The following is a 134,909-nucleotide window of genomic DNA, read 5'->3' as shown; positions in this document are numbered from 1 at the left end:
AGCCTCCCAAAGTGCTGGGATTACAGGCGTGAGCCACCGCGCCCGGCGCAATGTGACTTTTAAAAAGAGCTTGGGGCCTAATTAGTTAAAATCTTACATGTGTATTTTCAGCATGAGTGTCCTATTAGAAGCTAAAAACTGGTTACTCATTTATTTTTCAACCACCCTCATCATTTTAGTATCCCCTGATGGTGAGGAAATCCAACATTCTTTTTCTAGCAAGCTGTCTTACTGCTGCTTACTAACAGGTACTGGCAGAGCCTGTAATCTGCCTGCCCACAAAGGTTAGAAATGAATTTTGGCATTTTGGTGGAAACTCAATATTTACCCACTTGGAAGACAACAATAGTGCTCAAAACAATGAGATATATAAATTTCCTTGTTTGGTTTAACAGTGGTTGGAAGATAAGTCACTCAAGCAGTGCTGACGGGTATTTGTCTGAGATCTCTGTTCTCTCATCTGAGAAGAAAAAAACAAATTCCATGTCACCCTCTTCTTTTCTAGTGCAAATCTAAGATTGGAAGTTTTTTTGAACATATTATGCATCAGGGCTTGATCATTAACTGGAAACTACCTTCCGTCCTCTCTAGTTCATTGCCCCTCTTGGTTCCACCCTATTGATCTAGAAAAATCCCACCCTTGCTCCACACACAGAGCCAGGCAGACAGCCCAGTGACAGCCATCAAAGTGAGCAATTTAGGTTTTGTTCAGGTAGCACAAAATTCTATTTCCTCTGGTTATTTTTTTCTTGTATAGAAATAAAAATAAAATAAAAGTATGTTTTTCAAAATATTTGCCTGTGATTTACGTAAGTACCCATATGTTAAACCAAACTCTATTGCTGCCTTGCAATATTTTCCTGGATTGAACTAGCCAGTCTCCTTCAAGTCTTCTATGTAGGCCAATCACTATTAGAAATGAGTGGTCAGAATATATTTGTAATGTTTAATTTATTTCATCTGTAATGCTGCAGCCGGGGTATTTTATGGCATTACACTGGAAATGGCTTGACTCCTTGATATGGGGAGATAGATCTCAGGTCAAAACCCAAGGAATAATTATTTTCACAAGAAGAGGGTTGAAAAATAATATCCTCCCCTCCTACAGTCCTCAGAAAATATCAGCCAGCAGTGAGAATGCATCATCAGAGAATGCTGATGTAATAGGCAGACAGATCAGGGGGATGAAGTATCACACAGTCACCATCTCCATTAACTAAAGTAGGAGGAAGCATCAAAGTTGTCCACAAAAAATAATTGACAGGTCTTGGTGCCTAAAGACACAACTTTGGGCCATGAAATAAGCAAGCCCTAAGAATTTCCTTTCATTTAGTAATCAGAGCCCTCAACAAAGAAAGGAACCTCTTAGCTTGGGCAGCATTAAAACAAAACACTAAAGGAAGTACAGATGATTATCTTGAGATCTTAGAAGAAGAAACCAAACTAGACCCTAACAATATCGCTTGACCATGTTAACAAGGATTATAACCAATTCCTTGGTGAGGAAGATTAAAGTTTGATAATAGAATCTACGTTATATACATTGTATCTATACCTATTTGTCTATCATCACCTGCATATCATCTATCTATGAAATTAGAAAATAAATTGGGATAATTCTCACTATAATGTGTATGTCCAGTAAGTTTCATTATTGTTCTCAAGCTCATAGTGTCTCAAATCAAAGACTCTCTAGATACAGTCACGTACAGATATATAGTTGGGAGAAACCCACTTACTTCAGACAAAATTACGGTGTCAAGAAGAAGCATATTTAAGAAAACATTATCCCTTAAAAAGACTTTGTTTTCTGTCAGGGTGTGCTACATATTGACTTATTATTTCTCAGTGACAGGGGAAAAGGTATAATCTTGAAATATTTGAAAGTACTGGCTATCTTCACAGTTTTTTTCCAAGTTCAATGTATACAGGAAGTAAAAAATGTTTTGTGCCCAACCTAATATTACTCAGAAAAATTTTAATCTCAGACAGATTCAGTAAGTCACCAAATCTTCGAAGGAAAGTAGTACCTTTTACAAGCACAATGAGAATTTTTAACTGCTCTCAGACAAGTGGCTATAATTATTGGAGATTATCAGGTATAACTAAGACTCTAGGCTCACAGGAAAAACTGATGTCATTAATTATGAAGAATTTTATTTTTGAAAAATGTCATGTTTGCCTTAAATATTTAATATTTTCTCTTATCAAGATGGGTTACCTGGGAACTGAGGATCTAGCACCATCTGCAGGCAAAATAAGCTAATTTCATCTGGCAGTAGAAACAATTTTACAGAAGTTTAAAACAGGTTAAAATTCTTTCGACAATGATGTGTAAGTCTGTCCTTATGATAAAAAAATAAATTGGAATGCCATCTGCTTTGTCCTCCCTTTCTTTTATTTTCTCAAAGCATCTGCAGTGGCCGTTGATAAGAGTACTGGAGTCTCGGAACTAGTATGCTTAAGACTACAATACTCCTGCCAGGAAGGGCCCCATTTTGGTCAGCGAGGGAGGTACATCGGCTATGGCCCACAGTATTTTTAAAGGCCCACAGAAAGGTTTCATGTCTTTTAAAATCAGTATCAAAAAACTTTTAGGTCAAATAAGCTATTTTAATATATGATATTAACATATTCATCTTTATATCAACCCAGTTATAAAATATACTTTTTGATATTTTTAAATGGAGAGAGGGGTCTGTGAGGACAAAAGTGCCAAGGGCCCACTAAGGTCAAAAGGGTCTTTTCTGGAGGCTGATTGCTAGAGTCTAAAGAACTACACAGGTGAATACGGAGGGTAATCAACTTAACCCTGGTAAACTACTTAGAACACAGCTTGGCACGCATTCAGCTCTCAGTTTTAGTCATGGTATGCCAGCTGCCTTTAGCCTTCTTAGTCTGGTTCTCACTACTTGTATGCCAGAGTTTATTTAAAGTTTATGTTTGCTTACTTTGTTTTTAATCTCACATCTTAATTAGTGCTTTTTAAACAATGAACAAAATTACCAACATATAGTAATCACTGGAAAACTCTAAAATCCAAACAGAGGAGTCTTCCTGTCATTTCTTCAGCTGGTATGACTGATTCATCTTTAGCAACAACAAAAAATAATAAAATGCATGCGTTGGGGATTTAGATAACAACCATTGTGAAAAATTATTTACAATTGTATTAGTCCATTTTCACACCACTCTAAAGAACTACCTGAGACTGGCTAATTTATAAAGAAAGAGATTTAATTGACTCACAGTTCCATATGGCTGAGAGGACTCAGGAAACAAAATCATGACGAAAGGCGGAGGAGAAGCAGGCACGTTCTTCACAAGGCAGCACGAGAGGACGGGGGTAGGCGAAGTGCCACACTTTTAAACCATTAGATCTCGTGAGAACTCACTATCACGAGAACATCATGGGGAAACTACCTTCATGATCCAACCACCTTCTACCAAGTCCCTTCCTCGACACGTGGGGATTACAATTTGAGATGAAATTTGGGTAGGGACACACACAGAGCCACAGCATATCAATAATAATCTCATTTTAAATTTAAAATTACACAGTACTCTCATGATATAAATATTTTTCATCCCCATTTTACAAATGAGGGAATTCACGTATAGGAGGAGGTAAAGTTCTCTGTGCAAGTCCACACAACTGTGGTGAGTTAGAGCCAGGATTTGGGATTGAATTAAAATCCAGGTGCACCTGACTCTGAAGCCTCAGAGCAATGTGTCCTGCTGCTATCCTGCCTCCAGTTCTATTTCTACATGGTGCTCTTAGCAGACACCTCTCCACATACAAATGTATATCCACAGCTAGAACAAAACAAACTGGTAATTCTCAAATTCTTCTTGAAGTGTTTTTTTAAAAATATTTTTATCCAACAAATTAATAAATATCTCATTTTAACAGGCATATCTTTATCAACCCATAATGTGGATTGAAAAGCGGAAAGAAACATCTTTAATAAATTATCAAGTGATCTTGAGCCATTAAATGTTCTTGGCTTTTTCTAAAAATAGATGATAGCATGTAGTTAATAGGACTTGGTGTCAGATATGCATTCAAATACAATCACGGCAAAGTGTAAGCAGCAGGGTATTTAAGAAACAATTGGAGTTCTCTAGGTTTTGGTGTTGTCATCTGTAAAATGGAGAGAAATCTTTTCTCTCAAAAACTTGACTGTCTGAAAGATTAATATTAATTAAAATCCCTAGCATCATGCTCAATACATTTTGGTTTTCTTTCTTCTAATTATCCCCACTTAATTTATTTAATTGATAATCACATAATTGATCTACTTCCACTCAGGAGAGCACTTCTGATTTTTATGGTGTGCTATTGAATGGTTATGAAAATAAAGTGGATGCTGAGTGAAGAGGTTATCATACCTAGCAGTCTTTTGACAGAAATATTTGTCCATAGTAGTTTTAGTTTACCTGCCTTCAATAAATAAAGCAAAAATTGAAAATCTTTGACAACCAAGCTCTGAGAACTTTCTGAATTTAGAACTGTTGCCTTTCCAACTCAGAACGTGAATGATATGGTTTGGCTGTGTCCCTAGCCAAATCTCATCTTGAATTGTAGCTCCCATAATTCCTTTGTGTTGTGGGAGGGACCCAGCAGGAGATAATTGAATCATGGGGATGATTTCCCCCATACTGTTCTCGTGGTAGTGAATAAGTCTCAAGAGAGCTGGTAGTTTTATAAGGGGAAACCCCTTTCACTTGGGTCTCATTCTCTTGTCTCCCGCCATGTGAAACACCTTTGGTCATGATTGTGAGACCTCCTCAGCCACGTGGAACTGTCAGTCCATTAAACCTCTTTCTTTTGTAAATTGCCCAGTCCCAGGTATGTCTTTATCAGCAGTGTGAAAACGAACTAATATAATGAACTTCACCATAACTTAGCAAACAGCCAATTCCACCTGCCATGACTTTGCTGGCCCTGATCTGGGCTGATTGCCTAGGGATGGTCACTGGTTCACGCCCATCCGGTGCTACCAATTTCTCTGAGATTTTTCTCACTCAAGACTTTTGAACTAAATGACATGTTTTCTAGTCAATAGGTGGCAGTAATTAGAACAAAAAGATCATCACATTGATCTGCTGGCTACATTGAATCCTGAGGAAAATCAATAAAGAACAGCAATGGGCAAAGAGAATTAAAGATCTACAGAGAAGCCAAGAAGAGACAATCCATGCAGGTCCAGAAAGAGAAAAGAATGAGTCTCTTGATTGCTTCCTGGCTCCCATTAAACCCAGCCTCCCTTCTTGTCTTGAATACTGTATCTTTTTAATTAACCACCATGTTTATTGAGTTGAATCAAAGAAAAAAAAAAACCTTAACTCGATGGCTCCCACCTGGAAAAGGGGAGGCAGTTTCCATTAAAGTGGGACTGTTAGAAAAAAGATAGAAAATTAGGAAAACTGAGGGTAGTTTCCCACTCTTCATTGCCAGGGATAGGGAGCAATCCAACATATCTGTCTGCTGCCAACTTGTCCTGGCCATTACAAGCCATGACTGTTTAAAGGAAAGAGAGTGTCAAGGATGCTGCCCATAGTTTTCAACATCATCAAAGAGTTTAAGTGTTACATGATGAGGTCCTTGTGAGGCAAATTGAAAACTGGAGGAAATAAACTTGACAAGGATTGCCAACAGGTCAGTTTGTGCAGCCTGTTTTCTGAAATTAAGGGCTGAGTTCTGTGAAAAATAGAAGTCATCTGAGAATAAGTCTTATTTCTTATTCAACATTAAATATTAGTGATTTTAGCACACTTGCTTTACTGCTGTTTATAAATATCTCATCTTCTTCATCAGAGAAGGAAAATGTATTAAGACTTAAGCAATTTTTTTAAGAGATGGGGTCTATGTTGCCCAGGCTAGAATGCAGTAGCGATTCACAGTATTCACAGGTAGAATACTAACTCACTACAGACTTCAACTCCTGGGTTCAAGTGATCCTCTTGCCTCAGCCTCCCAAGTAGCTGAGATCACAGGTACAGAAAACTGCAACCACCTGACTTATGCAATCTTTAGGAATTTTGCCAGACTTTTTTTTCTACAAACAAGAATTGAGTTGATATTTTCAGTGTCTTTTGCAAATGGTGATTGAGGAAACATCAGTGGCAGTGCTGTCCAATATCTACTATATAAACATTGATTAACAAGCTCCACTTAGATTCCCTACTTTGCTTTCTGTGAACAAATAGCCATTCTTCTCTTTTTAAAAAAACAGAATCTTATAATGTTGTTTATTATTTATTTCTTATTTACAGTTAATAACATTTTAGATATGCAGTACAGTATATCTTCTTTTAGGATTTCTGTATTGTATTTCTCCCCCTATTTAACATATTGTTTAATATTTAGGCCACTGCAGCTCATTTTAGAAGTAACTGGCATGCATATTATAAGTCATAAACAAATTATTAAGTGGCATAAAGGCAAAATATTATATTAATTTGATAATATAAATATGCTTGGTTTAAACTCTAGCACATACGTCCATCAAAAATTACATAATTGTGATGGATTTTTATAAAATTGAAAAAATATATACAATATGTCTATATTGTCATTATGGGTTCCAAATATCCCCAAATAGTTTTAACCTGAAATTTTAAATTTTATCCTGTATTTCATTTCAATGTTAGCATGAATAAACACAAAACAGTCAAACATATTAACTAAGCAAAGTCTATAGTCTGAATTCTCTATAAGAATTCAGTGTGAATAGACACTACACTCTAGCAACATAGCAAGACCTTATTCCTAATAAATAAATAAAATTATAAGACATTGAAAGTTACATATTTTCAAGTACTTTTGCTTAATTTTTAAACACTCATTATTTTCAAAGTATTTTCCAAATAGACTGTGAATATGTTTAAATTAATTGATGTGAAATATCACCAAGACATAAGCCAAAAATTAAATATCTTGCCATAAATTTATCAAATTACTTGCTTTTCTAAACTCACATTATATTCTAAGCATTACTTTCATTTCCATGAGTCATTAGCTTTCATAAGGATGATTTTACATAAAATTTGTAAACCACAGCATTTCTTCATTATTAACATATACAGGTCCATTAAGTCTATTAGAAATGGATAGTGTATTGATTAATATTTTAATTTTATTGAGATTCTTGATGTAGATCTAAAAAATGTTTACGAAAAATTTAATGTACACTCATGCATCACTTAATGAAGGGTATATGTTCTGAGAAATGCATGATTAGGCAATTGTGTCTTTGTACTAACATCATAGAATGTACTTGCACAAACTTAGGTGGTATAGCCTACTACACCTACGCTGTATGGTATAGCCTACTGCTCCTAGGCTACAAATCTTTACAACATGTTACTGTATTTGAATACTGTAGGTAATTGTAGCACAATGGTAAGTATTTGTAGATGTAAACATAGAAAAGATACAGAAAAATATGGTAATATAGTCTCAGGGGACTACCATCATATATAGAGTCTGTGATTAGCTGAAACGTCATTCATTATGTGGTGCATGACTGCATTAGTTTAGGTATCTCAGAAAAAGTCTTTAAGCAATTATTACTTTTCAACCATAAAAAGTTTATATTGAAAGTCAATTTAATAAGACTATTGATGAAATTGCTATGTGGTTGTGATATTGTGAAATATATATTTGGTCTTCATCCCATTCCTGACATATACTCCTAAAATCCTTATAATGTCCAAAGTGATAAGTGTCTTTTTGTATGCTAATGAGCTGACCAATGGCTCAGGACTCCTGGACAGCCAGGTCATAGGAGGCCGGTCATAGGAAAGACCAAGACAGTTTTAGGCATTTCAGCCTAGCCCCTCCAACCTCCAGGGAGGGGGCAAGAGGCTGAAGGTTAAGTCAATCACCAATGGACAATGATTCAATCAATCACGCCTATCTAATGAAGTCACCATAAAAGCCCAGGGACAATGTTCAGATGAGCTTTCAGATAGCTGAATACACAGAGGTTCCTGGAGAGGGCATGGAACCTCTGCAGCCCTTCCCACATGCTTTGCCCTACACATCTCTTCACCTGTGTCCTTTGTAACATCCTTTATAATACAGCGGTAAATGTGTTTCACTGTGTTCTGTGAGCCATTCTAGCAAATTAATCAAGCCTGAGAGGAGGAGATTGTGGGAACTCTAATTTATAACTGGCCAGTCAGAAGCACAGGTAAAACAACCTCGGGCATGTGACTGGCATCTGAAGGCGTAAGTCTGAGGAATTGGGGGACAGTGCCCTCAACCTGTGGCATCTGATGCTACTACAGGTAGATAGTGTCAGAATTGCATTGAATTAAGAGGACATCCAGCTGGTGTTTGCTGCAGAATTGATTAGTTATTGGGGACAACTCCCCCACAAACTTCTTGGTGACCAGATATCACAGAAGCCTTCTGTGTTGATTGTTGTGAGAATATACCAGAAAGAAACTGAATTTGTTTTCTTCTCATACAATTGTATATTGAGCAAAATTGTCAAACTGATATAAAAATGTATCTATTTTCAAAGTATTTTAATTCTAATTACTAAGTTTAAAAAGTATTCATTTTTATCTACAATGCAATTTTCACAAAAGCTGAAGAATATTTGTACAATACTCTTCACAAAAGCTGAAGAATTTAAGTATACACTAAGCGTTAACATTTATTTTGCATTTATATTTCTGAATTTCTGGTAACATAAAACAGTGAAGCATGTTATTGTTAATGAAAGGAATCAAACTGTGTAAAATATTTGAAGATATTTATTCGGAGCAAAATATGAGTCATCTTGGCCTGTGACATGGCCCCAGGAGATGCTGAGAACATGTGCCCAAGGAGGTCGGGCTACAGCTGGGTTTTATATGTTTTAGGGAGACATAATAGGTGGATTCAAGAATTTTCTGATTGGCAATTTGTTGAAAGAGTTTATCTAAAGACCCAGAATCAACAGAAGGGAGTGTCTGGGTTAAAATAAGGGGTTGTGGAGACCAAGGGGTTCTTATTATGCAGATGAGGCTCACAGGTAGGAGGCTTCAGAGAGAAGAGATTGCAAGTGTTTCTTATCAAGCTTAAAAAGGTGCCAAACTCTTAGTTTATTCTCTCCTGGATCAGGAAAAAGACCTGGAAAGGGGTGGGATTCTCTACAGAATGTAGATTTTCCCCAAAAGAGACAGCTTTGCAGGGACATTTCAAAATATGTCAAAAAATCTATTTTAGGGTAAAATACTTTAATTTCTTTCAGCGCCTGTTATCTGTCATGTTGCCATCTTATTGCTACAAAAAGTCTGCTTTGTTATTCTTAAGGTCTCTGTTTTTATGTTAATGCTGGTGGGTTGTGCCTGAATTCCAAAGGGATGAGGGTATAATGAGGCGTGTCTGACCATCCATTCCCATGATGTCCTGAACCGATGTTTCAGGTTTACTTTGGAATTCAATTACTCGAGAAGAGTTCTTTCCATTGGTTGGGAGGCTTTGAATTTTATTTTTGGTTTATATTGTTCTCCTAAGTAATCTATTAAAACTACCTTTTAGTAAATATAAAATGATAAAAACTCTTTAATTCTGACATTGGATGTTAATACTTAAAGGGTCCTTAGCAAATGTAGCAATACTTTTGTTCTGATTGCATCTTACTTTATCTTACAGGTTTGATATGGCTTAGGAATGCTCAATCTTTCTACTTAAAAGAAAAAAAAGGGCCTTTGTAAATGTATGTGATTTAAGATGGTTGTGTTCAAATTAAAATAACATGTTTTCTGAAAGTCAAATGAAATCTCTGAGGTAAAATATGAGACAGCAGGAAAAAGGAAACTTTACAACCCCAGGTAACTTGCAATTATTTGGGTCTCTGAGGCAAATCTTTTAATTATATGTGTATTCCGTGTTGTTGTTACCCACTTCCCCAACTATTCATGTATTGTAATTTAACTTTGTTTTTATTAAGCATCCACATACACTTTTCTTGTGATATCTGTCGAAGGATTTGGTTTTGTGATCATCTCTCTCGATTCATATACCAAAATGGATCATGGTACAGAAAAAATGGAAAGATGAAAGAGCAATCAGATGCAGACCTTTTAGAATGTCTGGTGTTTGTTTTCTCATTTTTGGGCCCAGGACACCACTGCCACTTTTTTGTAAGGCTAGGAATTACATTTTTCAGAATCCACTTATCTGTGTGGTTCTGGGTCAGAGTTTGCCAATGAGAAAAATTTGCTGGAGAGTCAGAAGATGGAAATGAAGAGGAAGCCATCAGTCTTTTCAGAGGTGTTTGCTGCTTGATGCTTGGAAAGATGAAATTCACAGTGGCTTTCTAGCAAAATTTTGAGAATAATCCCCTTTGCCTGAGACAGTTGGTGGTAGTTTTTAAAGATTCTCAAGTATTATGGCAGCTCCAGGAAAGCCTCTGAAAAGAACTTGCTTGGAGCTTTGGGCTAACGTCTTCATTACTACCCACTCTGATCAGCAGTGGCTTTCCTAACCTCTAGCTCCGGACCCTCATTCCCCATTCTTCAAATAGTCCTGTGAGCCCCTCATTCTGCATTAAGCATCATCTATCAGGACGATATCAAGTGGCTTCCATTAGGCTGACTGACTTGTAATGATGCAGACATAGTCACAGTTAGGGCTGAGAAAATATTCAGTTTGTTAAATATTGTGAATGGATGGAATATCAGATACATCATCTCAATATGTAAATATCCTATCCCATCTCAACATCAAATTTAGATTACCTGGATTTCTTCTCTGCTTTTCTCTAATGATTACAACTGAGATCATTATGTACTTTATTAGTTTCTTCAGCCTTTAAGATATTTTTTGAATGATGTTCAAATAAACTTCAAGTTAATCCCAACTTTTTCTGAACAAAACATTTCCGTTCTTAAGATACAGGCTTGTAATTCATGTACTCGATGCTACTCAATGGCGTCTTATCTGTAGTAGGAAGAAGGAAATTGTGTTTCAATGACTAGTATAAAATCATTCAACCCTTGCTCATTATTTGTTGCCTCCTTCCCTCTGACATGATACGTAAAGCTCTTTTGGTTCTGTTTGCCAATAGGCTCAATACTGTTTTCATAAAAATTGAAATCAAATCAAGATCATATTTAAGGTCCAAGCAGTCATAACCAAATGGAGCTTGCATACTAGGTGATTCCATCGCGGCAAAATGTTACACTTTGGAAACATCCGTGCCCAGTAAAACTAATTAATGTTTTGGTATCCCTCAGGAAAAAACCACTGATACTCATAATGCATTGCAGTGTTTCTCTCAAGTGTCTTTCCCCATCCTTTTCTTTCTCCATCTCTTTCTATTCCTCTATTCGATGCAATTAGTTACAAACTCTTACATAGTGCTCGTTATGTCCCAGGCACCATTCTAGGTACTTCACATATATTAACATATTTAATCCTTACAATAAGCCTATGATTAGGTGCTACTATTAATGCCATATTGCGATGAGAAAACTGAGACTGAGAGAGTTAAACTTGCCTGAAATCACAGAGCAAATAAGTGGCAGGGTCAGAGTGAGTGCACTCGGCCACAAGCAGGAGGTTATGATGCTTCCCAAAGCCTTTTATCAACCCACCCTCTTTAGCACCTTTTTCTTCCTTTGCTTATTTTCCCTTTCTCTGTGTTTCTTGTCTGTAGCCAGTAATTCTTTTTCATTGGAATTCTAGCAATCCAATCAGTAAGCTCCATTTCTTTTTTTTACCCACTATCTCAGGTTGCTTGAGGAAGAGCCAGGAGGTAGTTAGCCAGCCTGAACCCTCCTTTGGGGAAGGTAGGGAAGATGGGAGGAAGGGATCGAGTTGGAAAAGGTTCTGTGGATACCCGTGGATGGTGGTTGCTTTTTTCCCCACTAAAGAGAAATTTATGTTTTAACCTATGTGTGGGAGCCAAAGAAATATTGAAAGCCACTAAAGAAAAAAAAAAATGACACCAGTGATCAACAGAATAAAGCCAGAATGAGATTGAAGTTAGAAGCTTTGGAAGGCAGGTTATAGTAGAACGGGATATATTGTCCTCATGCTTAGCCTCTTATCCCCTTTTCCTTCCCCATGGCCTTTTGGTATTTTTTCCCCTTAGTGTGATTTCAAATGCATTCTCAGAAGCAACATCAATGGGGATAAAGATGATTTGCTATTGATCATATGAGGAAGGATTCAGATGGCAAATAAATACATAAAATAGATACAGAGCAGCCACCTAGTTTAGTACTGTCAAAGTGGAGTTAAAAGGCTTTAGAGGTCATAGGGTTTTCTGTGCCACAAAAATCTCACATCAAATCAAATCAAATAATATATACTTAGGCTGCCTTCAAACCCAAGGAAGCTCAAGCTTTTATTTTTATTTTTTTCAAACAATATTTAATCAAATAAGTACTCAATAACTTTTGCTTTCCAGTTTTCAAGCCATATCCCTATTATGATCTGGTTATTTTCATAATGGGGGCCAATCCTACAGGAAGACACCAGTGCTCGGAGAAAACTCTACATATATCCATTTTGTCTCCAAGCCAGATTGATCCATATCAAGCTTCAAGAAGAAAATTTCTAATCGGTTGTCAAATTCTAGTACTCCAGCATACTTTTATATTCATGACCCTGGGGCATTTTGAAGTGCTAAATAGCATATAATGACTTTTTAAATTACAACTCCTACATATTAACTTTAAGACATTTTTGAGAGGTTTGCTGCATTTGCGTGTCTGTGTGTTTGTACGAGACAGAGAGAGATTATTAGAGCTACCCTTCTGTGTATGGGAATTAGGACTGAAATAATATCTCGGCTGTTGATATTTGGAAATTTAAGATTAGAGACCAAACACAATGCAGTTTAATCCTATATAAAGAAATAAGATCACAGAAACTTTTAAAATATATGTTTTATAGCACTGGCCCTACAAATAGGTGTCTTGAATCTATGTTGTGGAATATTTGCTGTCTCAACTATGGTGTCATAAAATACTGCATTACATGGACAGTTGTATCTATACATTGAAATTCCTTAAAAACACATCAAAATTTTATATAATAACTCCACCATAACACAAAAATGATACAATTTTTAATTTTAGAGGGAAATAAATTTTTTTTTATTTTGGAAATAAGAGAAAATAAAGCATTAATTAGTAATAATTACTAAGTAGAAGAGATATGCAAATGTCAATGTCTAATATTTATTTTCTCTTTAAACTTTGAAATATCTGTATTTTCTTCTCACATTTGACTCCAGAGTATTCAGTGCGGCAGGAACACACATTGGGAAATATGCATCTGCCTCCATAAAGACATTTTGGGTTGCAAATTGCTGCAATACACAAATTTTTACAGTGACCATCTTTTGACATGAAATGCTTGTGGCATATTCTATCCTAGTGGTCTGGGGCTATCTGGTGATTGGACACTAATGCAGTCATAAGAATCTATTAATGAACCATCAATGAATGGATCTAATCTATGTACTCTCATCTTTCAGAGCACATGCACACATCAAAAACAAAGCACCCAAAACTCAAACAACACTTTTGAAATTCTATAAAGAGATTATTAAAAGAAACAAAAATTTCATTGGCTACATTTTGAAGTATTTGAAGTATATCTTTTTTTTTTTTCTAGAGGAGCTCAAGTCATTAACAGAAGATAGCATCTATAATTTGCTTTTTAACATTAAGCAAAAATTTAAGGGACAACCCAGTACTGGCTAGTGTATGGAAAATTTGGCAATTTTTATACTATCATTGGAAATTTAATGTGAAATAACTCTACTGAAAATTTCTGAAAGATACTCATGCTGTCTGTGTCATACATTCCTTCCTTGAAATCTTTCCCAAGGCAATTAAAAATACCTACATCTATCTCAATATCTCAATCTATTTATCATCTACCTGTAGAAAGAAAATACTTATAATACTTAATTATAACTTGTAAATAACTAAAATGTTAAACATAAGAGGAGAGGCAAAGGGAATTTTTGTAGTATTTATATTATGGAACTTAATATACTGCTTTAAATTTTGTTTTTAAACGACATAAATTCTTTCAAATAATATTGAGTGAAAATGAGCATACCATAAAATTATATATAATAGTTATTTTTATAGGAGAAATACTGCTTCAATATCACATACTTGAAGCTTACACATTCAAGAATAATATGTCCTTTAAGATAAATGCAACATTAACAGAGTATGTTTTCATCAGGGCTGCTGTATACAGTTGGGCAGGTTGTATAATCCATGAGGGCTCCACAGCTAAGAAAGCAGCATTCACATGATAGATATCATAGATCTGAATTTTTATTACAACAATTTTCCAGCAGATGGTAGTAACATATTTTGTTTAAGAAATATCATTATGTTAAGACAGTTTCTCAATAGTTTGAAATAAAGAATTTGAAGTAGGACGACTTTTAAATTCACATAAAAATGCTGCAGGATGCAGAAACAGGGTGCACAGCTTCAGGCTGTGCTCAGACAACCTCAATCTGCAACCACTGAAGCATATTTACTCATTAATGTGCTTTTAACATCTTCTCATCCTTCTCTCTTACGGTCCACATAGAACTTACTCCAGAACAAGCACCCAAGTTGAGGTTGCTAACTCTTTTTTTCTAGCATTTTATCACATCTAAATTCCAATTGGAATTATCAATATTTGAGCATACATATCTTATGTAAATACCAGCATTTAATAGTACTTTGATATATTTTTCTAGGATAAGCAATGTATAAATTACAGTAGCAATTACTAATAAAATAGGGTCTAAGAGTCACAAAAATTACATGCAAAATTTCTCATGCATGGAAACAAGGGTGTGGTTCATAAGACATTGAAATGGAGGATACATTATTTCTAGCAAAAAGGCATGATCATAATAAAACTATAATTTCAGTTTACAATATACTTGGCCACCAATTTTTAAATTATATAATTATTAATCATTTGGAAATATTTTGAGGGATTTCCAGTTTTTCCCGTTAAGTTAATCATTATTAATATTTTAACATCTTATTTCAAGTTTCCACAAAAAATTTCAAAATTGCATAAAATTTGATCTTCCTCTACATCTTAAGATTTCATCTGTGTAGAAATTTATGACTAATACTGGATGAAAATATACTAAAACTCTAAAAAAGCAACCGAAATTAATTCTACATGGTGAAATTTAGAGTGATTAATTTTTTTGTTTTTTTTACTTTTTTTTGAGACAGAGTCTCGCTCTGTTGCCCAGGCTGGAGTGCAGTGGTGCAATCTCTGTTCACTGCAAGCTCCGCCTCCAGGGTTTACACCATTTTCCTGCCTCAGCCTCCCAAGTAGCTGGGACTACAGGTGCCTACCACCACACACGGCTAATTTTTTGTATTTTAGTAGAGACTGGGTTTCACCATGTTAGCCAGGATGGTCTTGATCTCCTGACTTGGTGATCAGCTGGCCTTGGCCTCCCAAAGTGCTGGGATTACAGGCGTGAGCCACTGCGCCTGGCCTAGAGTGATTAATTTTTAATACATTTCCGTATTTTCTAAGGTATCCATGATAAATATGTATTTATCTTATAATATGAAATAATACATAAACTTCTATATATCAACACCTTCTTTGGCCCACCTGGGGAAACTTTATTGGTAATCCACAGACCATAATTTGAAATTATCTCTTCACACGAACTATTAATATATTATACTACACTTTCTTCTTTTTAATGGATATAAAATTTAGGAAGTTTTTGTTTTATATCTAAAACCATTTTTTAAAAAGGATCAGCATGCTGGAGTTTTTTTCCCTCTATGGACTTGTCCTAAAGCTATACTTTAATTATTATAACAGATTCTAATTCAGAACATATAGTAGGAAAAACATCCTGTGGGCTTACGTATTTGACACTGCACTCCTTCCCAGGAGGAAGGACAATGGCATATGCTGGGCACAATGCATTCACCACCGTTTTTACATTTCTGCAAACAGATAGCTGCCAATTGAAATATAAACAAGTTAAAATTTTAAATTACTAGTCAAATCCTATCCATAACCCACAAAACTTTTCATTAGAGAGAAAAAAAGAAATAATTACAAGTAAGTGATTAAAGAAATTTTTTCCCTAATATTTTATCAAGAACATTTTTGAATGTCACTACATATTCTTGGAAAATGTGACCTTAACAGTTGCAAAATGTTCCATTGTTTGAATGCGTTGTGATTTAACTTTTCTCCAATTGTTGGACATCTGTGTGGCTTCTCAATTTTTCACTTTGATCAAAACACTCTAGTAGTGTCTAATTTAAAATAATTTATAGAAAGGAAAAAACTGAAACATTTGAATAAAGACAGCCACCCTCAGGAGCTAACCAGCCTGAGTGGCACTGTTACCTCCTCTTGCAAAGGTCAGAACTAGATGGTTTGAGGTGGAGCCAAGAAGTCAGTAATTTTTTAAAACCTTTCCCCAACCCCAACTTAAGGACTTAAGGACTTGCTATTTTTCCTGGCAAGTGCAGTAGAAAAACTGAAAAATACAAGATATCCTCTTCTGCTAACCTGAAAGAATGAGTTCAGATGAGTAAAAACTCTTTCTGTTTCAAAAAGGTATCTCCTAAAGCAAGAATAAATATGCAAAAATTTTAAAAAGACCAAGCAAACAAAAGTGAAAAAAATGCTCTCTGTTTTACATTCTGCCTTACATTCCCATGAAGGACGAAAGCTTCAGAGTTTTAAGAGTATTCCTCTTACGTGTGTTGCATCGTTTCCCACTCCAACCAGAAGGACAAGAGCAAGTGCTTGGTCCCACACATTTTCCTCCATTCATGCACATAGGATCACAGATGCCTTAAGGTAAAAGCATGAAAAGTCAGCCCTTAAATTTAACAGTTTTGTCTTTGCTTTACCTGTAGTTGACAAATACATTTAGTGATGTCTTACTTTTTTGGCATCTCCTACCAGTGTATCCTTCACGACAGACGCACACATTATTTCTCATGCAGTGGCCACCATTCTTACAGGGAGGGTGACAGAAAGCTAAAAGAACACATGGCAGCAATCTGTGAATATTACATATCCAATTATTACGTATGATGCATTGCATCATGTGCTTGTCATCAATAAGGACATAAGGCAGAGAAATGTGCTATTAAAATAAAAGATCACTCATTAAACCTGTCCTTTCTAAATCATGAAATGCAATGCTTATACCTATAAGCTGCTAGTGGGTTAGCACAATTTGAAATATATTGGTTAAGTGTTCATAACAAATTGAGTCTTTCATATTACAGTGAATATATTATAAACCTTAACTTATGTTTCACTATACAATAAAGCATGGAATGATCTAGACAAAACTCAGAAAATAAGTCAAAACCTAGCTCAAAATAAGAATGTGCCTGTTCTTGTGGAAATTAGACAAATCTCAACAATTTTCCACATACTTAGAAAGCACTTTTAAATTAGCTTTCGAGTACTTACTGAGGATATGAAGGCAGAGCTTTATATGTGACTTATTCCTGTGAATCCTTGGTAAAAATCTTTTTAACAATAAATCCTTGGCTTTGTTAAGAATATTTGTTAGATAATTTTGAATACATCTTACTGGTAGTTCCTATTTGTATAATTCTGTTTAATGAAATTCAGAGGTTAATATGTATTAATCTTATGAGATGGTTATGATTACTTCATGTTTCTTCCAGGTACGAAAATTAAATGAAGGCATTTCTTTTAAGTAATACACAGGCAAACCTGTCTAGAAAATTCAAAATTTAATTTCTTCCCAAATAATAATTAAATAAATGTTAGTTTGCATTTTAAAAATAAATCTCCAATTAACTGGTATTAATAAGACTAGTGTGGACTGACACCCTGTTTGAATAGCTGCTTCCTTTATTTCCAAACATTGTAAGAAAAATTTTACTGTTTTCAAATGGATTTTTAAATGGAAATAATATAGAACTTTATAGAAACAATATAACTGAAAGCTTTTAGCAAACAGATAGTTTCCAGTATTTTAGGCTGAACTTTTTTTTGGTTCATGCTTGAGTCTACTGTTATTTCTCTGACATTTTATTGATACTTTTTATTGGTAGAGAAATGTTCTTACATTTTCTGCTCCGTATCCTTCATACAATTTAAGATTATTATTATTTATTAGAAAATGTATATTCTTTCTACTACAAAAACTCCATAGGAAATGCCTGTGGTTAGGAATTTGAAACGTAAAAAAGCTCCACAAATTGTTTATGATGGGTAATCTTGCTATAATTAATTATCCACAAAAACTTGAAGTGTAGAAATAAATTATTTATACAAAAAAGCATACATACTTAAAATAATATATACAAAGGGCATACAATTTAAGGTTGGTCATGTCTACCCATAATCCCACATTAGGAAAAGGAGGTTTATAAAAAATCCACCCTCCACATATATTTATGAGATCTATAGGCCTCATTCTGTCACCAAATCCTGAAGTGGGCTAAGTAATTGGATTCACTCTCCATGTGAAATCCAAGAGGTGAAGCAAATTGAAAGGTGTATTTAAACATCTCTCCAGCCATACATCCTAAGCCTTGCTTACTAGTTTAGTAGTTTAACTTTTTTGTGATGTTTCTAGCTCAATTTCTATCTTCCTCTTTTAAAATTCTATAGTGCACATAGTATACATTTTTCATATGACTTTATATTCCACTAATTTTATTCAATCACTTTCAATGTGTGTGCCATCTTCCCTTCCCACCATTTAGGCTCACAAGAAGATGAGATCTAATAAGAATTACATGTCATAGCAACTGTCTAGATCATACCTGAAAGCCAGGAAGTCTGAGGCATGGAGCCTTTCAGTAAATACCAGCAAGAAAGTTGTGGAGGCAAGCTAATTGTAAAACCTACTCTCTTCCCACAATGATAATCTGTTCTCTGGCCCTTAAAGCATGGAATATGTTCAACAGATAATTTTTAATTCAGTTTAATAATTGAAATATTTCTTCCTTTATCCACTTATACAACTGGCATATACATTTTATTTGTTTTGTTTTGTTTTGTTTTTATACATTTTAGAGAACTTTTCTTACTTCATCTTACATCTACTTCAAGTAGCATGAAAGATACAAAGTTTTCATTTCCTTCCTTACATTCTCCATTCAAAACTACATATATAACTCTCTAGCATGGATTTAACCATAGTCTTCTAGTTTTCAAGATTTCCCTTAACTTAGTCTTTACTTCTTTCTGTTTCTCAAACTGCTTCTTCAAAGGAATATGAATTACAGGAACTCATTTGCTATGCCCGTGTATCCTGTGTTAGCATGATGACTTCTTTTCTGCTTTATTTCCTTCCTAAGAATCCTAGCCAACATCCAAAATAAAAGAAATAGAATTGCAAATCAAAGTGCATTGTGGCAAGGAAAACCTAAATTTTAGGAATTAAATTATGGAAATACTCTGACATGTTCTATAGTAAAAATCTACTCTATATTTTTAATAAACTCGAAAATATGAAGATGCAGAAAATACACATTACATATTATTGGTTGACATTAATTCATACCCTCAAGACATCCCCATTATTCTGAAAATAACCTGTAATATTAACTATATGAGGGAAAGTGTTAAAATAATAAGCCCATGAAAGAGAAAAACAATGCATTTTTAAGTCTCTGTATCTTCTTGCATAGTGCTGTGTGTAGGTGATTCTTCATAAATGTTTAATGAAACTAAGGTGAAAAGAGGTTATAGGATAATAGTGGACAGTAGATTGACCATAAATCAAACATTTTTGCTGTGTAGGCAACAAAAATGACACAATTTCATTATAATAGACTACAAGAGAACTTTGCTTACTTGTTTCACACCTTGGGCCTACAAAACTGCACAGAGAGGTGCCAAGGTATGAGCTTCAATATTTTGAGTAAATATAACCATTTTACATAATAACTTTGATATATTTTTGTAAGCTAGTAATTTGGTGGGCATACTTGAAACATCACAAGAATTCTGGGGAAAAGATCGCATCTTTCCCTTTGAAACTTGTCTCATGTTTACTCAGAGCTCTGTTGATATCTAACTTTCCATTTGCCCTTTTTACATACAAAGAAAGAATAATTACCATTCTGACACTGTTCCCCAAAGAATCCATCTGGACAGAGGCAAGTGTTTGGCTTGTTACACGAACCACCATTGAGGCAAACAGGGTCACACAAAGCTAATAAACAGCAGGAGGAAAAGAGACCATAAAAGTTTTATTAGTTAAAAAATGAAAGCTGCACAGAAGTACAAAATGGTGCATAATGAAATATTTTATTTTTACTGCAAGTAAAACCCGTAATGTATAATTAATTAGACTTTGCCAAACAGAAGAGGAATGAAATTACTGGATAATCGCTTTGAAAGTATGTTAAGTTTACAAATAACACTAAGCTTAGAAAAGCTAGAAAGGGAGCTGGAATTTAAAGTGTGGTGTTTGTCCAAGATGACAGTGCTCCTGCTCTATCAAGAATGTAGAGGCTATGATTACAATTCAGAATGCCCTCAGTAAGCTAGAAGAAATGATTGCAAGTTAAGAGAAGACAATTCAATTCAATAGTGTTAACAGGATGGTTTGTAATCTGCTCAAATACATGTAGCCATGCACACCTCTTTATCACCTTCCCAATTAAAATGAGAACAGTGCACTCAAGTCCTAACACACTGGAAAACATTCATTGTTTTTACTTCTTTATTTTTGTTTTGCTTTGAAAGACATCCCCAATTTTATTTTTCACCCTAGATCCTACCCATTCACCAACATCTACTACAAATACTATTTTCTTCCTCATTCCACTTGCCAAAATTAATTTCTTCCTTCTCTGCTTCTAAGGAACTGTGTTTCAATAACATGACTTATCATAACTCAACTTCTATCATAGTCTTTTTCATAATTGTATCCCATGTCTCTGTCACTAACAATATGCGACTTGAAATCAGGGCAAAAATCAAATGCAGCCTTGTTTCCATTTGCATCATGCTTCACAAATAATTGGCCAGCTATAAACATTGAATTACACTTTCATTGAGAAAAAGTCATTAGATTATAATGAATTAGATCAAACATAGATAATTGCAAACATTGCTGCCAAAGAAACAAGCTTACGCCAGGAGCAGTGGCTCACGCCTGTAATCCCAGCACTTTGGGAGGCTGAGGTGGGCGGATCACGAGGTCAGGAGTTCGAGACCTGTCTGACCAACATGGTGAAACCCCGTCTCTACTAAAAATACAAAAATTAGCTAGGCATGGTGGCATGCTCCTGTAATCCCAGCTCCTTGGGAGGCCGAGGCAGGAGAATCACTTGAACCTGGGAGGCGGAGGTTACAGTGAGCCAAGATCGCACCTCTGCACTCCAGCCTGGGCGACAGAGTGAGAATCTATCTAAAAGAAAAAAAACAAAAAAGCCTAATAGTATGATAAATAAATGGAATAACATGAAGGGTATCCAGTTAATTCAGAATTGCTTAGATGTTTAATGAAATAGGATGTTTCTATTGGATGAAAAACTTAAAAGAAACCTAGAAGGTTCAACACGCTTCTCTTCACCACAAGGTAGGTGAATGAGGGAAATATAAAAGCAAACAAAGTATTGGTTGGATAAGATAACAGTAAAGCTGTAAGACACCATATGGTTCAACACAAAAACAAAGAGAATGAGGATGAAAGAGTTTTAAAAATCTGTCTGAAATAACAACTTCATACCTGTCTTGTCAGGTCAGTTTTATGTTTCTTAGGTGCACATCTTCAGGATATTGGCATATTTTAACTTTTAATTGACATGTTCATTGAAAATATTTCCAATTTTACCTGTACTACAGGTGGGTCCATACCAGCCAGGTTTGCACTGGCAAATATCTGGTGTAAGACACTGGCCTCCATTTTCACAGTGCCTGTTACAAACCACTGAGGGGACAGAATAAAGAGAAAAGAAAGATTTGGCTTGGAGTAGTCATATTGTTGGTTATTATCTAGCTAGCTCATAACTGCCAATCACATCTGCTAATTAATAAGATTACCGAGAAAGATAAAATACAATTTATATTCGAGTTTAAAATGCTTTCTATTTCTCATATTCAGTTATTTTATTTTATTTTATTTTTGGTTAATAGAGAGGGAAAAAATAGAAAACCATTGAGCCAAGTGGTAAACAAGACTTGGCTATTTGGGAAAATTATTAGTTATTGATGAAAGCAATCATAGACATAAATTTAAAAAGAAATTTACATGCAATTTAACAAATTTGAATTCCTGTTTTCTCAAAGAAAGACCATGAATAGCATCATATCTTAGTACTGGCCACTGTGGTTGATACCAGTGCTATGCAAGATGGTAACCGTTGTCATCAATCATCAATGTGTGTTCTTTACGTAGAGTTTGGGTTCATTTCATGTAGCATTAAGGCCGTCAACTATTCAAAGAAGCAGTTTCATTATATCAGACAGCAGGAGACCTTTGCTTACTTGTTTCACACCTTGGTCCTACAAAACCATAAGGACAAGTGCAGAGATTCCCAGCCAAGCATGTGCCACCATGTTGACAACGTGGGTTACAATGTTCTACAGAAACAGATTATGTTATTAAGTCAGTTCTTAATTTTTAAAAAGTCAGTTTACATTTATAAAGCACCGTCACAATAAAATCTTGTTGTAAGAGCAATTTGTAATACATTAAGTTCTCTTTTACTACAAAATTTAGTTCTGTGGGACTGACTATATTAATTCACACTGGAAACACTTACAAATCAACAGCATGCTTTGATTAATAAAACTTTTTGTTAACTGGAAGGAAATATAGGACCTTGGCCTTCTTCTGAAAAGTGAGATTTGAACTTACATATTCCTGCCTTACAAATAGAGCTTTTCTATAGTTGCATAGTTATTTTCATATGCTATTTATATTGAATGTTTCTGTTAGTTCACCCTAAATTTACTTTAATTTGTTAATTTGTAGCTTGCCTTGCCATAAAAACATTTAACATGGCTCTCAGCTTATTCATAATTATATGCACCATCTACCAAACTATCTTTTCACATATTATTTTAAAATAAACAATTCATTTCTTTAAAGTATCACCACTTTAGGAATGCTATTTCATAAATTTTCTGCTTAAGATTTAAACCAAAGCAATGCAATTACATGGCTACAGATGTATTTTTAAAAATTCACTTTTTAGGTTTCTTCTTACTACTTTACATTTTCTAGTTATTTGGCATTTAACACTTTATTTGAACCATATTTGGTAGATCATTCAATAGCTGTCTTTGCTTGAAGCTATAGTTGTAGATATATAGTACCTTATAACTAAACCTCAAATCATTTCAGAGGATAATTTTACCAATAACAAATAAGCTATTGCTCCTTGAATCTCTGATTTCAGAAACTTAATTCTTCAGTATCTTTGAATAGATTGTATTTGATAAGTATTTTAAAATGTAGAGTCCTATACCAGCTTTGATAAGAATATTTTAGTATATACACAGTAAACTTGAATTGTCTTGTAAAATGATTTTTAAAGAAAATTATGCTATATTTTAGGCCTTATATTTGATTTTTAATTTGAATTATCACCTTCATCACAGGTTGCTCCACCATGTCCTGGAAGACATTGACAAATGTTAGGCTTAATACATTTTCCATGGTTTTTACAATCAGGGTCACAAACAGCTGTATAAAATAAAGCCCAAGTTTTAGACATAGCAATTACCAAATATAATTTATCATGCAAACTAATGAATGATGTTACCTACCAGTTTGGCAGTTAGAACCAATGTAACCAGGTTTACATTTGCAGATGTTTGGGGCAACACACTCCCTACTTTTCCCACATGGATATCTACAAATGGCTAAAAAAAAATCAAAGAGAAAAAGATTGATTGCTAAAACAGAACATACATATTGCCCACAGACTTAGTTATAATAGAAGCAAAAGTCTCTGAAATTTGAATAGTTAACTAATAGTCCCTCTAGATAATACTGAGAATATAAGAATACTCCAACAACTCTCTTGCTTAAGTTTAGTCACAAACAAGCCAAAACACAAACAAAGCAAAACAGTAACACAAGACAGCTTCTATGTTGTCAAAGCCAAAAAGTTGATTTTCATCAGAGAAAACAATGTTAATAATTGTGAGAAGATAGAAACAATGCCTTTAAAATTAAAGTGATATATAACTTGCTATAATCTCAAAAGAGTTGGAAAGATTATAGAGAAACCTAGTTCATGCAAATAAGCAAATATGCCAGAATTAGTATTTGAAGTGCTAAATGCCCACTGTGAGCTGAAAAGAATACAGACCACAATGTTAATCAGATCTATATTGACATCTTTTATCTGCTTAGCTGATTAATGCTGGGAAATTCAGTGGGCACTCCAAAGCTCTGTTTTCTCATCTGTATAATGGGAAAAATAATACCCAATTTATGGGGTCCATGTGGATTATATGACACAGTTGATACAAAATGTTTCCACAGACCCTGGAACACAGAAAGTACTCAAACATATTTGTAATATATATTATATAGTTGTAATACTCTATAATATTAACATGATTTTAATAAATAACTCAGAAAACCCACTTTTGTTCTTTCAAAATGTGATGAGAATACAGTATAAATGATCAATACATAAAATAAATGGAAATAAGTGAACTCAGCAGAATAAATAGAAATTAGTATATAGAAAAGCATATCTTTTTAATAACTTAAACTTGAATTAGATAATTTTCTTTGTATCTTCTGAAGAGTTTCATACTACCTCCGCAATTGATACCGTCTCCATAATACCCAAAAGGGCAGCATCCACATTTGAAGTGACCATCTGAGCTTGGCACACAGGAAACACCAAAAAAACAAGGAGAGCCAGCACAAGGTGATACTTTGGTTGACCCAAACTTTTCTGGCAAAATAGTGATTGCTTTTGTAATAGATGACACAAACTCATCTTCATACTGTGTGTAACCTTGGGAAGACCTGCTAATTTGAGAATTATACCCTCCCGTCTCTGTTTGGATGGTGTTCTGGATATCATCCTTTGATTTGCCATGGGTGCTGTTTGGGTTCATGCTTAAAGAGCTACTGTTCTTCATAGAAACTTCCAACTCACCCAGACTGAGATTTGTACTGAGGCTACGATCCACATGTTCAAAATCTGATATCTGATGGGAAATAGCTTTTATTGAGTTTCCCATTTGGGCTGTAATTAATTTCAGTGATGAGCGGGAGATGCTGTTAGTTGTGCTCAACAACTTTTTGATAGTAGTGGGAGTGGGAGTAAATCTTGTACCAATTAGTGAATATTCTGTTGATGGTGGCTGAAAATTTATACCTACACAACCAAAAAATAAAAAATGTTAGTCAATAGCATTTATAAATAGTCTTCTCTACCTGAAATATTTTACGTTAAGTAATTTATTCCCTCATTTAGTATCTACACATGTCTAACACTGTAGAAGGAGCTGTGTACTAATAAGAAATCATAACACTGTTTCTGCCTTCAAGGAGCTTATAGTCTTTTGGGGTACACAAGATAACCCAGAATATTAAATAGTATAAAAGTCAAATTACAATAATTCATTTTATTAAGATTTTGAAATGGCTAATAAACACCTGTTGATCACCTCATACACACGAGCCTCAAAACAAAGGAAAGCACAGTCCCTATCCCTGAGCAATTTAGAATATTGTCAAGGATAGAGACATGTGAGCCATTCACTATGAAACAATCATTGAGAACTACTACAAGGGTGACAAATATAAAATGAAACCTACAGAACCACAGAAGAGTAAGTAATTTTCCCTATAAAGAAGACAGGAACTAAATGTATAAGCAAAAATTGGGAAATTATATAAACGCTATTTTATACGAGAGGCAAAGAACCACAGCTCTAATAATTTTACCAATGTGATAAAATGAGATTTTATGTCCCCATCTTTCTTGATTGCTCAACTAGAAATTAAAACATTTTTACACATTTTTTGGGGGGGATCATTATGTATTTCACCTGCCAAAATACTTCATTTCCTTATTGCATATTTTTACTTCTTTGGTATGGAAACATCTAATGGGTTTTAGAGTATGAGCACATTTTAAGCAGTGATTAGGTATGTTTTTCTTGTTATGCTTTCTATTGCAAATTTAGGATTTGATTTTGCAGTGTCTTCATGCAAAGCTCTTCTCAAAGGTCTTAAAATACAAAAACATAGAAAACCAAGCCAAATCAAATCAAAACCAGAAAAAGATAGAAGAAAATGAACCAAAAACAATAAAAATAATCCTTAACATAGTTGGCAACAAGTGCAACGAAAGATTTTTGAAAAATGTGAGGACTCTGTGAAACATAAAAAGCATATGGGTTCAGACTAATAGAAACAAGAATGCACCAAATATAGCCCCAAACATAAATAAGGGCAGTGAGGTAAGCACAATTAAGTGTCAAAAAATATAGCAAAAGTGTCCTGGAGTAGCAATCCCCAGAAGAACTGCTTTAGATTATCTGGGCCAAGTCAGTGTCCCCTCCCCTGAGCCTCTGTACACAGAGGGGACTCCTTCCAGAACCAAATTGTTTTAAGTGAACCTTCTCCTTAAGAGAGTTTTTATTGTCAGAATTGGAGAAAGAAGCAGAGAAGAACTGAAACTCCAGACTGCAAAAATTACCATTGAAGAAAGTAAGAAAAGAGCATATGTTAGCAAATGGATGCTAGTAAAGTAAATTTTTTGTTTTGAAATGTAATGATTCAATGTTCCTATGAAGGTATATATCAGAGATATCATAAAAATTACAAAATACAAGAATCATGAGAAGATATAGGCCTTACAGATATTAAAATGTAGTATAAAGCCACACTAATCAAAACAATGTATTACTGGCATACAAAAGACTACTAGAAAATAATAACATAACAGAAAAATCAGAAATATATCTCAACATATAAGGGATTTTAAATAAAATATATGATATTTAAATTCAATGTGGCTTATTTTATAAATGATACTACATAATTGCTATTCATCTGGAAGAAAAAAGTATTGAACCTCTGCTTCATATAACAAAATAACAAATTGTAAATGAATTAAAAACTAAATGTAAAATATAAAATAATAAGTGTTCTAAAAGAGAATAGTTCATATTTATAACTTAAACTTTGAGAGATCCTTAAACAGAAGCTATAAATAAAAGATTTAAAAATATATTTATTTGATTACATGAAATCTTACTGCTTTCATATAAAAAGACAACACAGATAAAGGCAAACCACAGAGATAAACACAATAATCTCAAGTACCTATTATGTATAGGATCAGAATATATGAGGTGGCCGGAATATATAAAGTACTCCTACAAATCAATAAAAAAGGCAAGCAAAAGGATAGCAATTAGCACAAAAACAAATCTAAATGATTATTTGAAAAAAACCCAAATAAATAGATAACCTTTGGCAATTTCTATCTAGGAAAAATCAAAAACCATAACAGTGGAAAGATATAACTAAACAACTTTGGAGACGGGAAAAGTGAAATAGCTATGTATAAGAAGACAATTTTAAATTATACAAGAATACTACATGTAATTGTATACAAGAATTTGAAATCTAGATGTGACAAATGATTTTCTGGCAAAATAAAAATGATGAAATTGACTCAAGAGGAGGCAAAAACATTGATGGAAATAGAAAAACAATCTAAAATTACTCCCCAAAATAATGCTAGGACAGATAATCTAATGAAAAATTTTACCAAATAATTAAGGAAAGGGTATTTTCAAAACAGCTGCAATGCACAAAAAGAGATAAAAAGTGTTATAAACACCTTATTAAAGTGGCATAATCATATAGTCAATATATTTGTGACATATAAAAATTTAAATGAAATACTAGTAGATCAAAGGTAGTGCATTTATGGAAAAATATCAGGATTAGACTTGTACCTATTAATATAATTATATGATATAATTGCATAAAGACATAATATGGAAAATATAAAATGATGTTGAAATATAGTATGCATTAATTACTGATTTTAAATATTGTGAGAAAGTTAGTCTAAGGAAACTTTGTTAACTGCAATTATAGCAACTAATAAATGATGCTGAAAAAGCATTTGATAACATTTAAAACCCACTCCTGATTTAAAACTAGGAATTCTGAAAAAGCAACTAATGAAAGGAAAATTCATTAATTGGATAAAGGGTATCTAGCAGAAACTACAGGGATATCATAGTGAAACATGAGAAGAATTCCCATACCATTAACAAAGCTCTCCCTTCCCTACAGGCTTTGTACTAGAGGTACACTACACTACAATGACAGCATAAGTTTGAGACCCTGGTCTCTTCAGTTAGATTGCTCAGGCTCAACTCTCTCTCCTGTAATTTAAAACTCCATAATCTGAACACATTACTTAAGCCCTCTATGTTTCTGTTTAATCATCTGTAAAATAGAAGTAATAACAGTTACTGTAAATAGCTATTATGAGGATTGAATGAGGTAAGATACAAAAATGTCTGCCTAGTGCTGGCACATTATAAGTATAAATTAAATAAGTAAATAAGAATAGCAGACAAAACTCCTTATTTGCAAAAAACAACTATTGTCTGCCAATAAAATCAAGAAAGAGAATCCACTATAAATCATAGTGTACATCAGAATATTCAGTAAGGTGACAACACTGGAATAATATGAAAATCAAGACACATTTCATATGTTCCAGGAATCAAAAATATCTTGATGGATATCCCATTCACAATAACAGTTGATATTACAGAATGCAAAGGCATAAAGAAAGCCAATGTGAAATGTACAAGAACTTTATGAAGACAATCACAGAACGATTGAACCAAATGAGGGCTATTAAGAAAGCACTATGACACAGGAAAGGCCTTGTGAAATAGTGAACTTCTTATCACTTTTAGGGTTTGAGCAGATACTGGATGACCAATTTCCAGGGATTTATAAAATATAAGTTTGAAGTAGTCACTTCCAACCATAAGCTTCTCCGAAATCACTTTAAATGATGCTTTGTTCATTAGAGGACATAAATGCATTTTTTCTAAAATATAAGCCAGATGATTGAATAGATCAGCAAGAGAAAGGATAAATTTTAAATCACATTATATAACCTTTAGGTGATCTTTCTAAAAATAAAAATACCTGAGGAATAAATATGTTGGTCTTCTAGAAAACAAATAAGAGGAATTACTTGTCATTAGATTTTAACTATGACCATTACTTACTGAGGGCATTTCCGCTTGTTGGCTTAACATGCCTATTTCTCCCTTGGGCATTTTTATCATCCTCTTCCTTATTTACACTTTTATCAGATCTTGTGAGAACCACAGTTTGTGTAGTAAATTTATTTAAAAACTGTGTTTCAACTGTAAATGAGAACAAGGAAAACAGATTAGACTTAAACTATTAGACAACCAAACACCACAAATAAGAACATACAATACAAATGCCACTTGGATTAAACTCTGCAAATTAGACTGAATAACTCGCTTAAATGTCATCTCTTCTGCACACTTTTCTGGTATGGACTGAATTATGTCCCCCTAAAATTCATATGTTAAATCCCTACTCCTAAACATGAATGTGTTTGGAGACAGGGTCTTTAAGGGGGTAAATAAGATTAAATGAGATCATAAGAGTGGCACCCTAATCCAATAGGACTGGTGTCCTTACAAAATGAGGACGAGATACCACACATGCAGGAGAGACCTGGTGAGAACGTTGCCAGTCTGCAAACCAGAGATATCTCACCACAAATCAACTTACTCGCACCTTAATCTTGAACTTACAGCATTCAGAACTGCAAGAAAATAAATTTCTGTTGTTTAAGCCCCCCAATCTGTTATGGCAGCCCAAGCTAATGTACCTTCCTTCAGTTGCATTCACCCACCCAATCAATTTTGTCCATTTGGGTTCTCCCACAGAACTTTGCCCTTCATGCTATTGATTCTTATGTGCCCCACTAGTTAGCAATAACCTCAAGAATAACTGTGCTTTATTCATGTTGATATTCATTGACTCTGGTACCTATCATAAAACTAAGAAAATACCATCAACAACCAAAAATCCTTTTGTATTAATAAGCCCCTTCCTACAATACACAAATGACTCTGACAATGTTAAGAAACATATTTAGTCACTCATGTGTAAGGGGATTTGTTTCCACTTGTTTTTCTCTTAAATGCCACTGAATGAAGTTTTTATTGAAGAAACAGGCCTGTTTGGGAAAGAAAACTGCTAGATCACTTATTAGAATGGAAGATGTGAATATTAGGGATGGGATATCAGGAGTAAATGTGAGAAGCAGAAGTAGAGAATTCCCCTTACCATCCTATACTGTATTGCTCATATCTGTGGGCTAGGCAGGCTCAGCCCAATTTGAAGCACAAGATGATGCTGTTTCTTTAGTACATAATTGTCATCAAAGAGGGTCCCATTCACTTAATTAAACCCAAGGTATGGATCTTCGACACTGTCTGCTATAACTTAGTTTTTTCTTTTTTAATCTTTTAAAATGTTGATGCCCACCAATTTTTTTTATCCACTTTCCTCTAAATCTAAGGGTTTTCCCTGGACAATTCTATGACATAGCTGATGATTCTAAGAATTATATTTTCAACTTAATCCTCCTGTCTGAGTTCACATGGATATTCCATAGTAACCCTAGTTTCTGTGAATCTAGACTGAATTCATTATAATTCCCCTCCACAACAACCTGTTCTTCCATTACGTTGCTTGTATGTCTTAGTCAGCTTGAGCTGCCATAACAAAATACCACAGACTGGGAGGCCTAAACAACAGAAATTATCTTGCCATTCTGGAGGCTCAATGATCCAAGATCAAAGTGATCAAACTGGCTGATTGAGTTTTTGGTGAAGGCTCTCTTCCTGGCTTGAAGACGGCCACTTTCTTGATCTGTCCATACATCACAAGCTCTCTGGTGTCTCTTCATATAAGGATACCAATTCTATGGGATCAGGGCTCCATCCTTATAACCTCATTTAACCTTAATTACTTCCTTTCTCCAAATATAGCCACAATGGGAGTTAGGGCTTCAACATATACATTTTGGGGCGACGCAGTTCCATCCATAGCAATGCAAATGCAGATTCTACGCACCCATTCACTAAAATCAAACACTTAAAACTTAATGACTCTCTTTCTGTCATGCTAATCCCAATCACTGACCAAGTACAATCAACTTGCGTCTTTAGTATCCCTTTCATCATTACCTCATCTTAGGTTAGTATATCTTCATCTTTTTTCCTATATATTTGAAATATTTTCTTAATTCTTCTTCTCACCTTCAGATTTACATAGTTCCTTACCCACAAGTGGTCCATCCTACACACTACTCCTTAAACTATCTCACAGGTAAACTGTATCATGTTTCTCTCCCACTTCAAAACTTTAAGGGAGTCTCCATGGTTTTTACGTGGTCTTGCTAGTGCTTACCTCTCTAGCTCCAACTCTTGTAGCAGCTCCCCTTTCTTCCTATATTCCAGGCATGCTGAACTATTCACTGTGGCTGCCCAAGGAGTGCTGTGATGTTACCTGCTTCTGTCCCTTTGCTCCTGCTGTTGGTTTTGCCTGGAATGCCTTTCTCTCTCTTGATCTATCAGATTCAGTTCTCATGTGTATAGTATAGTCTAGTCACTTCCTTTTTTAAAAGTTTTTCATTATTTCTCCAGGTAGATAAGATTCCCTGTGTAGTATTCCTACTAGCCCTTTTGTGATTTCTATCAGAAGACACAGAACACTTTATTGTACTCTGTAACTACTAGTCATATTCCCTGCTGTTACACTCTACCTATTAAGTCAGAGAACACGTCTTATATATTTTTGCATCCTTTGTATCTAGTTCAATGCATGACACTTAATGCATTTACACTGAATAAATACATGAGTCAAAAACAGAAATTATGCTATTAAAAAATAATTAAATGCAGCATAAACAATCTCATAGCAGAAAATAGGAACTCTTACCATGGCATATTTTTCCATCCCCATAAAATCCTTTTGGACATGAACCACAATGATAGGAACCAAAGGTATTCAGGCATTCTACTCCCTCAAAGCAAGGCTTGGAGTCACACTCATCAACATCTTCCTGGCAATTTTTGCCTGTACAAAATATAGATCAAGAGCTCAAATTATTTAATTTGAAAAACATCGTATGTCCAATCAGCTTATTATATAACTCCTACTTTTTATGTCTGTCCTTCTAACCCCAAAAGAGCTGCTATGAACAATGAGGATAGAAGTATGCTGTTTTTAAAACTTACTGTATAATCAAATATAAAGTCACTAATTACATTCAATTTAATATTAAACCAGACCTTTCAAGTACATACGATTATATTGTAAATAAGTTAAGAATTCCATTAATATTTAAGGCAAAAAGTTTTATATTACAGCAGTAATTTGAACTTTGTTTAAAAAGTCAGTAATTTTTAAAAGTTATTTAGGATGGTTGTCTGTTTAGCTTAAGGACAAATTGTTTAGACTAGTTATGAAAATTCATGAAAATTGTTTGTGTTAGGAAAGTCAGTCTGTCTTTAACAAATGTTTTTGAGTTGATGTGGTGCTCTTTGAAATGCTTAACAACTCATCTAAATGAGTAAATTCAGTCATATGTGGATGGTAGCCCTTATTATACTAAAACATATGAGGCAATCAACATTTGAATTATTTCAAATATAGTCTACAGTGGAGTAGAAAAGAGATCTATATTCATAGTTCCAAATGATAAAATTTTTGTTTTAAAATGCTGAAGAGGTTGGGCACGGTGGTTCACACGTATAATCTCAGTACTTTGGGAGGCTGAGACGGGCGGATCATGAGGTCAGGAGATTGAGACCATCCTGGCCAACATGGTGAAACCCCATCTCTACTAAAAATACCAAAAAAATTAGCCGGGCGTGATGGCAGGCGCCTGTATGTAGTCCCAGCTACTCGGGAGGCTGAGGCAGGAGAATGGCGTGAACCCAGGAGGCGGAGCTTGCAGTGAGCTGAGATTGCGCCACTGCACTCCAGCCTGGGTGACAAAGCGAAACTCCATCTCAAAAAAAGAAAAAGTGCCAAAGAAAATTAGAAGACACATAAATACTCTGCTCAGTTCTATTGTATTGTTAAAATAGGTGTCTTCAAGAAAAATATCAACTTATTAACTATATATTTACTTATTTAATATTTACATTCATTAAACATAAATAAAATATTCATATGAGTTTTTAAAAAGCCGTGGGAAATTAAAGGTTGGCAGTCATATATTTATTTCTGTGATCACACATTTTAGGACAATTAATGAGTTAGTAAATATGCTAACATTTCATTTGATTTCAACTTTTTACCATGATATTTCTAAGTCAATGAATTATCAGTAAAACCTCTCTTAAGTGATAGCTTTTGTATTTTCTCTGGTATAATTGCTTTATTTTTCCATATTATATCTTAATAGTAATACATTTTAATACACTTCTCCCTACCAAATATAGGTAAGAATGTTTAGGGACCTGCAAAACAGGTTCCTATATTGCTATAACAGTTATAAAAATTATCAAAACTGTAATAGTGTATGGAACTTACAATTTACAAAAACAAGGGATATGGATAGTAATTATATTTGTAATAACTTTTATTAAAATTGTAAAGATGTGTACTAAAATCTTTATGACCACACATTTGCTTGAGTAATCTGTAGATGTGTTTTTCAAGGAGCTTTTCTTTCTAATTTGTTATGAGGAGCAAAATCTTACCTTTGAGCTCAGGTGGACAATCACAGGAATAACTGTGAAAACCACTAATACAGCTGCCAAGACCACAAGGGTTGGATTGGCACCCACTAATGTCCACTTCACAAAGGCTGCCATAGAAGCCAGGCAAGCAGACACACAGGTACACTCCACTCCCAGGAGAAAAGTTCCTATCAGACACACATGATCCACCATTCAAGCAATCACAAGACTTCACAGTCACCTACAAAAGAAAAAAAAGGAAATGTCTTACTTTTCAATAAAATTATCCTCAGTTTATGCCCCAGAAATCATGACAGGCCTGTGTGTTTATGTACAAGTATGACCAAATCACTTATATTTGATATATATACACACACACAAATGTAATATAAAATTGTATTAAAGATAGTTTAATAAGGCAATTATGCCCACTCCCAGGTGCATAACCACAGTATAATACTAAGGATAACTTTTCTAAAAAAAAAAAAAAAGTTACAAGATGATCAATTTCTGTCATGCAAGTAGAACAACTTAAAAAAAATCATTAAAGTGGAAAGCAGTTAATCACCTGGGTTATTCACAAATCTAGAGAGCAAATGATCTCCCGAGTTACTGGGTTAATATGGCGTAGAACGCAGCTGCTCTTCACAATATTACTTCAGTGTAAAAGTGTGTTCCAAGTTTCAAATGAACAAAGGACACATACAGGGTTTGTAAGTATTAAGTGCTCATGACTGACATAACCAAAAGTCAATAATGAAAGGAATTATAGTTGCCAATTATTTATCTCAAGTTGTATTTATAATCTTGATTTCTAGTTCAACATCTCAGGTCCTTTCACTTGATGGAAGAGGGTATAATTATCAATCTTAGATTAATCACACATCTTTCATGAAGGTGGAGCTGAAGGAGTTCTTTATTCTTGTCATAGTGAAGTGCCAAATAAAACAGTATAGAAATTATTAATTTAGATCTGTGCTTCTGGGCTTGAGACTCTCTCTAAAGTTTTAAATTCTTACAAAGGATAGTCAAAGTTTTGGCATTTTAATTTTCCATACAATGTTTAATAACTTTGTTGCTCTTTACAACTAGAATATGGCTTGTATTTTAAATTCAAATAAAGTTGTTAAAATTGCGAAAGAATCCAGTGACACTTATGTAATTATAAAGATTACCTCAATCGTGACTCTAGTTTCAGCATCGCAGTCATCATTAAGTCGTAGAGTAAATTGTTGGGGAGTTAGTAACTCTGTTTTCCACATAAAAAGCCCTGCAGAGGAAACACTTGCCCCTTCAGGACCAGAGTCCAGCGTAAAATGGATGTCAGAACCTTCTGGATCAAAGGCCATGAACTGATACTCAAAGTTTTCACCATAAAATGTCTGTAATTTGTCTTGCAATGCTTGAATCACTGGGGGCTGGTTGTCTGTGATAGAGAAAACACTTAACTTTATACCCGTGTAGAAAAAAGAATGAGGTGTACTTCTGAGAGCTCCCACAGAGATATGCATTTTGTTAAAGACTGAACTCTGCTAAAAGGTCTATTAGCTGCTTTCATTTTTTTTTCAACATTCTGAGTAAGTTCAATTCCATTCTTAGACATGTGAAAGTAACTGACAGGTGCAAGACCTCAGGCATTATTATAAAGTATGAAAGCACTTTGGATACAGCACAGAATATATAAATACACATGCACTGTCCACACTGGGTGCTGTGCCTCTTCTGTCTTACTTCTTGGTGTTGACTGCCTCACTACTCTCTCTCTCTCTGGCTGTGAATCCTTTGCACTCTGTTTAAGCCTCACTTTCTCCCTCTACTCCCTTTCTCTATTCCTCCCTCACTGCCCATGACTGCTCCGTTTCTTTGGCTCCTTTGAACGTTTCTCGCTGTACTTGCCTCCCCAGCTATAATACGTGGAAGCCATTAGCCATACTTATCTTCTGCTCCTCAGAGGTTCTTCCAGTGGCTGAGTGCACACACTAAAAAAGAGACTATTTCAGGATGGGCATGGTGGCTCACACCTGTAATCCCAGCACTTTGGAAGGCCAAGGTGGGCAGATCACTTGGGGTCAAGAGTCCCAGACCAGCCTGGCCAACACGGTGAAACCCTGTCTCTACTAAAAATACAAATTAGCAGGCATGGTGGTAGGTACCTGTAATCCCAGCTACTCGGGAGGCTGAAGCAGGAGAATTGCTTGAACCCAGGAGGTGGAGCTTGCAGTGAGCTGAGATCGCACCACTGAGCTCCAGCCTGGGAGACAGAGTGAGATTCTGTCTCAAAAAAAAAAAAAAAGTGGCTATTTTAGAGGACAGGCAGAGTTCCCTTTACACTCATGAAACAACTGAAAAATCTCTTTTTATATTGTCTTATATTAAAAAAAAAAGTCTACCTTTCCAGCCCACTGGCTTAATACTTGGAACAAATAGCTCCATTACATTGTACTGAGCACAAAAATTCTGCTTGCATCCACAAAGCACTAATGCCCCGAGATTGTAGCTCTGGTTCCTGTTCCGCCCCTGCATTTCCTTACACAAGCAGCCTAATTTATGGATCTTAATTTCCTCATCCTCAATATGAGAGATTTAAAAGACATGATATTTTTATGACCCTTTATGACTTTGAACACTATGAGACTACAACGAATCAATCAGTCAAACTATAGCCATTGAAAAAACAGAGGCACCAATTCAGAAGTTGTATTGTATTTTCATCTCTTGCACTGTAATTTTCCCTCAAATTTCCATTGTCTTCCCACAGCATTCCGTAAGTCTTAAACCTAAGCAGTGAATCATCTGGCAAATGTAATGAAACACAGTAATGAAATATGCACATACAATTATAATGATATTACAAAGCATTGTATAAATATAAAGTTGTATGACTTCCTTAAATAAAATTACATGGGGCCAGGGAATAATTGTGCCCTATTGTCTCTAATAATGTCTGATCTCCCCGTGAAGAAAGAGAACTTGGACACCTATATGGATGGAACCAACATAGCTCTATTTATGAAAGTGAGGAAGTTATATGGTACGTGACTATAATTTGGGGTATTGTTTGAAACAAAGTATCTCAAAATTATCTGTACCCAATATTATACTCATCACATCACACAACAGTAGTGCTGGAAGGCACTTTATAGATTACTAAGTCCAGATACCTTGTTTAACAGGTGCTGAATCCATGGCCTTTGAGCTTAAATGGTTAATAACTTCACAAAACTGAACACAGGTAAGGCTAAGCATGGGAAATTGTGTGTAACTGAGTTAATAATTGCCATTTCTTCCATTAATAAATCACATATGCTTTCCTAATCAAATATTAAAATAAATATCCTATACCCTCAAAGTACATTTTGCAGTTAGGAGAGATGATAAATTAAACACAAAGGTCATTCATCTTAAACACATTTATGTAACTTCTGGCTGAAAACCACTTTTAAAATGTCTTGTATAGGAAATATTTGGATTAATAAAGAATAACTTACTTTCTAAAAATGACCAAGTAAATCTTGAAATTTGGGGTCTACAGATCAAACAAGTGCTGGTTGGATTTTTGTCTCCTTCAACATAGCAGAGTCCCTCAATAATGCAAACATTTTCCTAATGGAAAATTTTTAAAAAAGAAAACATCAATAAAGTACAGCTATAGTTAGCATATAGAAAAAAAACTACATAGAAGGATGGCAGTATATGTACTGATGATTCCAAAGAAAGCACATACATCTATTTTGATACTTCATAATCATAAGTGCATATGAGAAAACAAATTACCTGAATATGTAAATGTCTATAAAACTGATTGATTTGGAGGTAATAAAAATACATATAAGTTTTATCTTTACGAAGTTATAGCTTATAATTTATAAATAACATGGGAGAAAATCTCTCTTTTGGTATTTTTCACTGCTCAACTCATCCTGGGAGTGCTTTATTCATAAAGTAATAAGACCAACTTCTTTTTTTTCCTCCACAATTTATAAAATCACATTGGGTTATAGTTATTTTCCATTTCCCTAGCAGCCCACTATGTTCTGTGAACACAGCCAACTAGACCAGATCCTTGGCATAATTATATATCCACACTTGATAATGGATATCATTACACCAAACATTTGAAAGAGATGCTGATAAGCACAGAAAGAACATTAAATGTAGCAAGTATTCTTGGGGAGAAGACTAAATTTTATTCAGGAGATATAAAGTTAGCTCATTTTACAAAATCTCCTTTAATATCACTTGGAAAATTGCATAAAAGTTAGAGCAAAATAGCTCCAGGAGGAGAAAAAAATCTTGAATAATAATATTTTTAAAGTACTTATGGATATATGGAAATGAAATATTTGGGAAAAATAAAAATCAATTTCTCAAAACCAGAGATTTGATCTGGTGACTAATCTCAAGAAAATAAATTTTAAACTTAGAAAAAATAATACTTTAAAATTTTCATGTACATAAATATTATTTGTATGCACCTCAGCTTTGAGGAGTCCAAGTGTCTGTTAAGTCAGCAGTTCACATGTGAGACAGCCCTTCTGATAAATACAGAAGGCTGGATATAGATTAAGAAGAAGTTGTGACTGCAACTCGGCTCAGGCTGCACTGCTGTTCTGTAATCCATCAAGTGGCAGGTATTTACATGCTCTAATAAACTTAGTTGCCAGGAAATATTCCCCATAAAAATACTAACTTTATACATTTTACAAATTTTAGCCAAATGTATGTCATTTGATGCAAAGAAGAGTAGGTAACATAAGATCTCTTATGGGAAAGTCATTATTACTACTGAAAAAACCATGTAGGTAGGAGTGAAGTAGTAAATAATTTAGTCTGGACTTCCTCTTACAATTTTTTGGAAGTAATCTGCCATTTCAAAATGTTAAAGGTAGGAACCTCTTCCTTGCAGGCAGAGTAACAATTTCAGTTACCTTATATAAACTTGAGGAAGGCTTTTCTCTATTAGTTTTTCTGGTATAAAAGTGAAAAAACTACAATTAATGTGCCAACAGCATAGGAAATGAAAATATCCATGATGTAAATGTGAAAACACATAAAAAAATGCATACCTTTATAGTACATGAGTCATTTTTATAGAGACCACAAACTTGGCAAGCACCATCATATATGACCATTATTTGGGGATTACTGAATTTATAACCATCATTAGATACCTGTAACATAATAGTTCTATAATGAGATGATTTGTTCTAAATGTTCTAAATTCATTATGAAATGTTATATATAAGTGTTTACTTTGTTTATAAATATGAAGATGTCTTTTTATTTTTTACCTTCAACTGCCACTTCCCAGTTAGTTTCCCACCCACCAGATCCATGGTGTCAAACTGCTGAACATCAGTGGGCAGCTGACAATCAACAGCTCTGCTATTTTGGAAAATAGTCTGTGTATAGATGGGTACTCCAGGCATCCATTCACTGCTATTATACTGAAGACACAGTGAGAAAGCAATTAACCTCTGTTAAATTATGCAAATATATTGTTAGTAAATTACATATAATCAAAACATAAATTTTAAAATATATGCCTAGTATAATGTAATATATAACAGGGAAACAAAAGTCACATTGGGAGTGAGTTTTATTCAGAATAATGAAAAACATATATATGTTAATATGATGCAAATTGCTCCCAATGAATCATGCATTTCTTGGCGGTTCAAATAGAAGAAGTTACCAATATTGGTCATATACAATGGATCACTATGTAATGACTTTTGTAGAAGAGGAAACACACTTGACTATATAGATGACACACAGTGGATTGATTTTCTGCCCAGAAATGCCTTCATTGCTCCTGCAAAAGCTTCCATCACCTCATCTACTTGAAACTGTCCTTTCTGCCCCCTACCCAGTTCCCACAGGGTCTCTCATATTCCTATATGACCAGTCTCCCTGACTATGCTTGACTGGTGCAGGGGCGGACTTAAGCTAGGTCAGTATTTCAATACTCATGATATTTTAACTTTGTACCAATGGAGATGTCATGTCAGTTGGCCTCTGATGGCTTGAGTTGCAAGACACAAAACTATGGAGTGGATGGTGGCCATTTTTTCACTATGGAGAGAAAGCCAATATATAGTGAAACAGGAAAATGAAGCCCACAAACAAAAGCCAAATTGAGACAAACATACACACACACACACACCCCATATAAAAATGCACACATACTGAGTCTTCATGGTGTTCAAGTCCCAAGTTCAAGATTTTTCTTGAGAATTCAGCTACTTCCTTGTTCTTGATTCTCTAAAAAATATACTATCGTCATAATAAATATTTTTGCTCAAGTTAGTTTATTAGTAATTTGAAACTAAATAAACTCTATCTAGTTCACCCTACTTAATAACTCAGTGACATATCATGCTTAAGCTACACTTTTAGTATATTTTTCAGTATTGAAAATGCATTGGTGTCAAAAGAGGAGAAGCCAGAATAATGTTTCAAGTATGGGTAACTACATAGGAAACCAAAAGCTATATTTTGCTGTCAAAATTTAGATTTAGATTTTTCTTTGAAACTTATTACTGTCAAATGTTTTCAACCACTCAGAATTTGTCATAGAGCATGCTGATGCTTCAACATTGTGGGTAAGCAGGAAAAGGAAAGGAAAACATGATCACTCTAATCTGTGGCTAATAGAAATTATGTTTTTGAAGATTTGATGATCGAAAGAGTGAGCTGCGAATCTCCATATTTAAGGGAGTGTGCAGTCTAGCCTAGCAGATCTACCAGTCGTTTCCCTCTTATACAGGAAGAATGACAATGATTTCTCAGAGTAGTCATGATACCTACACTTAGGTGAATGTAGGGTCTCGGTTTCTTGTGTGGAAAGAAGGCTCCAGCCAATGACTGGCAATATAGAGATTATTTCCAACTTTCTGTTTCAAGGGGCCTACCCAAAATGAGGAATATACAGTGTTCTATTTCCTTTTCATTCATCAATATTTTATGAGTGTATATTATGTGCTAAAAATATATCAGTGAAAAAAGATCACAAAGAAAATGACAGACAACATATAATTTTATTATTGCATTAAAAGAGACTCAAATAAGATATAATACAAAAGGAGTTATTAAGTCTAACTAACTAGTACAGTCAAAGAAGGCTTCAAAAAAGCAAATATTTCTCTTCCTGAAAATAAAAAAGGAGACTGCTATTTGGACACTGGCAGCAGAAGTGGAGAGAGTGCAATTCACATGAATGGAGGGAATAGTGTAGGAAAAAGACAGGGATGCATGGAATAGCATAAACAGGAAGTTCAAGCCTACAAATACAGCCATGAGCTAAATCATAATGTGCCATCCATTTCTTGGATAACATCTTGTATTTAATCCTATAAATCAGCTACTTTAAAATTGGATTTTGTAGAATCTTTACTGCTTTAGGGGAGGAAGTGAAAGAAATGCTTAAGTGGTTGAATCTCTAGCTAAAAACTTGCTTAAAACTACTAATACAAAAGTAGAAAAAAGCATGTAAAATATGTTACACTTTATATTAAAAAAAGAGTTTCTATCAATTTTTTGTACCAAAGAAATATAGTAAGGATTAACCAGAAAATGATGACAGTAGAAACATACTTTAATGAAAAGGAGTGATGGAAAGCAGATGACAGGGATGACAAGAAAGTAACAATTCTATGTGTATACCTTTGTATAGCTTCAACTCTTAGAACTATGATAATATTTCATATACCCTCCAAATGATTAAATAACCATAATCAACCAGAGTGTGGAAGAAACTCAAAATGGAAGACAAATATTTTTAAAACCTAATTGTATTATAAATAAAACAGATAACCACTCTAAACAGAGTGGAAAATATTTAATCTAACTCACTTTGGAAAGTTATCTGCCTTTATATTGTGACCTTGTTTCAGGAATTTGTTTTTCACAGAGGAAAGGGTTAGAATTTCTGAAACTGACTTACATATACACTTAGATTGAGAAACCAGATAAATATATTGTGGATGATGAGAGCCAGTTTTCACTTGTAAAGAAAAGAGTTACAAATGAGGAAAGGAGAAGGCTAGAATGAACCTTATGGCACTGCACTGAAATCAGGGGTTATCAGTATCAACTCACAGAGATGACAGATAAATAAACAGATAGGTAGTTACGTGTGTGTATAAGTGTACATACATAGATTTTCTAACTGTGTCCATTAAAAGGGCCAAGAAGCAGTAACTACCCTGTAACAAGAAGCACATCTTGCACCCAAGTCTTGGATTTTAAATGACCCTCTTTGATAAATGGAACTGCAGTCTTTAGAGAAACGGTTGATTCTAGAGTTGGACTAGGAAAAATATGAGTCTGGAATATCGTAAGATGCCAGAACATGATAAATTGTTCAAAAAATTATGGGAGCAAGTTAAAAGGATGTGAGAACCAATTTGTAATAGCTCCCAGTGGTCAAAGCTGGAATAATTTAAACAGCCAAATAAAGAATGATAGCATTGAGTTATAATTCATGAAATAAGTTTCCATTAGTCTATACTGGCATGAGTAAATAAATGAATAAATAAATTGGAAACAAAGAACAGCTCTTCCTTTCAGTAGAATTCCAAATAATATGTGTAGAAGAAATGATGGAAATAGAAAATCACCACTGGTAAATACCATAGTAATAATTGCTACAAGTAAAAATTATAGTTGGATGCTAAAATTAGGAAGAAAATGTTTGAAGAGCTACCACATATTTGCATAATCTGAAAGTGTCTCCCTACAACATATAGTTACAATGGGAAAAACAGGAAGCTTAAAGTGAAGACACGTGGCAAAAACCCCTTAAGTAAGTGATCAAAATTTACATTGCCCATGATTAGATACATTGCATCATGAAAGGAGGCACTAAGAATTGCACAACATGGCATGATCTCAATCTAACCATAAAAAAAGGAACATTCCGCAAAACAACTAGCCCGTGCTCTTCAAAAAAACCAAGTGTGCAAAAGATGAAGAAAGATGGAGCACGGTCACAATATTCAAAAGAGCTAAGTGTGCAAAAGATAAAGAAAGACGGAGCATTGTCACAATATGAAAGAGACTGAAGAAACATGACAAAATGCAATATAAAATCTTAGATTGGATCCTGAATCAGAAAAAGGACCATTATTAGTTGGACAACTGGCAGGATTTGAACAAGGTCTGTAAATTCGTTAATAGTATTGTATCGAGGTGAATTTTCTAGTTTAACAATTGTTTTATGGATATGGTTTATAAATAAGATATTAACTTTAGGAGAAACTGGGTGAACAATTATTGGAAACTCCATTATTTTTACAATTTTTCTGTAAGTCTCAAGTTATTCCAAAATAAAAGTTTTTAAAAATTACTTCATAAAATGGGAAGTCATTAAGGATTTTGCGTGACGTGATTTCCAAAATGCTAGATTTTAAAGAGGAACTCAATCTTCGCAGGGAACTGAAATTTGAACTAAAAAGGTGAGCAGGAATTGATTCATGTTGACTGAACATGTAACAGGGGAGCTAGGAGAAGACATTAGCTTAGTGGCAGGGCAAGCACATTCCATACAAAGTGAATGCAAGGCTTTGAGCAGGGCCCATGTTGGTAGGGTTGGGGATCCTAAAATAGTGGCACATTAAACGGGCTTGACTGGAGGTATGAATTAAAGGCTAGAAGATCCTTTAAAACCCAGCACTGGGCAAGACTGGGGCTAGGAGAGACAAACTTAACTTCAGCATAACGTAAAATAAAGACAGATATGCATTCTAATTTCAGTTTGGGCAAATGAACATCTTTCTTTTTATAGTACTTGATTTGGTTTGGCTCTGTGTCTCCACCCAAATCTCCTCTCAAATTGTAATCCCCAAGGATAGAGAGAGGGACATAGTGGGAGGTGACTGGATCATGAGGGCAGTTTCTCCCATGCTGCTCTCATGATAGTAAGGAAATTCTCATGAGATCCTGATGGTTTAAAAGTGGCAGCTTCCCTCTTAACTCCCTCTCACCTGCCGCCTTGTGAAGAAGGTGCCTCCCTCTGCCTTCTGCCATGATTTTATGTTTCCCGGGGTCTTCCCAGCCATGTGGAACTGTGAGCCAATTAAACCTGTTTTCTTTACAAATTACCTAGTCTCAGGTAGTATCTTTATAGCACTGTGAAAATGGACTAATACAGTTCTGTATAGTGTGTTAGAGGATTCCAGATTTTACTCTGTATTTATCAGAAGTTTGGAGGAAATGGGACGTAGTATGAGAGTAAATCATAACAGACAATGCATCTGAAGGTAAGTACAAGATGTGCTTTCTAAGAGAATATAAATCTACAAAATTCGCTCCTGGCAAATCACTTAATTTTCATGTGATGTCATATGATTTATTCTGCCAAGACTAATATAATGTCTATTCTCTTAAGTGATATTAAAATTACTTACATGTACCTTTCTATTTTGTCTTACTACTTCATTGGGATTAAAATATTTCATGGCTTATTTAGAAAGGCTCCACCCATAAAATCCTGAAGTTAGCATACTTGTGTTTAACTACTTGATAAAGACACATACAAACCTATTTCCTCCTGTAAATTCTCAATCTCAGAATCACATTTGGCTTCATCAATTTAGAGAAAAAGTAAGAAGAATGTTATAATGTGGTTTGCTGTCTTAAGTTTTCAGCTTACCCACATATACTTTTGAAATTCATACAGTTAACCTTAAAATAAAATTTCCATTTGAATAAAGACAAGGAAGACCATTTAAATAATCATCAAAAATAAGGTATAATTTGATATACTAATGTTCAAACTGATCATGTCTGTTTCTGGGCCTTCAGAAAGATAAATACTATTTTTTAGAGGTAGGTATTTTCTGTCTAAAATCCATAGTAAGGAAAATATAAAGAATAAATGCAATTAGTCCTCATTTTTTGATTTGTAAAAGGGAAACGTTCATATCCAGTTTATGCAAGATAAGTCTTGGCTAAAAACAATGTCTCTTCTTTATGTTTTTACATTTCAAGAAATACAGAGGCTTACATAAATCAAGCTTGATATTCTTTTAGCTTTTTCATATAAGTGAAAACAGTGAGCTGATACTTCAATAAAAAGTTTATATTTTAATAAAGTTAACAAAGAAGCATCAACATTATGTAACTTAATCATTTTCCTGTTCAGCTCTCTAGATATAATATCGTTTGGATTTATGTTGCTAACTGATAGACCAAATTAATCCAAGATAATATTAATCTGAGTATCTCATATACTCTATTGTTTCTCAACTCTATAATTAACATACCTGTAGCTTAGTAACTTCACATTTAATTGAAGGTAATTCTTTGAAGCCTCTGCCAAAAACTCTCACCATCATACAATTATATTTTTGAACATCACAGAATCCAGCATTCCCAAGCTCTGTAATTTCAGGAGCTTTGTCTTTGGAAAAAAAATATATAACAAATGCTACATATTTTATTTAATTTCAGGAAAAAAACTAATTATTTCCAAGCCCCAAATCAAAAGCATATGGAAAGTAATATTTTAAAGTATACCTAAAATGCTACTTACAACACTAATTAAGCCATTAAATGTTAAGAGTAATCTGGTATTAGAAGAGGTATCTACCATCAAACCAATAATAATATTACAGACACTACCAGTCCTAAAAACACAGGTTTCGCTAATGTTTAATAATATTTTATATCAATTAAGGACAAATATTAAGAAATTACCACTACAATAAAGTACATTTTGGTTTTGCCATTTTGGCTTGTGCCATATAGCTGGGTTATAGAAAAAAATACTTCTGTAATAAAATATAGTAGTTAGTAATGCAATGCATTAAAATTTCAAAATGTCATCTGTATCAGTAACATCTGGTTGTCAAAATGGACATATGCAGTGTGTAAAAGTTATTAAACCCTTTGCCTAAGTACTGGGAAAACCTAAGTGAACACAACTGTACTAGCAGTAGGGTAGAAAATCATGTGTATTCAGAACCTTAAAAATCTTGATGAAAATTTTTTTAAAGCCTAGGTTACTTCAGTCCATGCTTTCACAAATTCAACAAATGTTTATTAATTTTTATTTATCTATTGTTATTCTAGGTACTGGGGATGTAGTAATGAACAAAACAAAAGTTTCTGCCTTCATGTAATTTGCATTCTAGATCAGAGGATAAAAAAATAAACAAAAAGATAAATATAAATTATATTACACAATTGTTTTCAGGAATATGGAAAAAATTATATTAACTATATTAAGGGAGATTAAGACCATGGAATTGTGTAAGAAAAACAAGTCTATTTTGAATGACCACAGAGGATTTTCTGATAATATGACATTTGAACAGAGAAGTAAAGAAAATAAGTCATAAAGATCTGTGGTGGGAGAATCCTCCGGTGAGAGGGAGCAGTGAGTGCAAAGACCCTGAGGTGGGAGCAGGCCTGGCTCCTTTGAGGAATAGCAAAGCTGCCAGTGTGGCTGAAGAGCAGTGAGCTGGGGGAGGAATCCTAGATGAATTCAGTGAGCAAGGAACCTCAGACTACCTAGGGTCTTCTACGCCATGGTAGGGTTTGTGGACTTTACTCTGAAGGAGATGGAGAGCCGTTCGAGCTATATAAATGCAGGAGCAATATGATCTCACTTACACTTCAATGGGGTCACTTTAGTTGCTGCTGCACAGAAAATTAGTTTTGGGAGAATCTATGATAATCCGATGGGGAAATAATGGTGGCTTGGACTATGGTTGTAGCAGGGAGAGAAATGAAATGCTTTGAAGCTGGAGCTGGATTTGCTGCTAATGAATTAAACTTGAGGCATGAAGGAAAAGGACAGGCAAAAATGACTACAAGTTTTTAATGTGAGCAAATAGGAATGAACTTTGCATTTACTAAGAAGGAAAAGGCTGTAGGTGGAAAAGAGCAAGATGGTAATAATGGGAGGGAAATCAGTAGTTACTGGTTTACTTATTAAAGGAAACAAAACTTTTTACAGTTTCTTTGTCTAACATATTAAGACAAAATAGTTTGTACTGTATAGATAGATGCATTAGAGAAAAAGAGTTTTAAGCAAATTAGTATAATTAGCCAAACAATATAAACACAGTGCTTTAAAAATACTAAATTTGAGTTCTGGGAAAATAGTGATTCTCTATAGGTAGAGGGCCCATTTGTGTGTAAAGGCCCTGAGGTTAAATGATCTTGGCATTTTCGAGGGACAGCTTAGAGGGGCTGGAGTGGAACAACAGGGTGACAGTAGTAGGGAATGAGTTTAGAGAGACACTGAATGCCAGATCACACTGTGCCTTCTAGGCTGTTATAAGTTACTGTGGCTTTTACTCCAAATAAGATGAGATGCTGTTGGAAAATTAATAATGTATTAATTAATATCATTTGGAGGTTTTCTCTATAAAATCTGAATAAACACTGTTAGGATACTGAGGGTGAAATAAAGATCAAATACATTTTTATAATGAAATATCATATGCAATATCAAACTTTGAGGGTATTTACTTACCATAGGAATCACTGCAATCATAGGAACTAAAGCTTGGGGAACATGCACACCCCCATTCCATACACTGCCCATTGCCGCTGCATAAATTGGGGCATTTTAATACTAAGAGAATGTCTTCAATTGATGTGCCATACTCTTCTGTGTTATATTTCCCCTCCTCCACAATCCTCTTTTCACATTCATTTTCTAAAAGAGCCACACCTGCTTCTGCCCAGCTAAGATCATCTTTTAACAGAACATCCTTCACACACATATCTATAACACTGTCTACTCTCTTGCCAAGAAAAGCAAGACAGAGCCTTCCTATGCTGGAGTTGGCTAGAGTCTGCTGACAGAGGGTCAAGGTGTTATACTCAGTGATGCCAGAGGGTGTGGGCCAAGAGGGGAAAAACTCTTGCTGTACATCCTCAGCATGGTCCTCTGGGAAAAAATAAGTAAGTTCTTCCAGATCCGTTTGGCTGAGACTCGGGAAAGCAAACAAAGGAAGAAACTCATAAAAGTTTTGCCGTTTCCATCTGTTTTGTCGATTGTACCTCATTTCTTGGCTGTGGCTTCCCCGGCCTTGTGTATATTTCTTATTGTCCAAATATTTTAGTGCATCTTGTTTCTCATTTCCAGGATGTTTTTGTACATTTAAGCCTCGTTTAGTCAGGTTTATGTGTTTTTTTTCTTGTGGAAAGAAATTTAGATTATATTCTTCTGGAGATGTATGCTTGTTTATCTCTCTGACAAGAGTGTCTGAATTAATATATTCAGAGGTGACATCTAGTTCTGGTATCAAAGAAGATAAGCTGACATGACTGATGTCTTTGCAACCCAAGGCAATTTCTGATTGAGAAACACTGTCCAGATCATCGGAAGACGGATACACTGCAGTGTCCAATGAACAGCTACAATAGGATGGCTTTCCAGGTGACGTCATAGAAATTGGCAGTGTGTCAAACATGCTTTTTCCTGGTAAAATCCTTCCAGATGGAAAACAAGAAAGAACAGTAATTTGTACATAAACATTTTGTCCTAATATGTGTTGCAAAAAAGCAGGGTGTTGAGCCACCACCTGTTTTAAGTCTAATATTAATACAATCGCAAGTGGAAAAATAGTGTCTTACCTCCATTCATTAATAAAAGCAACATAATTGTTAAAATTTTGATCAATTTGGATCCCATTTTTGTCATGGAAATCATTTTCTGGATTTTCATCAAAGGTTCCACAAAGTCCCAGAGTGTTTCTGTAATCTACACTAGGGGCTCTGATCGTTAGACTCATGCCCCATTCACCAAGATCAGCACGGATGAATGCCCCAGAAGAAAACCAGATCTGAAAAACAAAAATAAACAATACAGAAATAAAAGATGTTGAAGCAATGTTCAATCTGGATTAAGAAAAATGTATTATTTAAAAAATAAGAAATAGTTATTCCCTCAATATAAAAAGAGAATAAAATACTGATTTTCTTGACTACAACTTTCCTCTTAACATTCTATATCAAAATATGGGTTTTTGCATTTTGCTGACCTGAAATTTGATGACCATACTGATCTTTTTATTGAAATATGTTGCTTGCAACTTCTTTCTTTAAATAATTTAAACTAAAATGATATAATTTATGCAATTAATACATTACAAATACTGAGGAGGATGTTTACCAAGTAATGTTTCTGATAATAATTATTTAATAGAGAATCAGATTGCCAAGTAATTAATTTACACAGATAAATATAATTTCAGAGGAGTACATGTTTCTACAGCTAATTAGCATTCTCTAGCTGCCAGTAGACAAACAGAATCAGAAGCTAAATTTTAACTAGAAGGTAGCTTGGGGAGTTGGTGATCTGAGCAAGGAGAGTTTGCTGAATGACCCTAGTAGCCTGTGCACTCTAACTGTGAACCACCTCTCCCATCACAGGAATATCACCTCTTCCAGACCGGCCACTTTGATGTACTGTATATGTGGAGAAGCTATCTCTTCTAAAAATCAGTGAAGATACACCACTCTTTGCTCTTCTGGTTGTTTTTCCCCTTTTAATTTTCTTAAAATTTAAAAATAACTCTTTTTTTCTCTTTTACAAAAATGGTCTGTGTTAGTTACATTAAATTATTTTAAAAACAAACAAATTTTACATTCCAAACCAACTTAAGGTAGCTAATATTAAGATCTTTGTGCAAATTCCTCAAAAGCCTCTTTTATATTTTGGGCATATCTTTGCCTGTCAATAAACACACACACCTACTCCAGCATTTTCATGACTACAAAGTGTTCTACCATATGACATCATTATATTTAGAGTTTTAGTTAAGCCTGTTTATTGATCACTACTTAACTATGACTTTTTCATCTTACAAGGAAAGATACAATAAACAATCACCGGGAGTATTCACATCCTTAACTGTTTTTTTACAATAAATTTCCAGAAGTAAAATTTCTTGGCAAAATAGCACACGTAGGTGCAGGTTATATATGATATTTATGTTCCCTGGAAAGACTGTTACTAAATGTACTATCCCTATGCTTCCTGATATTGTATGAAAGATGTTCAATCTTTATTTATTTATCTATTTGACTGGTAATGAGGTTAAAGTTTTCATATTTTTGTTGGTTTTCGTACTTTTGAACATATCAGTTTTATTTCTTTTGTGAAAAGGTTTTTTATATTATTTGCTCATTTTAATTGGAGTGCTGATTATACATTAGTGATGCAGGAATGTTTTCTATCTGACCTATGTTTTATACATAGCAAATATTTTCCTAATTTTTGATTTGCATTTTGGTTTTCAGTGATGGAATTCAAATATATAACTTATTTTCAGAAATGATTTTTCACTTCAGTAAATATTATACAAACAGAAACTTAAATTTTTAATACTTTTATTTAAATTTTAATTTGATTTACTTGGAATTACTTGTTTGAAAGATGAATGGAAGGTGGCTATGACCTGAAAATACAAATAGTTTACTCGCAGATATGAAGTATAATCTTTAAAAAAATATTAGCCTGCCAGGAGTAAAGGAAAAAGAATTAAAAATATTGGTGAATATATAATCTTAGGTTTGTTTCCTGACTTCATATTCTATTGCACTTATCTACCAGCCCATTCCTGAGGTAGTACCACACTGTATTCATTTCGAAAACTCGTTGATTATTCCTAAATATTCATTCTTAATTATGTCTGTCATCTCTGTCTAATATACTATTTATTACACATTGTCAAAAGAAATTTTAGTGACTAATCCACCAAGTTGTCATACTGAAATTTTAAATAAGGCAGTTTAAATTTTACATGGTTTTAATGATGTTGTGTCTATTTGTGTGTGGTAAGTGAAAAAAATGTATTCCCTCTAAGATAATGGTTAATATAAATGCTATTTTGTTAAACAAACTAATGTTGAAAAATGATAGCTCCTAATTTAATAGAGATGTTTATCTGAAAGGGGAAAAACAAAAAATACTTTTAATGTTAAAGAATCATACATACTGTGACTTTTCTTTCTAAGTAAGATTCACTTATCTTGATATTCCTGGTTACATCTTGGCTTTTTACAAATAAATATGGTTGTGATTCACGTAGCTGACCATTGCACATATCAAAAGTAACTATATCACCTCCTTCCTGGGCAACAAACCCACAGTTACATGACACTGGATACTGAAGGCTTCCGCAGTCCCACTGACGTACATGGACTTCAAAATCACGTGACATACTCTTATAAAGCACAAATGTTCCAGTCTTGAAATTATCATATACCCTATCATTAACAAAAGGCAATTGCATTAAAAAATCATGTAAAATATCACAAAAGTATGTTATTGATTTGCAACAGCTTTATGTATCACGATCATTTTCTTGTATGCACTGAAGGAAACAAAGTAGTCATAAACACCTCAATCTCTCCCACTACTCCTTTCTTCCCTTTCACCACTCCAGTCAAGCTGCTCTCCTTGAGCAGGGCAGGCTGGCTCGATGGTCTTCTCCCCATATGTGTACACACGTGACTATCTCCCTCATCTTTGAGTACTTGTTAAATGTCACCCGCACCAAATGGCTTTTTGTAACCACTCTATTTTAATATAAATTGCAACCCCTCTTTTCAGCCTTCCCTTTCCACCCAATTTAGTTTTCTTCACAGCAAGTATCTTCCTCAGATACCCTTTATATTTTACTTATTAAATGTGTTCATATCTCTCTTCCCCTTTGCAAAAGTCAGCTCCATGAGGGTAGAGAGTGTTTGTTTTGTTCACTGCCATACCCCCAGTACTTAGAACTTGGCTTTTCACCTAGTTGTTGCATAATTCATCTTGTTGAATTGTCAGATTAAATTCATCACTACTACGCTTTCTTGAGATTTTTCCACTAAAATGTCTAAGCGTTTAGTTATAACCATAAAGGATTCTTGCCTGTGAGATCAGTTCCTTCAGGTTCTTAACACCTGTTGACACCATTGGAGTATAACTTTCTTATAGAACAGTTTCTATATATTGAATAATTTTACTGACAATGATCATATTACAATTTTTTAAGCAAACCACAACCATCTTGCATCATGAAAAAAATGTTGATGCAACACTAAGACATTCTTATCATTTTCCTTACAGACATCTCAGAACCATGAATCTCCCAGAATGATATAACTGAGTTTAAATCTTTCTATGCAGATATTAATAACAAAATAGTTTAGATTACTTTTTGGTCTTTTGCCCATTTTACTTTAAATTCCAGAGGCAAATATCCAGGTATCCATAATAGTTACAATAGTTTTTTTCCTGAGTATTCTTGTCAAGACTTAGGAGTAATTAGTTCTAAAAATAATTCTAATATGTTTAATCATTTTGCCTAAACTTAAAGATTGTTTTATTATCATATGGAAATGTTCTAAACATCTTTAGAGTAAATAATTTAATCATTATTAAAAATTTAAAAAGAGTCTAGCAAAAAAGATTCTCTGCATTTGTAATAATATTTATTTTTACAAGTTCAGCCTTTTAAATAATCCATGTTTTTTACTAAGAATTAGATTTTAAGGCAAAAAATTCTACATAAACTAGTATCTTGAAACAAGCCAGTAATTCCTTTCTGTCTAATTTCAGTGACTAGGACTAAAAAATTATAAAACAATATGCTGTTTAAAATAAAACAACAAAATCAAAGCAAACAAAACTACTAAAAGAAGAAATTTTCAGGAAATTACCTGCCATCAAATGTAATTATATGTGGGTCAGTAAATGAATAGCAGTAAGCAGTTGGGACATCCTTTACTTTGATCTTAAAAGCAAAGATATTTTTGGTAAATATTACCATTAATTATATTTAGTGATATATAAAAAATTGCTTAGCAATCTCAAAAAATCTTCAATTAATTATTGTTTTTATCATAGTTATTGAAAATTGAATCATTTAAAAACTAATTTACCAAAATTTTTTTACATAAAAAGTTTATAAGACATAATGATAAAATACACATTTCTTCTTAAAGCTTCAATTGCAGTAATAGTTTTGTAATTTGTCAACCTGGATGCTGCCTGGAATGTAGTTGTTCCACAGGAAATCCTCATTAACTATTGGTTGCACTACAATGTTTGTAACTCTATCTCCATCTCGAGAAAAGTCTGTGACAGCAGTGTAGTACACAAAAGTGTGGCTACAGGTTCCATTAGCACAGGAAGATGTCTGGAGAAGGTCCACATGACAGGAAGACAGTGCCAAATTTAAGCCTAGGTGCTCTCTACCTATTTAATAAAAAAATAGGTTTAAAAATTTCCAAGAGAATATACTAACCAAAGCATGTAATAAATTAACATGAAACACTGAATTGTAAGATTATTCTCAAATTATTTTCTCTTTCTTAAAACATACGGTTGCAAATTTTGTCTAAATTAAGCCAAAGCTATTGAATCTACCTGATTTTTACAAAGAATTAATCAACTATAATATATATGTATGTACACATAAATACATATTATAATTTTCAATTAGGTTATAAAACTGTATGCAACTGAAGGAAATTCAAAAAGAATGATAAAATTTATTCTTTTACATATTACATATATTATAATTTTACATATTATACATACTAACATGATTTTTTCTGTCTAAGATTTGTACCTTGGGCCCAGATACTTTTGTAATATTTCTTAGCATATGTGTTCATATTCCATCCATTGTTGAATAGTAGCAATGGCTTTTAATTATTGATAAAGGGCTTATCATGTCGAAAAACAGAAAAATCAAAACAAATGAAGATGATCTCACAACAGTAACAAGCTATCTTCTTTCACCTCCCAAATGTCCCAATATATTCACAACCTTGAGATGCTCCCTCGCTTCGATAACAAAGAAAAAATAATTTGGAAAGGAAATGGTAACAAAAAAAGAGAAAAGAACTCCAGGAATTTGTATAACTAAACAAAAAGAACAGATTTGCCCCCAAAATTGGCCACAGAGGAAGTATGCTATCATATCCAATTAATGATTCCAAAGTCCTCCTAAGAATCAAAAAGGAAAAAAGTTGTTAAAAAATGTTCTATCTTCTTTTCTTCCATACAGATTTTTTAGGTATGAAATTATATTAATCAGATATAGGCACACTGAACTATTTTTTTAGAAATACATACTTTTCCCATGCACATAAAAAATAACAGAAACATTCAAACTCTTAACCAACTCTCTAAGGTGAATACAGAATATTTCTAGCTTAGAGCCCATAACATCAATTCCTCAAGCCAATATATGAGGGGTTGTTCTCTTTAAGCCTATGAATAGCAGCATAGTCTGTTTAGAAAAACACTCAGACACCAACTGGTTCCCTATGAAAGTAAAGATTTAATGCTATTGTACTTAAAGAGGACAAGATGAGGAGTATCCAGAATGAAATCCAGAATTTTTTCTTCAGAAAACAAAAGCCATTTTTAATTCTCAGAGAATAAGAACATTCATGCAAACTTCTAAAATGTAGAAATATATTTAGGCCATTATTATATTGTTTTAGCAATGCTTGCCTTGATGAAAGAATTGACAGCATGAAAATATTTTAAAGTATACCTGTAACTGAAGGAAATCTTTGACTAACATGATTTTGGAAAACATCAATAACATCATCCTCTTTCTGTTCTCTCCATAAACTATAGTAATATTTGCATAATATGCTTTTCAGAGCTAACTTGAAGTAGAATTGTGCCAAATAGTCCGAGAGAGGGTATAATTTAATATGTCTGGGCTGTAATTAAAAATATAATGTTGCTGGTGGTGCTCCTGAAATCTGAGTGAGTAGGTGGGTATTATCTGAGCCTGTTTACTGTTAACAATCCTAAGATGACCTCTCTTAATTCCTCTATCTCTTTAGCCATCTCTTTTCTTGAGTGCATCATTCCAAATGATTCTCTCTCTCTCTCTCTCTCCTGGCTTTTTTATCCTCTTATTTCTCTGATTTAATTATTTATAATATGGACATGAAGGTCTATAGATACCTTGTGTTTGGTATATTTAGTAAAGACAATGTAATATTCTATGGTGAAAATGTATGTGGTATGCTGATGAAATTGTAATCTCTCTTAAAGGTTATATTTTAATTTATGTATCTGTAACTTGCTTTGATCTCTACATCAGAGGCTCAGTGGGAAAAAGAACATAATCAAGCCAATCACTGCTATGCATGGTTTGTCCTCGCATATTCTATCTTATTATGTGGGAGGATTTCCTCACTCTATCCATCGACACATATGTGGCCATGTATCACAACATCCATATAATCAGTAATTGAAATGGAAGAATTTTAAGACACGAGATCCCAAACATAAACGTACGTTAGGGAGAGAAACTTGAAGGATGCATCATGAGATCTATATTTCATAAGCTTGAACTTTTAACGTAACTTATCAAATGTCTCTCATTGGGGATGATTTGAAAAATCTTAAAGAGCAGTTTTTCCCTCGATTTCTGTAAACTAAGCAAAGAGAGGAATAAACAGGAAATTGAGAAAAAATAGGAGAAAAGAAGAGGAGCGAGAGGAAAAAGATGATGATGAAAAGGAGATTATTCACTATTTTTTTTCTTTTTTTTTAAATGTATGCTTTCAGCCAAGAAGAAGAAATGTGAATTGCTTTGGCAATCATCAATTTGGCCCAGTATTAGTAATATGATTGGGCTAAAATTTGATGTCAACATGCAACATGATTTATTATATGAGTACACTCCAGTGACTTTTCCTACAGGAAAAAAAGCATTATTGTTTGCAATCTAATAATAAGATAAAATAAAGTTAGTATATTACCTCGATCAATAGTTTTCAGTTTTAATGAGATTTTGCATTCTTGACCAAGCTCACTAAATTCAGAACAAATAATAGGAACTGTACTTTCTATCTTCAGGTAGTATTCTTTCCCATCCTCTGATATAGTGCTCAATTCAGGCTGTAGCTGGTATGAGAAAATACGTAGAAAAATTATGTTAAAATATAATTTATTTCTAAGGCACAATTTTGAAAGGGCATTTTCTCAACAGCACATATTTTGCTAAATGAGCTGGTAATAACTTAAGCCCTAGAATGTTTTAACTAAGCAAGACCATTAAAATCAAACCTATAAAAATACAAGCAGCACACACAGGAGTACATGGAGCTACTGCACTGCTCTGAGTTTGACTCACTTTGGTTCCCCAACACATTTGACAAATCATATCCAAGCCTGCCTCAATGATGCTGGTTCTGTGGTGAGCACTGGAAAGTGAAGAAGAAAGAAACATTTCTATTTTCTTCCATTTTATTGCTAATGTTTACTGACACACCAACAGAAGACTCTCGTTTTTCTTAGGGATTAATACCACCATCTCAATTAGAAATTTAAGTACTTTTAATACATAAATCAAATTATTGTTGTCACCTGAAATATCTCCACACTTAGCTTATTTCTCAGCATCTGATTTCCAGAGTTGAACTTCCTGAGAACTGGTGCAACCCAGGACTGGCCCTATTCTCATTCACAGGCCAATCCTTTTTTGAGGCAGGAATGTTTTCATGCAGTCTCGAGTCTTGGCTAGCTCTCAAAACAGATGATTCTTAGTACTGAATATTCTCTCTGTTAGCCTAATCAGAAATGGTACAAGGGTGGGGGTGCTGACTATTGACCCCTGACACTGTCTGCTGAGTGCTAACCAATGTAAACCAAAATGTTCCTGTGTTCTCAAGGCTTGACCTCTGCTTCCCCTCACACTGTAGTTATGCAATTCTGACAATGTGGTCCACTCTTCTCACTTCTTTTCCTGGTTCCTACTGTGTGTACATGGACTTTATTCATAAACAGGATTTATCCTGGTCCTGAGTCCTATTCTCACAATCTTATCATTTATCTCCTCTTGTCCTTGAACTAGAAATGAATCCAGGTCCAACTCGAGTCCTGTGGGTGAGACCTTCCAGGTTCACCGTGCTTGCCTGCCTGGACCTTTTGATATTGCCCCCACTTCTTCCACTGCTTTTTAATTCCCTGTCACCTCTGCTCATCTGCTAGATATTAATTCCCTGTCACCTCTGCTCATCTGCTAGAATAGCTCTTCAGTTCTTGGATCCTGGTGCTACCAGCAACAACCAAATCTCCTTCTCTGTTTAGTTAGCTCAGTCTTTGCAGTCCATAAAACTCATAGCTCTGGGTCAATTCTACTCTAGTCAGAGACTCTACTACTTGGCCTGGTATCTGTCTTCCAAAATGCATGGTAACTAAATATTACTAGGCTAACTTTAGTTACACGATGGAATGAATTAGAGGAATAGACCTTTTGCTTTATTCTAATTTGAGCTATTTCTTTAAGAAATGAAGGTACATCTCAACTTTAGTTAACAGGACCCCTCAAACTTTGTTGTGCTTTAGAATTATTGGGGCTTTTCTTCAAATATAGGGACTCACGGGTCTTAACATTCCGATTTAGTCTGTGATGAGGTACAGAAACCAGCATGGACAGACCACAGTTTGGGAAACATAGTTCCAAAGGAATAATCTTTCTGATGCATCCCCACTGCTACGTACCTTAATGCCTGCAAAAAATTCTTGACTTTCGATGGCTACACTTTGTACATGAGGATTCTCCAAGAAAAAGACAGAAGCGCTGCAGAATATCTGTGGATATAATTAAAAAATAATCACTTAGCAATTCAATTTTGGAGAAAATGTGTAAATTATCATTTTTAAAATCCTAATTTTAATTCTTCATATAGTATATAAAGATAATAAAAGAATTAAATAATTTAAAAGCTTACTTGATATTTGAGAAAAATTCCATCATTATAAAATATTACGTATTCAAACCTCAACATAAAGTATAGTAGGCTTTGTATTTAGGATGTTTTAAAAAGTACTTAAGGCCGGGCGCGGTGGCTCACGCCTGTAATCCCAGCACTTTGGGAGGCCGAGGCAGGCGGATCAAGAGGTCAAGAGATCAAGACCATCTGGCCAACATGGTGAAACCCCGTCTCTACTGAAAATACAAAAATTAGCTGGGTGTGGGTGTGGTGGTGCAAGCCTGTAGTCCCAGCTACTCAGGAGGCTGAGGCAGGTGAATCGCTTGAACCTGGGAGGCAGAGGTTGCAGTGAGCCGAGATCATGCCACTGCACTCCAGCCTGGTGACAGAGTGAGACTCCGTCTCAAAAAAAAAAAAGAAAAATACTTAAAACGTGACATCATCATTTAAAAAATTAAAACATTTTTTCTAGAATAAACGTATATAATTTTAAAAGCTGAGAGGGACATATATGTGTAAGAACTTAAAGTATAATAAAAATATATATCTATATATAAAAGAATTAATCAATAATAATCAGCAAATTACTAAAATGATATATTCATGTATAGTCACGAAGATCACTGACTCATCCAGTTGTCAGTAGAATTAGCACAATTGCAAGGAAAAAAAAAACAAAAAGAAAAACATTAGGGCTTTATACTCTGGGGACAAAATCTATTTTTAGGATATGATGTTTAAAAATTGTGTTTGAAAATCAATACATTCATGAAAATAAAATCCAACTGTTTTTTAACATACCCTGTCTCCAAGTCTGAGATTTATGCCATCAAGTTCTAAAAGAGAGAATGCCTGAACTGTGGTCTCTTGTTTCAGCTCCTCTTTGACTTCTTGAGAAGAAAGCCTAGACCAAGCTATGTGAAATCCCACTGAGTTGTTTGTAGGGGGAACATCAAAAGAACACCTACAGAAAAGCCTGGACTCAATCAACTCCACCAGAACCTCTGGCCTTCCTGCAGGTGGAGGTGGCAATGAGGCAGCCAGCTGACCTGGGGAGAAAATGCATAATCTGTAACTGGGAATCTTAGACAATGGAGACTGGCTTATGGAAAAAGCACTCAAAGACTGTAACTCTGGGGTTTATCTTAAGAAAAAGCAAACTAAATTTAGAAAAATGATTATTTCTAGCAATCAACAAAGTAATACATTCATATTCTGGCCCATAGTCACACAAATATTGATAGCCAAGCAACCTATCAGCTCAAGCTTATATTAATGCAGGTTGAATATCTGCCTTTGAAAAGTCTAACTCTTGAAAAGAAATTTGCATTCTTTGAAGCAATTATCTTTTCTAAAAGATGGAACAAACAAAATTAAGGTTTAGCACCTTATAATTCCTTGTTATAATGAGAAATAGCCACAAGAATGTAAAATCAAATTACTTTCTCTTTTACTGTTATAGTTTTCTCTTGTAACTCAACTCATCATTACTCTGGGCTGAAAGAGTTATTCATTGCAGAGGTGATTATACTATCTTAGTGAAACATCTTATTCCTTCCATTTTTCTGAGGTTAAAGAAATTTGAAGTTTCCTCTAGGAACTCACAGGAAGATTTTATATAGTTTTGAACTCTGGGCATTTGCAAAATCAAATCTGGAGATCTGAAAGTTTTGTGGATAAGTTTTTTGTTTAGTTTTGTTCTGTTTTAGAAAGGAGAAAAATATCTGAGTGGTAAATTTTTAAAAGAAGATTTTAAAATGTTCTAAAAGGTGTAATTTTTCTATTTTATAAATATGCTAATTTTAGGACAATCACAAAATAATCTTTCAGCCTTGCCAAGTAGATTTTGGAAAATTCTGGAAAGACCTTGAAATCTTTTCTGTGGAGAAAATGTACTTTTAGATATTTTACAGTGTTATTTTGTTACAGTCCCAATGACAAATGAATTATTTTCAAATTTACCTAGTTAACAAATATTTTGCTAAACATTTTAAACATTAGACCAAATCAGTATATTCAAACTTGAAGGAAATAGTAAACTACTTTTGAATATATATTTCATTTTAAATATTATATGTCTGAGTAAAAATTTATCCTCAAATAAACTAGGAAAAGGACATTTATTTTAAAACAGGGAAAAGCTATCTATGGAAATGATTATTAAGAATAAGAGAAGACAAATAACTGAAAAAAATAATTCATGACGATTAAAATGTTTGAATCAATACTTCAAATAGAGAACTATCTGGGCAGATTGATCATTGCTTGCAACAGTAGAGATGAAAGAAAATTTGTTATATTTAAAGAAAAAGGTTTAGAAACAACAGATAAATTATTTCAACTTAGAAAATCAACATTAGTATTCCTTTGTCAATTCTAATATTAGTATGTATTAAATATATTAATACATTTTCCATTTTATCATGAAGCTTTATTGACTTTTGACTCAACACTTTCATTTAGTGTTACTTCCCCAAATTGTGTACAATTTGCATAGCAGAGTTTTTTTAATTAATTGCATAAATGTTCTAAACAGCATAAGTAGGTGAAACTTATTTATTCAAGAGGAAAAAGTGATTTTGCTACAATACATATACAGTACAGAGAATTTATATCTATTATGCAGAGTAGTCAAGTAATTACATTTTATGTTTACTGCTATTATGAATATTGTTTTATTACTTTATGAACTTAAATCACAGGGCTTAATTAAACTGACCTCCACATACAATAATAGCTTCTGTAAAATATACAAAAAAAAGGGCTAGAATAAAACCATTTGGAATAGGGCATGAAATAGAGGATGAAAAATCAATTCAGAGTGATGATTTTGAGGATTATTATAAAACTCTTTAAAAAATACCAAGCATAATAATTTCTAGGCCTGATATTTGAACATTATATGATCTATCCTGATTTATTTTATGTATTTGTGGCTTGTTCCACCATATAAAACACCTCTGTTAATTAAATTAATTATATGTCAACAGTCTCTCATGCATTTCGGATATCATATTTGGCCAACAAAATATGATAAGGCTAATAATCCCATAAGAGGCTAATAGTTCAATAAATAATTTCAATTTCTGCCCATCATGTAGGCAGATGACATACATTTTATCACTTAGATAATCTACTTAGAGTAATTTTTTTTTTTTTTTTTTTTTTTGAGACGGAGTCTTGCTCTGTCTCCTGCGCCCGGCCGAGTAATTTATTTTAAGGCATATTATAGTAGGAGGATTTAATATTTGAAAAAACTTTAAAACATTTAAAAAATAAAAAATAAAAAGTATACATTGAAAGGAAGAGAAAAATTTTAATAACTATCAACATCATTGATGTTTATCTTTCAAGATTTATTTGACACAAATACAATTGTTCCCTTAAAAAAAAAGTATTGTTGTATTGTATAATGTACTTCTATATTTTAATGGTGTTTGCAAAATATTTTGTCGTGTTTATGTATCAGAAATATTGAATCAATCAGCCAATCAGCAGTTACTGGATGTTTACAGGTTTCTTAAAACATTATTAGACAAATTCTGTTATAAATATTGTGCTCGCACACTTCCCTAAATAGTTCTCTAAGACATATTTTTGAAAGTAGAATTGTTAGGTACAAACACATATGGAGTTTTAAGAATGTTGATATGAACTGCCAAATTTTCTTATGAAAGATTCTACTAATAGACACACGTTTGCCTAACTCTCTGTACCTCTGTCAACTCGAGGACTATTTCTTAAAGGCACGATAAATTTATTTTTATTTTTGATAGCTACCAGACTTTGGTTATATCAAATATCAATATAATTCAACATCCAAAGCTGCAGAATATAATTATCTGTTGAAATAGTCTAGTTTATAAAAACATTATTAAAAAGCGAAATATGATACTTACGAACACAATCACCTCCTATTTCAGTTTCATCAGAACCACATGGGTGTAATTGTGCATCAGAAATAGCTGCCAAAAGTTAAAGTTTGTATAATTATTCAGTTGGGCATGAAGATATAAATCTACATATATCCAAGATGACAATTTATTGAGGGATGATTTAATACAGACTAAGACTTTCTTAATTCTTCTCTTATTTCATAACATTTTTTCCTTTTAAGGGTGAGATCAAATGGAAAGATAAGGCATCATATTTCAAAACAAAGCTTTAATATCTTATTTTCTAAGTACAAATCTGCGTTTTTAAATAATGAAACACTGACAATATCAAATGCAGGCAAGGATGTGGAGCAACACGTGCTGGTGAGAATTCAAAATGGTACAGCTTTTGGAGAACAGTTTACTGGTTTCTTACAAAACTAAACATATTCTTAGAATATGACATAGAAATCATGCTCCTCTATGTTTACCCAAAGGAGCTGAAAACTTATTTCCATACAAAAACCTGCACATGGAACTTTATAGCAACTTTATTCATAATTGCCCAAACTTGAAAGCAACCATGATGTTCTTCAGTAGGTAAATGGATATGCTGTTGTACATATAGACAGCATGGAATATTATTCAGCCTTAAAATGAATTGAGCTATCAAGCCACAAAAAGACGTGTAGGAAACTCAAATGAATATCAAGTGGAAGAAGCCAATCTGAAAAGGCTACCTACTGGGTGATTCCAACTATATGAAATCCAGGAGAAAACAACACTATGGAGACAGTAAAAAGAGCTGTGGTTTTCTGGGGCTGAGAGGAGGGAGGGGTGAACAGGCAGAGCATGGGGAATTTTTAGGGTAGTGAAACTAGTCTGTATGTTACTATAATAGTGAATACGTGTTATGAGAAATTTCTCCAAACCAATAGAATTTACAACACCTAGAGTGAACCCTAATGTAAACTATAGACCAGGTGATAATGGTATGTCAATGTAGGTCATCAGTTATAACAAATGTAGCACTCTGGTGGGGGACGTCGACAATGGGGTTGGGGGACTACGCATGTGGGAGATTTACAGGGTATATGTGAAATCTGTAATAATAGTGAAACACACTATAATCTCCAGAAATGTATGCAACAGTTGGTTTTATGCCAGTTTCTTGGTAATCGATTCCCCATACTCATTTACAGGATTACACCACCAATGAGCCAAAGACAGAGGTGGTAATACTTACAACCCAATGTTCTGAATACAGTTAACTGGCACAAGAGCAACTATCTAAACAAAGGTAGGCTCATCGGATTGCTTCTTGAAAGAATTTAGTATTTAAACTAAAAGACAAGAAGTTGGAAGCTGAGTCAAGTTAATGACAGAGCTCTATATGAATGTCTAGACTACTGTTGCCAATATCTGGAAGCTGATCTATTTCTCACACTTTCTGAGACTTTCCTATGTAACTCTTCTTCAGATCCAATGACATATCCTAAAACCCTTAGATGTGATTATCTTTTACATTATTTTCAGTTGTTTTTTGTTATGTGCAAGCCAAACAGACTTGAAATAACCTTAACCACTAGACATGTACATGTATATATAAAAGACTGCAGTATTCCTATAAAGCATGGGGCCAAAATACACAATCTTCTTGCCCAAGGACTCCCTAGAACTGTGCCCCATCTGTGCTTGGGGGGTTTTATCATCTTTTCTTCTTCTATTTGCTTTTCCCAGATTGCTTTCGTAGAATACAGCCAGCACCCTGGCTCAAATATTTAATATTAGGATTAGACAATTAAAAATCTCTAGAAACATTAGCAAGGAAAAAAAGAAACCATTCTGCTTAAAACCTTCTGTTTCTTCCTGATTCAACCATATGCCAATAATTAAACTATCATAAAGTAGTAGTTGTCAAGAAAGAAAGCAAATAAGTGGAAATCTAGTTTCAAAGCATGTAAGATGTGCAACATTTGAGGTCCTGTGCACAGTAGTGGAACATTGTTGGGTTGCACAACTAACTTGGGTTAGCAGAAGGAACACTGTAAAGAAAAGAAATGCTTGATCTGCATCATGAAGCAGTAAAAATTTGTAAGAGGTTCAAGCAGAGGGAGGAAGAAGTTTAAGGTATGGAGAAGAGCACAGAGCAGAAAACTGCAATTGGTGAGACATCAATAACAGGTTGTAGAATATCCTCGTTGAGCATGCAAGCTTCCTGAGATCAATCTAGCTTTACCAGTCACTACCTGTGATGTTGGGTAAGTGCCTATTTTCTCTGAGCGACTCTTTTTGTCCATAGAATAGGAATATTTATTGCATGCATCCTATTCCAACACAATGGCCTCATCTACGTCCTTCCAACATGCTAGCAAAACTCTTTCCTAGGGGTCTTTGCTCTTGCTCTACTCTGACATGATGGCTACGTGGCTTGCTTAGCTTTGGGACTTCCCTTCTCTCTTTTTTAATAGCTTTATTGAGGTATAATTGATTGAATGTATTTAAAGTGTAATTAATGACATGTTTTGACATATGAATACACTAATATCTAACCATAATCAAGATAACAGTATTTCCATCACCTCCAAAAGTTTCTCTGTCCTTTTCTAATCCTTCTGCCTGCCACTCCTCCACATTCGTAGACAGCAACTTATCTGCTCTGTCATACAGTTTAGATTACATTTTCTAGAACTATAAATATAATTGTACACTATGGACTTTATGTCTAGAAAATTTCATTCCTCATATATGTTTGAGATTCAACTATGTTTTTGGCTTATCAATAGTTTCTTCTTTTTTTCTTACAGTGAGGTCATCCTACAAATATAGTTCTTTTCTCTTTTATTGAAAAGTAGTATTTCATTGTACAGGCTTATCATAATTTGATTATCCATTAACCCATTGACGGATATTTGTGGTTTTTTTTCAGGTTTTTCGCTGTTTTGAATACAGCTGCTTTGAACATTCACGTAGAAAACTTTTTAAAAACATTTGCATTCATTACTCTTGGCAAATATTTAAGAATGGACCGGCTGTGTCATATGGAAGTATACGTTTACTTTTTAAGAAACTGCCAAATTATTTTCTAATGTTTGAATGTACCATTTTACACTCCCAGTAGCAGAATACAGCAGTTCCGGTTGCTCCATGGCCTTGCCATCGTGTAGTATGGTCAATCTTTTTAAATTTTATATATAATATAATGGTATCTCATTGTGGATATAAATCCATTAAACTAATGACTAATGATGTTAAGCATATTTTTATGTGTCAATTTTCCATTATTATGTCTTATTTGGAGAAGTGTCTGTTCAAATCTTATTACAAAATTGTTTTCTTATTATTGGGTTTTGAGAGTTACTCATATATTTTGGATCCAATTCTTCATCAGATATATGAATTGCAAATATTTTTTCCCAAGCTATGGCTTCTCTCTTCATTTTCCTTTAGTGTCCTTCAATGAGCAGAAGAGTAGAAATTCACAATTTTGATCGAGTCCAATTTATATTTTCTAATGAATCACAATTTTGGTATTATATTTTTAAAATATTTGTCTAATCTAAGATCACAAATATTTCCACCTAAAAGTGAAAGTATTCTCTCAAGTTTTGTATTTTTAGCTTTTATAATTGAGATTTGAGTCTTTGATGATTGTGAGATGGGTTTTTCTTTTTATTGTATTTTGATGATATGAATCAAAGTTATTTTTTGCATATGAATTTCAATTAACTAAAAACACAACCCTGTTTTCTATAGAATTGGATCTATTCTTGTGTTTAAGATCAGTTTACTGTGTGTGTCGGTGTTTTTCTGGGCTCTCTATTCTTTTCCATTGATTTATTTATCTATCCTCATGCAAATACCACATTGTCTACATTATTGTAACTTTAGAGTAAGTTTGAAGTCAGATAATATAAGTTGTCCAACTGTTTATCAAAATACTTTTAGGTATTATAGGTTTTTCATATTTCTATATTTTAGAATGAGTGTCAATTTCTAAAAGAGAGCATGTTGTGATATTCATTAGGACAATTTTGGAACTATAGTCAATTGGAGGAGAAGTGACATCTTAATATCATGTCTTTTGATCTACAAACAAGGTTTATCTGTCCATTTTCTTAGGTTTATATAATTTTCCTAATCAAAGTTTTGTAGTTTTCACTGTAAAGGTCTTACACATCCTTTACCATATTTATTACTAAATGTCTTATATTTTTGGTACTATAATTGGTATTTTTAGATAAATGTTCTGATTGTTAATTGCTAGCTATGAAAAAATACAAATGATTTTTAAACATTGATGTTGTTTTCATTCAACATTGCTAAGCCCACTTAACAGCTCCAGTAGCTATTTTATAGATTCCACTAGGTTTGCAAAATAGGTGATCATGTCATCTGCATTTATATTCATGAGGAATATTGTTATATAGTTTTCTTTTAATGTCTATGTCTAGTTTTAGTATTAGAGTAATGCTGGCCCCACAGAAGTTTAGAAATAGTCCCCATTCATTTTTTTCTGAAAAGAGTTTGTGTAAAATTGGTATTATTTCTACATTAAATGTTTGGAAAAATTCCCAACTGAAGCCATCTGGGCATGCAGTTTTCATTGTGAGACAGATTTTTAACTAGAAATATAATTCCTTTAATAGATACAGGGCCATTGAAGTTATCTATTTACTTTTGATTGAACATTGGTTGACTGTGTATTTTATTTTATTTTTATAGAATTAGAAGGTATAAGTGCAAGTTTTGTTACATGAATATGTGTAGTCTGTATATTTTAATAAATTTGTCTATTTCATCAGTTTTCAACTGTATTGGCATAGAGTTGTTTATAACTTTTTATTATATACAGAATCTGTGGTTGTATCACTGCTCTTATTCCTGATATTGTTAATTTCTGTCTTTTTTTTTCTTTTGTATTGATCAGACTGGCTAGAGAATTATTAATTTTATCGAATCTCTGAAATAACCAATTCTTTATTCTATTGAATTTTCTCTCTGGTTTTTGTATATTCTATTGCATTTATTTTTACTCTGTTTCTTTCATCTGCTTACTCTGAGTCTATTTGTGCTTCTTTTTCTAATCAGTTAATGTACAAACTAGGGTCTTCAATTTGTGACTTTTCTTGTTGTTCAATATAGACACTTAGTGGATTTTAATTTTAATGAACTTCAATTTTTGCGATATTCTAATTTTCTTAATTTAGGGCCTGGAATATGGTTTTTCATGGTAATACTTTCATATCTACTTGAACATCTTTGCTGCTTTTTTGTAAAGTCTTTTCTGCATGTCATTTAGATCAAACTGGTTGAAACAGTATTTTGGTCTCCTCCATTTTTGCTGTTTTAGTGTCTACATGCGTGATCAATTATTGGCAGATGAGTATTGATCTCCAGTAATAATCGCAAATTTGTTTATTTCTCCTTGCAGTTCTCTCAGTTTTGTTTATGTATTTTGAATTTGTTATTAGGTGTTTAATCATTTAGAACTGTCATATTCTTTTATTGAACTGAACAGTTTATTATTAGGAAATGATCCTTGCTTTTCCTAGCAATATGTCTTGGTTTTGAGTCTACTATGCTTAATATTAATAAACCCACTCTACATTTCTTGTGATTAATGTTACCTATGTATATCTTCTTCTATCCTTATACTTTTGAACTCATTTTCCTTATATTACTTTTGTACCAACCTAATATATATATAAATCATATATAAATACATATAGCAACATGGTGGATTTAAACCTTACAATATCCACAATTATTTAACAATATTGTAAGGTTCAAATCCACCATGTTGCTATCCGTGTTCTATTTATTCTATTAGTGCTTTGTTCCATTTTTCATTTTTATCTGCATTTAAAAATATGGAATATATTTTATGATTTCATTTTATACCCCTTGTTGGCTGATTAACTATAACGTTTTGTTTTATTTTAGTGGAAACTTTAGGGGATATAGTATACATTTTTAACTTCTCATAGGCTACATAGGCTAACTTTAATTGATACGATGACACTTCACATGTAGTATAAGGACCTAACTAGCTTGCTAAGTAGAAATACAAAAAATATAACAAATATGTATATTTCCATAGAGTCTTCTAAATAAATAATATTTCAAATATATAACCTTTTTTAGAATTGCTTTGATTGCAATTGTGATCTTGAATTAATATTTTCCTTGACTTCTAGAAGGCTCTAGGGATAGATAGATTGTGTGAATATATACACATATATACGAATTCTGTGAGAATCAAAACATCTTCATGAGACTACGATATTAAAGTGAAATTTTGCCCTCTACTATTTGCTGTTTTGGTGATTTTAAAATTAAATATTATGACTCCTAACTAGATAGGGGCTATTGGTTGCAGACAGCAATACTTCCAAATAAAAAAATGACATTTCATAGACTGCCTTCGAAGATAAAGATGATCCTGGGAATTCTTCTAAAGTAGTTATGATAAGAAGGCTTTTTCCAAATAAGCTCCTTAAAAGGGAGTAAATTTCAGTTAGCAGAAGCTCTCTTTCACCTATTGAACTTTCTCTTTTATCCTGTCTAAATGCAGATAAAGAGGCTAAAACTGGAGCTTCATCCTGTCACCATGAAGGAAAAGATTAGTGACTTTCAGAGACCTCAGCCTGACATTGTAAAGTGGCCAAATCGCCATCAGCAGAGAACACCTGCTCCAGATATTTGTTCGGCAAGAAAAAGAAACTCTTAAGTAGATTAAGTGACTGTCATTTTTGTTTGCTATCTATGCAGTCTAATTTAAGTTCTAAGTGGTATTCCAAGGTAAGCTTCTATCGGCAAATCAGAGAGAATAATTCATGCATATGTCTGATTAACAGACATTAAGAGTAAAAAATAACAATTGTCTCCCAGAATTCCTTCTCCTAATTACTTAGAGGACTTGAATGTGGAGATTATAAGGTACTTTTGAATGTTCTGGGTTAGGAAATCGAGTGGATGGTAGTGACATTAACAAAACAGAAAATATTTTAAATTTGGAAGGGATGTCATAAAATGCAAATCTTAAATATTATGTTTTTAAATTCAGTGTAAAAAATATTTCTAGTGAAGTGATTATTTGTATTTTGTGTTATTCTCTGGTGCGAAAGTTTCGTTTTCTTTTTTAATAGTTGTCAATGTTTCTTAAACTAATATAGATAAATGATTGGTTTTTCTATGAAACACAGAATTTTCCACAAATATTTGGCAATATTATAGGAAGATTTATAAAAATTAAATATTTTTTATGACAAGAGTGCCAAAAAATATTTTTAAAGTTTTTCAAAAACTCTTGCCTTGGCCACCCAATAAGATTGATGCATCTCTCTGGATTTTCTCCTTTCTAATGAATGCCGCTAGCTTTACTAAACTGAGCAGATGCTGCCCTTTCTTAGTAAACAGACTGCCAGTTTTAGCTGGACAGCAGCTGTGTATGGAATGTGAAGGTTTACCAGCTCACTCCTTCAGGATAATTCTCCATAGACTTCTCAACGCACACAGAACAAAACGCAGAGCTCCCTAAATGATCAGGCCTTGCCCTTTCAAACTCCCGTCTTGTTATGTTCTCTCTCACTCATTGAGATCTAACATTTCTGTCCAGCTTTCACTCTCATGAGTACAACATACTCTTATTGCCTTAGGGCCTGTCGCTTGCTGCAGCTGCTGTTTGAGACGTTCTTCCCCTTGCTTTCTGTCCGACCAAGGAGAGTTTAACCTCCAGCTCTCAGCATCAATGCCCTTTTGTTAGACGTTTCGCTGGTGACGCTTCATTATATATTTCATCCTCTCTCACCTTCAGTATTCTCTTCTACAGCATTTTTAAATCTTTTCATTCATCAATTGCAATTTATAATTGCATGAATACTCTGTGCCATGTAGGCAGGGACCACATTTGTTTTGGTCACCCCTCTGTACTAAGGAGATGCTGTGTTGATTAGAAAATAAGCATGACTCCAGCAGTACATATGTGTGAAATGATTAGTGCGTTATTATTATACTTGTGGAATACCGCCAATAAATACCTATTTGAATTAATACATTTTATAAGTTTATTATTTCTATCTTATTATAATAATACACAATAATTTTTTCTTATTTCTTTTTTAAAGATAGAACTGCTGGCTTGCAGTTAATGATAAAGTAAATCTAAACAATTCAGTTTTCCATAAATATAGTATGTATTTCAAAACAGTGAAATAAAATTCTATGTTGAGAACATTATCTTTCTTAGTTTCTATTATCTTGTAAAGTAGACAATAATGCATTATTTGCTTTGAGATTATGGCCAATAATGATATATTACATCAACTTTAGATGTCATTTGGAAAAAAAACAGTAGTTAAAAACAGTTGTGAAATTGGATTGTGTGTCATTGTTTTTAAGAAAAAAGATTGCATTACAGACTCATGAAAATATTAAAATTTTTATTTTAATATTTTCAACTCAAAGAAATAACCATAGGAAAAAACTTATTTTAATTATTATTTTTGCTGACATTAAGAGACAGATTTCTGAGAATAAGAATGCTAGAAACTTAAAGGAATCAATTTTTCTAATAATACTGGTTTAAATTTCAAAGCTACGCTGAGCAAAATAATTTTTGAGATTGGATATTTTATATGTATATGTGTATATATACATATTTATGTATATGTATGTGTATATATGTGTATATATACATATCTATGTATATGTATGTGTATATATACACACACACACACACACACATATAAATATATTGGGTTATTAAAACCTAAAACTATGTTTCCTTTTAACTACTATAATAACCAACTAAGTGATTTTACTTGTTTGCTGTAATTGTGTTATTTGGGGTCGGCCAGCTTGGGGAGTCTAACAACCTCAGTAGTAAAATGTTCATGAGTGTTACCCATATAATCATCACTGTTGCTGAATCAAGTGTTCGTCTGTTTTGATAACACTGCCTACAAGAGTATCTCCCGGAACTTTCAGTGTCCTATATATGGTTGAACCCAGGTAACTAAATTGGGGTTTGAGATTCACATAAAGGTTGCAAAAATAATAGAGAATTTGCACTTATCAATCTTCCACAAATGTTAACATATTACAAAGCCATGATATATTTGTCAAAACTAGGAGATTTACCTTAGGACTGCACTCTCAAATAAACTGAAGACTGTATTCAGATTTTATGAATCTGAATTTTTCAGTTTTCCCAATCAGGATATCCCATTGCATTATTCATCATTTTCTAATCTGTGACCGTTTTTTATTCTTTCCTGGTTTTTCATAATTTTGACATTTTTGAAGAGTACTATTCAGGTATTTTGTTAGTGTGTTCTTTAATTTGGGTTTATATAAACTTTCTCATTATTAGACTAGGATTATTGCTTTTGGGGGAAGAGTACTACAAAAGAGAAGTGCTCTTATTATTACATGTTATCAGGAGACATGTGATGTCAACATGCGTTATCACTAGTAAAATTAACTGCAATCACTTGATTAATGTAATATCTGCCAGATTTCTTCACTGTAAAATTAGTAGGTTTTTTTTTTCCTTCTCATACCCAATTATTTGGAAACAACTCAAATGCAGCCAACAATCAAAATGAGGGAAATTATTCAAAATCTTTTAGGTGAAGTAGTAGCAACAAATATTTGTAATTCTTTAAAGAAGCTTCGTTTCCTTGCGTCTATTTAATTATCTACTCGTATATTTACATAGTAAGGACTTAGGGATATTTACTTTAATCTTTGAATAATATTCAGTTTATTTTTAGATATTGTCTGAGGCATTCCACTAGAATGTAAGTTTCATGAAGGCAGAGATCTCCTTTATCTTGCTCATTACTGTAACTCTAAGGCCTTAAATAATTTCTGGCACAGGATAAACATTCAATAAATATTGGCGAATGAAAGATGAAATAATATAAAATGTATATTTTTATGGTAACTTTTACTCACCCTTCTTCATCCTTTAATTAAAAGAGGAATAGACTTGAGGAAACCAAAGAATTTTTAACACACTCAATCATTATGTCCAGTGGAAAAATGTGAGATGTCTGCTTTGATGCTTTCACATCAAATATTTGGGGAGACTTTACAATCTTGGCAAACAATCCTAAAGAAATCTGACCAATGTAAACAGAAATTTAGCTTCAATCTAGCAATAATGGTAGACCAAGTATCTTACTGAGATTTGCACTAACTCAATACAACCTATCCAGAGAATGTTACAAATGGCAGAGTTCCATGAATAACAGTCATGTGAATTACTGATGTTTTCTTACCTTCCGCACAATAGCCCATACATCCCTGAGTTGGTTGTAGTAAGTATACAAAAAAGTTCCCACAGTTTCTTACAGACACTGGGATTTGAAAGAGACAGCAGTCTTTTGCAGTGCTAAACAAAAACTGCCATGTTGCACAAGCTGTCAATTGCTTGATCTCCCCAGGAGATGGCAGTGTTTCTGAATCTCTCAGAGACAGCCAGACGGGGGCCTGAGTTCCACAATGGTTCATCTTTTGCAGCAGAGAAAACAAAAGTTGAAAATTCAATTTATTTTCATCTATTGTAGCTATATCAACTTTGCATTTTATTCTAATCAATCCTTAAAATATTATTAATCATTAAAAAAATTATAGCTTGCACCTGTTCTATACAAGGAAAAGTAGTTTCAAGGAATACTAAATTTAAGGGTAGACATCTCATAATTAATATACTCATTCAATTACACATTCAATGTAAATATTAATACATTTATTCCATTCATTACATCTGTATTGTAAACAAGAGAAATTAAATCTCAGATACCTTACTAAAATAGCTGATACATTCTAAAATAAGACAAGTCAATCTGAAGTTATGTTAACACATAACACAAAGATAAACTGATCTTGGAAAGCTCTTGCAAAATTGCTTGAAATAGTATGTACAAGAAGTTAATGCATAGTTCAGGAGGCAATAAAATCGGGGAGAAGGAAGGTATTGCTCAAAATCTGGTGATGGAAAAGTTGTTTAGTAATTTAGAAATAATACAGTTTGGTGGGGTGCGGTGGCACATGCCTGTAATCCCAGCACTTTGGGAGGCTGAGGTGGGCGGATTGCCTGAGGTCAGGAGATCAAGACTATCCTGGCTAACATGGTGAAACCCCGTCTCTACCAAAAACACAAAAAAATTAGCCGAGTGTGGTGGCGTGTGCCTGTAATCCCAGCTACTTGGGAGGTTGAGGTAGGGGAATTGCTTGAACCAGGGAGGTGGAGGCTGCAGTGAACTGAGATCGCAACACTGCACTCCAGCCTGGGCGACAGAGAGAGACTCCATCTCAAAAAAAAAAAAAGAAAAGAAAAGAAATAAATAATAAAGTTTAAACCTCACTTGAAGTCATTTATCAAAATTCTTTTTAGATGAAAAATAGAATTAAATAGAAAAATAACCCAGGAAAAATAAGAAGAAACTATGTATGACTTGGGAAGAACCAGGGCCCTTACTAAATGCATGATCTTGGACAAGGCACTCAACATCCTTCTCTTTTATATTAGGTGGAAGTAGTACCCACCTCAAAGTGCCATAGTGAGGTATAAAGTAATGTGTACAATGCAACTTCTACATAGTAATGGCTCAAAAATCGTTAGCCAGGTTATAATACTTATTATTATTTCTATGCTTAAAAGCAAAGGAAAAACATAAAGTAAATATTGATATATATGATTGAATTATAATTTTTAAAATATAAGATTAAAGTTAAATAATAAAATTATATGTAAATAGTACTATATTAATTGTGTTATATTTATGTATAATTATACTATATTTGTTATTTTATTTTAACCAAGTAATATTATCCATTCAAAAACTCTAAGACTACAAATGGGCACAACGTACAAATAGGTAATTCACAAAAGAAACACAAATGCCTAATAAATACATGAGAATATTCAGTATTGCAAAAGACATTTTTATGTACTGCTATTGGAATTAAAAATTATCACTATGTTTTAAATGAACAACTATATGTATCAAAAGCCTCAAAAAGACTTTAACCATTACTAATTTAACTTATAAAAATCAATCTTACTAAAGACACTAAAATTAAAACAATAATTACATGTACATTTGCTAATTACAGAATTACTTATTATAGCAAAATCCTGAATGCCCACACATGTGGTGATGGTTTAAATAAATATGATACATGTATGACATAATATTATTTTCAAACAGGAAAATGATAATGCCATAACTGTAACTGAAAAAGAATGGCATGTTTTTCAATTGAACATATAACATGAACATTACAAAATATAAATAAGATAAAACAATAGCAAAATGTTAATAACAGTAGTTATGACTGTGTGGATAAATTATGAAGAAATGTTGTTCATTTCCTGTTCTTTATTTCCTAAGCTTTATGTAATGCATATGCATTATTTAAAACATTTCAAATAGTAATTTATGTAAGTCCACATGTATTAACCTGTAGAGAAAAAAATCTATTGATTTTCTGGTTGAATGCTTTAAAGTCTTGGTACAGAAAGGGAACGAGAGGGTGGGGATAGGGAACACTTCCTCCTGGAGCACAGCCTGCTCAGGTTAGCTGATCTCCAGGAAAACAGCCAAGGAAACTGTTTCACCTATACATTTGTGTGAAGTTCTAGAAACAATTATAGCTAAATCAGCCGTAAGAGAAAAACACAAATATTTTTAAATGTGGTGAAGTTCCTCCAATTTTCTCAAACTTTACTTTTAAATTCTGAATTTTTTTTTAGTTCCTTACAAATGAAGTGTCACAAAAGCGACTAATGAGCAAATAAACAAAAAAGAGATAATGAGACTTAGCCACAATGCCACACATTAAAATTAAACATAGTTAAAATTTCAATGTCTTTCCAGAGATCTTTTTATATTAGTGCTTAAAAATGAAAATGATTCCTGCGTCTGCAGTATTTATAAAATGTGAATAACAATAAGGAAAACAAGCCTTTTGCTAAGACATAATCTTATATGATGCGATCTCTCTCCAGGGGCCAATGGTAGCTGCATGAAATCAACTTTAAGCAAGAAATCACATCCAATAAGTGTATAATTATATAGGGTAAAATTGCGAGTGATGATGAACACTTCAGTAATTTGGGAATCATGACACAGACATATGTCTTCAATAATACAATGCGTCTATTAGCTACCTATCACAACTGAACACCTATTTATGCAGAACTCACTTGAGAAACCAGTCAGCTGAGAAAAATTGTGATAAGGGAGAAGGTCAGGTACATGACTCTGGTCATGTGACTCATGCTTAGTGTCTGTGTCCACATCTTTATAATGAAGTCACACTAGCTACCTCAAAGCATCACTGAGAGAACTGTGAGTTTACATATGCAATAATGCCCACAAGTGCAGGGAATTTATAAGTTGCAAAATAAATGTCAGATTAAAACCCTTCTTACCATTTTGATCATAGAACTTAGGATGCTGAGTTAATGGGCTTAGTGTTTTGACAGATTTAGACTTAGTCTCATTCCTTAGATCATGTGGATAAAAATGTGGTATCAATAATAAGAGTTGAACTGAAAGGATAACTGATCAAAGTATGATAAATAGAAATAATGTCTATTTCATGACAGTATCATCAGATGAATGGGGACTATGAATGAATTAGGGGAACTTGCATTTGAAAATCATGCCAAGGATAAGTAGAATTAGCAATAGAAATTCAGAGTGGCTTGGATAAATAATGCAAGATAGCTGAGGGACAACCCAAGAAATCACACTTTATGTTTCTTCTTCTGCTTATTTTTTGAAGCATTTTTGAAGAAAATGTATTTGTCAAATGAAATAAGAATGAAAGAAGCTACTTGGGCTAGTTCACTATGCAAGACAGTGCTATGATCAGAATCATACCGTGTTGTAAAAAGAGTGAACTTTATGTAGTTAAGTTGCAGAATAAAACACATCCGATATGAGTTCATGTACAAAACCTTTTTAATTTTGTCCATTTAAACCTGATGTGTTTGAAAGACATATGCTTATATGTTCACAACTATAAACAAAAAAAAAAGGTATGTTGGCTGCACAAGTTTGGGGTTTGAGGAGGGAGATTCAGTGAGATAAGGCCATATGCCTCCAGAGTATTGAATGTGCTGCAGGTACACTGTCTTTCAGTTGTGATCAGAAAATACCTGGAGATTTCACTGCCAGGCTGAGTTCTTATTAGTCTTAGAATAGGAGGTGCTGAGCCTGTAAGTTTTACTCCATCAGTTAAGAAATGCAGTGACAGGTAACAACTGACAAAAACAAGCACTTTAGACACACAGTATTTTACTGTTTGCAAGTAATAAAGCTAAGCACCTGAGCCCTGGAGAACGACTGCCTGTATTCAAAACTCAGCTTTTTGACCTGTACCTGTGACTATAAGAGCACTATGCCTAAGAATATGTTTTCTGCACTGTTTGATGGAAATAATGATGATAGATTGTATCCTAGAGTTGTAAATTTTTATACAAGATAATGTCGGTAAAAGTGTTTCTGGACTGCATGGAGCATAACGTTAACAATTACTATTATTATTAAACTAGGTAATGTGGGAATAGTCTTTCAGATAAACTCAATAGAAAATTAAAACAACATTTTAGCATGAGAAATAAGCTGGTTGTAAAAAGATACAATTCTCATATGAAAAACACATAAGGAAAATAACATGTAGTACTTAGGGAGTTGACATTCCTCAACACATTTGGTTGGCATCTCGGCAGGTCTGTCAAAGATGAGAAATCTATACCATCCAGGGGTGAGGGAGTGGTCACATATTAGGTCTTGAACAGCTGACTGCTGGAGGTGCCATGAGTCAAAATGGACACTTCTATAAGGACTCCGAAGAAACTGGTGTCCCCAGGAGAGCACTCCTGAGCTAGTATAAAAAGACAGGTGTTTTTATGTAATGTGTTTTGTTTGTTGACACAGTTCAGTCCTCAATTAAAATTGATTCCCAAAACAAAAAATAAAGCAAATAAACTCACTATTGCACATAAAAACCCTCTGAAATGTCAGGGTCTCTTAGTAAGTCATAAGTGACTTAACTAACTTGCATGTTTCATAAATGCAATAAACAAATCAACAAAACACTTTAGAATGCACTTTTGAAACACTTAAGCTTTAAGAACTTTATTTTCATTTAATTCGAACAACCAATAGAGCTGGTTGCTCTTGAGTTAGGATGCCAAGTCACAGGACCTACAAGGATTTCTCTTGGGCCTGGTCCTCTGGATTTGAATATCACTATTGTTTCTCTACAACCAGTATCTCCCAAAGTAGCCACACGCCTAAAAAATTCTATTTCTGCCAAATCCTGGAATGCAACAAACTGAACTAATCTTCTAATGCTAACTCAACAGGTGTAAAGTGCTTTCAAACTAAAGTTTCCTGCATTCTTGGATGCAGAAAAACATTTAAAAATTTTAAAGTTATTTTCCAAAATTTTGGAAGTATGCCTACTAAGCACAGGAAAACGAATGGGATAGAGGGGAGCAGGTTTGAAGGGGAAACAAGAAAAGCCCATGGCGAAAGGGAGAATTCTTTAGTCTTTTTTAGGAAACCTTTAATCTGAGTAGTCTTTGGCCTGGAAGATACTTTTTCCATGAAATCCACAGAGGCTGAACAAAAAGCTCCAGTTTCCAGCACTAAAAGTGGAGAGAAGAGCAGGCAGTGAAACAGTTATCCTAAAATGCAACTCTTGTTTGAGGCTCCTGTGCTCCCAAATTACCCAAATAATAAGCACCACAAGGAACTGTCTGCATTTGAATACCAGAGTATCTTGTTGGCACAGTTGATAGAAAATCTTCAAATATTTATATTATATTTATTGATGGAAAACACTGTAATAAAAATGGCATCTATGAAATAGAAAGGTGAAAGAAACAATTCAGTCACTAAAAATACCTCATTGTGGAAAAACTTTAACTAAAAAAATTATCAAATACTTATTATATAATTTTAAATTACAGAAGTGTTTATAAATCAAAATCAATTTCTCAACTTTAATAAGGAGAACAAAAAATCAGAGATACTAATTTACAAGTGGATCTCACAAGAGTAGCCTACGAAAAATAAGTCATTATAATTAGAATTACGTTTCTGCTTTTTATTTTGTTTGTAGTTATGGCAATTAAACTATACAAAGATATTATTTTCCAAATGATCTCTCTACAGAATTTTTTTTTTAGTACAAGATATTGGAAGTCAACACAAAAGGCTCCTCTTTCTTTTGTCTCTAAATCCTCCGTAGTTGTTAATTTCCCAAAAGGCTCCGATGTCAACACGAAATAAGTATTTTATAAAATATGTGTAGATAGGAGTCAAGGGATGTGCTATCATTTCATCTAATTTTGAAATATCTCTAATACCCTTCAAAACAAGGACATTGCACCTGGTTAGAATCTTTTAAAAAAGAGATTTTGAAAGATATTCCTAATAAGGTGTGCATAAATTATTAAAATGTTTTCTCTGATCTCTTTTCTACAATAGAATTTTGTCTTGGGAAAAAAAAAAAAAACTCCATCTTTATTTTGTGTAGTATTCCTCCTTACTCAGCACCTTTGTAGTTCTTACATTTATTCTGGTTTAGCTGCTTTGATAATTGTTCCCTAATACAAAGCCGAAAATGTAAGATGTGTAAAAGAAATCACTGCATGACATCAACAACATTAGAGAATTGTGTAATATTTAACTCAAAATTTTATCTATTTACTTTTACTCAATATTTACCTTATAGGATCATTTTAAATTCATATATTTTATATCTATTATTTCATAACTTTTTTCTAAAAATCTACTTATCTCATTTACAGTGTTCAAGGACTATATAGAAAGTTTAGAAATCTTATTAGCAATAATCAAGCCACATTTTCAAAATTTTATTCCAACCTTAGCTCTAGAATGCATGATATAGTTAAGTGAGGATTATATTGATGGCTTGGGCTCTCATTTGAGGATCTGAGGACTCTGCTCAACAAATGCTAAAAGAATAGCTCTACAAGCCCATCTCATTCATCAGTCAAGTTCATGCCCAGCCTGGGCAACAAGAGTGAAACTCCACCTCAAAAATAAAACCAAACAAACAAAAAAGAATCAATGTCATAAAAATGGCCATACGCCCTAAGCAATCTAAAAAGTCAAGACTATTTCTGTGAAACTACCAATGTTGTTTTTTACAAAATTAGAAAAAAAAACTATTATAAAATTCATATAGAGCCAAAAAAGCGTCCCAATAGCAAAAGCAATCTTAGGCAAAAAGAATAAAGCCTGAGGCATTACATTACCCAACTTCATACTATATTATAAGGCTACGGTAACTAAACATCATAGTAGTCATTCAAAAACAAGACACACAGACCAATGGAACAGAACAGAGAACGCAGAAATAAAGCCACACACCTACAGCCATCTGATCTTTGTCAAAGTTAACAAAAATAAGCAATGGGAAAAGGACTCCCTATTCAATAAATGGTCCTTGGGTAACTGGCTAGCCACGGGCAGAAGAATGAAACTGTACCCCTACTTTTCACCATACGCAAAAATTAACTTAAGATGGATTAAAGATTTAAATGTAAGACCTCAAACTGTAAAAATCATAGAAAAAAACTCTAGGAAGTACCTTTCTGCACATGGGCCTTGGCAAACAACTTATGACTAAGTTTTCAAAAGCAATTGCAAAAAAACCTAAAAATTAGCAAGTTGGACCTCATTAAATAGTTTCTCCACAGCAAAACAAACTATCAGTAGAGTACACAGACAACCTACAGAATGGGAGAAAATATTCACAAACTATGCATCTGAAAAAGGTCTAATATCCAGAATCTATAAGGAACTTAAATAATTCAACAAGCAAAAAACAACCCCATTGAAAAGTGGGCAAAAGACATGAACAGATGCTTCTCAAAAGATGATATACAAATGGCCAACAAACATATGAAAAAATGCTCAACATCACTAATCATCAAAGAAACGCAAATCAAAGCCACAATGAGGTATCATCTTACACCAGTCAGAATTACTATTATTAAAAAGTCAAAAAACAACAGATGTCAGTGAGGCTGTGGGGAAAAGGGAACATTTATACACTGTTGGTGGGAATGTAAATTAAATCAGTCACTATGAAAAGCAGTTTGGAGATTTCTCAAAGAACTGAAAAAAGAACTATCATTCAACCCAGCAATCCCATTATGGGTATATACCCAGGGAAAATAAATTATTCTACCAAAAACACACAGGTACTGGTATGTTCATCCCAGCACTATTTACAGTAGCAAAGACACAGAATCAGCCATGGTGCCCATCAACAGTGGATTGGATAAAGAAAATGTAGTATACCTGAAACTGGTCCAATTGTCCCACAGAACTGATGTTTATGGTTTCTTTTGAATAAACATAGAAATTGACCCTCCCAGTCTTAAAACTTCAAAAAGTTACAACTGTCTTATCTGAGTTCCTTTCTCAGGAAACCAACCATCAGGCCTCCCAGATGGTATCAAGGAACTAAAACTTACCAGATTACCACATCTGGAAAATGAGATTCCAAACCCCTACCCATCATGACTGCTTAACTGATCATCAGCTTCCTGTTGACCAACTCATCTTCCTTATTCCTCCCTAACTCCTGTATTCCTCCCTAATTCCTGTATTCCTACATGTAGCTATATTTCTTCCCTGCTATATAAACCCAATTTTAATCAGTCAGAGATATGGATTTGAGACTGATCTTCCATCTCCTCAGCTGGAGCACCCTATAAAGCCATCTTGCCTAGCAATACTCATTGTTTCAGTGATTGGCTTTTTGTGCAGGATATAGACTGAACCCCTGGCATTTCAGTAATACATATACACCATGAAGCACTATGAAGCCATAAAAAAGACTAAAACATGTCCTTGGCAGCAACATGGATGCAAACAGAGGCTATTATCCTAAACAAATTAATGCAGAAACAGAAAACCAAATACTGCATGTTCTTGCTTATAAGGGCAAGCTAAACATTGGGTACCCACAGACATAAAGATGGGAACAATAGACACTAGAGACTACTGAAGGGGGAGGGAAGGAAGAGGGTAAGGGTTGAAAAACTACCTATTAGGTACTATACTCACTATCGGGGTGACAATATCATCCATACCTCAAACCTCAGCATCATGCAATGTACCTTTGTAACAAACCTGCACATGTACTCCTTGAAAATCTAAAATAAAAGTTGAGATTTTTTTTTAAAAAATAGAATTTTAGGTTCTTCAGCAACACAAATGGTTGAAAAGCAAGGGAAAATAGAGTGACTAGTTTGCTAAATCACTTTGCATTGGCTTTCTTTACATATCAAAAGACAAACTGAGGTCCTCTTCTGCACACAATTAGATTGAAAGTAAAAGGGCAGAAAATAATATATCCTGCAAGCAGCAACCAAAAGAAAGGTGGTGTGGCTGTACTACTATCAAACAAAGAAGAATTTGAAACATAAAAGGCTTACCAGAGATAAGAGGGACATTTTATAATGATAAAAGGGTCAATCCCTGAGGAAGATAGAGCAATTGTAAACATAACTGAACCTAAAAACGGAGCACTAAAATATGTGAAGCAAAATCCAGCAGAAACTCAGGGAAAAAATACACCTTTTAACAATAATAATTGGAATCTTTAATATCCCACTTTCAATATCAATTTTAAAAACAGGCAGCACAATAAATATAAATTAGAACAACAATATAAACCAACTTGACCTAGCAGACATCTATAAACACTATTCCTAAAAATATCAGAATATAAATTTTCCCCAAGTGCACATGGAATATTCGCCAAAATAGACAATCTGCTAGACAATAAAACAGGCCTTGATAAATTTAAACAGAAAGCTGGGCATGGTGTTATGTTCCTATAAACCCAGTTACTAGGGAGGTCGACGTGGGAGAATTGCTTCAGCCCAGGAGTTCAAATCCAGCCTAGGCCACATAGTAAGATCCTACTTCTAAAAATAAAATAACATAAAATAAAAATTAAAATTCAAAAAGATGAAATTCATATAAAGTATGTTCTGTGATTACAATGGAATGAAATTAGAACTCAATAACAATGAAATTTAAAAAACTACAAATACGTGGAAATTAAACAACCGAAATAATCACTGAGTCAAAGAATAAATGAAAAAGAAAATTAGAAAATACTTGAAGAGGCATTAAAATGAAGACATAACATAGCAAAATGTATGGAATGATGCTAAAGTAATGCTTAGATGGACATGTATAGACAGGAATATACCTACAGTATAGGAGAAAAAGATGAACATCAAGCTAACCTTGCACCTTAAGACACTGTAAAAATAAGAGCGTTCTAAACCTAAAGGAAGCAGAAGGAAGGAAATTTTAAAGACTGGATATAAAATTGATGAAACCGAGTACAGAAAAACAATAGAGAAAAATCAGTGAAACAAAAAGCTGGTTCTTTGAAAGAATCAACAAAACTGACAGACCTCTAACTAGATTTATTGAGAAAAGAAGAGAGAAGATTCAAATGACTAGAAGCAGGAATGAAATAGGGGACACTACTGCAAACCTTATTAAGGAATACTATGACTGTTATATGCCAATAATTATAGATAACTTAGATGAGATTGACAAATTCCTAAAACGACACGAGCTGCAAAACCAACTCAAGAAGAAAAATACAATCCAAATAGATTTATAACAAGTAAAAATATGAAATCAGTCAAAAAACTACCCACAAAGAAAAGACCTGGCCCAGATGGCATCAATGCTAAATTCTACCAAACTTTTCAAAAAGAATTACCACCAATTTGTCTCAAACACTTTCAAAAAATAGAAGAAGATGGAACACTTTCCACCTCATTGTACAAGCCCAGTATTACAGCCCATTATACTAGTTACCCTGACACCAAAGCCAGAAATGTATATAACAAGAAAAGTTGACTATAAACCAATATATCTCTGGAATATGGGTGAAAAAATTTTCAGCAAACAGAATCCAAGAACATAAAACATACACATATAAAAATTATGACCAAGTGAGATTTATTCCAGGAAAACAAGGTTGGTTTAATATCTAAAATTTAATTACTATAATATACCACATAGACAGCATAAAAGTTGAAATCCACATGTTCATCTCAACAGACACAGGGAAAGCATTTTTAAAAATCCAACACCTTTTCATGATAAAAACACTCAGCAAACTAGGAATAGAAGGAAGTTTCTTCAACTTAATAAAGGATATATACAAAAAGCCCACAGCTTACATTTTATGTGATGAAGAAAGACTGGATGCTTTCCTATAAAATCAGGAACAAGACAAGTATGTCTACTCTCACCATTTCAATTCCACATTGTACTTTAGAATAGCTAATTCTACCCAGGGGGATTAACCAAGATAAATAAATAAAAGATATCCAGATTGGAAAGGAATAAGTAATACCATCCCCATATAGAAAATTCTAAGGAATCAACTAAAAAAACTAAAGTATAGTAGTCCCTCAGTATCCACAGGAGATTATTTCCATGACCCATAGAATGGGAGAAAATAATTGCAAATCACATATCCAATAAGAGAATTATATCTGGAATATGCAAATAACTTACACAACTCAATAAGAAAAAGGCCAAGTACCCATTTTTTAAAATGGCAAAGGATCTGAGTAAGTATTTCTCTGAAGAGAATAAGCAAATTTCTAATAAGAACATTAAAATGCTTGACATCATTAGCCATTAGGAAAATGACAATCAAACTACAATGAAATACCACTTCACAACCACGAGGATGGGTAGAATCCAAACGTCAGTTAATAAAAAGTGTTGATGCGTATGTTTATTGCGGCACTATTCACAATAGCAAAGAGTTGGAACCAACCCAAATGTCCAACAACGATAGACTGGATTAAGAAAATGTGGCACATATACACCATGGAATACTATGCAGCCATAAAAAATGATGAGTTCATGTCCTTTGTAGGGACATGGATGAAACTGGAAAACATCATTCTCAGTAAACTATCGCAAACACAAAAAACCAAACACTGCGTGTTCTCACTCATAGGTGGGAATTGAACAATGAGAACTCATGGACACAGGAAGGGGAACATCACATTCGGGGGACTGTTGTGGGTTGGGGGGAGGGGGGAGGGACAGCATTAGGAGATATACCTAATGCTAAATGACGAGTTAATGGGTGCAGCAAAACAACATGGCACATGGATACATATGTAACAAACCTGCACATTGTGCACATGTACCCTAAAACCTAAAGTATAATAAAAAAATACAAAAAAATAAAAATAAAAATAAAAAGTGTTGATGGAAACATGAAGAAGTTAGAAGCTTTATACACTGTTGCAGAAATACAAAACAGCACAGCCACTTTGGAAAACATCCTCGCTGTTCCTTAAGTAATCATAGATTTACCCTATGATCCGGCATTTCCACTCCTAGGCATATATCTCAGAGAAGTGAAAACATACATCCAAACAAAACTTGTACCTCGGTGCTTTATAGCAGCATTATTTATAATAGCCAAATGGGGGAAACAACTCAAATGTTCATCAACAAATGAATGTACATACAAAATATAGTATATCCACACAATGGAACATTATTCTATCTTAAAAAGAAATGAAGTACTGGTACATGCTACAAGATGAATGAACCTTGATAACACTGTGCCTAGGTGAAGTAAGCCAGTAACAAAAGACAACCTATTATATGATTCAGTTTATATAAAATCTCCAGAATAGGCAAATGCGATGAGACAGGAAGTAGATTAGTAATTCCTTATCGCTGGGGAGGAAGGGAGGGTGATAGCAGGCATGGGGCATGATAGCCAAGGGGATAGTATTTCTTTTTGATTGATAAAAATGTTCTAAAATTGACTGTGGTCATGGTCGCATATACCTGTAAATATACTCTGAATATACACATATCTGTGAAAATGAAAAACCATAGAGTTGCACACTTTGAGTGAGTGATTTGTATGGTATATGAACATCTTAATAAAGCTATTTGAAAAAAAGAAGTCTCAATAAATGTATTTTCCATTCACCTCGTCTTCTAGTTTTACTCCATTAACATAAAGAACTTATCAGTGTTACCAATGTTATGAACTTAAAACCTGGTAATGGGTAATATTTGTCTTCAGTAGAGAGATTACAAAGCTATTATATAGAGGCAAAAAAGGGTTATGTGGTCTATAGTAAACACGAAATCATCTTCCTTTATAAACATTGGTCATTTTTTCCTGGAAATATTTATCTAACTGTAACTGTATCTAACTAATTGTTATTACAAGCATTTTTTAAAGTTATTCATAAAGATTTAGTAACTCTGTAAGCAAACCAAAGAAGGACCAGAAAAAATATCATTGCAGAAAATAATAAATTTGATTTTAATATTTTATTTTTAAGTTTTGTATGGGATAGTGTTTGTATTTCCCTTTTACAAAGCAAACTTACATCAGTAAAATGGGTTAAGATAAAAAAATGATAAGACAAAACTATACCCTGGACTGTTATAAATGTTGTACGTAATGTTTTTTCAAGCTGCAGGTGGTTGAACACAGATCAGACTTATTTCTGAAAAACCTAAGGAAACTTGCAATATAAGAACAAGTCACCTTTCATTAATATTCCTATCTGTATGAACACAAAAAACAAGCAGGAAGGGCTAATGAAAGTAGTTTTGGTTTAACTTCACTATAGTTTAAACTAAGTGTTCTTTGTCATGGATTAAAGAAGTAGGAAGGGAGTATTCGCTCCACAGAGACCTCTTTTACAGTAGCAAAACTGATTCTAACATATATATACAAAAACCATAATACAGTATAATACGGATATACAAAACTTAACTTGGTGATTTATTGTAGGGATAAAATGTTCACCAATGAATTATTTCTGAGGGTCGGGTTGGAGGTGGAATTCGTGCAGTATGGAATTCAACTCTGTTCTGAGAATTCAGGTCCACTTGCGGCTAGCATACGTTGCAGATCCGGCGAAAGTTTCTTACAGTAAATTACAATGACCTCAAAGAGCAGGATAACAGCAGGAAACAACCAAAAACAGAACCAACGATCGTAGAGTAAGAGGAGGCAACAACCACATGTGCGCAAAAGAAAACTGAAGAGTAACAGGCTGGAAATCGACCACTTCAAAGACACCGGAGGGACAGAGCGGAGGGACAGAGCGGAGGTGGGTGAGGAACAAACATCGCTTGCTGCCTTAAAACGCACAGGGACGCTCCCCAAGTCATCCAAAAAGTCTAGGCTAGTCCCTCCACCGCCCACGCGGCGCCCCTGCGCGCCCACCCCCGCGCGCCCTACCTCGCTGACCTTCCCCCGGGGCCAGAAGCATCAGCGCGGTCGCCAGCGCCCAGGCTCCGCCAGGCATCGCTGCTTCCGCGGGTGGGGCGAAGGGCGTCGCAGAGCCCGGGCCGCGGGTGCCAGGAGGATGGGACCACCGCAGCACCTCGGGCCTCCTTTCTTGGATTTTCTCAGTCTGCTCCTGCTTGGAACAGGGAAGCTCCGCGTCCTCGTTCTGGGGCGCAGCCAGTCCTTTTTAGGGATAGAGCCTTCGCACAGTCCATCTGCCACTCCTCCCTTCCCATTTTGGCGGCCGGCTGACCTGAAGGCCACGCCCAACCTGTCCCCATAGCCCAGCGTGTACTGGCAGTGGCTCCGCCGCCTTGGATGTCACCGTGCAGTCGCACAGCCAGGAGTCAAGCTACAGGGATGCAGCTCTCGGCGCCCTGCGTCTTGCTGTTCTAACAGAGGCTGTATGAAAACTTGGTAATCCTAGAAACTGCTCAGATGGACCTCCCATAAAAGAAGCCTCACAAGGTTCCTTTGGAAGGGGCAGTTTCCCATGATTGTATCTGCAGACGGATTCCTAACCGCGTAATTGGCGCTGCTGGTTTGCACCCGAAGGCGAAGGCGCTGAAGATGCTCCTGTCACCTTAGATCTCAGTGATGAACGACAGGAGGAGGGAGTAGACACTAACGTTGCAACAGTAGATGCCCTTTCTTCTGCCTCTGTGACAGGTTTTCAGAAGTGGAAAGGACTGCATTTAGACACTAGCCAAACCATGAGGTTTGTCACATGTATTTGCCAGTGATTCCCAGAGCTCTTACAGTTGTCCCAGGACGCTTTAGCACATGGCCACACGACTCCCAAGGTTGACCTGGGAGTTATTAGGAGCTCAGAGGGCTCCAATGTCTTCCCCCAACCTCGTTTTTTTGTTTGTTTTGTTTTGTTTTGTTTTGTTTTGTTCATGACAGGGTCTCACTCTGTCACCGAGGCTGGAGTGCAGTGGCACAATCACAGCTCGCTGGAGCCTTGAACTCCTGGAGTCAAGCGATCTTCCCCCTCAGTCTCCCAAAATGCTGGGATTACAGGCGTGAGCCAGCATGCCAGGTCTAAGGTCTTCAGAAGTGTGGTTGCCTCTGCAGAGGAACAGGGTCCTTTTTTCAACTGATTATACATCTTTTTATGTCTGAAAACGAAACCTCACTCTCCTAGTTTTTCCCTGGCTGTCTCATTCCTTGAGTCTCCCATCCATCACCTTGCACTTGGTTCTCACACAGCCTTTACCTGAAGAGGATAGTTTGGGGGTCCAAGTGGGCACCAAGGTTCCACCCACAAATTTGGAGGTTCAAGGTTGGCCTAGGCGTGGTGGTGGAAACAGGAGGTGTCCAAATGCATAAACAAGTATTTTTTTAATTGTATATAATTCTTTATTTTTAATTTGAAAAGTAAATTACCATATAAAATTTTAAAACTTATCATCTCCATAGTAAAAATATTAACCCATATTGGAAAATAATTTCTTTTTGGTACACAATACTTGTGTGTAGCCCTCTTTCAAATGCAGCAAGGGCACCCAATTTTCTGGATTAAAAATAAAATATTACTTTTTGGTGGACAGTAGGCAGGTGATTTTTATCTTAAGGCCTAAGTATGGAAGGACAATATAATGTAGGCACAATGAAAACCCAGAGATTTCTTAGTGTACAGTAAGTCTTTTGTTTCTGCTTTAAAAATTCTAATAAAACAGAGACAGAAATTAAATGTCAGTTTTGTCAATCTATTTGTGAAATCACCAGGAACAAAGTAATTTGATGTGAATCAAATCATAGCAGGTCTTTTGTGAATTTATTTTCTAGCAGTATCTATACAAATGTAGTAAACTTTTATACTTTCTTGGAGGACAACATTACTTATCTGACTTCCATCAAAATACAATTTCAAGTATTGTGGGCCTTATTTTTTTCTTCAGTTTTCAATTGTTTATGCGTTTATGAGTTTACAATAGACTTGTACCAAAACCTAACTTCCCTCCAAGTAAGTTAAGATGGAAAAAACTAAAAGCAACTTAAGAATTGTTTTTCAAGTCTCGGTAACCTGGCTTGGATCTGCAAGAATGTACCAATTAAATGTTAGTTATATCACGCCTGTAATCCCAGTGCTTTGGGAGGTCGAGGCAGGCAGATCACCTGGGGTCAGGAGTTCAAGACAAGCCTGGCCAACATGGTGAAACCCCATCTCTACTAAAAACACAAAAAATTACATGGGTGTGGTGGCGTTTGCCTGTAGTCCCATCTACTCGGGAGGCTGAGGCAAGAGAATCGTTTGAGCCCAGGAGGCAGAGGTTGCAGTGAGCCAAGATAGCTCCTCTGTACTCCAGCCTGGGTGACAGAGCAAGATTCCATCAAAAAAAAAAAAAAAATTAGTTATAGAACTGTATGAAAAACAAAAAGTAATAAAAATATTTTAATCTATGTCTCGTGAAGTTAATCAAAAATTGGTATGATTCTTTTTTATATTTTTGAACATTAAAAACAATGGATGCATGGTACCCCGCAATATAGAGACTGACAGCACTTGTAAAATGCAGTAAATATCACTGAGACAAATAATAAGAATGTCAGAGGGAAGAAGAAATGAAGCCAAGTGCTAATAAGTACAGTATAGCTTAAATTAAAAGAAAAGATTAATAGGAGAAAATTTTCAAATGATAATTTTCTAGGAAAAGGAGATAACTCAGTTTTTGTCAGGTTAATTTACAAAATGTGGGCTTGAGTGAAAAAAAATACCAAATTCAAGGGGCAGAAAAACCCAGTGATTAAGTTCACAAACCCTAGGTTAAAAACACCTGGGCTGTAATTCTACCTCTGCTACCTATTTATCAGAAGTGTAACCTTGAACAGCACACTCAACTCCTCTTAACCTCATTTTTCTGTACAATAGAAACGACAATAATAGTACCCCGTAGAGTTAAAGAATCAAAAGTGTGTGTGCATGCCTGTGTGTGGCTGTGAGCGTGGAAGAGCATCTGGAGAAAGAGAACTCAGAATAGCATTTTGTCCAGAGTAGCTATTATGGTTGAATGTAACAGTTTACTGTTATTAGAACAAGGGTAATATTCTACATAATTATACTTTCTCTTATATCTTATTATATAAAGGTGCATCATTTCTTGGCACTACTCTATTACAGTGTCTGCATAGTTTGGAGTAACCTTCCTGGAAAATATGTATTTATGTAACATATGAATTCTTCATCCCATGTTTTACTAAATGAGTGAGCCCTTTTCCAGAAATGTAAAATTGATAGGATTGCTCCTAGGGTTTACTTGAGCTGAACACAAGTACACTCAGAAGCAGAGGCTAAAACATACAGCAGGTCCTTGGTCATTTTGTTTAACGTCACTTTGTTATAACATTGATGGAAAAAATCGATTTCCAGCAGGGGCCAATGTCTATGTGGAATTGGCACGTTCTTTCCATGTCTATGTGGGTCTTGTCTGGGTACTCCCATTTCCCTCCACTTCTCAACTCTCTGTGTTAGGTGAATTGGCATGTCTACACAGGCCCTGCTTGAGTGATTGTGGTTGGGTATATGGGTGCGCCCTGCGGTAGGATGGCTTCCCGAAGAGAGCTGGTTTACACCTCATGCCCTGAGCTCCTGGTGTAGGATCTGACCACCTGTGATCCTGAACTGGAGTAAGGAGGTAAATAATTATCTTGTTTTCATTAATCTTTATTCAATGTATGTATAGTTTATTTCACTGTTTAATATTAGAAGCATTTTGGTCTTTTTTTAGAAGTTGGTGATGTTTTTGTGACCAGAAATATGGTATAGTAATTTAACTCATGTTGATATCAATTTCTCTATAGTAAAACTGGTTTCATTACATTTTGTTTCACTTTACATTGCAGTTTTCAATAACCTGTGGACAACGTTGAGGACTCACTGAATGTGGCTATAAGTGTGGTCAAGTAATGAAAACTGATCAGCTAAGGGAGGAAAAAGACAAAAGTGGACAACCAAAATGAAAGTGAGGTGAGAAACAACATGTGAGAATAGAGAAACAGAGAAAAGCACCCACACACGTGCACACGTGCACACACACACAAAGAGACAGACAGAGAGGGAGGGAGAGAGACAGACAGACAGTGACAGAAAGAGAGATATGCTAATTCCTGATGGCTTTCCACTCAACAGCTCCAGAATCTTTCGAGGACTGCCTATGTTTCCTGTCTTGGAGTTCCCCGAAATACCCCCAATACACTGCCTATAAATTAAGGTTAAGTGACTTTGAATTTGTTTTGCTGTTGTTGTTTACAACCAAAAGAATATTGTCTAAAACCTGTTTGAAAGTATAAATTATTAAATATTTGGTTGTGCTTATGCATTTGCCAGAAGAAACAGAAAAATGCACTTGAGATTTGTATTGAAACATTACAGTGGTTTGTTTAGGAGGAAATGGATTCATCATTTGACCACATAGAAGCTATCCAATCAAAAAGTTTCAGGGGAAAGTATGGTGTGTTCATTGCAGAATGAAAGAAAATCAGCAGTTAATCTGATTTTGTTATGATACGCTCAATATGTTTCACAAGAAGATTATTCAGTGCTAGAAAGTCCGTAATACCATTGGTTTTTCCTTCCAACTAGCCAGATGACCACCTATAAATGATTAATAACTTCACTGTAGACAGTTATAGAGATTGTAACTGAAAACAGCCACAGAAAAGACAAAGATTCAGTAGTATTGAAGCCCAAGAAGTAATATTTGCCAAATATACCCCATCTCTAATTCTCATTCATAGGCTGAACTTCCTCTCTTATAGCTTCTTTCCTTTTCCTGCATTTAAAAGTTCCTTCTTTTTAAAAGTGTTGAAAATGAATGAGAAAAAGCTGGATAGGAATGAAGAGAGAACCAATTTTGTTTCATTAAACATAGTAATAAAGAAAAACAGTTGATAGTTGAAAAGAGGATGCCCCAAAATCTGCATTATAAGAATGTTTTACCTGTGATATATGTGCTTCATACTGATCAAGAATTAGGAGGAAAAAATGTAATTTTTAAAGGAAAGGAATTAAAGCAAATCACTTATTTAGCTGTCCCTAGAAAGCCCCTTTAAACCTGGTTCCTCCTTCAGTCTTCCCTGTTTTGGAAAATGGCACTATTGAGTATCCCTCGTCACCAACTAGGAAAACGGCATGAGGCTCCTCCCTCTTCTCTCATTCGTGACTCCTCCTTTGTATTCAATCCATGAATAAGGAGTCCAAAGAAATCTCACACTCACCTGTTGCTCTGTGTCTTCTCTGCTACTCTGCTGGTCAAGCCTCCCCCATGACTTACGTGGATCACTGCAGAAAATACCATATTTTTTCTCTGAGCTTCACTCAGGCCCCATCCAATCTACATCTCTGCCATATAATACCGGGATGAGCTTTCAAACTGTAAATCACACCATGTCCCTGCCCTAAAACCTTTCACTGGCCTCCCATAGATAATGGGTAAAAATACCAGAGGACTGTTACCTGCAACAGCTAGCCCCTGCCTACCTGTTCAAACTCAAATACGTTGCTTTTCTCCCACTCCCACTCTCCCTCCTCAGCTCTCACATGTGCTGTATACTTCAACTCACTAGGCTTGTGAATGTTCCTAAAAGTTCCTAAAAGAAGGCAACCATTGCCCCTGGCAGGATTGATTGTTTATCCTACAGGTCTCAGCTGAATTTCACCTCCTGAATACCCTGTTTAAATTGGCTCCTTACCCCAGGTCATTCTCTAGCATTAAACTGTTTGTTTCCATTTTAGAACTTACACTAAATATTCAATCTGTATCCTTGCTTATTATCTGTTTTTTTGTTTTTGTTTTTGTTTTCTTACTAGATTATAAGGTCTATACAGATAGTGGTCGTGGTTCTCTTACTCACCCGGCAGTATCCCTGACGTGAACGAATCTAAGATTAGTATTTTTAAGGACAGAGTTCTAACAATGTCCATATTAAAAGAAGAAATGAAACTTTGACTCTAATTTTACTGTACTTTAAATTAAATATCAATTCAACAGAAACACCCCAATTAACTTGGTTAAAAAATTAGTATTCAGGATACATTTATTATCTTAGATGGTGATTCTTAGTCCTTCGAACATTGTGTTAGATTCTGATTGCCATTTTAACTAATTACCACAAATTTTGTAGAAACAACACAACTTTTTACTTGTTTATTTTATCATATTACTTTATATGTCTGGAAGTCAGAAGTATGAAATGGGTTTCTTTTTTCTTTACTTTGTTGATTATTTGTCATTTATTTTGTTTTATTATTTCCTACTTATATTTTTTCTCAGCATTGAGGTATAATTGATGAATAAAAATTGTTTATGTTGTTTGTTTGACTAACATCTCCCCATTTGTACATGACATTTCTGTAAACATGCACATTGTGAAATGATTACAGAATCAAGTTAATTAACATATGTATCACCTCCCATAGTGAACCTTTGTGTGTGATGGGAACACTTAAGATCTACTTTCTTAGCAAATTGTAAGTATACCATATAGTATGTTAGTATATTAACTATAGTCACCATGCTCCCCAGAATTTATTCATCCTATGTAACTGAAACTTTGTACCCTTTGACTAACAGCACCCATCTCCTCCACCCCAACAACCCCTAGCAACCATTATTCTACACTCTGCTTCGGAGTTTAACTGATGTTCTTAGATTCCACATGTAAGTGAGATCATGCAATATATTTTTTTCTCTGCCTGGCTTATTTCACTTAGCATAATGTCTTCTGGGTTCATTCATGTTGTCACAAATAATAGGATTTCCTTCTTTGTTAAGGCTGAATAATATTTCACTGTATATATATGTATATGTAAATATATATGTATATACACATCATATTTTTAAAATTTATTCTTCTGTTGATGGACACAGGTTAATTCAGTATCTTCACTATTCTGAATAATGCTGCAATTAACAGGGGAGTAAATATCTCTTTAAGATACTGATTTCATATCTTTTGGTTATATACCCAGTAGTGAGATTGCTGGATCATGTGGTAGGTCTATTTTTAATTTTTTGAGGAACGTCCATGCTGTTTTTTATAATGGCTTTAATTTACAATTTAAATTCCAACCAATAGTATACAAGGGCTTTCTTTTCTCTGCATTCTTGCCAACACGTTTTATGTTTTGTCTTTTTGATGATAGCCTTTCTAACTGATGTGAGGTGAAATCTCATTGTGAATTGGATTTGCCTTTCCCTGGTGATTAGTGATGCTGGGCATTTTTCCCTATATATATATTGGCCATTTGGATGTCATCTTTTGAGAAATGTCTATCCAGATCCTTTGCCCATTTTTTAATTGGGTTATTTCTTCTATTGCTATTGAGTTCCTTATGTTTAATACATTTTAGATATTAACCCCTTATCAGATGAGTGGTTTGCAAATATTTTCTCTCATTTTTTAGGTTGATTCTTTGCCAATTGTTTCCTTTGCTGTACAGAAGCTTTTTAGTTCAATGTAATCTCATTTGTCTGTTTTTGCTTTTTATGCCTTGCAAAAATGAACAAATTACTTTTTGAAGTTATAGGCAAAAAATGATTGCTCAGACCAAGTGAAATAAGCCAGACACAAAAAGAAAAATACTGCACAATGTCACTTATATGTGGTATCTTAAAAAAATAAAGAGAGGATAAAACAGTAGTTATTAGGGGCAGAGGAGAGGGGAGCATAAGGAGATGTGCAGATCAAAGAATACAAAGTTGCAGGTATGTAGGATGAACAAGTGTAGGGATCTAATGTACAACATAAGGTCTGTTGTTAATAATACTGATGTCTTCAGGATTTTTGTTAAAATAGCAGATTTTAAGTGCCCTTGCCACAAAAAAAAAAAAAAAAAAAAAAAGTAAACTTGGGCCGGGCACGGAGGCTCATGCCTATAATCCCAGCACTTTGGGAGGCCGAGGTGGGCAGATCACGAGGTCAGGAGATCAAGACCATCCTGGCTAACATAGTGAAACCCCATCTCTACTAAAAATACAAAAATTAGCTGGGCATGGTGGCGGGTGCCTGTAATCCCAGCTGTTCGGGAGGCTGAGGCAGGAGAATCACTTGAACCTGGGAGGCAGAGGTTGCAGTGAGCAGAGATTGTACCACCGCACTCCAGCCTGGGAGACAGAGCAAGACTCCATCTCAAAAAAAAAGTAACCTTCTGAAATGATGAATGTGTTAAATTGCTTAATTATAGTAACCATTTCACTATGTATATGCATATCTAAACACAGTGTTGTACACCTTAAATATATACAATAAGAAAGAAACTTTTCCTCTATACTTTCTTCTAGTAGTTTAAGGTCTTAAATCTTTAATTCATTTTGAGTTGATTTTGTGTATAGTGTGAAATAAGGGTTCAATTTCATTCTTCTTCAAGTGGATATTCAGTTTTCCCAACATCATTTATTAAGGCACTATACCTTCCTATTGTGTGTTCTTGAGACCTTTGTCAAAGATGAAGTGACTGTAAATGGTGGATTTATTTCTGGGCTGTCTATTCTGTTCCAATGATCTGTATGTCTGTTTCTATGCTAATAGCATACTGTTTTGTATACTATAGCTTTATACTGTATTTTGAAGGTAAGCAGTGTGATGCTTCCAGCTTTGTTCCTCTTGCTCAAGAATCCTTTTGCTATTGGGAGTTTTTTGTGGTTCCATATAAATTTTAGAATTGCTTTTTTTCTATTTCTGTGAAAGATACCATTGGAATTTTGATAAGGATTACATTGAATCTGTAGATTGCTTTGAGTATTATGAATATTTTTTAAATATTAATTTTTCTAATTCATGAACATGGTATATCTTCACATTTATTTCTGTCTTCTTTAATTTCTTTCATCATTATTTTATAGTTCTAAGCATACAAGTATTTCACAACCTTGATTAAATTTGTTTCTAAGTATTTTATTTTTTGATGCTATCGTAAATGGGATTTTTAAAAAATTTTTTTCATACTTTTTGGTGTGTAGAAACACAACTGATTTTTGTTTGTTAATTTTATATCTTGCAATGTTATGGAATATGGAATTCATTTATTAGTTCTAACAGTTTTTTAGTAGAGGCTTTGGTTTTTTATATAAAATGTGTCATCTGCAAACAGATAATTTTACTTCTTTTTTATTTGGATGCATTTTATTTCTTTTTCCTAATTGTTTTGGCTATCAATACAATATTGAATATAAATGATTGAAGTCAATTTCACTGGTAAAATCAAGATGTTAACATGCCTGCATTTCTTCTGAAGGCTCCAGGGAGCAAATTCCTTTCTTTGCCTGTTCCAGCTTCCAGAGGCCTCCTGCTTTCCTTGGTTCATAGCTCCTTCCTTCATCTTTAAAACCAGCAACATAGTATCTTCTCTCCTTCCTGAGCTCTGTTTTATTCCTTAAATCACTCTTGGACTCTGATCCTCCTTTCTCTCTCTTATAAGGAAACTTGGGTTTATACTGTGCTTATCTGAATAATCCAGGATAATCTTCCCATCTCAAATTCTTAACTTAGTCACATCAGCAAAGTTCCTTTACCATGTAAAATAATGTATTCACAAACTCCTGGGATTTACACCTTGACATATTGGGGGCTAGCAGGTTGCTATCGGTCTACCACAGCTAGGATTTCAAAACCTCAGCTATCTACCACAAACACATTAATGTACTAGTATTTAGCTAGCCCAAAAAGTAGAAACATAAATTTTATTTATGAGGAAAAAAATTAATAGAAACCTTTAATGCATTGTTTTCACACCAGCAAAATAAGAGAATTGTACTATATAATCGCAATAGGCTCTTTTTACTATAAAATTGGAGTATTTGAATGTGGAAAAATAAACCCATGATACCAAATGTTTTGCAGAAGACTAAGAAATTACTTTTCAGATGTTTTGTTTTTGACATTTTTATTTAATAAAAGCAATTTTTAAATGGCTCTCTTAATAAAGAAATTAACTTATTTCAACTTAGCATTTTCCACATTGTGATTTTAAAATGAGATTGGAATACTAAAGTTCCTTTGAATGTAGATGGAAAAGATGTATATTTCCCTTTCAACAGCTATCTCTATATATACTAGAAAGTAACACTGTTTGCATCTGAAGTATACATTAGAAAATGCCTTTGAAATCAAAGTTTCTGGCTAGTAACTGTCATGGCTTTATTTGAATGTTATTTACTCTTTTACAAGCCTTAAATAAAACATTGTAGCAGGTGGTAAAGCTATGTGACATTTCTGTTTTGTTTATATGATTTATGTTTTCATCACTTTCTAAATCACAAAGCATTTTGAATCTCATAATTATAACTTGTAATATAATGGATAGTTGGCAACTAGAAATGGATAGTTATAGTTACAAAACAATCTCATAGATATAAGAATATTTAATTTTGTCCTGCTGACCCAAAAACCCACCCTAATTCAGTTTGAAATGAGCCAGATATTTTAGAATATACAATCTCATTTTTTTAAAGTTCTGTTGAGATGCAATTTACATAAAATAAAATTTACCTGTTTTTGGTGTATTACTCAATGAATTTTAGTATACTTACAGAGCTGACCACACATGACCACAATTTAATTTTAGAACATTTTTGGCTGGGCCTGGTGGCTCACGCCTGTAATCCTAGCACTTTGGGAGACAGAGGTGGGCAGATCACTTGAGCCCAAGAGTTCGAGATCAGCCTGGGCAACATGACAAAACTCTGCTTCTACAAAAAATACAAAAATTAGCTGGGCATGGTGCCATGTGCCTGTAGTCCCAGCTACTTCGGAGGCTGAGGTTGGAGGATCATCTGAAACTGGGAGGTCGAGGTTGCAGCGAGCCCAAATTGTGCCACTGCACTCCAGCCCAGGCAACAAAGCAAGAGCCTGTCTCAAATGAAAAAAAAAAAAAAAAAAGGAATATTTTCAGCACTAAAAATAAACCTCATGCCAACTTGTAATTACTCCCCATTCCAAGCTCCAATCCTAGGCAACAAATAATCTTTCTCTATATATTGGCCTCTTTTTTTTTGGACATTCCATATAGATAGAATCATAGAGATGTTCTTTTGTGTCTGGCTTCTTTCACTTTTTGATGTTGTCTGGGTTATAGATTTATCAGTGCTTTATTCCTTTTTATTGGTAAGTAATATTTTGCTGTATGGTTAGATCACATTTTGTTCATTCATTAGTTAATGAAAATATTGGGTTCTTTCTACTTTTTGGTCATTATGAATAATGCTGATATAAACATTTGAATGTAAGTCTTTGTGTGAACCTATATGTTTATTATTTTGGGTAGATTTCTAGAAGTGAAGTGAAATCTTTCTTAAAAAAAGATTTTTTTAAGAAAAATCTTTGCTTAATTGTTTAAGAAACTTCCAGCCAGGTGTGGTGGCTCACATCTGTAATCCCAACACTTTGGGAGACCTAGGCAGGCGGATCACTTGAGGTCAGGAGTTCGAGACCAGTCTGGCCTACATGGTGAAACCCTGTCTCTCCTAAAAGTACAAAAATTAGCCGGGCATGATGGCACATGCCTGTAGTTCCAGCTACTTGGGAGGCTGAGGCAGGAGAATCGCTTGAACCCGAGAGATGGAGATTGCAGTGAGCCCACATCACGCCACTGCACTCCAGCCTGGGTGACAGAGCAAGACTCCATCTCAAAAAAAAAAAAAAAAAACACAAAAACAAAAAAAACTTCCATGGTGTACTCCAAACAAACTTGTTTTAATATGGAAAAAAATTTTGCATATCATACATTTGTTCTCAGCTTCTAAGTATTCTTTTCCAAAATAAAAATTCCTCAGAAATGGTTTTATTAAAACATTAGGTATTGTTTTTTTCCCATGATTTAATTTTGAAACTGTATTAGCTACAATGTTATATTAAGTATTTTTTGAAAAACTGATTACCTCAGAAATATCAATGCACTTCATTTGACGCTTTTTGTTTTCTTTGTTTTTTTAATTGTTTGATTGAAACATAGTAGATGTACAGATGTGGAGTACATATGATATTTTGACATGTCACATAATGTATAATAATCAAATTGGGGAAACTAGGGTATCCATTACCTTAAATATTTTTCTGTCTTTATGCTGGGAATATACTAGTATTATTCTCTACTAGCTATTTCGAGTAGGTTATTGTTAACTATAATCACTCTATTAAATTTATCAAACACTAGGTACATTCTTCCATCTGCCTGCGTGGTGTTTGTTTGTTTGTTTGCTTTTGAGACAGAATCTCCCTCTGTCACCCAGGCTGGAGTGAAGTGGCACAATCTCAGCTCACTGCAGCCTCTGCCTCCCAGGTTGAAGCAATTATCCTGCCTCAGTCTCCCGAGTAACTGGGATTACACTATCTGCCTGCATTTTTGTATCCATTAATCAACCCCTCTTTATTCACTCCCCTGCTCTACCTTTCTCAGCCTCTGGTAACCACTAAAATATCCTCTATCTTCATGAGATCCACTTTCTTAGCTCTCACGTATTAGTGAGAACATATGATAGTTGTCTTTATGTTATTTCATTTAACATAATGACCTCCAATTCCATCCATGTTGCTGCAAGTGACAAGATTTTATTCTTTTTCTGGCTGAATAGTACTCCTATCATGTATATATACCATATTTTCTTTATCTATTCATCCAGTGATGGGTACTTTAGGTTGATTCCAAATATTGGCTATTGTGAATTTTTGGCTACAATAAACACGAGAGTAAAAATCTCTCTTCAATATATAAATTTCCTTTCTTTGGCATGCATATCCAGTAGTGGGCTTGCTGAATCATATGGAAGTTCTGTTTTTAGCTTTTTGAGGAATTTGTATCCTGTTTTCCATAGTGGTTGTACTAATTTACATTTCCACCAGCAGTATATGAGTTCTCCTTTTCTCTCCATTCTTGCCAGTATTTCTTATTTTTTGTCTCTTTGATAATAGCCATTCTTACTGGGGTGAGATGATATCTAATTTTTTTAAATTTACATTTCTCTGATGATTAGTGTTGTTGAGCATTTTTTCATATTCCTGTGGGCCATCTGTATGTCTTCTTTTGAGAAATGTCTACTTAGGCTTTTTTTGGTTTTTTTTTTTGCTCATTTTTTAATCAGACTTTGGTATTTTTTTGCCGTTGAGTTCCTTATATTTTCTGGTTATTAATCTTTAGTCAGATGGATAGTTTGCAAATATTTTCTCTCATTCTGTAGGTTTTCTCTTCACTTTGTTGTTTCCTTTGCTATGCAGAAGATTTTTAGCTTGATGCAATCAAGCATTTTTTCTATTTTTCTATTTTTCCTTAGATCGCCTGGGCTTTTGAGGTCTTATTTGTATTTTTCTCTTTCCCTAGCTTGCCTGGACTTTTGAGGTCTTACTTAAAAAATATTTACCCAGAGCACTGTCCTTGAGTATTTTATCAATGTTTTCTGCTAGCAGTTTTATAGTTTCAAGTCTTAGATTTAAGTATTTAATCCATTTTGATTTCATTTTTGTATATGGTAGGAGGTAAGGGTCTGGTTTCATTCTTCTGCATATGGCTATCCAGTTTTGCCAACACCGTTTATTGAAGAGATTGTCCTCTCCCCAATGTATATGCTCTTGGCACCTTTGTCAAAAATGAGTGGAATGTAATGTAAATGTATGGATATTTTTCTGGGTTCTCTATTCTGTTTCATTGGTCTATGTATCTGTTTTAATGCCAGTATCATGCTGTTTTGGTTACTATAGCTTTGTAGTATCTTTTGAAGTCAGGTAGTGTGATGCCTCCCACTTTGTTCTTTATGTTCAAGATTGCTTTGGCTATCTGGGGTCTTTTGTGGTTCCATTTGATATTACATGAAATAAAGTTAAGTAAAATATCTTAAAGATTTCTGTTTGGGTAAAATTTGAATGACATATCTTGAAGTTAATCTCTAAAATATTCTAAAACTCTTATAAATATTGCACCTGAATATCTTACCAAAATTGCTGATATTTCTATTTTTCTACATGAATGATTTGCCTATTAGCAACCCTTTCAGACTTCTCATACTGCTTATAACACTAAACGGAAAACCAAAGACTTTAGTGTGTTTAATTAAATTCCTGGATTTCCTAATATTTAGTGCATATATGTGAATTCTCATTAGGTGAAAAAAAATTACTGGACTGGCAAACCTGAATTCAAGATTGGGATCCAGTACTTTAAAAACTAGATAACTTTAGGCAAGTTATTTAACAACTCATAAAATTTATTTCTTGATTAGTAAAGTAAGGCTCATAACCAATTAATACCAAAATAGAGAAGTGTTCAAGATTATCTAATTGATGGCCATACTCACCTCTGTAACATAATATTTTGAATCTAATATTGTGAATCTGTTGACCCTGCGTGATGCACAGGAAGGCATTTGACATTAAAATTCTACCCAATGAAAGGCTTTAAGACAATACTGATTCTCTGAACCCAATATAGCCTCACATTTGGAGAATGTGAAATCTCAACATGAAAAGTCACCTTCCAGGACCCCATTGCTAGGAGGGCTACTGCACTGTACTGAAGAGACTGAACAATGTGAGGAAGTTCAGTGCAGTCGTTACAATCACGAGTCCTGAAATCAAACTTTTGTTTTGACAGCTAGCTCTGTCACTTTTCACCCAGGTAACTCTGGACAAGATACTTGATTTACATTTGACTTCTTTATTTATGTGTAAAATAGTTAATAACAGTACTTGTCTAATAAATGTATGTTGTGGATTAAACCCAACAATACACATGAAGGTGTAGCATGTACAGCATGAGGAACTTGTCCAATAAATGGCTGAAGCTTTTGTTATTGTTATTATCTATCATGTACCTATCAGTGAAAACCCATTAACTCAGTATATATTTTCATTGTAGCCCGAAGAAAATGAAATTATAAGAAATGTTCAGGAAACTTAGAGATGGCATATGGCCTTTACAAATTCTCTCTTTCTCACTCTCTCTTCTTTCTCTCACTCTCGCTGTCATTCTCTGATTTTTTGTTTTTTGTTTTCTCTCTCTCTGTCTCTGTTTCCCTCTCTCCTGTCTTCTCCTACTCATCTCTTATAATTTAGCCAATACATCACCTTTAGCAAACTATCCTGAACACAAAGCCTGGGTAAGAACCCCCCTCCTATCATATGCTCTTATGATTCCCTACCTTTTTACATTGATGCCCAAGCATAAATGTGACATTAAGCATGATATGAAAGCTATTAATATCTGAAAAATGAAAATATACTGATACCTATCATTGGTGTGGTGTAAAAATTAAATAAAATTATAAATATACACAACATATATTTATGTATAATACTTAGCATAATGTCTGTCAAATACTGAATGGTTGACAGAGATACTTTCTGTATATTTCTGTATTACTTACAAGCACAGTGACTGAAATATCCTGTTCAGTTGTTTGTGACAGAGCAAATATACCAACTAGAATATGAGATCTAAATGGTCATAATCACCATGCTAGTCATCACTTAGCCCTAGCAAGTCTAAATACTTAGTTCTAAACTGAGCCAGAATCATTGATCTATGGGTACTGCCCAACTTTTTCTCTATGTTTGGCAAACTTTTTCTCCAAAGGACCAGATAGTAAATATTTTAAGCTCTGTAGACACTATAGTCTCTGTTGGGACTATTTTACTCTGTCATTGTACAGGAAACACAGTCATAGCCAATACATAAATGACTAGGTATGGCTGTTACAATAAAACTATTCTCAAAAACAGACAGCAGTCAGTTTGACCTGTGAGACATAGTTTGCGGATCCCGCATGGATCCCTAAAAGATTACTTGTATTGTTATCTACTTGCCTTCCATAGCAAATTTTCTTCCTTAATTTCCAAATATATGATTTTTTTAAATTGAAACTCATTTCAAACCTACCTTAATATTGCATTTTCTAATCTGCCTAATAAAAATACAAAAAAAATCTGTATCTGAATCCAAGTTAACTATTTTAGAGCTGGAAAAGTCATCTAGATTAATTTTAAGATTAGGAATAATCTATGTAAAGAAAAGTGTATGTATCAAAGGCTTTGCCAGCTCTGCAGAAACAAGTTTGCAAAATGGCTGGAGGGTAGGATGGATATCTAGATGTCCACAGAGGTAAGTTAGGGGACAAATGTGTATCAATGGTTTGGTGCAAGGCAGCTGGGAGAGGTGGGGACTGTGGCATGAAGAATGCATTGGCCATGTAAAGGGAACAGCTGCTACCACCCGCTGATTGTTGTACTGACAGAATTTGGGTCTATTTTGCCAGATAATCTTTTTTTAATAAAAGCCAAAACATTTGTTTCTTTTTGAATTTTAATGTTTTACATTTGTGAAAAACTCCAATTGTGAAATTTGGCAATTAGTTTAAAACAAAGAAAAAAGAAATGTTCAGACCTAAGAAGCAACTTTAGGGAGCAACTGCCAATTAGCAACCTCTGCTCAAGATCAAAGTCCTCATTTTATCGGTAAGAGATGAAAGAACACAAATTGTCATTTATTTCTGCTGTTGTTATTGTTGTTTTCTATTTCAATAGGTTTTTGAGGAACAGGTGGTTTTGGTTACATGAATAAGTTATTTAGTGGTGATTTCTGAGAATTTGGTGCACCCATCACCTGAGGGGTGTACACTGTACCCAATGTGTAGTCTTTTTTCTCTCATTCCCCTCCCACCCTTTCCCTCAAGTCCCCCAAATCCATTGTATCATTCTTGTACCACTGTGTCCTCATAGCTTAGCTCCCACTTCTGAGTGAGAACATACAATGTTTGGTTTTCCATTCCTGAGTTACTTCACATAGAATAATGGTCTCTAAAGAAATTGTCATTTCTTGAGTAAGGCTGCCATTTGATCTCTGACCCCATTGTTGGAATGCACTTTCACTAGCACATCGTCTTCGATTTTGGAAGAAAACTGTGCTAATTATGTAGCAGTTATGGGTGCTGACTTTGTGTTGAGCAGACCTCGTCTAGAAATGTCAGCTCTGGACCCTGTTATGTCTCAGCTTCCTCACTGGTAACGTAAGAGGAATGAATGCAAACCTCACAGGGCAGTGGTCAGGATTAAATGGAATAGTGAACGAAAAGTACTTAACCCAGTTCCTGGCATAAGGTAATCACCTGATAAACAGAGCTATTATTAAATTTTAGTTTGGAATTAAAATGTTGATATGAGGTAGGGAGAAAAATGCAGGTCTAATTAGCTTCAATGGGTTAGTGTGACCATGCACATGTATGTATTGTGTCTTTCTGAGTCTATAGAATAAATGTCTCCAAAAATTTTTACATAAATCAGAACTGTTTCTAAAATTTTTTAGCCTGCAATTAAGAAAAAATAACAATACGGGTTTCTGTAGAAGTGTCCAAGGACGAGATTGTAGCTCTCCATGTGAAATCAAATCATATAGGAGTGCCTATCTGCCAGGTGAGCATGAAACATTTTGTATCTCAGCTTCACCTTCAAAATTCTGACACAACCTGGATGAGGAAGAAACTATAACTCAAAATAAGCAAAGAGACAAACATAATTTACTATAAAATGAAACCAAACAAAATTGTCATGTTGAGGAAATGTGCAGATTCTTCTAAATTGTCATGTTGAGCAACAGCTTTAATGATAGACTTCAAATAAAATGAAGCCTTTGAAAAGACGTCTTTCTTCTCCTTTAACTACCAAAGAAAATTCCTAGTCTTGCACTAGGGAACTGAGTTTCCTGTTCATTATATTTTCAGAACCACAAATTGTTTCTATTGAATAATACTTTCAACTCCAGGCTGTCATGAAAAAGCATATGTCACTAACACACTATAATAAAAGGATTTTGTAGATGATAGAGGATATTATCTGAATTAAATGAAGAAAGGTTTCAAAAGAATATAAATTATTATGTTCAGATTTCATTTCTTAAAATCAAATGTATAGCACACTATATAGAGGCAGGATATGAACAAGAAGATTCCTGGGAGTACTGGCAGAAAAAAAATCTTTTTAATAGTTCTCTTTAAACCCCAATTCCAAACAGTGATCAGCTCTTATAAATCAGTATGACCTATTGCTAATGATAATGTCTAAAAGCAATAGAGTAGGTGCCAAATTGGACGCACAGTTAAATTTTTACCTCTCTTAATTGCATTAAAATTTCAAATAAATTGAAATATTAATATTTGTATATTTTGTTTAGATACTTATGCAGGCCATGATTTGTTCAGTGCTCAACTGAGACAGAGATGATAATGCATGAGTCACTTAAAAATAGTGAGAAAGCTGTGTTAGTCAAAGTTCTTGCAGGAAACAAACACTGTGACATTATAAGTAGAAAGGGATTAAATAGAAGGATTGAATGATCATGAAGTTATTGCAAGGGCTGAGAAACATAATGTAGACTGGGTCCCAGGCATTTCAGAGTACAAAGATCTGACCTGATGTGAGAGCTACTACCTCTGCCCTTGTCAGGAATGTGATGAAATTCTCAATGCCCCTGCAGACAGACACTCATACAGCTCTCAGTGGCTACAACATTGGCGAATGGAAAATGGAACAGAATCTGGCCACCACCCTTACTAAAATGCCCCTAGACATAATGAAACTGAAGACGGGGCACTGGAACGGAGCACTGCTACAGAAAACCTACTTTTCCATAGTCTTTTCTGTGTGGAGACATAAAAGCAGCAACAAGATGAACATGGCTTCACATGTGCCTCTCAAATTCCACATGATTAAGTCAAATGGTGGGAATCCAATTTGCACCTGGAATACTACCTAGAGCAGGTAGTAGACGCAAAGCATTTCATTGTTTTAGCTGCTGTGGTACAAGAAAGGAGAATAACAGGAAGTTGGAATGAAAGCTGAATGCCATCTGACAATACCCAAGACAAAGTTAAGGAGCCAGCTAATCCCCTGAACAAAATATTAGCCATACCCAATAATCCTTCTGTTGCCCCCACCTTATTTCATTTGTCTCTTTGTTCCTTCTGCTAATTAATCCTTTTCCCCCCAGCGATGTTCTTTGTGTCCTCAGTAACCCCGTTTTATAATTGAGCTCATTGACCTTCAAACTCTTCGTTGAATCCTTACTCCACCCTCTTGTCTCTGTATGGCCACACTGCTTATGAGGAAGGCGCTCCGTGTTGCAGTTCTAAGGAAAGCATTCATTAGACCAAGTTTGAAAAGTTACAGTGTCAGCATTCTCTTGAATTTTCAATGTCTCTCTTATTAAATTTTTTCTTTAAAATATCCTGATTCCCAACTCTGATGATCATGAGATCTAAACACACTCTTTACCTCCTCTCATTACTGACTTTCTGTCTACTTACATTTGTTGAGGACTTCAGCATCTAGACCACAGGTTTCTATCCTTGAATCTGAAATATCTCTGAGTTATTTACATAGATTGTGAATGACATTCTTATATTGCTGAATTCATCATCTTTTCATTCTCCAACTTTAGTGACTCACCACCACTCTATTTCAACACATTCCAATATCAAATTTCTTCTTGATGGGTTGACATTTTAATCAATACATAATATCTTTCTTTGTAGCTTGTAACATATTTTTGTTTTATAACCATTTTGTCTGATAGTGATACTGCTCCGTTGTCTGGGGGAAACACGCAGGGTCCTTTGTTTCACACCAAGAAAATTAGCAATATGGACACACGTGGAGTGGATTAAGGAGCAGAAAGTTTAATAGGCAAGAGAGAAGAGAACAGCTCTCCTGTACAGAGGGAGAAGGGCTCCGAATGGAATAACCCTGCCTGCCAGCAGAAAGCTGGCGGTTATATTGGGAGGCTCGAGAAGGTGGTGTCTTATTTGCATAGGGCCCAGGGGATTGATTTGATCAGGTGTGTCATTCACTTAGCCAGCAAAAAAAACTGGCCCTCCCACCCTAATCTTTTAATATGTAAATGTGGCTACCTGGCTGGTCGCTATGATACCCATACACGTGGCCTCTACTTGGCTGAACACCATGATGTCCGCACTCTTGACAACAAAGAAAAAGTAGGGGAACCACCATATTGGGTGGACCTGTCTCTTAGCCACCTGCATTTACATATGCAAGCCTGTGGCTTGCATATCAATGCTTGCAAGTTTGTTTTTCTAGGTTGCTTTCTGTTAGGAAAGAAATGTTTTGGGGGCTGATATTTTTATTAAGAGAAAAAGCCTTACCGAGGACTCTTTTTACCCTTTCTAGCAGCCTAAAATAATTTCTTAATATTCCTGTAATAATAGTATACCCACTCCAGATCTCGTTTGGTTACTAATTGCATGAAACATCTTTTTAACATGCTTTCACTTTCAACCTATTTGTTTCTTTGAATGTAAAAATGAGTCAAGTGTAGATAGCATATAGTTACCTCCATTTTAAAATTCACTCCATCAATCTCTGCTTTTAATAAGAGAGTTTAATCTTTTTACATTTAAAGTAATTACTGATAAGGAGAAACTTCTGATATTTTGCTATTTGTTTTCTATTTACTTAATATACTAAATTCCCCCATTACCACCTACTTGTTGTATTTAACTGTTTTTTTTTTTTTTAGCATACTGTTGTGACTTTCTTGTTAATTTTCTATATATTTTGAAACTATTTTCTCAGTGACTACCCTGGAAATTACAATTAAATTCCTAAACTTATAAAAATCTATTCTTAATTAAGACCAACTAAGTTTCAATAGTACACAAAATTATGCTTCTATACAGTCCATTTCTCCTCTTTTATGCAATTGTTAAAATTACACCTATATAGATTTCTGCCAATTTGCAAATGTATCATTATTATTTTACACATTTTAAAACATACAGAAAGAAGGGAGTTACAAATCAAAATTACAAAACATTATCTTTGGTATTTATCTATATAGTTACGTTTACTAGTGTTTTTTATTTCTTCATGTTGCTTTTTTACTGTCTAGTATTCTTTCATTTCCACCCAAAGGACTCCCTTTAGCGTTTTTTATAGGGTAAGTCTACTACTGACATACTCCAACTTTTGTTTATTTGGCAATGACTGAATTTTCCATTATTTTTGAAAGGTATTTTGCCAGATGTAGGATTATTGGTTAAATTTTTTTCTTTCATCGCTTTGAATAAGTATTCCATTGCCGCTGCCTATGGCCTCCATAATTGCTGCTGACAAATTGGCTATTAACCTTATTGACGATCCCTTGTACATGATGAATTGCTTCTGCCTTGCTGCTTTCAAGATTCCTTATCTGTGTCTTTGGGCAATTTAATTACAATATGTTGTAGTATAAATCTCTGTGTTCATCCTTCTTGGAGTTCATTGAGACTCTTGGATGTATATATTTGTATCTTTCATCAAATTTGGAAAGTTTGGCCAATATTTTTTCTAATCTTATTTTTGCCTCTTTCTTTCTCTCCTCTCTTTCTGATACTCCTATCATTTGTATGTTGGTGCATTCAATGATATCCCAAAAGTATCTTAGGCTCAACAGTTTTTCTTCATTTTTTTAATCTATTTCTAATACTATATAATTTTAATTTACCTATCTTCAAGTCTACTGATTATTTGTTCTGCCTACTGAAATCTGTAATTCAAACTCTGTAGTGAATTTTTTTATTTCACTTATTTTATTTTCATCTCAGAATGTCTCTTTGGTCCTTCTTCAGAAATTTTGGTCTCCTTATTAATATTCTCATTTTCTTCATAAATTATTTTTCCAATTTCTTTTTTTATTATTATACTTTAAGTTGTAGGGTACATGTGCACAACATGCAGATTTGTTACATAGGTATACATGTGCTGTGTTGGTTTGCTGCACCCATCAACTCGTCATTTACATAAGGTATTTCTCCTAATGCTATCCCTCCCCCAGCCCTCCATCCCCCAACAGGTCCTTGTGTGTGATGTTCCCCGCCCTGTGTCCAAGTGTCCTCATTGTTCAATTCCCACCTATGAGTGAGGACATGCAGTGTTTGGTTTTCTGTCCTTGTGATAGTTTGCTCAGCATGATGGCTTCCAGCTTCATCCGTGTCCCTGCAAAGAACATGAACTCATTCTTTTTTTATGACTGCATAGTATTCCGTGGTATATATGTGCCACATTTTCTTAATCCAGTCTATCATTGATGGACATTTGGGTTGGTTCCAAGTCTTTGCTATTGTGCATAGTGCTGCAATAAATATATGTGTGCGTGTGTCTTTATAGTAGCATGATTTATAATCCTTTGGGTATACACCCAGTAATGGGATCCCTGGGTCAAATGGTATTTCTAGTTCTAGATCCTTGAGGAATCGCCACACTGCCTTCCACAATGGTTGAACTAATTTACACTCCCACCAACAATGTAAAAGCATTCCTATTTTTCCACAACCTCGCCAGCATCTGTTGTTTCCTAACTTTTTAATGACTGGCGTGAGATGGTATCTCATTGTGGTTTTGATTTGCATTTCCCTGATGACCAGTGATGATGAGCATTTTTTCATGTGTCTGTTGGCTGCATAAATGTCTTCTTTTGAGAAGTGTCTGTTCATATCCTTTGCCCACATTTTGATGGGGTTGTTTGTTTGTTTCTTGTAAATTTGTTTAAGTTCTTTGTAGATTCTGGATATTAGCCCTTTGTGAGATGGGTAGATTGCAAAGATTTTCTCCCATTCTGTAGGTTGCCTGTTCACTCTGATGGTAGTTTCTTTTGCCGTGCAGAAGCTCTTTGGTTTAATTAGATCTGATTTGTCTATTCTGGCTTTTGTTATCATTGCTTTTGGTATTTTAGTCATGAAGTCCTTGCCCATGCCTATGTCCTGAATGCTATTGCCTAGGTCCTGAATGGTATTGCCTAGGTTTTCTTCTAGGGTTTTTATGGTTTTAGTTCTAACATTTAAGTCTTTAATCTATCTTGAATTAATTTTTGTATAAGGTGTAAGGAAGGAATCCAGTTTCAGCTTTGTACACATGGCTAGCCAGTTTACCCAGTACCATTTATTAAACAGTGAATCCTTTCCCCATTTCTTGTTTTTGTCAGGTTTGTCAAAGATCAGATGGTTGTAGATGTGTGGTGTTATTTCTGAGGCCTCTGTTCTGTTACATTGGTCTATATATCTGTTTTGGTACTAGTACCATGCTGTTTTGGTTACTGTAGCCTTGTAGTATAATTTCTTTTTGTCTTTTTGTTGTTGTTGTTGTTTTGTTTTTTTTTGAGACAGAGTCTTGCTCTGTCACCCAGGCTGGAGTGCAGTGGTGTGATCTTGGCTCACTGCAAGCTCTGCCTCCCTGGTTGACGCCATTCTCCTGCCTCAGCCTCCCAAGTAGCTGGAACCACAGGTGCCCACCACCACGCCTGGCTAATTTTTTGTATTTTTAGTAGAGACAGGGTTTCACCATGTTAGCCAGGATGGTCTCGATCTCCTGACCTCGTGATCCACCCACCTCAGCCTCCCAAAGTGCTGGGATTACAGGCGTGAGACACTGAGTCCGGCTGCCTTGTAGTATAGTTTGAAGTCAGGTAGTGTGATGTCTCCAGCTTTGTTCTTCTTGCTTAGGATTGTCTTGGCAATGCGGGCTCCTTTTTGGTTGCATATGAACTGTAGTTTTTTCCAATTCTGTGAAGAAAGTCATTGGTAGCTTGATGGGGATGGCAGTGAATCTATAAATTACCTTGGGCAGTATGGCCATTTTCACAATATTCATTCTTCCTATCCATGAGCATGGAGTGTTCTTCCATTTTTTTGTGTCCTCTCTTATTTCCTTGAGCAGTGGTTTGTAGTTCTCCTTGAAGAGGTCCTTCACATCCCTTGTGAGTTGGATTCCTAGGTATTTTATTCTCTTTGTAGCAATTGCGAATGGGAGTTCACTCATGATTTGGCTCTCTGTTTCCATTCTTGGTGTATAGGAAAGCTTGTGATTTTTGCACATTGATTTTGTATCCTGAGACTTTGCGTAAGTTGCTTATCAGCTTAAGGAGATTTTGAGCTGAGACAATGGGGTTTTCTAAATATACAATCATGTCATCTGCAAAAAGGGACAACTTGACTTCCTCTGTGCCTATTTGAATACCCTTTATTTCTTTCTCTTGCCTGATTGCCCTGGCCAGAACTTCCAACACTATGTTGAATAGGAGTGGTGAGAGAGGGCATCCTTGTCTTGTGCCGGTTTTCAAAGGGAATGCTTGCAGTTTTTGCCCCATTCAGTATGATATTAGCTGTGAGTTTATCATAAATAGCTCTTATTATTTTGAGATACATTCCTTCAATACCTAGTTTATTGGGAGTTTTTAGAATGAATGGCTGTTGAATTTTGCTGAAGGCCTTTTCTGCATCTATTGAGATAATCATGTGGTTTTTGTCATAGGTTCTGTTTCTGTGATGGATTACATTTATTGATTTGTATATGTTGAACCAGCCTTGCATCCCAGGGATGAAGCCCACTTGATCATGGTGGATAAACTTTTTGATGTGCTGCTGGATTCAGTTTGCCAGTATTTTATTGAGGATTTTTGCATCGATGTTCATAAGGGATATTGGTCTAAAATTCTCTTTTTTTGTTGTGTCTCTGCCAGGCTTGGTATCAGGATGATGCTGGCCTCATAAAATGAGTTAGGAAGGATTCCCTCTTTTTCTATTGATTGGAATCATTTCAGAAGGAATGGTACCAGCTCCTCTTTGTACCTCTGATAGAATTTGGCCGTGAATCCATCTGGTCCTGGACTTTTTTTGGTTGGTAGGCTATTAATTATTGCCTCAACTTCAAAGCCTGTATTGGTCTATTCAGAGATTCCACTTCTTCCTGGTTTAGTCTTGGGAGGGTGTATGTGTAGAGGAATTTATCCATTTCTTCTAGATTTTCTAGTTTATTTGTGTAGAGGTGTTTAGAGTATTCTCTGATGGTAGTTTTTATTTCTGTGGGATCAGTGGTGATATCCCCTTTATCATTTTTTATTATGTCTATTTGATTCTTATCTCTTCTGCTTCTTTATTAGTCTGGCTAGCGATCTATCTGTTTTGTTGATCTTTTCTAAAAACCAGCTCCTGGATTCATTGATTTTTGAAGGGTTTTTTGTGTCTCTATCTCCTTCAGTTCTTCTCTGATCTTAGTTATTTCTTGCCTTCTGCTAGCTTTTGAATTTGTTTGCTCTTGCTTCTCTAGTTCTCTTAATTGTGATGTTAGGGTGTCAATTTTAGATTTTTCCTGCTTTCTCTTGTGGGCATTTAAAGCTATAAATTTCCCTCTACACACTGCTGTAAAAGTGTCCTGGAGATTCTGGTATGTTGTGTCTTTATTCTCATTGGTTTCAAAGAACATCTTTCTTTCTGCCTTCATTTCGTTATTTATCCAGTAGTCATTCAGGAGCAGGTTGTTCAGTTTCCATGTAGTTGTGCGGTTTTGAGTGAGTTTCTTAATCCTGAGTTCTAATTTGATTGCACTGTGGTCTGAGAGACAGTTTGTTATAATTTCTTTTCTTTTACATTTGCTGAGGGGTGCTTTACTTCCAATTATGTGGTCAATTTTAGAATAAGAGTGATGTGGTGCTAAGAAGAATGTATATTTTGTTGATTTGGGGTGGAGAGTTCTATAGATGTCTATTAGGTCAGCTTGGTGCAGAGCTGAGTTCAAGTCCTGGATATCTTTGTTAACCTTCTGTCTTGTTGATCTGTCTAATAACGACAGTGGGGTATAAAGTTTCCCATTACTATTGCATGGCAGTCTAAGTCTCTTTGTAGGTCTTTAAGGACTTGCTTTATGAATCTGGGTGCTCCCGTATTGGGTGCACATATATTTAGGATAGTTAGCTCTTCTTGTTGAATTGATCCCTTTACCATTATGTAATGGCCTGCTTTGTTTCTTTTGATCTTTGTTGGTTTAAAGTCTGTTTTATCAGAGACTAGGATTGCAACCCCTGCTTTTTTTTGCTTTCCATTCACTTGGTAGATCTTTCTCCATCCCTTTATTTTGAGTCTATGTGTGTCTCTGCATATGAGATGGGTCTCCTGAATACAGCACACTGATGAGTCGTGACTCTTTATCCAATTTGCCAGTCTGTGTCTTCTAATTGGGGCATTTAGCCCATTTACATTTAAGGTTAATATAGCTATGTGTGAATTTGATCCTGTCATTATGATGTTTGCTGGGTATTTTGCCTGTTAGTTGATTCAGTTTCTTCCTAGCCTTGATGGTCTTTACAATTTGGCATGTTTTTGCAGTGGCTGGTACCAGTTGTTCCTTTCCATGTTTAGTGCTTCCTTCAGGAGTTCGTGTAAGGCAGGCCTGGTGGTGACAAAATCTCTCAGCATTTGCTTGTCTGTAAAGGATTTTATTTCTCCTTCACTTATGAAGCTTAGCTTGGCTGGATATGAAATTCTGGGTTGAAAATTCTTTCCTTTAAGAATGTTTTATATTGGCCCCCACTCTCTTCTGGCTTGTAGGGTTTTTGCAGAGATATCCACTGTTAGTCTGATGGGCTTCCCTTTGTGAGTAACCTGATCTTTCTCTCTGGCTGCCCTTAACATTTTTTCCTTCATTTCAACCTTGGTGAATCTGATAATTATGTGTCTTGGGGTTGTTCTTCTTAAGGAGTATCTTTGTGGTGTTCTCTGTATTTCCTGAATTTGAATGTTGTCCTGTCTTACTAGGTTGGGAAAGTTCTCCTGGATAATATTCTGAAGAGTGTTTTCCAACTTGGTTCCATTCTCCCGGTCACTTTTAGGTACACCAATCAAACGTAGACTTGGTCTTTTCACATAGTCCCATATTTCTTGGAGGCTTTGTTTATTTCTTTTCACTCTTTTTTCTCTAATCTTGTCTTCTTGCTTTATTTCATTAATTTGATCTTCAATCAGTGATACCCTTTCTTCCACTTGATCAAATTAGCTATTGAAGCTTGTGCATGTGTCATGAAAGTCTCATGCCATGGTTTTCAGCTCCATCAGGTCATTTAAGGTCTTCTCTACACTCTTTATTCTAGTTAGCCATTCATCTAACCTTTTTTCTAGGTTTTTAGCTTCCTTGTGATGGGTTAGAACCTGCTTCTTTAGCTCAGAGAAGTTTGTTATTACCAACCTTCTGAAGCCTACTTCTGTCAACTGGTAAAAGTCATCCTCCGTCCAGCTTTGTTCCGTTGCTGGCGAGGAGCTGCAATCCTTTGGAGAAGAGTAGGTGCTCTGGTTTTTAGACTTTTCAGCTTTTCTCCTCTGGTTTCTCCCTATCTTTGTGGTTTTATCTACCTTTGGTCTTTGATGTTGGTGACCTACTGGTGGGGTTTTGGTGTAGATGTCCTTTTTGTTGATGTTCATGCTATTCCTCTTTGTTAGTTTTCCTTCTAACACATTCCCTTATCTGCAGGTCTGTTGCAGTTTACTGGAGGTCCACTCCAGACCCTGTTTGCCTGGGTACCACCAGCGGAGGCTGCAGAACAGCAAATATTACAGAACGGCAAATATTGCTCCCTGATCCTTCCTCTGGAAGCTTTGTCCCAGAGGGGCACCCACCTGTATGAGGTGTCTGTTGGCTCCTACTGGGAGGTGTCTCCCAGTTAAGCTACATGGAGGTTAGCGACCCATTTGAGCAGGTAGTCTGTCTGTTCTCAGAGCTCAAATGCCATGCTGGGAGAATCACTGCTCTCTTCAGTGCTGTCAGACAGGGACGTTTAAATCTGCAGAAGTTTCTGCTGCCTTTGGTTCAGCTATGCCCTGCCCACAGATGTGGAGTCTATAGAGGCAGTAGGCCTTGCTGAGTTGTGGTGGGCTCTGCCCAGTTTGAGCTTCCCAGTCACTTTGTTTACCTACTCAGGCCTCAGCAATGGCAGATGCCCCTCCCCCAGCCAGGCTGCAGCCTTGCAGGTTGATCTCAGACTGGTGTGCTAACAATGAGCAAGGCTCTGTGGGCTTGGGACTTGCCAAGCCAGGCACAGGAGAGAATTTCCTGGTCTGCCACTTGCTAAGACCGCCATAAAAGTGTAGTATTTGGGCAGAAGTGTGCTGTTTTTCCAGGTACAGTCTGTCACGGCTTCCCTTGGCTAGGAAAGGGACATCCCGCTACCCTTTGTGCTTCCTGGGTGAGGCGACGCCCTGCCCTGCTTTGGCTTGCCCTCTGTGGGCTGCACCCACTGTCCAACCAGTCCCAGTGAGATGAACCAGGTAACACAGTTGGAAATGCAGAAATCACCTGTCTTCTTTGTCGAACACGCTGGGAGCTGCAGACCAGAGCCGATCCTATTCGGCCACCTTGGAACAGAACCCCAATTTCTTTTTTTCTTTAACAATTTTAGCATATTTAAGACAGTTTTTAAAGTTTTTGTCAAGTAAGTCCAATGTCTGTGCTTCATCAGGAATAGAAATCAAGTTCTTTCTAATTTCTCCAATTAATGGGCCATATTTTCTTATTTCTTTGTATTCTTTATAAATTTTTGTTGAAAACTGCACATTTTGAATATTACAATGTGTTAACTATACAAATCAGGTTCTTTTTATGCCTCATGTTGGATCTGTAGCTTTCTGAGAATTGTGATTATTCATCTAGTGACTTTTCTGTACTGTTTTTGTATGTTTTATATTCTTTGTTATATATGGTTTCAGGAATCTCTGGTCTTTTTGCCTGTGGTTAGCTAGTGTTTTTAAGAGATTTTCCTGAAATCCTGGGAAAAAAAGAAGAAGAAGGACAAAACAAGAAAAAAAAAAGAAAAAAAATAAAAGAAAAAAATTCTTCCAGGCTTTATAGATTGGCTCTATGTTGGGGCAATGCTTCAATGGTTGGCCAGGCCTTCACAGTGCTTCCTTATCTTTCACTTCTTGCTTGCTCTGAGACTAAATTTCAGCCAGAGGTGAAGGTCTTCTCGGGTCTCTTCTTAGCATCCTTTTTCCCTGGGAGTGTATGTGGCTTTATAAATTCCATAGTATACTAGCACTTTTCAATGCCCTAATTTTCCCCAAATAACTCTTTCCACATTTTTCCCCCAGGCTTTTAGAGTTTCTATTATTTGTGTTAACTGAACTTTCTCACCCCAGATGGCATGAAGTTTTTTCATTTCATTTATAATGTTTTTGAGGAATGTACTCTGCTCAGCCATTTTTCTGCCCTAAGAGAGTTCTGAGTTGGACAAAACAAAGGTGAATACCTTGAATCTGTCCTCCAGGAAGCTACACGACAAGCCAAAACTACCAAACAAAGTAATAATATTTACGTTTAAGAATAAGTTCTACTACTATGCCCTTTCCAGAACCAGGAACCAGGGTCTTTTATTGAGAATGCAGGCTGCTGGCTTCAAAACTGCCATTGAGTCGGGGTAGGTGGGAGGCAAGGGCAAGTAAAAATAATGCAAAGCTTTTGTGCTTTTTTAAGTTGGCTTTTTCTAGAATCAGCTTTTGCTAGGTTGCTGTAAAGCAAGAAACCATATGTTTTAATACACTTTTTTAAAGAGTTATGTGACACAGTTATAATTAAAAGGGCAACTCAGTTTCCTTAGTTTCTCCTAATTTTCCTTTACCTAAACTTTGTCTTTATATTATCGTATGTTCCATTCACTCTCAAATCTATCTATTATTCGTACCCACCAGCTCATACATATGTATCTCCTCCAGTCCTGATCTTTTTCCTGAGCTTCATATTCATACCGTCAACAAATGAACCCAAAATGACCAAGATTCAACTCATAGCATACCACCTGTAATCTACACATCTGGCCATTATCTGGACTGTGTCTAATCTTTAGCCTCCACTCCTAATAGTTCCTGCTTTATATATCTGCATCGTGAAAACTAAACTTTACTCTTGTCTCAATACATTTGTTTTTATTTCATCATGCTGAAATTTTGTCTGTTTATCTCATCCAATATACTATAAGCCATTCATATGTGATTACCCAGTACCTAACTCAATATTCAATATTGATAATAAATATTGATGAACTGTATTAACTAATGAAAATTGTAATACTCCAGTCATATCCATAGGTGGCAGTAAGCTCCTAAAATTATGAGGAAAATGGTCTGTGTTTAGACGTAATTAATCACGGAAGTTAAAATGTTAAAATGACCTGTTTTAATCTATATTTTGGTCTTTTCATGCATACCAACTGCATAAGCTTTCACTTTTCAGAAATATTAAGCAAGGAGAAGAGAATACAATCTATTAAACTAGGAGCTCTTTGAAATGTTTTTTTCTACCTTAATTACTCAGTTTTCAGACTCACCTACAACACTTCCTCACTCCTTTCAGCCTTCTCATTTGAGTATAAACTCAGTGCCAATTTTATCTAGAAGAAACTGATATGAAGAGTTTTCAGCCAACATTTAACGCAAAATACAAGTTCAGTTTAAATAATTTGAATTTCTATTTTTCCTAATTCTTTGGATATTCTGTAACAAGTGTACAAAGCAATATGGGATTTTTAAAGATGACCTTGTTTTGATAATGAACAAGTTATTTTAATATAAACACAACAGTTTCCTCAGGAATCCATTTTGCTACAATGCTACAAGTATGCCTATATAGATATACCCTGTAAGAAACAACTAGTTTATAAAATGAAATGTCACATCACCAAATTATCTGAGACCGTATTTTTCCACTTATCAAATAACAATATGGCATCCATATTCCATCTGGGTTAAATAATTTATCAAGGCCTACTGAAAATTCCTATTTCTGAAAAAAATCTTCCTATATACTTTAAAATTAATATTCTCTGGACTTCAAAATTATTTTCCAAACAATGGGCTTTGTTATCTACTCACAGATACATTCTGGGATTAGTGTATGAGTTGCAGATGATTTTCCTCATAAAAGATTTTATATATAGGCTCTGGATCTGGCTTCTATATATTTGTTTGGTAATTCCTGAGCAAATCTGTGAAGTTGGTTTAATATATTTTTGGTATCTTAGCTCTTTATCTTGACAAGGGAAACTCTGCCTACCCCATATGTTTTATTCAATCATGCTGTATTGCTTTTCCTTACACATGCCTTAATTAATTTCTAAGAAGTTATTTATTATACCACTAATGTATCATATCATAATCAAGAATAATTTAAAATCAATAACAAAAATGAACACAAGATTTCTACCTCTCTTATTTCCCATATGTATTAGTCTGTTTTCACACTGCTATAAGGAACTACCTGAGACTGGGTAATTTATAAAGAAAAAATGGGCCTGGTGCAGTGGCTTTTGCCTGTAATCCCAACACTTTGGGAGGCCAAGGCAGGTGGATTACCTGAAGTTAGCAGTTCAAGGCCAGCCTGGCCAACATAAACCCCATCTCTACCAAAAATACAAAAAATTAGCAGGGCATGGTGGCAGGCACCTGTAATCTCAGCTACTCTGGAGGCTGAGTCAGGAGAATTGCTTGGACCAGGGAGGCAGAGGTTGCAGTGAGCTGAGATCGCACCATTGTACTGCAGCCTGGGCAACAGGAGCAAAACTCCATCTCAAAAAAAAAAAAAAAAAAAGAAAAAAGGTTTAATTGACGCACAGATCCACATGGCTGGGGAGGCCTTAGGAAACTAACAATCGTGGTGGAAGGTGAAAGGAAAGCAAGGCATGTCTTACATGGTGGCAGGAGAGACAGAAAGTGAAGGGGGAACTGCCAAACACTTTTAAGCCATCAGATCTCGTGAGAACTCACTCACTATCATGAGAACAGCAAGGGGAAAACTGCCTCCATGATCCAATATCCTCCCACCAGATCTCTCCCTCAACACGTGGAGATTACAATTCAAGATGAGATTTGGGTGGGGACACAGAGCTAAACCATATCACCGGCTAACCAATTATTGCCACATGATATAATTTGCCTTCTATTCTCAGATGCTGATTTGCCAAGGAAGGTGATCACACTTCCCATAACACTCTGCTGTCACCTTAGGCCTCAGGGAAGAAAGATAGGAGGAGGAAGTAAATATTAATGTTGCAACAATAGGATCCCTTTTCCTCTCCTCTATGACAGGTTTCAGAAATGGAAGACAGAGGACACTTTACACAAACACATGTTGTTAATAATGGTCTATATACTGGTGATTGCAAAAGCTTGTTCAGTGCTAACCACTGCCCTGAGTCAAGACCTATAAATCCAAATGCTCATTGAGCAGCGGCCTCGTAAACCTCAGGAAACCAATGTGTTCCATCAGGACTTCTACACCATTCACACACCCACTTCAACATTTCTCTTCATGATCTCCTATTTCAGAAATCATTCCCTTATTTCCGCTGAAACAGAAGCCTGGAAGACATCTTTGACCCTCTCTACTTCATCCCTGTAGCCATTCAGCTTTTAAAACGTGTCCTTTTCCCTAATATCACTGCAGTCTATTCACTTTTTTGCCTTCTCTGACAATACATTATCCTATATCACTATTGCATCTCACCAGGCTGATGAGGACACTAACTCGCCTTCTTCTCTTTATTTGTGCTCTCTCACCTCTTTAAGCTCTTTCAGTGGCTCCACAGATAACCTCCTGGAGTCTACAGCGTTGGCTACTCTTTAACCTTATTTCTCTTTAAGTCTCCTACTCCAATACAGCCCTCCAGTCACAGTAAACAACTTGAGATTATGGACACTGACCAATCCCTCCTACATTTCCTCACAATATTGGATCTCTGGTCTCAAGTATTTCTCTTCTTCACCTTTACCTGGCTTTCTCCTATCTAAGCTTAAGCCTCAGCTGTAACATCTCATTCTCCTTAGAATTTTCTTAACCCACTAAGGATTCTCACGGCAACTGTCCTTAACATTCTCACAGCTCTATTACCCACTGCATTAAAAATCCCCCTTTTCCCGTCTAATCCACCAAACTGCGAGGTCTGTGAAGATCACTGTTTCTGAGTCAACGTTATCCCCAGGGTTGGCTGAATGCCTGAGACACCATTGATACTCAACACAAACTTGCCTGATTTAATTGAGTCTAGCAAAACTATGAATTTTACTTATGTGAAATGATAGGTCCGTGTCCTCAGTGGACAAAATTATTCAGCAGATTCAAAAGGGAGCTAGGAATAAAGTCCAGGCCAGAGCTCCAGCAGTCTCTGACTGGTGGAGCTCTCTGCCTGTGTGGCACCAGCTGCGAGACCTGGCTTCAGATGCATGAGGGCGCCAAACTGCCTGCTAAAAAGCGGAACTGCTTTGTCCTCTCAGTTAAATTGTTCCCTTCAAATACTTACTAAACAAAGAGAAAATCTAGTTAATACATAAGATCTTTCCAAATTGGCTCTAATTGCCTCTAGGCACTGTTAGGCATAGAAAATTTTCTATAGTTGAATGCATTTTCAAGAGTCTGGTTGTTTCAAGTCACGGTGTAGTCTATTCCAGACTACACTTTCCCAGCATTGCACTATTTCAGTAATACCACCTGGTCATGTAAAATCTCAATTATGGTTTCAGTAGTAGTGGAAAAATTAATTCTATTAAAATACTTAGATGATCTAATTCTGAAGGGTTCAGTTAGAGCTTAAGTATACATGAATATATGAAGAAGAGTTGAAGTAAATATGATGGTATGATATTTTGTGGAAATAAAACAACATTTTAAAGTCACTTTCCTATAATAATCTATAAAATTTGCCCTAATTAAATATTAATAAGTTTGCTATAATGTGGGTGGGGAGTATTGAACATGCCAGATGGTTAAATATATCAAAAATATGAAAGAAATATTTCAAAATAATGGAGGGTAGTTATTCCCATGAGCTTATAAATTATATTAGGAAGCAATAATTACTTTAAAATTAGGTGTAAATAGCCTTGAATACATAGGGGAATTTGGAAAGCAAGAAATAAAACTTCTCAAATAATTGGAAACATGAATTATCTCATAAAATATATTGGGATAAATGGCTAAACATTTGAGAAGGAAATAATGCTGAATTTCTAATTTATTTCTTACACAAAACAGAGCAAGATCAAAACCTCAAATATAAAAAAGTAAAATAATAAAAATAACACAAATAAATTTTTTTTAATTATTAGATTCAGAAGATTTTTCCAAGTCAAAAATTAAGCCCGAGCCAGGCACGGTTGGTCACACATATAATCCCAAAACTTTGGGAGGTTGAGGTGGGAGGCTTGCTTGAGGCCAAGAGTTCCAAGACCAGCCTAAGCAACACAGTGAAACCTCATGTCCTCAAAAAACAAAACAAAACAAAACAAAAAATTAGCCAAGTGTGGTGGTGCACACCTGTAGTTCCAGCTATTTAGGAGGATGATGTAAATATTCCAGGCTTGAGCCTGGAAGTTGAGGCTGCAGTGAGCTGAGATTGTGCCACTGCACTTCAACCTGGACATCAAAGTGAGACCCTGTCTAAAAAATAAAGAAATAAAATAAAGTCCAAAGTCCAAAAGAGAATATTGTCACTGTGCAAAATTTGGAAACATTTAAATATCAAACAATATCATAAATAATATTACAAAGGTCACAAAGAAAAAACAAAATAAGAAACAAACGCTTGCAAAATGTCTATTCCCCAAAATTCACCTATGAATTTAGAGCTAATCTAATAAAAATACTAGTAAGTTCAACTGAGGATGTATTTATAGTTTTTTTTTTGTTTGTTATTTTTGTGTGTGTTGTGTATTGTTTTGAAGCCAGTCAGTATTGAGGTAAAAATGAAGTTACTTTAATAGATTGCTTATTACAATTCATAGAATATAGAAACTGTTTCTAATGTTTTAGATGTCTCCACCTGGTCATGTAAAACTTCAATTATGGTTTAAACAGTAGTGGGTCAGTTAATTAAATTAAAAAACAATACTTACATGATTTAATTTTAATAAGTTCCCAGAATTGATATTATATATTTAAAAATTAGATTAAAGCTATCTGTATTTTGGAAACTATTTTAGGAATTAAAATAATATAAAATTTCAAACGTACCATCAAGTAACACATTCAGCTAAAAGACGTGAATCAGAATTATTTTAAAGAGAGAAAACACATCAGATGTCCAGTTCTACCTGTGGATGTTCAGGGGTTTGCTGCTTTAAACCTAAATCAAACCTGCACATTTCCCTGCTTCCCTGAGCCCTCACAGCTCACCCCTCCTACTGCCTTGGGGTTTTGAGGATGCAAGGAATGCCCTGACCCTCTAGGGCCACTGCCCTAGGCTGCATACAGAATAGTAGGCTCTAAAAGGTCACCTGCAAAAAGCTGGATTTCAGACTCTAACTCAGCCATTTTTGCTTATTATGATCATTTGATTTTCTTAGATCATTGAGCTTTCTCAGTTGACAGAGTTGCCAAGCAACTCTCTTGAGCTATTTTTTCAACTTTGATGAAGGAAATGGTGTTTTCCAATTGTGTCCCCAAGTCTTTGGCCATCATTCTGTAGAAGTCAAAGTTTAGATATTTGCATATACCTCGGGACGTTTCTATGTCTAAGCAGTTAATTCCCTTCTCTATTGATTTTCTGCAAAGTTGCATTTCATGTTCTTGATGTAGTTCAAGCAGTGTCTGATGCTTTAGCTAAAGCTTTTGAATCTAGCTTTCAAACTGTGTATTGTCAACACTGTGTTTACTCTGCTTAGAGAATTTTGACTTGAACTACAAGTGCTTCCTACATTTGATTTTTTTCACATAACCTTTTAAATATTCTTCTTTTTCTCTCAAGTTTTTTTTAAAGGAAACATTTAACAGTATTGATGAGTTTCTTCATGTTAGCTTGAGACTGATACTCTTGGTCTTCATTTTCTGACTTACTGTTTTAGTCTGGTTCCTTTTGTCTCATTCATATAGTCTTCTCTTCACACTTTAACACAGTTTAGACAGAGATTTTAGCTAGCTCTACTTATCATTTACAACCTGTTCTCTTACGTGCTAAAGTTTGCAAGCATTTCTTTCTGCTCCTTCAGTTCTTACACTCTTTCTTGTCATTCACATGAAGGGAACAAGCACCTTTAGGCTTTCCTACAACTGTACAATTTTATCAAAGTTATTAGTTATACCCTTCTGATGTTGTTCTATATACAGGCTTTGGAGATGCATATATTGGCCTCAATCATGGGACTGGTAGAATTTTGATGTCTCTTTGAGTGGATATATCTGTCCTTGAAAATGAGCCATTATCACTCTATTAAATGACATTTCAGAGGCCTTTCCCGCCTGTTCTTTGTCAAAGTCTACTGTATCTTCCAGTGAAAATGTGGACCTGTTCATGTCTTTATTAAGTGCTGACAAACACAAAATTTCAAAAGTTTAGAGGACTAGTCTCCATTGCAGGTGACTTGAGGGCTTCAAAGGCATGTATATTCAGTCTAATCTTTAAACTGACATGACTGCATTCTTCAACTTGGGCAGAAAATCTTTTAGCTAGCTTGTATTCCTTCAATGTACATCAGCAATATACTATAAAAACAACCAAAATTGCATATACCAAGATTTCCAAGAGAAGATTGATCCAGACAACATCATCAGAACACTGCAGACACTCCAGGACTAGCCAGAAGGACATTTTTATGGTGACGGTAGGTTCTCCACGGCTCTGTGTGGGCACTGCAGCTCTGTCTCTGACCAACAACTGGTGAACCATAACTGCCTGTCTGAATATTGTGAGTGTTCTACCTCAAACCAAGCCAAGTACCTGGCACCAGCACCGACCATCAGTGGAGTTGAAATTAAAAAGAAGTTTGTGTTATAAACTAGGGCTCATGAATTTTGGTCCTGTTACTGCCAAAAGAGAAAGGGTTATTATTTGTATAGTACATTGTGTGGATCGAAAGAGCTGAATACAGCTAGAACAGATTAAACAGATTAGCCCGTGAGCTGTGACCAGAGGCTACACCTGATCCTACAGAACCCAAGAGATCCAATCAGCACCATGTCACAACCCATGCTTCACACATGAGCTTTTCAAGGTATAACTGTAGGGCAGACTGCAGTAGTGGATTCATAAGCCCATGTCCCTGGGTAAGGCTCTTTCTTCTCTGGATTTTGAAAGTTCCTTCTACAAGATGTAGATGCCTCATCCATCCTGTTTACTAAGATCATAGCAATTTCCCTCCTCTGGGAGGAATCACCTTCCTTCCTTTGTGTTTTGCCAGACACTGAGGAATGAAAGGCTTCAGCAAAAGTATTACCTTGCTTGGGTTCAATTGTAAGAATTTGGGAGAAATCAGCCAGACCTGAAATGTCTTCACATTTCATGGATTTCCAGTGTTGCCAGCGTGTCTCAGTACAATCCAGCAGTTCAGAGTGTGGGAGACTCTATTACGTGTGACCTGGTGACTCAGGATCCTTCCATCATTTGAATCTATCATCTTCAGCAATGGCTGTGTGAATCTCAGAGTGACCTGGGGATAGTTTCCAAACCACCTGGCCATCTTCAGATTTGGGGCTGCCTTTGGGGAGGGAGCAATCTTATTTTCTTTCTTTCAGTCACAGTCCCCAGTCCCTTTTGGCCATCACTTGAGACTTTGCTATAAACAACTCTATTCACTTTTTTGCCATGAACAACTCCAATCTGCTTTTTCCTTGGAAAAAAAAGAGATCTCCTTTTGTTTTTCTTCTTTTGTTTATAATACGCTTTTTATTTTAAAGCCTTAACTATTTTAAAAAATTAAAAAACAAAAACATTGTTCAGGCCAAAGAAACAGCACTATAAGACAACTGCCAATCAGCAACTTCTGCTGAAGAGGTTCTAGATGAGGGAATGGAGGATCAGAAATCTTCATGACTTCAGTAAGTCTGGCATAGTTTCTGTGACCTCAGTGTCCAAATGATAGTTCAATAATATAGCGATTTCTGATTTGAGATGTCTGAGCTGATTGTGCAGAAATTAAGAGCTTAGACTTTATGGCTGGGAGGACCTTTCCAGAGTCCTAGTTGTGGGCCCCAATGTGTCTCTGGTCCCTTATTTCTAACATAAGAGTATAAATATGTATGTCTTAGGGTTATGGTGAGGGTGAAATGGGATAGCGAATGAAAACCACTATCCCCATTCCTGCACGTAGTAATCACCTAATAAATTGAGCTATTACTAAATTTTAGATAAGAATGAAAATTTAAATGTGAGCTAGTGGGAAAAGAAAGTACAGGCCTAATCAGCTTCACTGGATAAGCATGACTAGGCGCTGCATGCTTTTCTCCATGGGCCTAAAGAAGAAACTTCTCCAGTTTTATAGCATGAATCAGAAATATGTGCTTCGGCATTATTTTGCAATAAATACAAATAAACAAACAAGCCCATGGATTTACACAGATCTTTCCAAAGAGGGGTGGGATAAGACTGTAGCTCTTGTTAACAACATAGTTAACACTGAACATCCAAGTGCACAAAGTCATACAGGAGAGTGTCTTTGTCAGTTGACAAGTGAAACATTACACATCTCAGTTCACCCAAAAAATTTGATGTTTGCCTCATGTAGAAGAGGAAGAAACTGCAGTTCAAAATGAGAAAACAAAGTAATACTCTACAAGAGTAAACAAAACAATGTACACATTAAGGAAACAAGGACTTTTTACAAATGATGTTATGTAATCAGGACTTTAATGGCTTTCAATAGAATTAAGCCTTTCAATGGCTAAATTATCAAAGACCAAAGTTGTTTTTCATTAAAGGTATCATATGATAATATGACATCCAAATTTTATCTGGGTTTCCTAATTTTGAAGGCTTACTGAAAGTACCTACTTTTGCCAAAATCTTCTTACATGGTTTAAAAGTAATTTTTTCAAAATTATTATTTACCAAACAAAATTTTTTGTCACCCTGATAACAGATAAGCTTTATGAATTACTGTGTCACAGGCAGAGGATTTCTCCTTATAAAAAGCTGTATGTACAGATTCTTGTACTGGACTCTACATTTTTGTTTGGTGATCCCTGAGCAAAATTGTAAAGTTTGGTTAAATTTATTTTTGGTAACTTATCTCCTTCCCTTGACAACAAAACCTCCCTCTCTGGCTAGCCCTGAAGGATTTATCACCCATTTCCTAAAGTATTCATCAATTAGTTTCTGATAAGATATAAATTATCTCCTCTAAAGTATTTGTGTCATAATACAGAAAATCTTGAAAAATAGTAACCGCTGTGAATGTAGGCTTCATTTCAATGCACTTTTCTCTCTCTGGCATCTTTGTCCTTCAAATCCAGTTTGCCTAGTTGTATTACGATGCCTCAAACAGCTATTGGTTTTGGTTTTTATTGTTGTCTGAGAATAAATTGTAGTTTAATATAAGCTATTTCATATAGCCAAAGAGAGAAGTCAAGAGCATTCTGAATGACAGACTTTCAAAATATATAGAAAGATATAGATTTATATATCTAACTAAATAAATAGCTATCCACATAGGTGTAGCATAAATAGATATATAGATTTATCTTTGCAGTAACGAAGAAAGAAGTGACCTAGTATCAGCAGCCCATTATCTAATCTACTTTTAATGAAGGCACAGCATGATTATGATCCAGGTGCTCTTTTTGATGTTGATTTTTGAAAATGCAATATTACTATGCCCTGCTGAGCCACGCTTTTGTTTGTACTGGGCACCTATAGCAATTCACTTGTTCAAAGAGAAACGCAATGTTTTGCCAGGTGTTGTGATTCATTTCCGTAATCCCAGCTACTCAGGAGGCTGAGGTGGGAGGATAGTTTGAGCCTAGGAGTTCATGATCACCTGTGAGATACAGCAAGACTCCATCTCAAAAAAATAAAAAATAAAAAAGCAATGTTTTGAATCAGGTATTTATGTACAATCTAAATAAATGTGACATGCAGTAGAGTTGCCCCAGTCCATGCCTGAGGATCAGTCATCTCTCATGTTCGCAAGGTCTGTTCTCACCATCAGAAGATAAGAAGGAAGGTACCCTGCAGGGGCACATCTACCCCAGAGTTGTTATTCCTAAACTTATGCTCTGTTTCCCATTGATTCAAAACCACCTCAGTCATTGGTAGCAGGGACCTAATTTCTATTGGCAAATATACTTAATCATCTTTGTAGTTCTAAAAATATACCTTTGTATAACCAGTGACAAGTAGTCACATTGTTGCTTTATGGAATACATTACAGCTGTATTCCATAAAGAATGTAAGTGCTTTTTGTTCTAAGCCCCCAAAGCAAAGTGATTAAAAGTATAAATTAGGTAAATGCAAATTATAAGAAATACACAAAATTTACAGAATAGGCAGTCAAGTAGAAAAACAAAGAGTTTACTTAAAGTAAATAACAAAAGATAATAATGAAGTTTGATGATAATAATTAAATGGTGATCATCATTCTTTTCTTCTTTATGAAGACAGTGGGCAAAAATCAATTTGTCTGCTAAAATTTCATATATATCATTTGTGTGCTCAAGTCAAGTTTTTTGTACTTGCCATAGTATCTAAATTACAACTACATACTGGATACTTAGTATGTTTCACAAATTATCAAGTTAAGTATTTACTCAGTCAATAAATAATTGAGTTTACTGGAGTTGTAAGATTCTAGCCACACCAACATCAAAACAATACACTACATGAATTTGAGAAATTTCGTTTCCTTACAATTACTTCATAAATTCCCCCAACTTTTCTCACACTTGAATTAGTAACTAGGCTCTGCAAGAAAATGACACCGATATTTAAAATAACAGCAACAGCAGGAGCAGAAGCAACAACAAATGAACTGCTACCCTATCCTTTTCCCTCTCTGAACACTAACTTAAGACCAGAGGTAAAAGCCACCATCCTTGCCTTGATCCTGATCTTAAGGGGGCGCTTTCAGTATTTCACCACTATGCTGTCTGTCGGGTTTCGTAGAGGTCCATAATCAAGTTGAGGACATTTTCCTCTAGCCATAGTTTGCTATGAGTTTTAGCAGAAACAGATTTTGAATTTTGCAAATGCTTTCACTCAGTCTATTGAGATGATCATTTATCTTTGTTTCTTTTTTAGTTAATTAGTATCTGAATCATATTGATTTATTTTGTCATTAAAAAAAATTTTGCTTTCATGGCATAAACCCCACTTGGTCATAATATTCTATCCTTTTGTTATATTACTGGTTTTAATTTGATAAAATTATTTTAAGAATTTTTGCATCTATACTCATGAGGGATATTTATGGTGAAAAAGAGGCAGGGCCAGCACTGGGATTCAGATGCTGGGGGCTGAACAGAAAACCGAGGTGCTAGAGATTTATGACTTGGTGTTCATGGCTCATAGTCCAGGACCTTTTCAGTGTTGCTGCAGGATGTACAAAAAAAGACAGTGTAGAATTGGCCCAAGGACCTTATTTTGCCAAACCCTGTTCTGTAATAACAATCAAATACATTTAAAATTTATGTTAAATTGAATAGATTAAACAATGCACATGAATAATCTTCAAATTACTTATTAATATAAGCAATTTTTAAAATCATATATGTTGTTTTACATTTGTCCTTCATGAAGACGGGCTGTTTCTTGAAAACAAATACTAAACACTTGGAGAACTTAAATTTCTTTTTCTTTTTCAAATTCAGTTTATATATATTATACATCTTTCTGGAAATATAAACCTAGCACGAAACACATTTAGTAAATATTGCTGAATGAAGAAATGCATTTTTATCCATTATTTGAGATGGCAGAAGACAAAAGACATAAATCTAAATACCTAAGTGGGTATGCAAAACATAAAGAGTAACATCAAGCACTACAGATAAGCAAAAAGGACACAAAATCTTGTTTTGTTTTTTTTTTTGAGATGGAGTCTCACTCTGTTGCCCAGACTGAAGTGCAGTCACTCAATCTCGGCTCACTGCAAGCTCCGCCTTCCGGGTTCATGCCATTCTCCTGCCTCAGCCTCCAGAGTAGCTGGGACTACAGGCTCCCGCCACCACGCCCAGCTAATTTTTTTGTGTTTTTAGTAGAGACGAGCTTTCACCGTGTTAGCCAGGATGGTCTCGATCTCCTGACCTCGTGATCCGCCTGCCTCGGCCTCCCAACATGTTGGGATTACAGGCGTGAGCCACCGCGCCCAGCCCAAAATCTTGTTATTTACAAAACCTAACAAGTTCAAAACTCAAAACAGATTAAGGTCAACAAGATGATAGACAAAATTTTATCCAAATAGTTTTAAATAATGGTTTTCTTTTCATGCTGTAGATGGTTGTGCATAGGGAGACTCAGAGCTCAAAAGTAAGGATGGTTGGAAGATAAGAACAAGCCACATTTATTTCATATCCCTATCTGTAAGAACACAAGAGCTGGAAGTATGGGCTAATGAATGTTGCTTGGTTTTCATTAAAAAAAATTACACTGTATTTCAGACTTTGTTATTGATTAATAATGACAAAGCTGTTGCCATAGATTTTAAAAGTTGGAGGGACAGTTTCTAGAAAGGGATCTCTTTTACAGTAGCAGAAAGATACATGAATAATATCCCACCTACAACACTATTGACTTACAGGGATTAAAATGTCCAATTAACAATTCCAACAGAAGAAGCGCAGTTTGAAACCGAACTCATTTCGAGTAATGAGAAAACACGCGCAATATTCTAGGAAGTAACGATCACAGTCATTGACTCCATGGTCAGCTGCATTCACTATAAGATGTTTGCCAATATCACATCTCGAAGATAAAACTTTTTTTTTTTTCTTTAAGACGGAGTCTCGCTCTGTCACCAGGCTGGAGTGCAGTGGGCTCACTGCAACCTCTGCCTCCCAGGTCCAAGCAATTCTGCCTCAGAATCCCAAGTAGCTGGGACTACAGGCACACCCCACCATGCCCAGCTAATTTTTGTATTTTTAGTAGAGACAGGGTTTCACCATGTTGGCCAGGATGGTCTTGATCTCTGGACCTCGTGATCCACCAGCCTCAGCCTCCCAAAGTGCTGGGATTACAGGTGTGAGCCACCGCACCCTGCCAGATTAAACTTCTTATATTACTGGAGTTAATGACTTGCAAATAACATATCTCAACTGAAGCTATCTTTCAGTTTAATTAAATGAGGATTTGAGCTAAAGATTTTAATGCCCTTGTAATGCTTCTTAAATATAATAGATATTCAGTAACCAAAAATTTCTTCTCATTTCCCCTCATATTTCTATTCAATTAAACATATAGAAATTATCCTGTTACCTTTGTAGAAGCTTAGAACATGGTGACACTCTTTGCCTTAAACAGAAGGATACCAGGGCTATTTACATTAAGGCTAAAAAGAAGGGGACTGGTGGTCTATAGTAAAAAATGAAGTGTTTTTCTTTTTGAATTTTGGTTAATTTTTTTTAATATTTTGTCTAACTGTAATAAATGCATCTCTACCATATTATATGGATGTATTTTTAAAATATCTTTAAGAAAACATGGTAGGTCTTCATGTAGAAAAAACTGAAGTATCTTTTCTGTTGAAATTGTGCTCATATTTTTGCAAAATATTTTAGCTAATTATAATAGATACATATTTTGTATATAATATGCATCAATTTTTACAAGTTTTTTTGTGAAGACATGGTATTTCTATTAGAAAAAAAGAAAGCCATTCAATACTCTTGAGTGTTTTTCCATGATACGACTTCATAACTTGGGTCTAATATTCATTTTAAAATGGTATGATGGGTGGGAGCGTAGCACTCCATTTTTACAAATTAAATGAACCATAATAAAATAGATTAAAATTAACTGGATAATTAAAAAGGCAATATCATATCCTAAACAGTTAAGTATTGCACTTAATTTTTTTAAGTTGCAGATGTACTTCCCATATACAGACAGATTAAGTTTTTGCAAAACATAATATGTGGAAAATAAGAGCAAACCACTTTTCATTTAATATTCCAGTCAGTATAAAATACCAAACAGTAAGAACAAATGCCTAAGGAGCACGGGTGTGTGTGCGTGTGTGTGTGTGTGTGTGTGTGTTAACTGAATTGTATATTAAGCTAAGTTTTCTTTGACTAGATTGAAGGAGTTGAGAAGGGGTTCCTTTATAGAGATAAATGTAGCAATCCCTTTAAGTGGCAAAAGGGATTGTAAAAGAGTCAGTGTCTGATTATCCTTTCTACTAGTTAGGATTCCCTTGCTGCTTGGAAGCCTAAGAGGGTCCATTAGAAGTTTCTGACAGCAGGCTGAAGGAGCCTTAAGACACAGAGTATCAGCAAAAAAAAAAAAACTAAAACAAACAAACAAAAACTGACCAAGGAGAGGACGGCACAGCTGCCCGCATGCAAAGGAAAACTAAAGACCAGTGGAGAAAAGCGACCATTGCAAAGGCAGGAATAGGGCAGGGCGGCCATCGGCCAGGGCCAATCATCAGATCTAGACATAAAGGTGGACAGGAACTTTCCACACATCATCTAAGAGTTACAGCCTCCCACCTCCACCACAGGCAGCACCCTTCTCCCCACAGCTCCCACCCTCCAATCCCACCAGCCTTTGCCTCAAAGCCAGGGGCATCTGCACCAGCACCCAGGCTCCTCCAGTCACCACTGCTGCCCTGGTGAGAATCAAAGAGGTCACAGTGCCAGGGCTGCCAGGACAAGGAGGATGGGCCACTAAGGCCCCCTCAATCTGTTTCCCTGACGTTTCAGCTTGTTCCTGCTAAACCTTCAGGGTAGCTGTGGCTAATAACTCTTTGGCTCAGCAGGCCCTTCCCGTGGACAGCGACGTAGCCTTTGTGCTGCCCCTTCCTGACTCCTCCCTCCCTCCTCCCTCCCTCCCCAAGCTGCAGCAGCCCACGTGCCCTGTCCCTCCTACAGTTGATTCCAGCATTAGGTCCGGCTGGCCGTGCACAACCAGAGAGAACACTCACAGGATGTACCTTGACACCTCTGAGCTCGGAAAGTAACAAGTGTTTGGAGAAGAGTTGGTGAGTTGGTTTTTTCAGAAACTACAGAGGTGCCCCTATCATCCCTGCCCACACATCCTTAACTGTCTTATCTCCAGTTCTTGATTGTCCATGAAAATGACCGTGATTCTCAGAAGGTGCTCCCGCTACCTTCGGTCTCAGTGAGAAAGATGGGAGGGAGAAGACATGCTGTTTGATTCTATTTCTATGTCATTGTTGCAATGGCAATACCATCTGGTCAGAAACTTTCTCTGCAGCATTCACAGGATTTTAGAAATGAAAGGAGCCACTTGACTCTATCCAACTTGTGTAATCAGTCACCACTTATATGATGATGTTTCCAGAGCTCTCAGCTCAAACCTCTCTCCTAACTTCATACTCATAGATTAAAATTCTTGTTGAAGAGCTGCCTCCTAGTCTCTCAGACCACAATATGTCCAACCCTGGGCATATGTCCAACCCTGCACCATTCACACAACTGCTTGAAAAACTTCCCTTCATAATTTTCTATTGCAGGAATAATTCCCTCATTTCTCTTAAACTGGAAGCCTTCAGGTCATCCTTGCCTCTTTTCATTGCAGCTCTCACTGCCTGGCAGTCCCCAAAACCTCTGTGCTCCCTTAACATCATTCAATTCCATTCATTTTCTTCCCTTCTGATACTGCATGGTTAGGCCACCATAGCCTCTCATCTAGTTTACAAACAGTCTAAATTTTCTTCTTGCTTTTGCCCACATTCCTGTTGAAAAGCTACCAGTTCATCCCCATTGCCCTTTGCATAAGCCCCATGTCCAAAAACTACAAGACTCTTCAGAGTGGTCCCATCTCCAGTTTTGTTATTTTTTCCCACGAGAATATACCACTTTTCCCACACTCAACAACTTTCAGTTCTCTAATCTGGTCAAGCTCTTCCTCATATCTTTTATATAGTGCTTCCCAGGCCAGAAGGCTTTCTGTTCCTTACCTTTTACCTGACTATCACCTACTCAGGCTTAACTCTCAGCTGAGATATTAGTTTTTCCAGTCTTTTCTTGACCCACCAACAAGGACTCCCATAGCACCATATACCTAACATTTTCAGCTCTTACCTCTAACGACTGCATGAAAATTCCCCATTTCCCCATGTCTTTACTCCACTGAATAATGAGAGGTCCTTGAAGATAGAGATTATGTTTAGTCAAGATGTTATTCCCAGGGAATGGCTCAGTAACTGAGTCACTGATGACCCTAAAACAAAAAAATTGGTCTGATAAAATTGAATCTGGTAAAACTCTGAATTGTGTTGATAAGGAATACAAGGGTGTGAATGGATACAGTTATTCAGCAGGTTGTAGTGGAGTTAGAAATAAGGCCCATGATTGGTCTTACTAGACAGAGTTGCTTCCACAACCCCCTAAGCTGAGAGACCAAGCTTAAAAACTCAGCCACTTTGTTCTCCAACTTTTTCTCTTAAATGTTTAAAACAAACAAGAGTTGGTAGGGATGAATAAATTTATGAAATAGATTTTGGTCATAGTTTCACAGATGTATACATACCTCCAAATTAATCAAGTCATATACATTTTTTAAAAATCCAGCTTTTTTGCATGCTAATCATAACTCATACATCAACAAAACGGCTTTGAAAAAGGAGAAAACCTAAGTTGATAAACAGTTATTGCCAAATGGCTCTATCAATTACAAAATAATAATTAAACAAGTTCTCAAGAATTTGTCTATTGTTTTTCAACTCACACTACAATCTATTGCAGATTAAACTTGTTTAGCAGGACACAACTCAGTGGTATTATGTCTATACTATAGAATATCAGATGCTAAAAAGGTGCTATAGACCATCCACCTTAATCCATTCACTTGACAGATTAGAGAATTGTGATTCATTCATACTCCTTTCTGTAACTGCAATGTATTGCACTGTGAGGTCAAATGTATCAGATGTCCTCATACTGCTATTTCTTTGTTTATCCTATTTCTTCTTCCTAAGATACCTTTCCCAGGATTTCTTACTGACAAGACCCTTTAATGAATCAACAGAAATAAATCCAGTGTTGAAGAAGTTATAAGTTCCATGCCAAAAGAATTGGTCTCCACAGAGTCACATTCATTGCTCTCTATGCCCCCTCATTGTTGGACCCATTAATCTTCATTCATGCTTGCAGGGTGATTGCCAAGCTGTATTTTAATAAACTTTAACATGACTCTTTCCAACATAGAAAATGATTTATTTCTTGCAAATATATAAAAGTAATACTGACAGCTTGTGTTCAAAAAGAAATACTGTTGAACAGACAGCCCTAGAGCTATAAAGCAAATATGACACTTTTATAAGGATTAATCTCAGTTGTACTCTGCTAAGTGAAGCTAGACAGACTCAAATGGCTACATGCTGTTTGATTCTATTTCTATGTCATTGTTGCAATGGCAATACTATCTGGTCAGAGAACAGATGATTAGTTGCCAGGAGCTGGGAGTAGGGGATATGTTGAGTCCAAATGGGCAAAGAGGGACATTTTGGGGTAATATATGTCTATCTTGTTTGCAGAGTTCAGTACACACTGTTTATGTTTATGAACACTCTCAGAACTGTATACCAAGAGGATATATTTATTGTATGAAAATTATTGTATGTTAAAAGAAAAAATAAAAATAAATAGACAGCAGCCACATCGATGATTCATACCCATAAACCAGAATCTTACTTCTGCTTAAACTATCCAGCCCTGCAAGGGTGAGGGAATTGGAGAAATTTGCTACCAATACTCTTTCTTTTGACTATGTTGCTATAACAGAGAGATCTCTGTGGACTCAAATAGGCATTGTATAATTCTGTTTTATTTATTTTTATGTATGTAGGTAATAATCTATGACATGAAAAGGTTTATGTAAAAAAATCTAACTCACAAATAACCTTATGCTTAAATCTCAGACTATAAAAAATATATCCCAAATCTCTAGAGATATAGACTAAATAAATGGTAAATTCTGAGGTAACACATAACTCTAAAATTTGAGACACTCACAGAATTAAGTAAAATTAGAGAGCAGCAACTGAAATGTCAATATGTTATTTACCATCTGAAATAGCGAAGTGAGAAATGTAGTACCATGCTTTTATTTCTGATGAGTCCACAAAAGAACAGAAATAGCGGGAGGGCACTAAAAAAGAAATATATTGTTACTATAATAAATACTATAATAAAATAATATAAAAATGTGAATATTGTATAAATATATTTGTGTGTGTGTGTGTGCATGTGTGTGTTTGACATAGGAGTTTGTGGAACACAGAAGAGTGCTTGGTTTTTGTGGACATATTGCTTCAGTATTTTCTAAGTACTGAGAACTCTATTTAGTGACCAGGCTTTGTCAGGGCATGGGGCTCTGCTCTTCTTGTCTTGGTCATCATGGATGTGTATATCCCGTAAGTCTAGGCAGAAATACAATATCACCTTTGAGTAATGTATCCAGTGCCCCACTTGCTGCTACTTTATAGTCATGTGGGGCACTGGATACATTACTAAAAGGTGATATTATTATGTTTCTGTCTAGACTTACCCTACATTCACTCTTTAAAACACTCTGACCGTATATCTATCTTTTTCTTCCTCTTTAATTCTAAAGGAATCTGCTTCAGGTATGCCCATGTGTCTTTGGGTTTGTGTCAGGTGACAGACAAAGGGGGATTTACTGTTCTCATCATCTTTCTCTCAAAAGTATTTTTATTTGCCCTCCAATTTTTCTGTCTCATCCAGGATTTAAAATTTCCAAAGTAAAGAGCCAGAATATACTTTAAAAAAGTCTGTTCTCATTCTTTTAATAGTCATTTTATCAGGGATTATACAAACAGCCTAAAGAAAGGAAAGATAGGGAGAAAAGAAAACAAAAATAGATTAGATTATCAAAATATTGTATTTTTAGAATTATGATAAAATGTCTAAAAAACAAGCCTAAAAATAAATGTATGGTACAAGAAGAAAGTTCTAATGAATATAGAAAAGTCTTAATATAATTTTTTATTTATATTTATTATAATATAAAATAATAATATAGATAATAAATAATATATAATACATATATTTGAATATTATAATATTCAATATTATATTATATTACAATACATATATTTGAATATTATAATATTCAATATTATACTATAATATATTACAATACATATTTGAATATTTCAACAAATATATAAACCTATATCCATTTGAACAATATATAAATATATTACATATTGTGTATCATATATTATATTATGTATTATTATATTATCTTATGTATGATGATATGTAATATATAATATATTATAATTATTATAATTATGATATGTATTATAATATATAAAATGTATATGCAAATGTGTATTATAAATATAAATACATGTACATGTAAATATAAATGCATGTACAAAAATAAATAAGAAAAAGGAGAATGAAGACAGACTATATGACATATAGGACATAATAACATGACCAAATATTCAAATTTTGGGAGATTTAGAAAGAGA

The 134,909-nt window shown here is 35.0% G+C and overlaps 1 protein-coding gene and 1 long non-coding RNA gene across 2 annotated transcripts; both read right to left on the bottom strand.

Annotated features, from left to right (window-relative positions):
- Window positions 1–13,221: 13,221 nt before the first annotated feature.
- On the bottom strand, window positions 13,222–85,759 carry VWDE (von Willebrand factor D and EGF domains; the record flags this gene model as incomplete). The annotated part of the gene is given in 30 exon segments (XM_032755719.2): window positions 13,222–13,325; window positions 15,888–15,983; window positions 16,739–16,834; window positions 16,928–17,023; window positions 20,100–20,195; window positions 21,825–21,920; window positions 22,478–22,573; window positions 23,586–23,681; window positions 23,765–23,860; window positions 29,246–29,386; window positions 33,779–33,998; window positions 34,933–35,183; window positions 37,246–37,360; window positions 38,824–38,928; window positions 39,049–39,204; window positions 45,025–45,161; window positions 47,244–48,208; window positions 48,353–48,561; window positions 50,719–50,989; window positions 52,430–52,503; window positions 52,750–52,967; window positions 55,508–55,652; window positions 57,252–57,341; window positions 58,265–58,512; window positions 61,363–61,428; window positions 71,628–71,859; window positions 75,738–75,743; window positions 76,071–76,231; window positions 76,234–76,248; window positions 85,702–85,759. Coding segments are annotated over 30 exon segments (4,755 nt in total), but the record flags the coding sequence as incomplete, so codon positions are not given.
- Window positions 85,760–104,791: 19,032 nt separating this feature from the next.
- Window positions 104,792–118,307, bottom strand: LOC131383051 (uncharacterized). Its single transcript, XR_009212764.1, has 3 exons — window positions 118,080–118,307; window positions 115,853–115,925; window positions 104,792–104,845 (listed from the first exon to the last, which is right to left on the bottom strand). It is a non-coding gene; the product is annotated as an uncharacterized LOC131383051 (long non-coding RNA).
- Between the last annotated feature and the right edge of the window lie 16,602 nt (window positions 118,308–134,909).

Source organism: Hylobates moloch, unplaced genomic scaffold (assembly GCF_009828535.3).
Source record: "Hylobates moloch isolate HMO894 unplaced genomic scaffold, HMol_V3 SCAFFOLD_1, whole genome shotgun sequence".
Classification (NCBI taxonomy): domain Eukaryota; kingdom Metazoa; phylum Chordata; class Mammalia; order Primates; family Hylobatidae; genus Hylobates; species Hylobates moloch.
The sequence above is the reverse complement of the archived record's forward strand: the minus strand, read 5'-3'. Positions and strand labels throughout refer to the sequence as shown.